Source organism: Peromyscus californicus, unplaced genomic scaffold (genome assembly GCF_007827085.1).
Source record: "Peromyscus californicus insignis strain IS unplaced genomic scaffold, ASM782708v3 Scaffold_17__1_contigs__length_78620276, whole genome shotgun sequence".
Lineage (NCBI taxonomy): Eukaryota > Metazoa > Chordata > Mammalia > Rodentia > Cricetidae > Peromyscus > Peromyscus californicus.
In genome coordinates, this window is record NW_026294469.1 from 37,403,492 (window position 1) to 37,547,670 (window position 144,179).

The following is a 144,179-nucleotide window of genomic DNA, read 5'->3' on the forward strand; positions in this document are numbered from 1 at the left end:
ATTGAGACTTCGGCAACTGTCACGCCTACAAGGCGGGGCCAAGGGAGGCGCCGGGAGACCCGAGATCTGGATCGGCGGGCGCTCTCTCTGTTGCGGGACCCTGGACTGGAGAGGTGGACTGAGCAGAGCTCCAGAGAACACCGCTGGACTGTGATACACCTTCCCCAGACTCCGCGACCTACCTATTCCTTAATTTGTAAGTTACGCCATTAAATAAATCTCCTTTTAACTACGTGGAGTGGCCTTAATAATTTCACCAATAAGTGTGGGAAAAAGAAAATGTCTTACACTTTGTGTCACTAGGAAGGAGACAATGTTTGGAGAGCTCTGAAGGTGTGATTTGATTCTCACATCTACTCTCTGAGGATAGATGTTTATCCAAGATCACAAAGCTGGAAATTAATCTCCAGGTCTGGGCACCATAACTCTACCATTTGTAGTTTTAACTGTGATACCGTATTGTTACCACCACCACCCCAAGCTGTAAAAGGATGCTTACGATTTCACACCAATGTTTCTCTAGAGGAATTTGAAATATTTTATAGCAGTTTTTTTTTTTCCCTTACCAATACTTCAAATTTCAGTTTTGACTTCTGCTGTGGGATGGTCTATATGTCAAATTGCTCTGATTGGTCAATAAATAAAACACTGATTGGTCAGTGGCCAGGTAGGAAGTATAGGCGGGGCTAACAGAGAGGAGAATTGAGAGAATTCTGGGAAGTGGAAGGCGGAGGAGAGAGACTGCCAGCCACCACCATGACAAGCAGCATGTGAAGATGCCGGTAAGCCACAAGCCACGTGGCAAGTGTATAGATTTATAGAAATGGGTTAATTTAAGATATAAGAACAGTTAGCAAGAAGCCTGCCACGGCCATACAGTTTGTAAGCAATATAAGTCTCTGTGTTTACTTGGTTGGGTCTCAGCGGCTGTGGGACTGGCAGGTGAGAGAGATTTGTCCTGACTGTGGGCCAGGCAGGAAAACTCTAGCTACAGACTTCTCATTGCCTGGTTTAGTAAATGTGACTAGAATTTGTGTGTTAAAGCCAGAAAATCCAGATTCATTCCATGTTAACACTTACAAAAGAATTTCCCTTGCTAACCACGGGTCAAATCCCACATTTTTAATTAAAAACATTTTTAATATGCAGAATAATTTCACTGTGACATTTCTATAATATGTATTCTCTTTCTTTGCTTGTATTTGTCAACCCCATTTTCCTCATAGCTTGCTGATTTCTTTTTCTCAAAAGTTATCAACTTTGATGTGCATATATATATATATATATATATATATATATATATACATATACATATATACATATTTCACTGCTTTCTCATTTGCCCAGAGTACTGCTATCCCACCATGGCATGCAACTAATTATAGTGCATATCAATAAAATAAAATATGGGCAGATCTCTGAATGCATATCAGTGTTTCTGCATTTATGCATTCAATTTTGCTTTCTGTGGTTGCAGTTGACCTAATTTTTTGTAGTAGAACTGTGAGCTCTATTCAGACACTGATACTTGATGGAATGTTCCCCTCACCCCTCTAACCCTTACAGTACTCTGAGCTCTCTGTCTCTCTGTGTACATCATCTTATGAATGGCTTTGCTGCAAGCATTGGCTTTATTCTCTTTATGTATTATCAGAAATTTTAGGATATGGTTTTGAAGAAGACTATGTTATTCTCAAATCTTCAAACATTAGCAAAAACTGAGCTATATTTCTGGGACGATTTAGTTAAGTCAGTACACAGGCATTGAGGTGGCAGCTAAGAATTCCAACTGAATAGTGTGTAGTGAGACATACAACTATTTTCAAAGCTGCCTGCAAATGAAGAGCTTTGAGACAGCTTTACAATTTAATTTGTTTCCTTTTGAAAATGCATTCTTTCTAACTTCTGAAGATACGCAGGAAAATGTTGGATAAAATGTTTAAAATGCTGTTGGTAGATGAAGATATTTGCCCTCTGTGAGAAGTTCTCAAAAAGCAAATGTATGTGCACTTTCATCCGAATATCAAATTTCTGTAATTAAATTAATTAGGTCTTCCTGTTAATAGCACTTCCAGTCACATGGCTGTAGGAGGAAAGTAGAGAATAGTATATGCAGGGCACACTGCAGATGTGACAGGGTGGTGCTTGTCCAGAAAGCCCAAGAGCAGAGTAGTGGGGTATTGGTTAAAATAGTAAGGCCATTCCACATAGTTAAAAGGGAGGTTTATTTTGTGGGGTAACTTACAAGTGAAGGGATAGGTTACAGGGTCTGGGAAGGTGTAATGCAGTCCGGGTGTGTTCTCTGGAGAACTCTGCTTGATCTGCCTCCAGCATCCAGGGTCCAGGAACCAAGAGAGCTCCCCCATCTGGATCTCAGTTCTTCAGGGGTCCTCTCTTGGCTCTGCCTTGCAGGCATGACAGTTATGGAAGCCTCAAAGGGGGTGGTATTTCCAGGTCAAAGCTGGAATGGCTACCCACTACAGTGGGGTACACAACAGAACTAGGAAGTACCAGGAGCAGAAGGGGCTGTGTGTTGACCCCCAAATATTCGCTACTGTTTTGAAAATCCTGGAATCCATTAGAGAGGGTTCATGCAGAGAATGCTGTGAATGGATTACAATTTTCAGCCAGTTATTGGAACATCAATGAGATAGTTTAGATAGAAGAAGGCTCCATTGCATGAGGCAATTACAGGGGCAACTAAGGAAAACAGCCTGACAAATGGCCCTGAAGTCCAAGTGTGGAAGATTCAATGTCAGGGAAAGGAATGAATAGGATGGATGACACATGTTTTCACAGGAATTGGAGTCATGATTGCCTTCATTTGCTATTGCTACTGTTATAAATTACTACAAACTTACTGGTTTAAAATAATACAAATTTGAATGGTTTCAGTTCTGGAGATGAGTTTGTAGAGCTGTGCTCCTTCTGCAGGCTCTTCAGCGTATTTGTTCATCTACCTTTTCCCATTGTTAGCAGTCACCTGCACTCCTTGCCTGTTTTCATTTCCTAATCTACCTGCACAGCATCTTTTATTTTTCTTTTCTTCCTGACCTCTGCTTCTTGACATGGCTTCCCTCTTATACTCAATATTATTTATTATGATGGACCAAAGTAGATTATTCAGAATAACCTTCCCATCTCAAGAGAGGAATTTAAACACATCTTCAAATCCTTCTTGTTCCAAAAGACAGTGCATTCAGAGGTTCCAGGGACCAGCATATGCCATCTAAGAGAGGGCATTATTCTGCCTACCACAGTGATGAGTTTAAGGCTGAGCTGTAAACTGCCCTTCATGCACTTATCTTGGGAGAAGAGATAGTTGAGGATACTATTTACTGATATAAAGAATGAAAGGGAAAATATTGAGGGGAAAAATGAATCTATTTGTGTGGAAAATTAAGTTTAGCTAACTCAAGAGGCACAACATAAATTGAACCATTAATACTAAAAAGCTTAGGTGAGGGGGTATTATGCTAACATATTTATTAATTTCAGGATTATCAGAATCCAACTGAAGGAATTCTACTTCAGGCCATGAAGGATTAACTGGTTCTGAACATACTTTCTTCCTATGAGCATCAGTAGAACTTGACACACATGCAAGGTAGTTGTTTTTTTTCTTTTCAGAAAGTACATAATGGAAGTCAAAATTTATAGTCCTTGGGCACTAGACACTTTGCTCAGTTATCTCAGGTCTTTACATAGGTACAGCATCCTGACAATATAGCAAGGAAGTCTACCATAAGCAAAGCATGCTGATCTCACTGAATGAAAATAAAGAAGTTACAGTTCAGAGACAAGTACAAGGGAGGACAAGCGTAAATACATGAGGTTCTTGAAAGCTATATGGAGGTTCTCTTTCACTCACTGTCTGTAGGATTGGCTATATAATTGAGGAGTAAATTTTCCAGGGAGCCAGGGTCCTTAGAGTGGAAAGAAAACCGCAATGATATCAATAACACAAGGAGGCATTGATGTCCTTGTCCATCCAGACAATGTTTCCTAAACCATCTGAGGATCTCCCCTTAGAAATAAGGAAGATGCCCCTATTCTATGGAGAAGGTGATGATTCGGCAGGGAAAAGGGGGCAAGTGCAGAGAGATAACTAACAATAAAGGGCATTTGAAAAGCCAAATGGAAACCTACTACTGTAGGAACTTTCTAAAATACATATGTATATAAAGGAATTTAAGCGGAGTCACCATATAATGGGGAGATAATGCCACAATTAGACATCTTAGGGCACCAAGTAAAACATCCAGTGCCAGGAATGGCTTATATTTTGATGAGTCATTAGCCAAAGGGGTCCCGTACACCCCCAAACATCACAAGCTATTGCCAAGGCTATTGGTTACTCTCCCTAGCCTGATGATAAAGGCCTTATTGTTGAAGACACAACTTACTTATGTGACCAAATATGAAGAAATTGAGTTCATACCCAACTGGAAGCTTTACCTCTACTGATTAGTGTTCATGGTGCTGGATGATACATTGCATGCTACCAGGGGACAAAGTACTTATCAGCATTGCCCACTGCAAACTCTGAGACCTACAACAGTGATCTGCCTTCAAGATATGTTGACATATTTGATGCAAAGTTGGCGCAAACTTTATGGGAGTAACCAACAACTTTCTAACGGGATTTAAGGCCCACTCCATGAAAGGGAACCTGTCACTGCTAAAATGATCAAGAACCTGAGAATAGGTCATGGACCTAGGGGAAAATCTATCTAATAGTATTATTATGCCAAAGGAACACATCAATAAAATGACTCCTAATGACACACTGCTCTACCCATAGGTCAGTGCCTTGTCCAACCCATATCAGACCATCTTTTTGCGGTATATGGGAATTAACACAGAGACTCACAACTGAATGACGTGCAAAGAGTGAGAAACTTTGGAGCTCTCTGTCTTAATTGGGATGTTTTCATTAAACCCCTCCCCTCAAGGTTCAGAGACCTGTGGAGAAGAGGTGGAGAGATTGAAAGAGCCATTGATGATGTTTGACTCCAAAGAAACAGTGTCTTCTAGACACAGCATGCCTGATGCACATATGCACTCACAGAGACAGTGACAGCACATACAAGACCTGCACTGATGGTATCCCAGCACTGAGAAGAGAAGTGGACACAGGGTTCTACCTCTAACCAAAAACACTATCTAAAACTGATACCTGATAGATAAAGGGGAAATCAGTTTTCTCCAATGGGGTGCCACTAAGTATATCAACCACACTTCAGGTTTGCCCGTTCCCCGGAAGGAGTTAACTAACAGAAAAGGAAGTCAGCGGAATTTTATGAACATTTTGTTTCTTTTAGCTTTGTTTTGTTTTGTTTTCTCATGGGTCATTTGTGACTTGTTTGTTTGATTCTTGTTTTTGTGAGTTTTTTTCTTTTTGGTTGTTTGCTGTTTCTTTTATTTTAAGAGGGAGAAAGAGAACATAAAGTTGGGTGGGTAGAAAGGTGAGGAGAATCTAGGAGGAAATGGGGGAGGGGAAAGCAAGATCAAAATATAGTGTATAAAAAATAATGATAATGAAAAATCTTCAAATTATGGCAAATTTACTATGTATTAATTCAAATGAAAATAGAGAAACTAAAGAATAAAATAAAAATGACAATATGGTAGATGAAAGTTGATATACGCCTCTAAAGCAGTGAAATAATTTTATAGTGCTGAATGCACGTTAAAGAGAACAAATTATTTAATGTTAACTAGTAATGGGAATTGATAATAAAAACTAAACTAGGGAGAGAAGATAACAGTGAGGTGTGGGTCTTACAATTTTGCATCAACCAGCTCTTTAGGGAAGACTTCAACAAACTACAGCCTGATAAATTGAAGAAGCAAGTGACTATAGAAAAATGCTGATAGTAAATAAAGGAGAGGTTTATGTGGTCAATGTTCTGCGTCCCCACTGAATTCCTGGGGAAAAAAGAGCAAATTAAAGTGAGGATAAGTGTTTACAAAAGTATGTATTGGCAAAATTCATGTAAGAGATCACATAGACATTGGAGGACAACAGCAAATTTAAAAGTTAGTTGACTGAAAACATGCATAAAATTGATAAAACCCTAGCACAATTTATACTAAGGAAAGAGATAAAAGTATACCAAGCCTTGCCTGGGTTACAGATCAGTGTTACAGAGATTGCCTAGTGTTTTTAAGGCCTGGAGTTAGACTATGGTCAGAAATAAAAACAAAACCAAAATTTACAAAAATAACCATCAACAAGAACTAAAAATGAACATTTTATATCTGCTAGACATAGGAATGAAACATAAACAGCAATAGTTTTTGTCTTAATATTTTTCTTATCCTGAGAATTTAGATTAAAATAAAATAGGCTGACTCCCCATAGGAGGTCATACCTTTTTGGAGGAGGGGTGGGGGAAGGGCTGGGGGGGAAGGCTGGGGGAGGAGAGTGGGAGGAGGGATGGGGGGATCTGCAGTTGGTATGTGGAATGAATAAAAAAATTTTAATAAAAAAGGAAATAGATAACATTCGAGTAGAAGGCATTTTAGAATAAATACCCTACACTCATTTTCTCATGAAGCAATACGATCTGGACTTTTTTCAGCCTTGTGTATATGTATGCCTGTAACATGATAGGATCTCAAAACTATGAATTTGGATCATATGTATCTTTCACCGTAGCTTTGCCATCCTTGTCTCATTTAACTTCTAAAGTATTTGGTCTGTGGTAATTTCCTCCATTTTCAAAGCGTATGCCTCCAACCTCAGTTCTGTCCTCATCAATTCCCATGCTAGCTTGGATCCTTCTTTCAACTTCCTCTTGTAAGGAAACAGTTATGTCTCTATTGGTCTGCCTGGATAACCCCAGGCAGTTTTCCCATCACAAGAGCCTTAATTTGTTCACTTCTGCAAAATAGGTTTCAGTAGGTTAAAGGAAATGTCTTCACAGTTACCAGGAATTGAAAACAATTTGAGAGAAACCATTCAATAAAATACCATAAACAGATGGCTGGAGATAGTGCAGTGATTAAGAGTGCTTAGTGCTTTTGCAGCAGTACCAAGTTTGGTTCCCAGCACCCACATTGGGTATTTCACTATTACGTGTAACCCTGTTCCAGGAAAACTGCTCTCCTTTGTCCTTTACAGGTACCTCCGAGAACCTGTTAGACATATGCACACCCAGGCACACATACATAGACATAAAATAAGTAAACAAATAAATAATACAATAAACAACACAAAACAGGCTACAGTGGGAAATACATCCATCATTTTCTAAAACTGGGAGTAGGGGAATGCTCAGAATGGTGTTCTGAAGGCAGTCATGCATCTTATAGGCAATCTCATGGTCCCCTGTGAGATTCTTGGTCTTGATGATAAAAGTCACACAAGCATCACTACATCTTTCAGCATCATTTTTCATGTTCTCTGGACTGTGTCAGCTCAGATCAGGTAGAAGAAAAATACCTTAACCTTTCAACTGAAAGCATACTAAAGTAGATAAATAAATAAAATGTTTCTATCTATAATCTACCATACTACTCACCATCTTCAACTTGATATATTCTTCATAATTTTACTAAAAATCACAGAAGATATTTGATACTTTTATAGAATCAGCAAAATGATTCTGAGGCAGAGCCAGGCGGATCTCTGTGAGTTCGAGGCCAGCCTGGGCTACCAAGTGAGTTCCAGGAAAGGCGCAAAGCTACACAGAGAAACCCTGTCTCGAAAAACCAAAAAAAAAAAAAAAAAAAAAAAAAAAAGGCTCAAAATAGAACTGTAAAAGTCATGATAAGTAAATCAAGTTTGGAGGACATACACTAACTTATTTCAGAATTTGGGGAAACTCTAGTCGAAGACTAGAGGGTATTTCGAAACAAAGGATAGAAATGCAGGCTTCTGTTTGTATGGCTTATTGGTTTTCAAATGAAGCATTAGCCTGATGGAGGAAAATAGTATTACAAACAAATGGTGGAAGAAACCCTGGGCAATAGTGCAAAACCATACACTGGGTAGATCAAAGCTCAGCACAGACTAAATGCAAATTTACAAGCATGACCTTGTGAAAGAAACAGATCTCTTTCTGGCTTTCAGAAACGATCATGGAACATTAAAAAGTAAAAGCAGACTTGACTCATCTAAATAAAAACCTACTACAAGTGACATTTGAAAGAAAACTAAACTAAATGGTATAACGCATACAGTGAGTAAATATGTTGAAAGATATATGCTGCACAATTTATTTGTCTCTAGAATACAACTTGATATTAGTAAAGAACACAATTACAATGAACAGACAAAGTTTGAGTCAACAATCAACAATGACCACCAAGCACATGAGAATTCCCATAGATCACGTTCATTTGGAAAATACAAATTAAAACTGTAATGAGATGCAGCTTCATAGTCACCGGAATATAAAAAATTAGAGAAAAATAGTGATTTGTCATTGAAAATGGAACTGGAGGAGACAATATTTTGGGAATATCTTTTTCTTTCCTGATAAACTCCTACAGATAGGTCAATCTATTGTTTTTTTTTTTCCTCCTAGGAATTTAGAAAGACAAGTGTGTTATGTTTACAGCTGCTTTATTCAAAACATGAAACATCCAACTGATGTTCATTTAATGAATGCACTGAATGTGTATTTTCAACTATATAACAATAAAGTAGAAGAATCTAATAAAAAACACATAACATAAATATATCTAGAAAGGGTACTGAAAATAGTGGAAATGAGTGAGTATTTTTTGTATAATTTCCTATATATTAACTGTTAGAAAATGCAAAATGATGAGATATTTAATATAATAAACCAAGCTAATAAACTGCAAAACATTGTAATCAGATGAAATTTTTCTGACTTAAATGTAATTAAAGTATGAACAAGAATATGGAGGAAAATGCCTAAAAACTTAGAAATCAAGTAATACTTTTAAGCAATACATGAGCTAAAAATGACCTTAGAGGAGACAGTATTATCCATGGAGTGATAATGAAACCACAACACACCCAGATATATTGAATGGGGATAAAAATGCTTCTTAGAGGAAAACTCATAGGTTTAAAGCTCAGACGAGAAAAGGTTGTCAATCAGTGATTACGCTTCCACCTTAAGAAGCTTGAGAAGGAGAACAAGAGGAAAAAAAGGAAAGAGAAGGAGGAGGAGGAGGAAGAAGGGACAAGGGTGGGGGGAGGGAGGAGGACTAGGAGGAGTATAAAGAACCAAATTAATAGAAAGGAAACAAAAGCCAAAGGACCCCAGTCAATATCATACAAAACATAAGTGAAAAAGCATGAACCAAGCCCTAAGATCATAGCTATTCTCTGCTCACACCCCTTTCCAGATGAGCCACTTATCCAACCTCATCTGTCATCATAATAATATAGTTGTAATCTGCATGCGTCTGTGGGTCTTCTGTTTTTAGCTTGCAAGTGCTGCTGACATATATAGCTATTGAACAACTGTCATTTCATTCTTGTGTTCATGTCTGTATCTGGCTGATACATGTACAGACTCATGTGGGAAAGTTCTAAGAACCAATTCAGTTCTGCATAGGTATAGGTATATTCGTTGTTCCTTTTGTTTCCCAACAGTTCCAGAAACTTCTATTTTTTTTAAAGATATTGACTTCCTAGTCACTTGGATATTTGTCCTACTTTTCCTGTTGTTTACTTATTATTTTAATGTCTGGTACATACTGTTAATTGCCTATTTATCTTGATCTTTCTCAAATTTACTTTATAATTGATGCACAAAAAAATATAGAAGTTAAACATAGGAATAGGGTGCTGTGTACTGCTTTGACACATACATATATTACAGAGTTTTTAAATCATATTAAACATGCTGACATCCTTAAGCATTTATCATTCCTTTGTGAGACATGTGCATACTGTGATTCTTCTGAATAACCAGTGAATGTGCAGTGGTACACCAAGACCACTTGTTCATCTTCTTGTTATTGATCCATTTAACTTATATTTAGAAGTAGATAGATAAACTTTCTTTTAATATAATAGCTAGGAGGTGATTTAGGAAAGTCCTTAGGGTATGCACTTGAAGATTACTTTTCCATCAATAATCAACATTATCAACACGAGATAACATATTACCTTTCAAATCCTCTGTCACTGTTGAACTAGTAAGGACTGAAAGGAATTCAGTGCAGCAGTTTATTGGACAGGCCTGTGTCCATCCCTTATCTCTTTATGTCAGATTCACCACACATATGCTGATCCCTCACTGGCCTTTGAGGATAAAGCTTGGATTGATGGTGCTTGACAGTCAAAGTTCTTCTGGTTGATGCAAGTTGAAGATGTTAAATTTCGTAGATGTAAAGCCAAAACGAAAATTCAGCAAAACAACCTCAGTAGATAGTATTTCCTGTCAAGTAGGAATGCAGCTCCTTGTGCCAAAAAGCCTTTTCTAATCCAGCATCACTTTATCCTTGCAAGTTCCATTTTTTGTAATAATATTTTAGTGAATTTCATGCAACCACTGTTAATGGTACATGGCTTCTAATTCCACAACATCTGCATTGGAGAGGGCACTTTCACTGTTATATATATAACTTTGAACATGATCTAACAAAAAATAAGAAAAGATTAAGATATTGTTCCAGCAGGTTAGTAAGCAAAGCAGTAATACCGATTGTTTTCAACTATGACAAGAGGATAGTTAACAAGAGCAGAGAGTCCATCACAGAGGTTATGATTTGTGAGGAAAATACAAACCACAGAGAGGTGGGATTGAGGAGAGGAAACAAAACTGGTCAGAGTGAAAGTAAAGAGAGAAAAATGTCACAGGATATAAAGAAAACAACATGCACACAGATAGGAGGTGACAGAAAGACCCTAAATGAATAAAACACTGATATGAAATACAGAGACCATTTTTTAAAATGCTAAATTTGCATAATTTATGTCAAAAATAGAGTTGGACAAAAGTCATGTTTTTAACTTTATCTTTTCTTAAATATAATATTTAGGATATACCCACTTGATAATATTTACGAAGCCTTAAAATACTGGCTAATTTTCAACCGAACAATAAATGATTATGAAACACAATAATAGATAATTTAAAGTTGTTTGAACTATTAAAATGCATAAGAGAGCAATGATGGATATTTTAATAGTATTTTATCTATTATTTTTCTGGATTATTTTATTTTAAAACATATTTGATATAGCAGACAATAGGATCAGTCTTAAATATTGTCTATATGTGAATAATTTTACTCACAGAATGAGTTCAAGCCATAATGGCCTATGTTATGTGTTTTTTATAACTTTGCATGTTAGTATTTAAGCTGTCTGAAAACAAGTAATTTTCTCTCAAGTCTGACCAGCCTTTCTATCTATTCTCCCTTCTTTGCCTTCATTTCTATTTGTGACCTAATGCTTCTGACAGTCCTTTTCCACTTTTGGCTTTATTTTCATGACTGGTACCAGAGCAAAGCAAAACAAAACAAAACAAAAATAGATGTGTCAGTTCCTGCATACAGACATGTATCAATAACTAGGGTCACAGCTCATGTATATGGGGAGAAAACATGGCCATAAAGTATGGTGTTTAAAACAAACACATACCCTAGTAACTTTTATTAATGCTGGATGATGTCTTGCTGTACGCTGTGAATATATGTTGTTCCCATTGGTTAAAAAATAAGCTGCTTTGGCCTATGGCAACACGGCTTAGAGGCAGGAGGGAAATCTCAGCAGCTATATGAAGAGAAGAAAGAAGAAGAGGGAGAGACACCAGACTGCCGTCCCAGAAGCAACATGTAATGGGATGCAGGTAAAGCCACAGAACATGTGTCGATACATAAATTAATAGTTATGGGTTGAGTTAAACTATAAATGCTAGCTAGCAATAAGCCTGCCATAGACCATACAATTGATAATTAATATTAAGCCTCTGAATGATTATTTTATGAGTGGCTGAGGGTCCACGGGGCTGGGGAGGACCTGAGACAACTACTGCTCCATAATAATCCACTCTTATTCTTTGAAGTGCTTTCTTCACTTTTTTTTGAATGTAATGATTTTATTGATTCTTTCTTTGAAAATTTCACGTCATGCACCCCAATCCCATCCACTCTCCAGCCCCTCTATGTCCACCCTTTACACTTGTAGCATCCCTCCCAAAGGAAAATTTAAGAAGAAATAAAAATAAAATAAAACTTAAAAACTAAAAAATACAAATAAAAATATTCAAACAAACAATCAAAAAACCCCACTTCACTCCTTTGTCTTTTCTTCTTCTCCATCACCTCTTCATTTATTTGTCTTAGTGGCATTGGGTGCTGCTGTGTGTCGTGTAGTAGACCTTTTTGTCCAAACAGGTTTACTTGCAAATGTTCATCGTGTAATGTGTTGTTGGTTAGGTTCAAGGCCTCTGGTTTCTGGTATACCATCAATACTGGACCCTCACCAAAACTCCTCCCAGATATCCTGCTGTTGTCCCGAGTAATGGAAATCCTGAGGGTACGGCTCTGCAGGACCAGTCCCTTCACATGCTGACTCATGTCATAAATGGGGCAATACTGGGATGTGCCAACTCAAAACCTTGGTTGTGTGCCTGGGTGATAGCTGATTGGTCAGTCCTGACTGCTGGGACCACCACCTTCAGGCAAGGGGCAGAGCCAGCTCTGTGGTGAGGGGTGGGGCCAGCTTTCCAAAGTGCAGGGGTCGGGGAGGCAGCCCTCCTATCCTATTAGGGGAAGGACCAGCTCTCTTGTGCTGGGGTCATTGGGGTAATTTCTATTCCAGGGTCAGTTCAGCACAGCCCTCGGCTTCAACACACATGGTTTGCATGGGCCCCTCTAGTAACATTGACAATGGACATCAACACAGATCTCAGCTGCAGCAGGACCCTGAACCCAGACATACCCTTCAGCAGTACCTTGGGCCCAGATGTCACTATGGCCCCAGGTGGCAGTGCAGGCCACCCAGATTGGCATGTCCCCTGCTATGGCATGGTCCTTGAACTCCAACATTGCTACAGGTGGTGGTCCAGGCCCTGGGCGTCCATAGGGCCTTAGGTAGTAACAGGAGCCACAGACATCAACATAGACCGTGGCTGCGGTAGGGCCATAGACCTAGACATGGCCCCCAGCAGCAGCTCAGTCCACACATCAGTCACCATAGCCCTAGGTGGCAAGCAGGCCACCCATTTCAGCCTGTTCCTCATTGCCTTCAGTTCTTCAGATTTGCCTCTCTCCAAAGCACATGAACCTCTCTGCCCACCTCTCTCTCTCCCATTTCCCCACCACATATTCCCTTACCACAATGGCTTCCGGGGGCCGAGGTTGTCTTCTCCCCACCAAGGCTAAGTGGCACCAGGCCGACATGCGGCACCTAGTGGTGCCAGCCAGGCCCATGGTTGTCTCTGCTTTTCTTTTTTTTTTTTTTTTTTTTTCGAGACAGGGTTTCTCTGTGTAGCTTTGCGCCTTTCCTGGATCTCACTCTGTAGACCAGGCTGGCCTCGAACTCACAGAGATCCGCCTGCCTCTGCCTCCCGAGTGCTGGGATTAAAGGCGTGCGCCACCACCGCCCGGCGTCTCTGCTTTTCTTAATGAGCTGTCTCTACTTCTGTCTCTAACCTGTATAATCTTTTGCACTGAGATACAAAAGACTGGAATTAGGTGATCCCTGAACTCAGACCCGTGGCTTGGCACACATGTTTCTCCTTTCCATTTTACTTTATCTCTTTAACAGAAACTTTCCAAAGCCTACATAAGCTTTCCCTAATGCTCTGGGCTTCCTTACTCTTTCTCTGGCCCTAATGTCTAACTTACGAGGCATGATTTTTTTTCTCCATCTTCCTCCTCCTGATCGCTTTTGGGATTTCCATTTCACCTGTGCTGTTATTTTACTCTCAACCTTTAATAAAACTGTTCCAGCTGAGTCCTTTTAAAATGATTTAATTAGTGATACAAAGAACTCCAGAGGAGATCTAAGTTCCCCAATCAATAACTAAGCCAGGAAGAAAGAATATTTAAGGAGACATTCGAAACAGTCTAAACTACCTCCACAGTTTTGCTTATGTGCACATGATTAGAAAATTTTTAACATTAAAACCATCCTGCCATCTTAATCTAAACAGTGAATTTATCTTGGAAGGCTACTAAATTAACATTGTGGCTTGAGATTGTATTCTACATTGCATAGTCTCACTGTTTTTAAAGGAATGCATTTGCCTGAAGTCTTGAAAAATTCACAATATTCAAAACAAAAAGTTGCAGTGTCGACACTTGAACTATCTAATGGGATTCAAATCATACCAAGGACCCAAAGCATAATAGAAGCAAGAGATATCACATTCTCTATTTCTATTGTAAAAATAAAGGACTGTGGCCAAACCACAGAATGGTAAACTAATCCTCCACAGCAGCAAGAAACAGAATTCAAAGTGGTGTTTTGTTTTGTTTTGTTTTCAGTGCAGTGATTTACAGATGGGTGTGATCAATGTATGGATTGGGACTTTGTACTCAGATACTTAAGAAGAGCACCAACATGCCCCGTATATGTTCTCAACTTTAATCAGAGCTCTAGAATCACAATGTCCCGTCTGTAGCTCTTGAAGAGCTTGTGCTCTGAGTCAGGCTGTGGAGGATTAGGATCTGCCGTCCACACCAGCGCTGTTGTATTGAAATGGTTGAGAATGTAAGGAACATTTAGACAACAGTTTAACAAAGCCTACAATTACTGAGTTTTATCATGTTGTTTGTAACTCATATTGTAAGTTGTGGGTCATATTTTTATTTTTATGAATTACATCAAATTATAGAAGTGAGTATGATGTGCATTGTGCATTAGAGAAAATACTCATGGTTTTCATGAATCCTTTGGATCTTCAAGTGAACTTATTAAGAATCTTCTCTTTAAACGATAATACTCGGAAATTATACAATGTTGAAGAGTTCTTAGAGTGAGATCTGAAATGCTCCATTTATGAATTGGTTCAGCTTTGCTCACTCTTCTTGTGGCTTATTAACTTTGTAGGTCATATTGATAATTACGGAGGGCCATTGTATAAAGGAAATGGAAGTTAGGATATGAGAATAAGGGACAGAAGAGATATGAGGGGCTCAGGGGAGAGAAGGAAGAACAAGTGCAAAATTAAATGTATGAAAAAAGCCAGAAAATGAGCAGGAAATGCAAAGTGAAAAGATTAAAATTATTTCTTGGCCAAGAATTTTGTGAGATCATGATATTATGCAGAGGAATCGATTCTGTAGTGTTCTGAGTCTAGGATGTGACAGGTGGCTAATGTCTATCTGATACAAAATCCCCAGTTCCAATGATGGACTGGATTCCTGTTATGCTTTGTGATTTTTGTTTATTTTTCCTAAGAACTCAAATTCATCAATGATAAGGTGGAAAGAAAAAATAAAGTGGAGAACAGATAATATATCGACTAAAAGACTATCCAAATTTATCACATTTTTATACTTTGGTCATCTGCATCCCAACCACACATTTTATTTATGGTGATTTCTCTCTTGACTTTACTGAAACTCACTCAGGAAGCAAGAAAATTATTCAAGCTCATCTCTGTAATTCAGTAACTTAATATATTAATATTTAAGTTCATTTTGAATCAGACTCAGGTTAAAATATATTTGAAGTTATACAGCACATTTGAAAAATAGGGTGTGGCATATTTGGGAGAATTAACTTCTAATCTACATGAAATTATTTCTGGCCCTGAGAACAACTGTCAAAAGATTAGGGCTCTCTAATAAGGGAATGTTGGTAAAATGAGTACAAAGGTAAGCGTGTCTGTTTCTTTCAACACATTCAACACAAGGTGTATCTAAGGAATTACATGAATCTTAGCCATTGAAAGGCTATTTACCAACATAGAATAATGCTTCACAACTGAGCTACATTAGCCTCCTCCATAATACCCAGGAGAGGTATCAGCAGGGATCACTGTAAATGACTGAATGAGGATAGAGTTAAACTCAATGATATGTTTATTTTTTCAATGCATACACATCTATTTCAAAAGATTAATTTAAAAGTTAGGTGCAATAAGAGAATAGTAAGCATAAATAAAACGACATGTCATAGTAAGATGTAAAATAAGGATGACTTCAAACACAAGCAATGCTCTGCCAGGATGCTTGCTGGGTTCAGTGAGAACAGCTCAGTTAATGAGTGGATAGTGTGTGAAATGTGGACAGGCAGGTCAGAACTGTAACTTATGTGCAAGTGAGAGAAATTGGCATGGACTGAAATGGAGTGAAGTTTCACTATCCTATTTAGATCAGATATTTATTTATGCAATTTAAAACATACTACTTATTTCTTTTAAAAAATCATTTAATAATTTCAGACCTTGGCTGACTATTCATACCTTAAACCACAGAAAGTAAACCATGTGTAGGTGACTACCGTGCATATTGTATTTTCCTTAGGGGAATCAACTGAAAACTCCGTGATAGGAAATGATGACAGAACTGTTTAAGGTATTTTTGTTTCTGATTTTATTCCAAACATATGCAAACATGGGTGCAAGGCATGAAACCAAACCCACAGAACTCAACTAAAATACTTAAAAATCATATTTATCATTGTAAAGATTGACAGCTCCTTAGAGCTATAATTCAGATTTAAAGACAAAATGCCCAAGAGCAAAAGGCAGTTTTAAGATAAGAAGGTGGATCTTGTAGAAGGTTCTTTGTGTTCCTTGAAATAGTAAGCTTACAGGTTTTACTTTCAAACCATATAGACAGATGATTAAGCTACTGACTGGCAGAAAGTGATTTCTTTAAAGTAGAGAAAGCTCAAGGAATTGTGGCAATAGTTTGGCAAGGAATTTAATATGCACTTGTCCACATTTTCCTATTTTATTTTCATTTAGAATCTTTAAGTATATTGTTAAAAGGTAGTCTCTCACTGTCCCAATGTGAGTGATCATTTTCCTTCCATTTTAGTTCAACAACAACAATCATCTAATGTATTTGTTGATACCTATTTTCATTGATACATAAGATCCTTAATCAATGTTGGCATGCATGTTATTCTTAATAATTGTAATAGCACTGAGGTCAAAAGAGAGAGTATATTTGAAAAAATAACAGTGATTTCCACTATTTTGTCTTATGATGTTCTTCTTGTCCAGGCTAAGATCAGTGGGAGGTATTTGATAGTTTACTCCTGGCAGTCATGGTTCTGGACGGAAAGGGGACTGCTAACTCGACATGACACTATTTAGTGGTTTCTTTCCATTCGGTAGTAACAACAATAATAGCAGCATAATTATGTAATCATGTAAAAAGTATAAATAAAGTATCATTATATATAATAATAGGATTTGCAAATATATTGTAAAACCATGTACTCAAAAATGACTAAGCAAATGAGTAAATCTAAAAGCACAGTGATTGATTTTTATATATAGCTTTTGTCTCTTTAATAGATATTAAGATCTCTGTTTTGTAAAGGAGATTAGTTATAGCTTGAGAATTTATGACTGAATTGTTTACAAAAGCCTTAGTAAACAATAGGGACATACATTAAGAAAGGTTAGCTATCATTCTCTTGTATCACATGGAGAAATTATTGCTGGTTGTCAGTTGTTTCAACTGATTCTTCCCTGAGCAGTGCTAAGATCCTAATCTATATGTTATAGCTTTGTTCTATACTTTCATTTTTTACTTCTTTCCTATGTGAATTCAACTCAAGACCTCTTAAAATGTCTGATCTTTGTGGGCAAAGATGTCTGCAGGCTGGAAAAACAAGTCTACACTTACTTTGAACAAAGTACAACGTAGAGAGCACATTTATTGTTTCTATTCTTATTATAAGACAGAGACTACTAGGTTATGAGACACATGCATCTATATATTCTAGTTCCCCTAATAAGGTTACCTTTCATTTTATGTTTGAGTCAATGCAAATAATATCTTCAAAAAGGAAAAAAAATTAAGACATAAAAAAGCAGCAAATCTTTAATGGTGATAATCAAGGAAATGATCAAAAAGATTCAACTAGGTAAAATTAGAGATAAAAGTGAAAAATTATAATTGACATCTCAGAAATATAACAAGACCATTAGAAATCATTTAAAGTAATTATATGTTAACAAATTTGATAACCTAGAAAAATAAATAAAATTCTGGACACACAAATCTTTGCAAGATTGAATTATGAAGGAAAATGTCTGAAAAGATTAATAACAATAATAAAATTTAATCAACAACAACAAAAACCCCACATCAAAGAACAATCTAAAACCAGGTGCCTTTATAGTTGAATCATACCAAAGATTAAAAACCAAAAGCATGTCTCTTAAGTCACTAAAATTTGCAGAAAATTCTCTGTAGCTGTTGTTACTGTGATATAAAGGATTTAGAGTTACATGTGTCCTGTCTTTTGGTGATTGGTGTCTCACTCCAGTCTTTCATGTTGGAGCCAGATGTGCCAAAATACCAAATGGCAATTCCATTTGATTATTACAAACGTTTACTTTCCTTCCTTGGCTTATTTTTTGATACATTACTTATTTTTATTTTATGTGCATGGGTGTCTTATATGTGCATATGTCTATGTACCACATACATGCAATGCCAGAGGAGGCCAAGAAAAGGTGTCTGGTCCCCTGGGATTGGAGTTACAGAAGTTGTCAGCTGCCATGCGAATGCTGGGAACCAGACCTGGGTTCTCTGGAAGAACAGCCAGTGCTCTTTACTGCTGAGTCATCTCTCTAACCCTTATTTTGCTTTTTTGTATGCCTTACTACTCTAGGAATATTCTGAACTATGGCGGTAATAGCTCAGATTTTAGGGGACTTGTACCTCTTCAACAAGCTAGTCCTAACATGCATTTCATAAATCCTCAAACCAATGTCAAAGATGCTTGAAGACAGGTACAGTAAAGGAATATATACCCTGAGGTGGTCTGATAAACTATTGTGTTAGGTGACAATAGTTTTATTTGTAGCATTTTGCCAATTTTTATGTTGTAAATATTTCTACCATGCATAGTTGATACATGGTTCTCAATAGTCCCAAATAATTAACAATCGGCTCCTGCATGCTATCCCAATCTGGCTTTAGCAGACGCTTTATAATCATTTGTTTCCCAGGTGGGGAGCAAATTGACCTCAATATTGCCTCATTTATCTATTGAGATTAAGTAAGCCTAATTACAAAGAGATCAATTCCCGACTGTTTTTGAGCAGAAACTATGATGAAATTGTACCTGTCTGTTTAGTTGTTATGTCACTAAAGCAAGCCCCTGGGGTACCTCTATGAGCATACATAGCTTTGACCTTGTGTACTGAGGCAATGCTGAAGTCAGATACACAGAGATCGAGCCCAGAGTGGGTTGCCAAAATAGAGGTGATTATAGTTTCAAAGTAACAGGAAATAAAGAATTGTTAATAACAACAAATTCCCCCACCAACTCTTAGAATTTATTCTTTCACTTAATATCAATTTAGATACTTACAGCCTGTGTATTGTTGAGGAATATAAACAAAAACACACATAAAATAATCCCAGACAGTCAAAGAAATAGCAAAGATTAATTAAGTCAGTGAGACAACTGCTCTGTTGCTATGATAAACATCACTGTCAAAAGCAACTTGGAGGAAAAGGGTTTATTACAATTTCCTATCATAGTTCATAATGAAGGGAAGTTAAGCCAGGAACTCAAGGCACAAAACTGGAGGAATGAACTGAAGCAGAGCCCATGGAAGAGTGCTGCTTATTGGCTGTTTTCCATGGCTTGCTCAGGCTGCTTTCTCAGAAAACCTAGGACCACATCCCCAGAGGCAGCACTGAACACAAGGAAGTGGATGGACTCTTCCACATCTATTCTTTCTCAAGAAAACACCCCACAGAAGTGCACGCACACAACAATTTGATGGAGTCAAGTCTTCAACTGAAATTCCGTCTTCCTAGGTCGCTGTCAAATGTCCATACAGTAAACAATCACAATATCAAATGGATTAATAAACATTTTATGAATTAACCACCGATTTACCCTGATTTACAATAAATTATTGTCTCCATATGTCTGTACAGTCTAAGTTTCAGTGATTAGCCTAGGAATGGAATAAACCATTTTTAATTAATCTGAACTTAAAACCTTACAGAGATTTATTTCTTTATGAAATTTTTAAATGATACCTTATGAATTATTTTGTTTTAATTACACAGAGTTTTAAATTAGAGATTGGGTATGGGTTACATACTAATGTGCCTCCAAATTAATTAATATAACTTACAGTGATAAGCTGTTCTTGCAAGATAACTTGCCTCTGTTGAGATTTTGACCTTGTCACTATAATTTTAATATGAAGATGTTAAAATACAGCAACTATCTTATGATTTTTTAAGAATGTTTTTCTCTTTATAGAATAACTTTTATACACATCTAGAAATTATATATATGTTGATTTTTTTTTGCAGGTAAGTGTAATGCTTGCAAGCATTTCAAATATATTACCCAAAGTTAGGGGCACACATGTCAAAAATGGTAATGAACTAATTTCATTATATTCATAATTAATATGTAATAATTAGTTATTGGTAATAATTTTAAAGGAATGTATGAAACATAGAAATATACAAGCTAGTTTATGAATATAAAATATCCTGAAAATATCATATATAGAGAGAGATATGATATAAAATGGACTAAAGTAGAGCATAAGGGGATCTATATGGGTAGAGGAGATTAAGAGGGAGCAATGAAATATTTATGACATGAAAACAGACTTGGAGGTAAATGGTTGGAAGGAAAAAGACTATGGAGTGGGATGTGGAGATTAAAATAAGTGAAGTATAAAGAAATACATGTGTGGATATGGAATATTGACATCTATCACTTTGGATGCTAACTGAAAAATTTAAATGATCCCATTTAAGTCCTCGAATTATTCCATAAAATGGTAAAAAATAAAAACTATGACAGCGAAGTCAAAATTCCACTGACAATATCTGCAAACAATAGATGACAATGTGCTCTTAACTCCTAAAATGCAAGAGGATGAATCTCATGGAATCTTCAAGACTTGCATGGTTACCAGGCTCTATGCAGGGTGACTTCAGCAAGCAGAAGCTGTGTGAGGGATTCAAAGGCAGCTGAAGAAGAAAGAGGTCCATCCGGGTGGAACTCAGAATTTCTATTTTATGTGTGTGGATGTTTATGGATATTTTGTCTGTGTGTATGTCTGTACATCACGTGCCCTTGAAGGGTAGAGAAGGTGGCAGATTCCTTGGCACTGCAATGTCAGACAGCTGTGAATCACCATATGGATAAGAGGAATCAAATTCCGGTCCTCTGGAAGAACAATTAAGTCATCTCTTCATCCCTCTCACGGATGTTTTTGTTGTTGTTGTTTTTTTTTTTTTTTTTGGTTTTTCGAGACAAGGTTTCTCTGTGTAGCTTTGCGCCTTTCCTGGGACTCACTTGGTAGCCCAGGCTGGCCTCGAACTCACAGAGATCCGCCTGGCTCTGCCTCTCGAGTGCTGGGATTAGAGGCGTGCGCCACCACCGCCCGGCTCTCACGGATGTTTTGAGTCTAATTATTTGAAGCTCCCTTTAGGACCAAGTTGTTAATTACTAAAAGTAGCTATGGATGTTCATGGTTTTATTCTCTACTTCTGTATGTTTTAAACATTCCTTAGTAAAATACTTTTAAAAGCAAAAGTTAAAATTAAAACAGACCATCTTTATATTACTTTTCACGAGGCTAAGTATTTTGTAAATTACAGAATATTGTTTCATTATGACATTCATACATATGTACATACACACATATATATGTACATACATATATACATATATGCATACACACATGTTACTTTGGTGATGTTTACCTGTAATTATTCACCATTGTCCCCTCATATAGCCAATCTTACAGTTAACTATTTTTTTCGTTAACATTTTCTAGAGGTAATATTGCTAGAAATAGTATCTTGAAGTCCACAAAACTCAATGCACATACTATTGACTGCAAAGATATGATCAGGATCAGAGAAGGAGCAAGAGGGATATATTAGGGGAGGAGGAGGAGGAAGAGGAGGAGGAGGAGGAAGAGGAGGAGGAGGAGGGAGATCATAACAGGAGCAGGAGGAAGACAGAGAAGAGGAAAGAAGAAGAGGAATCAGAGGAAAGGAACAAACGTGGGGTTGGCTCTGTTGTCCTTGGCTCATTGCCTGAATCTGGGGAGCAGTACTGACTCTCACCCTTCCCAGCCTGAAAATTCAAACTATGTTGAAAATAAGACATGAATACTTAGCTCAAAATGCTATGGTTTTTATTGTGTCTAGCAGATCGTTTTCCACATGTGTGCTGCCAGATTAATTGTAAGTAAAGGACAATGGGAGGATTACATTACATAGGCTTAAACAAAGCTCCTCTGTTAGATTCATTCAGGCTATCCGAACAACAGAAAGTACATTGTGTGGAACATCAGGAATACAGGGGCCAACTCTCAGAGAAGAAGAGTAAAATCCTAGAGCTCAGGATAACCAGCCCACACAATAGATTCCCGGAGTAGGAGACACACAGCTGAACAGATTGTTTTTGTCAGCTCCCCAGCAGCACAATTCCAGTGCTCGACACCTGTTTCTTTACCACCAATCAACTGGACCTCTCCAGTGTTCTGCTTAATCCCAGGTATCTGTTTCCATAATCTGCTTTTCCAGTGAATGCACGCTTTCATGATTTGAGCGTGACTTTGGCACTAAACATTCATGAAAGCCACTACAAAGTTGTGTGTGAGCATCTCCACAAGGCTAGTCAGACATGTTGCTCCTGTCCGGGAAGCCAGGGCATGAAGGAGGCTGAGACAATGGGGGCAGCAGATGCCCTTCCATGTAGACCTTGAACATTGTTGTTAATGTGCTATTTAGCTTTTGCAATGACCACATTTTTAAAAAGGGATTTAAATTACAACTCTGCTTGCTCCCATCTTTCAATGTCTTAAAATTTAAGCACTACATTCATTGGAAATTAAAGACTCTATAAAGAATAAAAAACTGTAAGAATTTATCACACTCAAAAATGAAAAATTAATGAACTAGATCCCTGGACATTTGAGTATGTTATTGATGAACATATGAACAGATGATTGGTACTCTATATTTCACAAGCCCACCAAATAGGTCCCCAGTCCATTTTTGCTCCTGTACCTTATTTTTATAGGGCTTTAGTAAGGTAAAAGTAATTGAAAAATGATCACAGTATTAGAAGTGAGTCTATATTGGACATTAAATGGGGCTGTCTGGTCTATGTTAAGTGAGAGATGCTACATTGCCAAGTATGCTGAGGGAAGCCAGCTCTGATGGGCTCAGAATCACTGCAAGAAAAGGGAAAGAAAAAAAAATTATCCCAAAATAATTAAGAGTCTCCACCTGTAGTATCCAGTATTGTTTTACCTCATGGTGGTGAGGATAAATATGACAGTGTTTTAACCTCAGTCTTGACCCAACTCATTCTGTACTCTGGATAAATGTAGCCTTTGCTTTCCAAGGAATGGGTGGCATTTTCTTTACCCCGTGATTCCTTAGCACCATGGCAATGTGTGTTCAGGAAGTCATTCTTTGGTTTTCTTGAACTGCTCTGGATAAAAAAGAAATTGCCACCTGGAGAAAATATTTCTGAACAATGATGGGATATCACGTACCACGAAATTATACTAACAGCAGCTGAACATGGATCCATCTGGAAACTTTAAACAATGCATCTGGCAGTTTGCAGGTAATAATGTACCACATTTGACAGAGAAGGTTATAAATAGCTCTGATTATCACCAACAAGGCACCTGCGAGCTCAGAGCCAGTACATATAAATCTAGGGCTTATATTGGCTGGTTGGACTGAAAGAAACACAAAGTCAGCTAGAATTTCAAATTTTAAAAAATTCATAAGCACAGAGAGTAGACAAAATGATTGTGAATGAGACTGATCTCTGGGGTGGTAGGTTGTGGGTTAGATGGCAAACATTAAGGCTTGTAGTGGGATAACCATAGATAGTAATTTCTGGATTCTTCTGGAGGATGACAATTACATTTCGATATTATTTGTGATGCTTCATTTTGGTCTGGCATTTGTTCTTGCCCTTAGTTGAGTTGAAAGAGAAGTTGTCTCTCTAGCTTTGCCATACCTATCCTCATAGCCATAGATTTGCAACCGTTACAAATATAGGTAATATAAAAGCTGTTAATATGACTGAGGATGCTCTGGCTTTAGTAGCTCCTACATTAAGATTGGTCTGATCTGACCTTTGAAGGAAGCCTCTAACAGTATAAGCAGAGGAGAATTAGATAATGTGTTACACTCACATAGTACACATATATACATGTAAATTTATTATACACAAATGTTAGGCATATTCTTAGATATAATTATCTGTGACTGTACTGAAGTAAGATGACCTGCTAGCATTTTCCAAATCTAAAGCAATGTAGACATTTTATGAAAGTCAGTAGATGTGTTTTTATACATATTCTAAAATCCTGACATAAAAAGGGAAAATACATTTATAGAAAATGCCAACTCAAGCCTAATTTTGTAAAGACCAGGAATAACGATAGATAATGAGCATAGAAATTCTAACTTTAGCTAAATGGAATTAGCTTAATATGATAAATCCTGGCAGAGAAGATTCTCATCACAGTATCTAACTGGAAATAAGATTTGCAAAGAAAATGCTTTTGAATTAATTAAACTTCAATAATATCTCTTGAGCACATAGCTTTCATTGTGTTAAGCAACAGTTTCTTTTAATTATGGTTACTTTCCCCTTTCCTTTTTTAATGGAGCACTTACCCCATGATTTGAAATTTTGTGTATTAGGTACCATGTTCAAGAGAGTTGTTAGCACGTTCTACAGAACTGAAACCAAATCATTTAAATCTCAGGATATAATTAGCTGAATAAATTGAATTAAGCCATTGAAAAGAATGAGGTGAAAATTATTCAAAATTATTTTTTCCTAAAGCAGATTATACAAATTGTCTCAATTGCAGATTTAGGATAGCTACAGGGGAATGGCAAAGTTTAAAAATAATCTGTAAGGAGACTAGACATTGGGCTGACTTTAGTCAGAAGTATTTTCCTTGCAAATATTTTTTTTTTCAAATTAGATGTCTGATAAAGATCTCCTCTACCAGGGTTTTCATATTAAATAATTTCAGTTAGAAGCTGGAACATACATGCTAAAACTAGAAATTTACAGTTATAGATTACAATTTTAAAACACAAAAACGTCCTATTAGCCATACATGAATACATTTTGATTGAAGGCTATAGAGGTGGTGAAAGGAATGAAGAAAAATCCTAACAAATTGTTTATTCTTTTGCCACCATTAAACAAATATGTTAATTATGATCACTCATGTAATTAACACCCTAAGACACCCATGTAATTACTGAATTTCACAAGTTCTATTTTTTTTCAAATATTCTTTCAGGGAAACAAAACTGAAAAATGTATTAAGCTATCCATAATTCACACTGAAAGCTATTGCGAGCTTTCAAACTACCATCTTCCCCTGAGAAATAAAAATAACTTGTGAAGCACAGCATTGTTTTATTTTCCCCTACTAATTCAATGTACAGTGACATCACTTTAGAACCGTTTTATTTTGTCTCTGTACTCACACTTACATAACTATGATTCTTTCACTGGCAATGTAATGAGATCAGATTTCACTCATCCAACCTTATTTTGTTGTACTGATCCCAGGGCGTCTTTGGGGAAGGGTAGTGTCTTTTGAGGGGAAGGAGAAATACCCACAAAACTTGAGTTAAATAAGGGTCTCTGAGTCCTGTCTTGATTACGGACAAGATAAAAAAAAAAAAAAAAAAAAAAACTCATGTTAAATAGAGCTACAGAAATTCAACTCTTGGCTCTGACATCCCTGAATCTCATGTCTTCAGAAAATGCCAGGTCTTGAGATCACAGCAATTAGAAGAGCTCTCTTCCAGTCATCTATGTAGGCGTTGTGGGAGTTAACTACTAGACGGCCCAGCTCTTGAGTTTGTCTTCTTAGAGATAATATCTGCCTTTCCTCACCAAAGACATGTGAGCTAGATTACATCTTTTTCTCTGAAGGCTATTCTTAATTGTTCAATGTAAAATTCTAAATATCTGCAAATACATATTTTAAAGAATATAGCCCAGCTCTGTGCAACTTTTTGTAGCATATTTGTGATTTTTTTACCCTTTATTATTGCCAAGTAATCAGTCCTAAAAGGCAGGGTTCATTATAATAGAAATCTTTTGAGATATTAGATCAAGAATGTTCCCTCCAGGTACTAGTTAGTGTAATTAATCTGAACTTCATTCACTTTTCTCCTCAAGGCAACAGAGAGAGTTTGTTTCTTAAGTTTAATTGTGAATTAAAATATCTGGCTTGATTTTATAAAATGCCTGATTTTTTATCATATAGCATCAGTCAAAATGTATAATTATAATAAAATACTATTCTGAGTCAGCAAAAATTATCCATTGATATCATTCATTTGCCACATCACTTCCCTCTTTATGACCTAATGGTTCTGGTTTCAACTGATCCTTGTACAGCTTGCAACTGTCTCTCAAATTCTACTTGGTGAGATAGAAAGGCTGGGGTAGAGTAGAATGTGTGAGTGACACAGACCTCAGTGTAAAACAATACTTCTGGCTTTGAAATATAATAACAGTTGTTTTGACCCTCAGTGTTAGGTTTACTACCTACAAGTAAAATAGTGTGATTCTGTTTTAAACTTTACTAAAACTAGACATCATATGCTACCTATTAAAATTCCCAGTACCGGTAATGGATTACATCTTTTTTGAGTTGTTGGTCAATGGGGTCAAATAGACCACACCAAACAATACTGGCTATTGGTAATGCTTTTGGTTACCTTCCACAACTTGACAATCAGATCCTATTGCTGGAGATGCATATTTATGCAACAGAACATGGAGAAATCTAGCTGATACTAAACTGGAAGCTTCATTCCTATTGGTTAAAGTAGTTGCAGTGTTGGAAGGTCCAAAATATACAACGACACTATTGAAGGAGATTAATGATCATTCTCATTCAGCTATGAACACTGTGAGCTGTAATAATGGGCTGCGTGCGTGTCATGCCCATTGGTATGATGGCAGATTGGATGTTATGGGAATAACTAACCACTTATTATTGGATGTAAGGCCTACTTCATGAGATGGACCCAATCCCTAACACTGCCAATGAGGCCTAGAGCCTAAGTCTGTGTAAGTCACAAACCATAGCAAGAAACTATTATCCTACCAAGTAGGTATAGCAAAATATCCCCCAAACCATAAAAACAAAACAAAATACAACTTTAGAAACATGCCTCCTAATGACATATTGTTATACCAACAGATCAGTTCATCACTCAACACTCTTCCAAGAAGCTTCTTTTTGCAGTAAACAGTAATTAACACAGAAACCTACAGCTGGTTAATGTGTAGAGAACAAGAGAACAAGAGATTTCAGAATGCTCATTCCAAACTTGGACATCTATGTCACTTGTAGCTAGAGTTTTCCTGCCTGGCCCACAGTCAGGACAAATCTCTCTCACCCGCCAGTCCCACAGCAGCTCAGACCCGACCAAGTAAACACAGAGACTTATATTGGTTACAAACTGTATGGCCGTGGCAGGCTTCTTGCTAACTGTTCTTATAGCTTAAATTAATCCATTTCCATTAGTCTATACCTTGCCATGTGGCTCGTGGCTTACCGGCATCTTCACATGCTGTTTCTCATCGTGGCAGCTGGCAGTGTCTCTCTGACTCAGCCTTCCACTTCCCAGCTTTATTCTCCTCCTTGTCCCGCCTACACTTCCTGCCTAGCCAATGGCCAATCAGTGTTTTATTTGTTGACTAATCAGCAACACACTTGACATACAGACCATCCCACAGCACTCACTTCTTTCCCCTCAAGAGTTAGTGATCCATGTGTAAGGGAGGACAGAAAAGTTCTAAGAACCAGAGGTGGTAGTTGATTTCAAGGAAACAAACAACAAAAACAAACAAATAAATATTTTCCAGATACACATAGGAACTCACAGAGAAGATAACTGCATTAATAAGTCCTCCTAGCATGGAGGAGGAGAGGTGGGTATGAAGACCAATTCACAGACAAGGAATTGATCACAACTGATAGCTTCTGAGAGAGGGAAAATCAGCTTTCTTTAATGGAGTGACTCTGGGTATGTCAAGCACACATCAGAGCAGGCCCTGTGCTCAGTAGTCAGCCAACAAAAACTAGACCATGTATTTTTTGTTTGTTTTCTTTTCTTTTTCAATGAGAACATGAAATGGGTAGCCAGAAAAATGGGGAAGGTTCTGGAAAGAGTTAGAAAATAGCATACATTATATGTAGTACATTATATGAAATTCTTAAATAATTAGTAAACACTATTAAATATTTTAGAAATAGATGAAATAAATACTTAAGCCACTTCAATGTCTAGCATTGGTCGGTATTCAATTAGATTTAGTGTATTTTTTCTCCTACCTCATCAAGTAGATATATCTCAAATAATACAACTGCATGTATGTCAATGTACTAGCACTGAATTAATTGAGAGCTTAATGTCTTCACATTTCCCTAAGAAACATGACAGTGGCATACCATAGAAGCTAAAATATCTAATATTTTCTACATTTTAAGCACAGTTTAATCTTGCTTTTTCATTTTCCATATAATGTTTGTGTATTTATATTTAAATACTTGATACATGATCATTGTCAAATTTTGGAATTGTTACTTTCAATATTTTTCATACTTGCAGAGCTGTTTCATTTATACTTGTTCAATCCCTCATTTACTACTATTGAAAACTTAACACTTTCTAAAATATACGATAATAAATAATAATGCTATGAAACACTTGGTTTATAAGATTGTATCTAATGACTATAAGAAGTGAAAAGGCTAACCCAGCATGGGTAATCACTACCTACAAATGGCTCTTCAGAACAGTGTGTGAAATCGCAGTGGATTCTAGGGACAACACCTCTGCCTATATTCATAGGAATAATGTTATAACTGGCTTGAAAAGGGCTGGAGAGATGACTCAGAGGTTAAAAGCACACTGATCTTGCAGACAACCTTGGTCTGAATTTCCAGAACTGACATGGCAGCTCACAATCATCTGTAACTCCATTTCTTGAGGACTTAGTGCTCTCTTATAATCCCCATAGGCAGCAGGCACATTTATGGTGTGCATATATACATAGAGGCAAGACGCTTATACACATTAAAATATAGAATTCTCTTGAAATGGTTTTCTATCGAAAGGCTTTAGAGGATCATCTTAGAGAAGCTTGACTTATCACCCCATGAATGAGGGTGAGTGTTTTACTACGAACTTTCAAGTAAATTGTGGAGTAAACATGGGATTGCTCTACAAATAGTGGATCTCTATGTACAGCGGGAGATAGCTGTATCTCTAGAGGAGGATGGGAGTACCAACAAAGAGTAACAAAGAGCAGAGGTTTGGAATTGAGGAAAGTAGATGGCACACAATGTTTATGAAAACATTGAAATGAAAGCCATCATTTTGCACAGTGAATATATACAAGTTAAACATAAATACATTTTTCACCTAGCATAAATAACAGTGCTTAAAGACATGATCAAGAATGATCACCTAAAACATAAATTCTAAAGAGATTTCTAAAAAGCTGTCTTCCCAGTGTAGAAAGAATGCCTTCATCTGCAAAGTATTCACAGGACTTGATTTGGTTACCGTTAACACCTACACTTTTATTTAAAAGGTTTGGCATCTTCCTAATGATAGGTTTTTATGCAGAGTTTCAACTCATACCAAACACAGCATTTTCCCCTAAAAAGATGAATTACCCACTTAGTGCACTCATTCCATTTCTTTGCTGTGGAATGGCTGTGTTCACCCCTGTTAGGATGTGTTTGACTTCTTGCTGTTGATTTATGTCACATCCTTTTCTCCTCTCTGCAAAGTCCTCTCGCCTTCCAGCCTTTCCAATTCATTTGAAGCTGTGAAGGTCTGATGCAGGTGAATTGGATCCCTGAAGACAAGGAGTTTGACATAGATTTTAGAAAACTTTGCTATAAAGGTGTATATCAGAAGAGGAGTTGTTAAAAGAAATAGGTGCCTAGAGCATCTCATTTCACATTACCCGGAGAAGGAGGATTTGTCAGAAGCCATCATACTGCTAGGTGAAAATACACTGCCTAGCACATTCACCAGCAATGCATTATAGATGCCACTTCCATGAATAATTTAGGTCATATCCCACAGAGTTCATATTATTAGTATTCAATTGAGTAACATGATAATAAATTCAGAAATATTCACTCTGAATATTTAAAAACAAGAATTTTATGGCATATATTTTCACAGCAAGATACTGTGTTTTAGTGAATTAAGGAGCCACACAAGGTATGAAGAGTAGTCAAGCTCACTGTTTCCACTTTGCAATTTAAGAAGCAGGAAACCTGGGAACTTGAGATGTTATTAACAGAGTGTGATAATTGAAAGCAGTAGCATTGTAGACCCTTCTTGGATTCTGCAGCAGGAGGATACTGACCCATTCTGTTGGAAAAGGGGAAACTATAATGTTTAAAGTTTGTTTAAAGATTCTTACCGAGGTTCAAATATCTAAGTTTCACATACATGACTTCTCATTTAAGACACAGAATGACATTGGTGCCTCAATTCCCCAAAATTCTGTAAAAATAAGATTGACTAGAAGTTGGTAATGGAAGGATAGTTGAGCAGTGGTGGGTTCTGGACAATTTCCCTTGAGATTCAGGTCATGAGTCCATAAATTCATGTAGGCTAGCTGCGACGCATATTATTAAGTGTCTTATCATGCTCATTTTGTCCTCGACCTAATTTTAAAGCATGTTGTAACTTGCTATGAAAAATTCAAAGCTGAAAAAATTTAAGGAAGCCAGGCATTCAAGATAATTAAAAACAACTCCTAATATCAAAAACTAAATGAGAAACTAAGTTCATTACCAAATATCTCTATTTTTGTACTTTCAACAGTCAGATAATGTCTGATATCCATTAATTTGAAAATATATTTAAAATGTCAACACAGGAGGGTTGCTGTCTCTGAAGTAGAAGGGGAAGAATAGAAGGGGAGCAGGAAGGAGCAACTAGGGGTAAATATGCTGACACTATATTACACTCATGTAGGAAAATGCTATAAAACCCATCATGATGCCCAATCAATATATATGTTAACAATTTTTTAAAGTGTCATTGAAAAAATATCTTAGTTGATCTGAGGGCCATATTTTTAGCCAAAACATAGGGAACATAGTAATTTTAAAGAATCATACAGTACCATAAACAAAGTTACCTGCACAGTGAAGACATATAGATAACTGGTATGTGTATTCTGCACAGCATGCATTTTTATTTTAAAGATATTTTATCTGCCCATATAGATTATTGAATTATTAGCCTAGTAGTTACTCATTGGATAACTTCCAACATTCCAGACTATATCTGACTGATTGATATATATGTCTTCATTATCCACAGTATATTGGGTTTTCTTTACTCATTCATTTAATATCCATCTAGCCATTCAACTATGACCAGCTTGGTATCTTCTATGTGTTAAGGTTTGTTCTACTAGTAAGTAGGTATTCAGTAACTAGTTTTTTAATGAATGAGATCAGCTAAAAATAATTGCCATGAAAGGACTTAGCAAAATATGACTTGACAAAACATACGATCAACTTCTTTATTAGAATTCAATGCTGTTTAGTAAGACTTTGGGGTGAATACCTTGTGAGGTGTTATTGTACCAAATTCTAGCAAATGAGGCAACTTTTGCCAGGAAGGAAATGAATAGGTGACAGGTAGTAGTTAGGAAGACAGGCAGACAGACAGATATATAGATACAGATAGATAATATTTTTGTGTTAGATTCTTTCCCATCTTTAATAGAGCACAAAACACAAAACTAACTTTTCTGGTTCAGAGTTAATTTTGGAAGTTAACATTTATCGAGTACCGAAGGGCTACTTTCCACTTTCCTTTATGTAATCACTTTTCTGAATGCAAAGCAACTTCCTTTGAACCTAATAAGAATTTACATGCAGCAAAGATAAAAATATTAATAATAGTTCTTTAAAATTCCAATCAAATACATGCAAGAATCCTTCAAGAAAGACTTAAAGAATTTGTCTTGCCTGGATAAAATAAACAAAACAGCTTCAAAAAATTTAAGTAGGAATCACAAAAGATTTATAAGGAAAAATTCAATACTTGTGAATTTTTTATGTCTGTTCTTATTTAAAGTACAACTAGCTTCAAGTATCTTTAAAGATAAATCGTGTGCATTTATAAGTTAACTCTATATCATATTCAAATGCACTTACACTTAAAATATTTTAAAATAGATTTGTTGAAACCTTTCAATAAATATCATTTGTATTTTTCTGTTTTCTTTTAAAAGATGCCAATGTAATACACAACATCTTTGAAAAGCCTTATTAAATGCTGATTTGAAACAGTAGTTCTTCAAATACAGAGACCCACAGCCAAATATGACATAGAAAGCGAGCAGCCTTGCAAGACTCAGTGCTAAAAACAGGATGTTTGCACCAAATCCCTCCTCCTTCAGGGCTTAGAGAACCCTGCAGAAGAGGAGGCAGGAAGAGTGTAAGAACCAGAGGTGATGGAGGACACCCAGAAAACAAGACCCTCTGAATCAACATGATTGATGTACATACGAACTCACCAAGACTGAGGCAGCATGCACAGGGTCTGCAGTGGTCTGCACCAGATGAGGTCCTAGAGCTCAAAGGAGAAGTGGATACCTTCCCTCACCCCTAACACAAAAACAATCTTCAATTGATAACCACTTGCAAATGAAAATTTAGTTTCCTTCAAGGGAATTTCACAGGGAAACAGACTATACTTAAGTGTAGGCTGCTGTGTGACTTGTATGTCACTGTGATTAGTTTAATAAGGAAGCTGACTGGCCAATAGTTGAACAAAATGAGGTTAGGAAGGAGAGCCAATTAGGAGACTACTGGGAGGAAGAAGGGCAGTCTGGAATCACCAGCCAGATGCAGAGGGAGCAGGAGATGAATGTGCCATGCTAATAAACTGCTATATGGAAGAGTGTAAATAAGGAATATGGGTTAACTTAAAATGTAAGAAAGAGCTAGTCAGCAATAAGTCTGAGCTACTGGATGACCATTTGTAATTAATATTAAACCTCTGAGTGATTATTTTGAGAGAAGCCTCGGGACAGGAAAACTCCTCCTACATATGACACCTAAATGTTCCACGGGAATTTCTGCATAAAACTTGAGAAACCTTAAAAAAAAAAAAAAAAAAGAAAAAACCTTCTAAAACAGAGCCAGATATGACTTCCTAGTCTTGTGTCTCTCATGCCTGCTGTGGTACAGAGACACATCTCCTGGCAGCTGCCAGTATGTCATGAGCTAAGCTGCATGGCAGAGGTAGTGGTGTGTGTGGAGGGTTCCTGTAGTCTCTCACATGGACCCCAGTAAAGAGAGGTGCCTTCCAGCTGCTTCCTGTGGGTGTGAGCTCCACCAACATGCTACATGGTGGATTTAGGGTTTTTACTCATGTAGTCAGGAAAGGTTACAGATAAGTCATAAATACAGATTCAGGGCAAAAAAAACCCCTTCTAAATGGGTTACAGTGAGTTAAAAAATATGCATAGGCTTGGGAGAGAAAAGAAAAAGGGTAGGGTAGAGAAAGACTTTAAAAAATGAATAATTTACAAAAAAAAAAAAAACTAAAATAAGCCAAGCAAAGGTGAGAATTACACAGAGAGGCTGGATGTTGTATGTTATTGTGTTGTCTTTAAATTTTTTGGCTGCTAAGAGACACTGGATTATAAAAACAGCTAGATTCAACCAACCTATACATTTGAAAGATATATTGACTTCAAATTTTAAGTCAAAAGATGTGTTACTATGGGGGAGAGGTTCTATCATGCTTTTATTTCCATAGAAAATGAGAGGCTGTGAATTTATTCTGGGTTAAAGAAAATCAGATTTGATCAAGGAAGACCCCCTGAAATCCTGACTACTGACTACAGACAAAAAGAAATAAACCTAGAAGAACTGCAAGACATGTGATATATATTTTACCTGCTCAAACACATTACAAAAAATCATCTTTGGCTGACTTGTGTACAATGCGCAGTCTATACTTGTGTTAATGCAGACATGAATGTTACCTTTAAAAGTTTATGTTTTTTTCAGAGGAAAGAGACCAGACACTAATAAAAATGACCCAGGTGATCCAGCATCCAAAACAGCTTCAAGGCTGCTGACTGAGATGATCCAGCCTCTCAGAATACTTCAGCCAAGAACTAACAATTATCCTGATTTTCTTAGGGTGCCTCCAAAGATGTCAGCATCATACAGACAACAGGAAGTAGTCCAGAGAACTATATCAACATTCCCAAAAAATAGGTTATGGATATTTATTATCATTTAAGGGGTGTTGGTAACAAGTTGTTATTGGTAATGTTCAGAAAAAAAGCTAAACAAAGGAGATTAGATTCAAGGATCTTGCTCTAAAACTAAAAAGGGAGATATAGAAATGATAGGATAAAATGGTAGATTATTGAATCTAGTTTTAAACTAAAAAAGCAACTCCTAGTCTTAAATATTTTATGTTGGTATGAATTTTTACATAGTGATACAAATTTAAGGTTAATTTTGTTATACTTTATGTATATTTCTACTCTTGTTTGGAATATTATGTCTATGCAGCTCATTTAAAAGTGTAATGTATAATTAAGAAACACAGAATAATAGTCAAACTTATAGTCATGATGGATATGTTTTCAAGGTTAAAAAGATATATTTAGATAGATAGATGGTCTCCAAACACTTCAAAGACCTACATAATATGGCATTTAATAGGTTTAATAACACAAAGTTTTATATGACAGTGACACATGTCTGCTCCTGACAGGACCAATCTACTCCAGTGAAGATGATGGTCATCAAAGAAATTCCATATGGAGTTTATTTTCTTTGTAGCAAAAGTTAGCCAATGGTCAAGAAACTGCCCTTGCCTCAGCTGCTGACAGTATGCTGTCCAAATGAAAGCAAGACACAAAAGAAAATGACAGCCAAATTTTGCCAAGACAAGGCAGGACAGTCTTTCAAAAATCCTGCTTCACAGAAAAGTCAGCTATTCTAACTCTGCAGGCCAAAGATGGATGCCCCAGTATTACAGAGGAACCTTGGGTGACTGTCCAGGCAGTCAGCTGTTTGTGTCATTTCTTAGTTTTGGAAGCCTCTTGCTATGCACTTCCTGATTACTAAGGTAACATTTGACCCTTCTGGGGTCTTTGATGGAGTTGAAGACTAGATAGTTATAATTATAGTTTTACTTAGTTATGATAAAAAAGTAAATTAGATGTAAAACTCACCATGATAGATTATAGAATATTTTCTCTAATTTTACCAAATACAAATAGACTGGATATTATAACTAATTCTTACTTGATAATTGTTTTTGTGGTATATAATTTAACTATGTTAAAGTTAAAACCTTCCTTTTCTATTTATACAAAAAGGGGGAAATGCTGTGGAATATTCCTTTACACTGTGTGAATATGTGTTTCTGTGATTGGTTTAATAAAGAAGCTGACTGGTTAATAGTTGAACAGAGTAAGCTTAGACAAGAGAGCCAGACTAGGAGAATTCTGGTGGGGAGGAGAGAAAGGGGAAGTGTAGAGTTGCCAGCCAGAGGCAGAGGGAGCAGGAGAATAGTGTGCCATGCTAATAAATGTGCCACTATATGGCAGAGCATAATAAAGAATATGGGTTAATTTAAAATGTAAGAGCTAGTTAGTAATATGTCCAAACTACTGGATGAGCATTTGCAATTAATATTATACCTTTGAATGATTATTTGAGAGCATCTGTGGAACAGGAAAACTCCTCCTACCGTAGGCTTCATGCCTAGCAGTAGATAGTCAACAGAAAATGAACTCAACGACGTCTTTGGAGGTTCCTTCCATCATAATGTCATACCAGGGCTTTTCTTTTTTTTTTTAAATCTTATCTTTTATTTTATTTCATTTTATTTATATATTTTCTTCTCTCTTTTAATCTTATAGGTCCTTTGCACATATATTATGGCTTTCAGTTAGGTGTCTTGATGGAATTCCTGAGTATACAAACAAGTGGGTCTCTGTTTCTTGTGCCTTCTCTTGGATTCGTTTCCTTCTGTTTTGTTTTGTTCAACTCTGATGTGTTAGTTCTGATGTGATAGCTTTTCTTTTACTGTATCATATTATATAGTTATATTAATGTTATTATTATCCCTTAGAAGCTTGCTTCTTTTCTAATGAGAGACAGAAAGTTAGTAGATCCAGATGGGAGGGTAGGTAGGGAGGAACTGAGAGGAGTAGAGTGAAGAGAAACTACAATCAAGATATATTGTATGAAGAAAAATCTATTTTCAATAAAAAGAATATATATATATGTAGGTATATTTATATATATATGTATATATATATGTTTGTGTGTGCCCAAAATATATATACATATATTTTATGTAGTGTATATAAGTATATATAATAAATAAGTATAAATAAATTATTTTATTTATTTATATATGATTTTGTAAATAAAGTATTCTGTATAATTTATACTAGATATTTTTCATTGTTTCTTAATACCAATTAAATTTGTACTTTTTTTTTTTTTTTTTTTTTGGTTTTTTTTGAGGCAGGGTTTCTCTGTGTAGCTTTGCGCCTTTCCTGGGACTCACTTGGTAGCCCAGGCTGGCCTCGAACTCACAGAGATCCACCTGCCTCTGCCTCCCGAGTGCTGGGATTAAAGGCGTGCGCCACCACCGCCCGGCTAAATTTGTACTTTTAATTTAGCATCATCCTTAAAATTTTCAAGCCTCATTGGAATAGCTATCTTTTCATATATTTCTCCTTTTGCCCCATTCATTGTTTAGCATATTTAAGAACTGTGTTGACTCATTTAGTGTTATGAACTGCTCTGGTGTCTATGAAATACCACAAAGAAAGAAAGTTAGAAAATGTAGGAGGAAAGTGAATTGCTAATTTTTTCTTGCTTTGTATCCTATAAACATTTATATGTCAAAAATCCAAGCACAATAAGGAATATTAACTGTTCATCATCCAACCAGATACACAGATTTAATTACCATTTCAGAATAATGACAATTATGAGGAAAAAATGAAAAGCTACACCCAAAAGTTCAGAGTAAATAGAGTCAGACAGAAAGTATAGTAGTAGATTTCTACTGAAAGATAAATAAAATTACTTTTTAAATTAAATAAATTAAAACCTCATAGTAGTCTAAAGTACAAAGATAAAATATTAATAATTAGCATTTTAGTAAGTTATATGTCTAAATACATAATCCAATTGTGTTTGTACCACTAAATATTCATAAGGCTAATAAACCATCACCCAGGGAAAAAGCAGAAATTAGGTTCTCAGGAGCCTCCTCTATGCCTCAACCATTGTCCTTCTGTCCTCTGTGTCCCAACCATCACCCTTCTGTCCTCTGTGTCCCAACCATTGTCCTTCTGTCCTCTGTGTCCCAACCATTGCCCTTCTGTCCTCTGTGTCCCAACCATTGCCCTTCTGTCCTCTGTGTCCCAACCATTGTCCTTCTGTCCTGTATCCCAACCATTGTCCTTCTCTCCTCTGTGTCCCAACCATCACCCTTCTCTCCTCTGTGTCCCAACCATCACCCTTCTCTCCCGTGTGTCCTAACCATTACTATTCTCTCCTTTATGTTTCAACCATTACCCTTCTCTGCTCTGTGTCCAGACCATTACCCTTCTATTAATTAGAATTAGTTCAGTACTTTTGAATATCTATAGTTTTTTCATCCAATACTGTATTTGTGATTCATGCATATTGTTTTTCCTTTAAAAGCCACTCATCCACTGTCACTGCTATAGCTTCTTGGTACATAGGTATACCAAAATTTATGCATTTTATTTCAGATAGACATTTTGTCATTTTTAGGTTTTGAGAATTATGTTTCTCTTTTTTTGGGTGGTCAGAGTACACAAACATATATCTTTTGATTAAATGTATGTACTTCTATTTGATATAAATATTTGTATAAATGTATGCACACATATAAGACTGGAAGTGGTGAATCATTTTGTACAATATATCGTACTTTTGTTTTGAATTGAAAACATGATTATGTTCCTTTTGCATTTATCTTGACACTCTTATTTAAAAATTCCTGCCTTGCTTTTCCTAGACAACAGAGAATAATTCTCATCCTGTTTTCATTTCCTCTCTCTCCCTCCTTTCCTGCAATCCTCATCCTATCTATCTATCTATCTATCTATCTATCTATCTATCTATCTATCTATCTATCTATCTATCCATCTATATATAGATAGATGTACTCCTTTAGCCTAGCATATTGATCACTGTCTGTCAGCATAAATTATCCAACGGTGTTGTCTTGCTTAAAAACATATGATAATTCTGAGTTTTGATTAGTTATTTAGTTTAGAATTAACCTTACAACTGGTAAGGGAGAAATGCTTGGCTCTTTTCTAATTGGTCTCAACTTCTAAAATGTAATTTTCCTAATTTCTTTCCATGAAATTCACTTGTGAGAACGCCTTGACTTCGAACTTTTTCAAGTTACCCAGATGTGTAAGCAAAAGCCTCTTAGTCTTTCACCCTATCTTCCAAAACACACAACTCCTATACATCTGCTAAACTTCAGAGAGCAGCAGGAAAAAGCTCTGCTCTTTTTTTCTCTGTTGTTTCTCAGTAGCACTGCAGGCATTTCTCAGTGGATACCTGGTATCATTGTTTCTACATGCCCAAAGAAATGGCTAGGTTAATATACTAATGGTATTTATTTATTAGAAATAGTGTTCATTAGGCCGGGCGGTGGTGGCGCACGCCTTTAATCCCAGCACTCGGGAGACAGAGCCAGGCGGATCTCTCTGAGTTCGAGGCCAGCCTGGGCTACCAAGTGAGTTCCAGGAAAAGGCGCAAAGCTACACAGAGAAACCCTGTCTCGCAGAAAAAAAAAAAGAAAGAAAGAAATAGTGTTCATCTATGCCTTAATGTTCCAGGTTATAGTCTAGCCTCTGAAAACATCCAGGAAAGATGGAAGAAAGAATTTAACAGGGAATTAATGTTAGGTTAGAAGTTGACCCTGAATGGAACTTTCTATGAAAATATCACATTCATATAAATCAATCAATTGGCTATTAAGTTCCAAAGCATACACTAAAGAATATCCCTGATACAACCTTTTCCACATGTGAATTTGTGTGTGCATGCCAAATGCAGGCATTGAAACCTGGTACACTTGCCTACTTCCTTTGAAGATTTCTTGGTATGCCCTTCCTATGTGCACTATGTATATTCACTTATTACATAGTATATTTTAGGCACAATTATACTTTATGCCAATTATTGAAAGATAATTGGCATAAAGAATGTACATAATTATTGCATAGCTTGCTCAAAAGGAGTACACTACTTAAAACAATGGGCATCATTACAAATTCCATTAAGGAGCATTAAATGATATATTGTGCTGCAAGAAGATGCAAACAGTTATATGAATGTCACTGAGAAGATGATATCTATTTTTAGGTATGAAATGGTCATGGAATATATTTAGTGTTTTCACATAGCAGATATTCAATATATATTCTATTCCTCATTATAACTTTTTAAAGTACCACTATGATGTATAGATGATGCTTAATATTTAATTCTTACAAAATCAACGTGGAGCCAGGTGGATCTCTGTGATTTTGAGGCCAGCCTGGGCTACCAAGTGAGTTCCAAGAAAGGCGCAAAGCTACACAGAGAAACCCTGTCTCAAAGAACTAAAATAAATAAATAAACAAATAAAATCAAAGTGGACTATGCTCAGGTATGAATAACTAAATTTAATTATTTTTCTTTGTCTCATATATATATATATATCTATATATATATGTATAACATATTGCTATCAATGGGGACTTTTATAAGATGATGCAATGATAACTCTGATGAAATTTTTTTGTTTGTTTGTTTGTTTGTTTTTTCGAGACAGGGTTTCTCTGTGTAGCTTTGCGCCTTTCCTGGAACTCACTTGGTAGTCCAGGCTGGCCTCGAACTCACAGAGATCCGCCTGGCTCTGCCTCCCGAGTGCTGGGATTAAAGGCGTGCGCCACCACCGCCCGGCGAAATTTTTTATCATATACTCCTCTCAGAAATATCTGAATAGATTTATAACTACACAGAAATCATAGGTAGCTTGCAATCTAGTATTATTTCCCTGGACCAGTAATGTTTAAATGTAGATATGAGTTGAAATTCTGGGACAAAATAGTCTTCATATTATAAATCCTTGAGTATGCCTACACCAGCCCTTCTCCCCATGGACTTTGCTGAGAGATTGCCTGGCCACTGTAGTTGTCAGGAATGCCTGCTTTCTTTAAGCAAAGATTTGGATTGTATTCACTGGACACATGTTCTATTCCAAGTGGGTACAGATCAATTCAGTTGCATCTGAGCCACTGGGGGTCTAATTAAATGGTAAAGTTTCCTAACCTTCTCCTCTCCCATGTTGTACTAAACCAAGGGGAATTTATAAACATGCACAAAGGCTCTCCAGTCTAAAAGGAGGTATCCTAGGTCATCAGTTTGCATAGCTATCTCTATGTGAAAAGTAGGAGAAAGGATATTTGTTCTCTGTTTTGTTATTAAATAACTCATGGATATTTTCTCAAATATTTATTATTCTTCAGTTCATGTACATAACAATTAGAAGCCTGTGTTGTTTAATCAAAAGACAGGGAAGACATTCACTACAACCACCAGCCTCTGCTCCAAAACTGATAATAGTTTGACTTAGTTCTATGTGTTTGTAGACCCCAGCATCTATCCTGAGCCATATATTAGGCCACCAAGTGGAGTAAGAATCCTTCTGTGCCATAGTCTGAAGCATTTACTGATGGCTTCCTACTGATAGTATTGGCCCAATAATTTATCTCCATTCCTCCCACATGTTTCTTTCTATGCAGAAAGTTCTTCAGATGTCCACATTTTACACTTAAACCTTGTAAATCAGTGGTTCCTATCAGAACTTCCTGGTGAGTCCCTATTGCTGAAGATATCATACTTTGTCACAGGACCTAGAAAGATAATGAAGCAGGAAATGAGCTGGAAGCTTCCTCCCCATTGGCTATCCATCCTCCCTATCTTTCATACTGCTGGAAAGTGTGATGAAGGCTTCCAGAAGAAAAGTCATCAACATTGTTTTACTCAGCTGTGAATCCTAGGAAAGATATGCCCTTTGTTACATACAATAGGGGCATGGATATTATGAGGATAACCATTTCTGATTTGATTTAAAGCTCACTCTATAGCAGGGAACTCATGATTGGTTCTATAAACCTGGTTAAGAGCCCATAGCTGGGGAGATTATAGCTCTTAATGAGAAACCAACTATTATTGTGTTTCTAAATGATCATGTTGTCAAACTTTCTTCTACACATTCTGTATATACACTCATAGATTATTACTCTGCTCGGCCATCATCGAAGAAATTTCTTACTTCTGTGAGTATGTGTATTGCAGAAACCTATGACTTTCAAACAGACTGAAAACAGGTAACAGTGGAGTGATAAAGCCCTAAAGCATCATCTGTATTACCACATTCAGGGCTTTGGGGAACATCCCCGAAGAGAGTAAAAAAGATTTTAAGAGTCAAAAGATGGGGAGATGTGCAGCAAAAGACATCTTCCGTACACGAAGGAGCTGTTGCATGCATGAGCTCACTGCAGCTGTGGTTATCTGCACAAGGCTTACACAAGATTCGGTCTGTCAGCATTGTATCATGGATCGAGGAAGGATACATGTGGCCTCACCTCCTTCTGAGGGAATATTGGCAGTTAACAGTTCCTGGGGGAAGAGATGTCATTTTCTTCAATGTTGCAGCAACCGATAAGCTGCCCATGTTCTAGTAAATAACTTCTCATCCCTACATCTGCAAACAACTATAATTAAACTCAGTGGGTCACACACCAAAAGAAGACATGAAAGTGGAGAGAACTTGTTGGGAAGAAATGGTTCAGCAGGAGGGAGACGGGATGAGAAAGGAAATGGAAATTGGAAATAACTCTAATTCATTATATATATGTATGAAACTGTCACATTATTTTTAAAGGGGGAAACAAACAAAAAGATCTTTGATGTTAGAAAGAGGGGCATTTTTTCCAGGGAATTTTATTTATTTTTCTTTTATAGAACAAAATAAAAATATTCTTATCAGTTTCTGTTTCTAAAGAATACAAGGTCAATGTACCTGAACACTTTTTCAGAACACTCAAACAAAGAAAAACAGAAGAAGGGCTTCTCATAATAACCACAAAAAGCATACAAAATATGGTTCTTGAATGATAGCCTTTATGCTGAAAGTCTCCTTACATAATGAGATGTATTCCTATCTGTCAGGAACATGTGAAAATAAATCTAGCCTCATTTCATCCAAAGTATCAGTTAAGTCATATCAGGTGGAAAGAGAATTTCCCAGCTAATAATACTCTCCTGTTTTTATAAAGGAAAAATCTAATGATTACAAATTAAAAAATCATAAGATGAATATTAGGTGCTTCCAAGTAAGATGACATATAAGACAAGGTCTTATATGAGACCTTGAAGGAAGGGGGTCAGAAACAGAAACATGGACTATATTCCAACAAAGACAGGAAGAGTCCCTGAAATCTACTAAGAAAGTAAAAGGGTCAGAAAGGAAGATGGGAAATGCAGAGGGGGAAGCCAAACAAAGCTTTCACCCCACAGTTTCCTGGAGAAAATGGAGAAGCTGAAGATGCTTCGGAAGGGTAAGCCGAGTGAGACATGGGTAGTCCCACCACAGGGCAAGGCAAACTGTGCCCACAAGTCTCAAGTCCAGTTGTGTGTGGTGGTATCTCCTGGGAACAGCAGTTGGAGAAATGTCATTCTTTCACATTATATGACTCAGAGGCAGCAGTTTTGGGCATCTTAAGAAAGACTCTCTTGTTAAAAACTGAGCCATACTGGAGGCCTGAGATCAGGAAACAGGTCACAAGCTGAATTTTTCCTGCCACCAGCCCTGGAGAAGAGAAAATACAGTGTAGGAATTAGGAGGGCCAAACACTAACAACCTCAAAGAGTGTTGGTGAGTAAAGGCTTGATGCAGCGTAAGGTATATAGAGAGACAAAGCTGTCCTTGGTAGTCAGAAGCAGATCTCCTCAACTGAGAATAACTTTGGCACTTGATTGCCAATGATGAATGCTCATCTCTAAACACAATATCTCTATTACTCCCTCCAAGCCTCAAGAAATATCCTAAAAGAGGAGGTGAAAAGAATGTAGGCATCTGTGGAAGTCATGGGGTGTTTTGGAATACTGTCTTCTTGCAAGACATAGTGACTGCCGAAATCTCAGCAGCTGTGGTTACATGTAAAAGTTCAGGCATATTAAGATACTATGGTTTGGGAAAGGGTATCATGAAGCACTACTACTCCTTGAGGATCTATAGGGGAAAAAAGCATATGCTGTTTATAAAATTCAAGCAGTTCAATTATGTGGAATGCCTCTATTTATCTAACTTAAATATATTTATAATGCATTTTTTTTATGTATAAGTCAAACTTGAAAAGTACATAAACCATTTGAAAGGATGATGAGATTTTTAAGATGCTGAAAACTTTGAGCTCAGTTTGGTTTCTTAATATGTCAATATATTATTATAATATGAAAAGTATCTGAACATTCCAGGAAAAGTAACCAGAAATTTAGAGACTCAAAAACAAATAGGATCCCAAAAACAGATTGCATAAATTTACTTATAAGGATAAAAAGAGACACATGGAAAATCATTTTCTGTCTAAGTATGTAAACATGAACACACCAATGTGGTGTTATGTGTTTATAATTTCAGCACTTAGAATGCTTTGAAAGAAAATTATGAATTCGAGGTCTGAGTGGCCTGTACAGTGTGACTATGTCTCAAAAAGCAGAAAAAAGAGGGATGGGAAGATGGAGAGTATGGAGGAGGATGAGGAGGGAGATAAAGGGATGAAGGGAAGGAACAGGCCAAGAAGAGTACACTTATTCCAGACCCCACAAGACAAACAGGAACATATTAGGGAGGTAACCCTCTGTTCTGCATTGAAGTGAGTTTCCTTCAACTGCTGCCATTCAGTACTGAGCTGGGCTTCCTCTGAAACACAGCACACTTTAAGAAAGGGTGTGATGGCTCCAGCCAAGAACATAAAGTACGGTTTCTATTAATAAAGAGATAGGTTGAGAGGATTTTTATTTCAAAGTAAATTTTACTTCTCCTTGCCTCTCCTGTCTCTGTTGAGTTCATTTCAAATGTCTAAATTTAGACAGCTAGGCCCCCAAGAAAGCCATGAAAAGTCTTTGGTTTAAGACAGATGACCAAAGAATGATAGCAAGTATTTTTAGCACCTTGTAAAGGGAATTTAAACTTTCTGGAGATGAGAGCCATGGGCACTTCTTTTTCTCAGAGCATGTGAGAACAAAAGGTACTTTTCCCCCCTGTGGTCACATTTCATTATTATCCGTATTTCAGTACCATCATGCTCAATTTGAAGCATACAGATTTTATTATATTGATATAATTTGGGAATATTTAATTGCCCAACAATATTAATAAGGAACTCTTGAATGACTACATTGGCATTTACACCTCCTATTGCTTGAGCACTAAAAATAATAAGAGAACATAAAATTTGTTATTGTTGTGCTCAGTGGTTATCTCCTCCTCCTCCACTTCTAATTTCTCTTGAAGAGTTTCAAAATATAAATAGAAAATCGCAGAGCAGGATGAGGAAACAGATGGTTCTGCTGATGACAAAATCCATTCGATCCATTTGTCTGTTACCACACTGGGAGATGGTGAGCTTAGTTAATAGTTGGTCAGTCAATAAAACAATATGAGAGGAAAATGATTTGGCAAAAATGTATCTTCAGTGGGTATAAATATCTCATAATTACTTGCTTTAAATATTTCTTAGGAAATCAACTTTTCAATATGTGTTCTGTCTTCAGTGTATTTAAATGAGCATAAAAACATCACTAGCATTACAAAAGAACATGAGCCAATATGTCTCTATTTTAGCCTCATCTACTGATTAGGTTAAAAAAAAAACAATGCAATTAAAACTTTCCTTGTCATTCTTCAAATGCCATTATCACTTACTGCTATTATGAAAGACACAAAAGATCAGAAAAATCTGCCCATACAAAGTGTTCTGAGAATAACAGAATTTCAGAATTGGGATGACCAATAATCTGTATTTCACCAGGAAAGTAAACCAAGTCCAGAGGAAGGAGAAGATTCTGCTGAGACCCACAGCTTCCTGTTAGACCCCATTCTAGATCCTAAGATTTGAATCTCCCCCAGCATCTTTCTTCATATTATCCAGTGTCTGTTATCATATGTGAATTCAGTATCTCACATGTGCTTCTGGTATTTTTTTGTTGCTTTATAAAGACTGGAGTGAGAATTCTACATATGAGCTACTTTTCTCAATGCTGAGATCAGGTACTTGATAAGAGGCCACTAAAGGGGAGGCTGTGTTTAATTGGGTGTGGTGAATTATGCCTGTGCTTCTAGCTTTTTGGTGGCCAAGGCAGGAGTTTCACCATGGGTTCAAGAAACGCCTGGGCTATATAGTGAGTTCAAGGACAATCTGAACTAGCGTTGTATAATCTGCAGGGTAAGACTCAATCTATCCAAGAAAGAAGAAAAAAAGAGGGAGAAGAAGGGTTTTTGGTTGTTTTGTTTTTGTTTTGGCTTACAATTTAAAGACAGCACATTGCTGATTGTGGCAGGGGAACATATGGTAGCAGAGGTGTAAGGTAGCTGGTGTATTTATGGACAGACAGGAGCTAGGACCATACTCCAAAACCTTAAGACCCACCCACATGATTCATTTCCAGCAAGGATATGCCTCTTAAAGATTCCAGAACCTTCCAAATGAGTGCTAACAGATGGGGACCAGGTGTTCAAACATGACACATTTCATATTCAAACCATAACACTACATGTTAAACTATCTATGCCTACACTTTTGCTCTATGCCAAATTAGACAGATTATCTTTGCTCCATACTAAAACTGCCTCTTATGGCTTGGGTTGAAATTTGGCAAATTGGATATTCCAAATAAGTATAGTCCTCACTGTTTCTGTATTTCATAATTTTTTAAATATGAGACAAACTATTATTTATTTGTATATTCATTGAATATTATATTTAAGATATGTCAATTTCACTGTATGTAAAATTGCCTCCCTAAAACTATCTACATAATGCTATTGAACTCTAGTTGACCATGTGCATGCTGAAGAACTTTGAAAATGGACTAACTTAGGCAATTTATTCTGAAACAAGTAAAAATAAAAAGACAGATGCTTATACAATACATATTTGCTGTGGGATGATCTGTATGTCAAGTGTGTTGCTGGTTGGTCAATAAATAAAACACTGATTGGCCATTGGCTAGGCAGGAAGTATAGGCGGGATAAGGAGGAGAATAAAGCTGGGAAGTGGAAGGCTGAGTCAGAGAGACACTGCCAGCCTCCATGATGAGAAACAGCATGTGAAGATGCCGGTAAGCCACGAGCCACGTGGAAAGGTATAGATTAATAGAAATGGGTTAATTTAAGCTATAAGAACAGTTAGCAAGAAGCCTGCCACGGCCGTACAGTTTGTAAGCAATATAAGTGTCTGTGTTTACTTGGTTGGGTCTGAGTGGCTGTGGGACTGGCGGGTGACAAAGATTTGTCCTGACTGTGGGCAAAGCAGGAAAACTCCAGCTACACATATTCAGCATGTTATAAAAGCAGATGCAGCCTAATATTGATGCAGAATACATGAAGCTTAGATATGGAGGTTCATTATGACTTTAGCCTAGAATTTTGAACTTCTGAAGTTTTCTTTAAAAGTACTAGAAAATCTTAGATATGTGAAAATTCTGTATCATTACTTTAGAATTTTTATGTCAATCATCTGAGGCCACAGAGAGAGTCTTACATTTACAGTATTAAACATACACTCAAATTTTAAAGACACAAAAGACTATGCAACTAATTTGAAAATTTAAGAATTGTGGCCCTAGTGTGAAGGACAAATCTACTTCAGATCAGGTATATTCAATATTCACCTGCTTCTAAATGTATTTCAAAAGTACAAATTGTTGATAATAAAAAGCCTAGACTGGCATAACATCTTTTCCTATTGGCTGAAGGCATTTATTCATTTCCTCTTCTGAGCATTCCAGAAAGCCAGAGCTATCATCAACAATCTTGAACATTATGTCTTCTATGGCATAGAATACTGGCTTCTCAGCTATGCAATCATTGGTCATATTCTTGCACAGATCTGATGTTACTTTCTGGAAATTCTTTGGTATACATTCAGGGGCAGTGTACTGCTCTTCCCTCAAGTGTAAACACTTGTCAGATCCTGAAACTTCTATCCTGAAATGTGAACCCAACCATTAGTATGCTATAAGAACTTCCCCACAGCACCAATAAAGCACAATTCAGCTTGGGAGTATTTAATAACTGCTTTCTATGTCAAGCTTCCTGTAAAGCCCAAAACAGAAGGAGTACTGATACATAATTTTTACCAGAGACACAACAGCTGATTTAGCTTGGAGCAAAATCAATCAATCAATCAATCAATCAATCAACACTGAGTGTAAAACAGCTAGTCTATGGGATTTCAACTTGTAATTCAAATGACCAAGTTAGGTCACCAGTTAAGTATGTACTTATCTATTAAACTTTATTCTTGATTGCTCATGTTTAATGACAATAACACTTCTGTCTTAGCAATAAAGCTGACTTACTGAACATGCTATTCATACACACACACACGTGCACACACACACAAACACTATAGATGTATATGTATATATATGATTAACATCTTAATTAAAAGCCAAGAAAAAAACTGACATTACAAAAAATTGTAATGTAAACTATCTTGACATAAACATCCAAGAAAATTGAAGTAAAATAATATATTTAATAACTATAACTATATTGCCTTTTAATTTCTATTTTAACAATTATAAAATATGAGTTCTTTAAAATGTGAAATCAGTTTTAGGAAGAGAAACATAAAAATACCTTAAATATTAGTCATTTACATTGAATCTATATTTTCTGCCAAGTATATGTTAAAGAATTTAGACTAATTTCTTGAGTTGTAATTTAATTTATAGCCTTAAAAGAGGGTACTTTATGCTATCTGACTAGAGAGTACTTTCTCATTATTTAAGAGTATGGCAAAATATACATTGCAAATCTATTAAAGTTTTAAAAATAAATAATTGTGATCATTTTAAATGGCCATGAATCACCTCCATGTAGGCATTCAAAAGGCAGAGGAGGGTCAATTATGGGTACCAGTTGCTGATGAGATGGTCCTCACTGCATGTTTAAGAACACTAAAAATTAGCTGTACTGTTTCTCCTAAAAGGCCCAGGAGGTAAGATTTGAGAAAAACTGGTAATGTGTGTGTGTGTGTGTGTGTGTGTGTGTGTGTGTGTGTGTGTGTGTGTGTGTGTGTTGTATGTGGTGTGTGGTGTGTGTATGTGTGATAATCACAGAGCCTTCTGTTTCTCTGTAGTGGTACTCTTGTTACCCATCCCTAGGTTGCTGTGGTTTCTAATGAGCCTGGACATGGGGACCGAAGGAGAGGGCCAAGAGGAGAAACTGAGAGAAAGAAAGGGTATGATAAGAAAAAGACAGGAAGGAAAAGAGAAGGAAGCAGAGGAATGAAAGTATGGAACAGAGGTAAGGGAAGAAGAGAAGAAAGGGATAACGGGGAGGGGGGCAAACTCCAGAGATATTTTCATGTATAAATTGAAAATATTTTCAGTACTTTCATTCAGAGTTATCCAACTACTATTCCAAAAGACAACTGCTGAATTATGTAATGTGCAAGAATCTGAGTTCCACAGATAATGTGTTGCTTAAAAATAAATACTGCTGCACTGCTGTGGAAATATACATGCACTGACCTCCACCAGACACTGTGATTTCATTAATAAATAAAATACAATTCATTAATCTAGAGAACACAGATAATATGCTTTATTATGATATAGCTATAATCCTTATTTCCCTAGAGTAGCTGTCCTTTAGAGATTTTATTACTAAGGCAGTCCTGAAAAGTCTCCTATCCAGGGCTAGAATGTCCACTCAGTTGTTAAAACCACTTGCCCTTGCAGAGGACCCTGGTTTGCTTCTACGTACCCACAACCTTGCACAACTCCAGCTCCAGAGATTCCTATGTCCTCTTCTTGCTTCCTAGGCCAATGCAGTCATATGCTATACACACTTACATTCAGGCAAATCATACACGTAATATAGGAATGAACAAATGTTTAAAAGAAAAAGTATCCTACATCAGGAAGTGCAAGCTAATAGGACACTATTAGTTATAACAATAGTTATACAGGAGAGAAATAGCCACACTGTCTTTCTCTTGCAAATGACTAGACTCAAACTACGTTTATTATTCTGAAAAATGAAAGACAGAACTTGCTTGTTGACTTTAGCATTTAATACATTTCAGAAATTGTTTTACTTATGATAAATAGCTCTGTGTCCATTAAAACCAAACTATTTGCATCAAGAAAACATTAACAGGTAAATGTTGATTAATATAGTAGTAGACTTATACTTATTCTCAACCCAAACTTCTCAGTATTCCTGTCCATTTATTTCCTCCATCCCTTCCTTTAATGCAAGATTTCCAATATTTAAAAATTTGACTTCCTTTAAAATCATTCTTGTAGGTATGTTTGATAAGTATAATATTAATTGAGAATTATTACCAAGTAATGCTCTCAAATGTTTAGATCATTTAATGATTGCCTGGGAAGAGAATGTGGTAGCTTATTCACATGAAATGATTGAATGAATAGTAAGAAATAAAATAAGTTAACAATAATTCTTACTATATAAATTTTAGAGAATTTATGCTTACTGGGAAGTGAGTCTTTCAAAAATATGCTTTTTACTTCTCTTAAGCTACAAAACAACAAAAAGCTAATGTTCTGTATGTTAGGCACCATTCATTCATAGTCAATGTATTAACTATATTAACTCAATTTATCCTCACAGTAGTCCCCATTTTACAGAGTAGGACTGGAGGACAGGGTGAACAAGTCACTTATCTATATCATGACTTGTAACTGGAAAAGCTAGGAGAGGAACTCAATTTCTCATCACATTAAGAAACAATTTCTTAACATCTTAACATCAACAACTATAAAAATATTAGACATCAGCTAGGCCTTCAGAATGAACTTATTTCATAACAGTGGAAAAATGAACACAGTTTCACTCACTAAACTGTCTTATACTGAGTTTAAGACGATTACCAATTTAAAATCAAAATAGAAATAGAATTTTGTGTTTAGAATATATTTGAATATTTAATGCCTCTCATTATAGCTCATCTCTTTCATTCATCTCCATGACTAAACATTGTGTGCTGTGTTATCCTGACTTTCTCTGTTCTTTCCTAAATAAATTTGCTGTACAGTCCTTTAAAGTGCACAAAGATATTTGGCCAAACTCTCTGTTCAAATAAATTCAATTAATTAAAATTTTACTATGAATAAAACATTATATGTTAGTGTATTGAGAGCAGGGGAGAAAGATATGAGAAAAAAAACTTTGGGGAAGTAAATATATGTTATATAATCAGTTCATAAAAGTAATGTCTACCAATAATGAGCACAAATTATCAGATAAGTAGAGAAATGGTGAAGTTTCTTGTCATTTAGATAAATTTTCACTGAAGAAATGAAACTTGCTACAGAAGTATCACAGCATGGGTTCTAATGACCCTGAGAAGAGTGTCCTTAGTAACAAATTTGGGGGAAGAAGCAAAGGACGGCAGCAGGAAGGCAGCTTGGGAGCACAGCTTTCAGAGCAGAATTTTCACAGAGTTCCATCCAAGGCTGCCTACAGGGTTTGATGTTCCTTTGGATGAAAAGCTAAGAATTAGAGTCAGGGGAAACACCTCTGCCTGTCGTATCTGACCTTTCTAATAGAGCCCTGGGGTTGTAAATTGTAGCTCATGACTCCAGCCAGAGAAGCTGAAAGCATTTACCAAACTCTCCCTCCCTTATTGTCAGACTTCAGGAAAGTGGGTACAATACATTGCTTTTTATGGTGAAGAATCAGTATCAGTAGGCAGGACACAGTGTGGTAATTGTTAGAGTGCCATTGAGTCTTTTTTCCCATAACCATAAAGAGACGAAGGGGCATGTGGCATCTGTGTCAAAGATAGGGCAGAAGAGCATGATCCAAACCAAAAAAAGTTGAAATGGAAATAAAGAAGAAGAGAAAGCTTTTTTTGCATAGCATTCCTATTTAATTTATTAGATTCTGTAGAATATTTTATAAGAACATAAATTAAACTGGCCAAGGAATTAAAAGTGAGATTATAAAACAACAGACTAATACAATGAGAAAACAATTAAAATATCAAATTCTTTTATTATAAGATCGGGGGAAATAATACAGAATAATAAAATTATTAAAAATTAAATTACTTATGAAGCAAAGGCCTTGAGTTCATAATTTTAGATGCAGAAAAAAAATATTTTTTGAAACAAGGGAAAGATGATAGATATGGAAATTTTTGAGATGACCTTGCATAAAGATAACTAGTGACCTTCTAAGGGGAAAAAAGGAATTTTAGTATAATGAAGTAGCTTGTGAGTTTCTTGGGATGAAGCAAGGACTCAATATGCAATTCGAAGGAGGGATGTCAATTATGGGGGAAAATGGTTTGGACGCTGAAACACAATCTAAGTTACTGAACTTAAAAAACCCTTAAGATATACTGGCAAAGAAGAACAAATCATTGCCTTGTGTGAAAAAGGCAGATTGGCCTCTCCAGTGAGATTCAGTTAAGTTTAGAGCAAGATGGACAGAGTGCAGAGGAGAGGATAAGCCTAGATAACATAGACAGCAAAGATGTTTATACACATCTACACAACAGGCATCCTCATCATGCATGAAGATCCAACTGGTCACTGTCCTCTTCTTACATACTCTGCTAATGAGCACTGATCAGACCAACATGAGTTTGGGTGGGAAGATGCTGTGGGCATTCCCAAACATAAGGCAATAGAGCTTCCAAGACTGGGAATTTAAACTTTTAAGAAAGTTGTAGCAAAATGGCTTCTGAAGTATGATCATCTTACCGGAAGGGTGAGTGTCACCCAGAAAGCCATTACAAAAGCACAATTCTGAACATGACCCCAAATCCACTGCATCGGTAACCCTAGGAACAGGGCCCAGAAACATTAACCTGTCTTCCAAGTAATTCTCACATACAGCAAGTTTTCAAACCACCATGCTGGTGTGCGCTTCTTCCAAGCGATCCTATTCTGGGTAGGGCTGGATATAGGCATGAGGGCTTCAGTACTAGCCTTGGACCTGCCACACCATGATCTCTGTGACCAGGACCATGTTCTGAGTTGTGTCCTGAGTCCTACCTCCAAATGTTGGCTGAGTTTTCAGGTCTGCCTGTGATTGATTAAATGAATGAAATGGAACTGGCCATCTTAAAAACAGCTTGCCATGACCAATTAAGTCCAATGGCTTTGTGAAAACCAACAGAGGAAACAGATGGCATATGCATTTAGAAATAGGTAACGCAGGGGTGTACAAAGAATAACAGAAAAGGCCAAATGAGCACAGAACCACCCAGGGATTTTTATGGCTGCTGAGGAGACAGAAACCAGCCTTGAAATGCACCAACATTGTGAAAGAGGTCCTTGTTACAGGTGTGATGTGCACAACTGCTTTCCAGCCGAGGTGCTATCACTGGAGGGACACACAAGACAAATGCTGTGTATATAGGAAGAAAATGTTACAACTTTTATTTCTATCTTACCTTGTCCATTTAAAATGTATTATTTGAGTGTATGATTTATAAACTGCAAAGTCATACACAATACAATATATAAAAAATACATATTTGAAAAAAGCCTCGGGGACTATAAATGTATGAATTGAAGACATTTCTCCATGATGAAATCTACTCGGCAATGAAATGAATAAAACATAGGATTATAGAAACCTTTTAAATGAAGAGCTGAGACCAAGCAACTGGGAGAATTATGGTTGCAAAACAGAAGTGTTATTTACCCAGAGAAAGAAAATATTTACCATATAACCAACATAGTGAGAATGTGGGAAGAATCATGGTTGTCATAGTCCGTAATTCCTGCAGGGGCACTTGTGGGAAATAAAATGTGCTCAGTACTCCCTGGAGCTATGAAGGAAAAGAATGCCAAGATGAAGGGCTGTGGATGGGAATGTGGCAAGAGAAAGTCTCTTTTTGAGTTTCATATCAGGTAGTCAACCAATATTGTTTTAACCAAAACATAAAATTGAAAGTATATGATTCCACACACACACTGATTTTTATATTTTTCCTTCACAGACTTCATTTTTATGTTCTGTTTCTTGTATCAAACTGGTGGAAATTCACTTAAACACCTTTGGTTTTCATTTTACTTCCTTCCTTCCAGTAAATTAAGCTAAAAAGAAATTAATATTTTATTTAACAATGGCATATACTATGATCTTCCACCTTCAATACTTATCTGTCTATGGAAAATGGCATGAATTCCTTCTTATTTTGTTGGAGTTGTTAATAATATGTATCTACCAAAAAAGTAATTATTTAAAAATATTTTCTCAAACACAAAAAGCAAAGGATGTTCTTTTATCAAAATGTGACTGTTCTGTCTCAGGGCCTCATGTTCTCACTTTTATAGTGAAGACAATTGAGTTCTATGTTGCAAGTCAATGACAGCTCTGTTTTCAAGCCCTTCACTTAACCTCACAGTGAGCTATAAACACTGTCTTGTTTTCATCATTTTCTATCTTAAGTTTACACGAACTTATGTAATAGAAACAAAATGATTAGTGAAAACAATGATTATATCCATCTTTTTCAATGTACCTTACTGAAGGTATTAGTTTTGCACTATCCCCTCAACATTATAAAACTTTTCCGAGGAAGACATGCACACATGCACACAAACACACTTGCTTTGATTCACTATTTTTGGAAAACTATTTAAAGCGTAGCTACTTGAATAAAGGGAGCTTGCATACTTAGAAGCTAAAAATGTGAACTGCTTATGTATTGGGTTATCTCAATTCTTAGTATCTATTATATTGACTCAAAAACTTTGCAAGTATGATTTTGTAATCCAGAAACTAGTAAGAATTTATTGTAGAAATTTTAGAGGAGGAAATTGCTCAATGGATAAACAACAACAACATGGTTACAATTATATTTTTAATTAAGAATATTATATATCAGTTTTGACCAACAAATAGACCAAGGGGATTTGAATGCCAGGAACAGTCAGTCACCTGTGACCAAATATTTCATGTACTTGATCTGCTTTAATATTTAAACAGTGGTTATATTATGTATGCTTTTAAAAGGTGCATAAACAGATTCAGAGGGACAACACAAGGTGTTTCAAGTTCCAGGAGAATTCAAAGCAGAACTTAAACTCAAACCCTTGGGTGCAGCTTCTAAAGATCAGCCTGGGATGTTTGCATTATTTGTCCTCAGCAATAACTTCATGGTAAAATCCCACAGGAAGGTTTGTAGAAATCTGGAGCTCATAGCACACTCAGATTTTCTTTCCAGTGGTCGGAGTAGCTAAGATATTGGTAATTTTTAAAGTCTTCCAGGTATTGTGAGATCAACTGGGAACATAGTCCAATGCCACATTGTTATCTTCTTTCACTGAAAGTTCCCAACCCACTCCAGACCCTGACCCTGTTCATTGGATACATACCATACATTGCATGAAATGCATGAATGTTTTCAGTTACAAACATAGACCATAGATGGTGACTTTGTACATGTGTACAGAGGCAGTGGTATTGTCTATAAGACACTGTCCATCTTTTTGTTTTATTTCTTTTTTTTTTGCCCAGTAGACTTGGGATGGGGTTCCTCAGTGGCCTATATCTTATCATGTATGTAGGCAGGTGTTGTGTGACAGACTTTTCCTAGGGAGATGCAACACATACATACATGTCTACTCACCCCAGAGAGGGAACCCAGGACAGACCAAAGAAATGAGTGTATCAGTACCCAACATGGTGAAGCAATGGGTCTGTATTGGGGTTACTGACAGGGGTAGTGAGTGGTTGCTTGCACAGAGCAGGGACAACTCAAAAGTAGTTGCATCATGGAACAGCCCATGCCAACACAGGTGATGAGTCACAAGAGCTTCAACCCTGGAGCCCTCTCCACAGCTTGCAGGCAACCCGATAATACAAGAATATCATCTTTGTAGCTCAGTTGCTCTGACTCTTCCCTCTCACAGTCATTTGCCTCTTCTGTAAACCTGGGGAGGGGTCTTCAAGAGTCTCCCAAGTTTCCACTTTCTCAAATGTAACATGTGACATTTCTTCTTCCTCCTCCTCTTCTTCTCTTTCTTCTTCTTCCTCTTCCTCCTTTCCCTTCCCCTCTTTTTCCTCCTGGGTTTCATTGCGAGGTGTTTACCCACCAACCCCACAGTTCCCCAGAGTTTTCTTGAGTGTGAGCAGCAGGAAATATTATATAGAAGGATTTAGATTGTGGAGATAAACAGATAGAAAATACAGGATAGCCTCGAGAGGGCCTGGAACCTATTCCAAGGGGCCCTGACTGACTCTGCCCTAGGGTATTTATAGAAACACCTATCCCCAGAAGAGCCAAGTGCAGACCATCTCAGACACCTGCACTCAGGCCCGTAGTCCAATCATCCTCTCTTTGCAAAACTGCTGGGTAAACCTGAAAATGGGCTCCCACACCCCACCACACCTGGCTCTTTTTACATTGCTGAAGAATCAAGCACTGTGCCAATTTAGCTAGTTTTTCTAACTCCAGACACTTGATATAGTTTTTTTGATCCCTTACATCCAATACATCAATTATTCTGACAAAAATTGGGAGACAACACACTAGTACATACCTGTTAAGTTCTACTAATATAAATCTTGAAATAAATGCTTTAAAGCTAGACCCAGCGTTGGAATAAACCTTTCACTCTTGCCATATGATGGGTATTTTGAGGATGAGTGGGAAGTTAATACAGATGTCAACTTTCATATTACTGAGATGTTTGTACATTGATTTACATCCACAAAGACTGCGTCAATTGAGTGAAGAATGTTTTCACACAAACAGGAATCAGAGGAATAAAATAAGGAGAAAAACATCTCTTGATACCTGGAACAGCTTATAGGTGTTTTTGCTGAAGAGCCCAGCATGTAGTTCTTATCTCTACCTTCACCGATAGGTGTCGCTGCAGTGAGCATGACCTGGTGAGGTGCCAGGGTGCTGTGGCAGAATCAGAGCAAGATGTTAAGATGTTAAGACATCACTAATTCAAAATCCCCCAAAACACAAATCTCTCATCCCTCCCTCCCTCCCTCCCTCTCTCTCTCTCTCTCTCTCTCTCTCTCTCTCTCTCTCTCTCTCTCTCTCACACACACACACACACACACACACACACACACACACACACACACGTAACATTTACTTGAATTGTCCTAGTATTAAAAAAAAACCTCAGGGGTCAGAAATTAAGATAAAAACTTGATAAAACCAAGGAACAGTAGAGAGGGTCTATCGGTGGACCCTACTCTCCACGTTTTCCCAATCCAAAACCTCTGGAAGTCCCTCTCAGCCCTTCCTTCTCTTTTCCGGTCCTTTTCTATCTCACTTCCTCCATCTTCCAACATCTCTCTGCATGTCTAATCCCGGTCAGCCAATCTCTGACTCCATCCTTGACTCAAGGTGGCTTCATTGGCACTGCAGAGTGGCAGTGGAATAGCTCTCCTTAACTGCCCCCTACCCCACTACCCACCCCACCACTACACACACATGCTTGCAAACGGACATATTTGTAAACACATTCCACCCACTTTTACATTTTAGCCCGATCTGGCCCTTTTGCCCTCATTGTACTTTTTTTCTGAAGACTGTCTCTATAGCATAGAAGACCGTGTGTACAGTGCAGTGGGCAGTAATAATGTTGCTCTCTAGCCTTTGAACCTATAATTTTGGTGTTAATCTCCTATATTGTTAATAGTGACAGACCTGGTAGATAAGTAAACCTACTCCTCAAAACTATCAGCGTCATAACATGGTACATGAGAATTTCAAATACATTTCATCTTGGCATCACATAATTAGAAAGATTTTATTATATGCTATTACTTTGAAAGTTTAATAGAAAGGGTGCAGATGTTTGCAACATTTTCTTACTACTCTCCCCTCAAATGTTATACTAACTATACATGGCCCCAGACCTATTACAGAAAAGAATTGAATTTGAGGAAATGAGATGGGCTTCATCGTTATTTCAGATTACTATAGTTCCTCTTGAGGTGTTTTTTGTACTATGGTGGATCTCAACCTAATCTACTCTATCACCACAGTCAGAGAAAGAAAAAAAAAAACGATTAAAATAGAAGGAAACAAATACAGGTGACCCATCACAACAATGTTAGCCCTTTGTGTGGGGGTCATTCTATTAGTTTTGGGTTTAGATTTCTCCAGAGAACAACCAAAACAACAACAAATACCATCTGGGTGCCCTTGAAACTGGATGCTCATCACAAGTGAGGATGGTATACATGATTCCAGAACAGTTAAAATACTTTATTTACAGCTGTGTGGAATTTTTAGAGAGAGTGTGCTCAGTAAGATGGAAACCTCATTTTACAAACCCTAGAAAGCCAAATTCCAATGTGCAAGATTTGGACAAAGTACAGAGACAAAGCCTACCAGCTTGTCCTATAAATTGATCACAAAATGGGGTGATCTAGGAGTAGGCCTGAGAAGCAGTTAGATTTCATTGCTAATTCAGAAGCAGAAAAACAGAAGCACAAAAAAAAAAATGAGTGGCAGAGAGAAGGAGAATAAAGAAACAAGGGTTTGACTGGTCCCACAGCACAAAGGCAAGCCTGATTTGCTACCTTCTGAGCCAGTTGGTGCCTGGCAACCACAAAGGAACAGGAAAGATCCCTGGGCTGAGGGGAAGCTGGAAAAGCGGCTGCAGGGAGAGAGGCTCACGTGCTCCCAGAAATGTCAGCCTGCAAGCACAGGCCACCCTCCTGCTTCCTGCCAGCATGTGAGCTGATTCCATAAGGGAGAAGTCTGAGCCTGAGAAAACCACAAAGGTTTGTGGATATGAATCACATCTAGAAATGCTGGTTATTTTTTCACTGCTCAGGATGTGAACTAATAGCTTGTGAGAGGATAACTTCCTTGGAATTTGAACTCTTTGACTTCACAACTGAAATAAAATAGTTAGATGCTCTCCTTGAAGCTGCCAGGTCTCTGTGAAATCCACAGTATAAAGAAACATGTATCTGGGCTTTCTTCCTCTGAGAGGCTACATATGTACTTTTTTTTTAAACAAAGCATCAATTTAAAGTATCTTTAAAAAAAATTCCAACACTGCTTAATAGAAACGTTCCAACATCAGAAAATCAAGCACTTTAATCCTGCCAAGAATGAGAAGAACATCCACAGACATTCACTCCTCAGTATGCACGAGGACGAGGTGCTCTGCATCCAGATGTTTATGGGATGAAAGACACAAATCAAAGTGTCATTGGTACTGCATGTGACATTAAATTTGGAGATGTTTTACTATTGCAACCGAGGAATTGGAATGTCAATATCTAGAATTTTTCTAACATATCAAGCAATGTTCATTTGCCTCTGACAGCAACTTATATAGAAAGAACACAGGCAATTCTGAGAGAAATGCTGCTCTGAATATTACTGGCAGTCAATATCATTAGGAGACATTACTAGGCTAATTCAATCTCCAATCGTAACTTGCATTAAATGAAAATAACTCATGACAGAGTTGTAAAGCCAGTCATTTTACTATACACCCTTGGGGCATTGGGGCTTAGTGATATTTTCTTAACAAATGAGCATTTGCAACTCCAACAGAACAACACCTTAGAATAGCCAAAGTCTATGTGTGTAAACACACACATGCACAATGACTGACAGACAAACAGATACACACACAAGGACAGGCAGACAGACTCTCCCCCCCAAAGACAGACAGACAGACACGCACACACACACACACACACACACACACACACACACACACACACACAAGATAGATAGCCAGACACACACATATGCACACACTGACAGACAAACACACGCCCCCCCCACATAAAGACGGAGAGCCAGACATACACACAGAGGCATAATCAACTACAATAAAACCCTAAACTATCAGATGGACTTCAGATCATTTATCATTGTAATTCAAAGTTGTAAATTATTTCAAACTTTCAAGAAAGAGAGCCATAGTAACTTTTCATGGAATTACTTTTAGGTAGCATGATGAAGCTTTAAATCCTAGGACTTAGAGAACTTTAATAAAGATAACAAAAACAGTCATAGACTTAAAATGCATTGTCCAACTCCAGGAAGAAAACATCACCTTTCACAGGATGACCTAACAGGCTGATGAGATGTACACATCACCATGGTGTATTTGTATTGCAGCAAATTCAGTGTATAAGAGAAGAGATAAAATTGTACAAGAAAGTGATTAATGAATGAGCTGCCCCAAGGCATGCAATGAGCTGTTTCTGCTGCATAACCGTATATGTCAAGAAAAAACATCTGACAAATCCCATACCTTGATTCTTTCCCCCTTCTTTTTCTGGTACTATGTTCAAGTGTGAAATGATAGCTTTCAGCTTTAAGGAGCAACCTACAAGCAACATATATAACAAAATTGGGAGTGAAAAGTGTGCAGGAGCTTCACAAAAACAACATATTGGTCGTTTCTAGTCCTGAGTATGAGTCCCGGCTTCAGGCCTCCCTAACAACAGTGCAAGAATATTTAAATAAGAGGTCATATTGTAAGTAAAATGAAACAAATAAGAAAGCAAAACACAAAATATAAACACAACTATGCATATGTGTGCATGCATATGCATTTGTTACATAAGGTTCCTGTAAAATCTGCATAATACTGATAAGTAAAGGAAAATGTACTTTATGTGCTTTTTAGGTGCTTTATTTGGCAACCAATGCAGCATGGATTAGGGATTCAGTTTGGTTTGGCTCTTGTCTTGGAGACTTCTTTCACTGAGCGAGGTCTGTGGCTGGTTTTGAATGACAGATTCAGTGGAAGTGAACCCCAGCTGTGGATCTGGCCTTTCTGTTCTCAGCTCTTATCCATGCTACTGTGAACTTCAAGACTTGGCATGGGATACTTACCTTATGAAGTCTGAACTTTTAAATCTACAAAACAAAGGCGATAACTCCACACTCCTTGTGAAGGGTGAATGGGTTAAGGGTGCTTGACCTGTGCCTCACACTTTAGAGGTAGTGTTTCACAGTGGGACTCTGAGTGGTTGCTTCTGAGTTCTGAAGCCAAATCCGCAATTTGGCTCATGAACACAAAAGTTGTGGCTGGGTGAGGTATAGGAGGTTCAATCAAAACAGAATCTTCCAAGCCACAGTAGACGACTGAGAAAAATTTTCTAACTTCCATCTCAGAATATTATATTTTGCTAACAGGACATGAAGGAATCTCAATGGCAGCCTATGTTCCAGAAATCTTTAGAGGAACAAGGCACAATGTTTGGTGTCATAAATATATATATATATATTTCTACACATGAAAACATATGGAAGTACATTACACTGTATGATTATATACTTAAAATATGTTGATTATAGTAGATGACAAGAGATAAAATTTTGACCCAAACTCAGTTCACTTCCTCTGTGACCTTTTGTACGCAGGGGACAAACAGGACCATGATGTTGATATTTCTAGAAGTTGTGAATATTTTTTAAACTCAATATGAACTCTTTCTGGAATATTTGTAGAGAAAATATACCACGTACTGTGAATTTTAGATACTGGACCAAACAACTGTTGAAGTAGGTTGTCGGAGATACAGAATATTTTAAATAATGCACTGTATCTGTAAACTAGGGATCAAGAGAGCTGCTGATTCAATACAGCAACAGCAAGTAATGAATGTTCTAGAAAGAGCTGTGTATGTGCTTGCATTAGGAAAGGAGGGCATCCAGTGAATGAAAAACTAAAAAAAAATAAAATAAAAGGAGAGGAAAGGACATGACTAGTCTTAAGTATAGTAGAGGAGAAAGTTTATTGTAGATATATGGGGGAGCACAGTCAGAGGCAGGGTATCTGGGAGAGTCCAGAGTGGGCATGACCAGGCTGAGCTGGTCCATGTGGGGAGAAGGGGAAGGGAAGGGAGAAGGGAGAAAGGGAACCAGGTGCAGCACCCAGGAGGCTAATGGTACAAGAGGTGGAAGGTAACAAAAATGTTTGGATTATATGGGAAGAGCCTCGGGAGGAAGGGCAGCCCAGCCTCTGGGGTGGAGAGTTCAGGGTAAAGGGTGGGGTATGCCAGCCATCTCCTGTAACACATAGGTAGCGACTGAGGGAGGCTGAGAGAACCTGGTGGCCAAGTCCAGCTTAGATAAGTTAAATAAGCACCCAAGGCGTTTGTCCTGGGTTTGAAGTTTAATATTCAGGAAGCTGGTACAACTTGTGAAAGATCTGATTAAGCACTAGCCTAAGATGGCAGCAATGGAAATGATTAGCACAGAAAAGATTTAAGGAATTTTATAAACAGGAAGTGGCATATCCTGATGTCATGAGGGCATGATATTAAAGTAGGAGAAAGTATTTATCTTAAAGGAGAAGACAAATGATATGCTGTGCAAGAGACTACATGAGACACAACAATCTCAGATATAACATGTTTGGATTTGAGACTTTCATCAGGCATATTTTCTCTACTTAGTTACAAAGTAACATGACAGGAGAGTCAGAGACAATTTGTATATAAAGACTCATGTAGACTGGCATCCCACAGGACACTGATAATGTCCGATCCATACCTGGCTACAAAAAACACGAGTCTTTCAATTAAAAAAAAAAACAAATATAATAGACCAAGAACAATAATAACATCATTTAATTCCTACACAATTATATTCATATATAACCTAGGATAGCATAGCTTTTGAAAGTATCAGCCAATTAAAGAGAGAACATTTTCATAAATTCTACTTATACAATGCTGAAATTTTAAACAAATGTTACACTGATAAATTAATCTAAGTTGTTTATAATCTTATAGTTCTTTCTGTTTGATAAAACAAATCAAATCAAAACAAACAAACAAACAAAAACCAACCCTCCTATTCAAGCTCAAGTATTATCTTATTTGCATTTTCATGTTGGAAAAACTATTTCTCATAGAAGACCATGACACAAAATAATCAAACAGGAAAAGTAAAGTCATTCTTTAAGATCACAAGAATTGGTTCAACAGGAAGGAGTGGAAAGGGAATCCTTAATGGCTATTAAAGCCGATCGATGGAAATTGCCCTGGACTGAGGTCTCCTGACTTCATAGCTACTTCAAGAAACTTCCTTTCTAACTGAAAATACCAAGCTGTCTACTTTTTCAATGCCAATTCATTAACAATTCCTAAGCACAACAAAGCTGGAAATACTTGAAGGTTTTCATTTTAGGCAAGCAGCCTCTCTAGAGGTGATAATGAACAATGTAAATGAGGAACATAAATAGAACTTTTAAGTAAAATGATAGTTCCTGATGATACAAGAATGCACTGCAAGAAACCCATTCAACATGAAGAAGGGAAGAGAGGAGATGAAGGTGTCACCACTGGGTGGGACATGCTTAGGGAGCTAGCTGCCTTCTCTACACAAAGCAGAGTTCAACAAAAAGATGAGTTATTTTTCTGACATTTAAATATGAGGTGCTGTTAACCAAATTAGGAATGCAGTTATAATGTGCTGAATGGTTTGCTATATGTTGTAATGTTTCCTACTCATCCTGTTTCTATTGATTTGAGTCATCACTTTTTTCTTTTGATGAACTGGACCAGGGGTCTGTTGAACTTGTGTATTGTCTAAAGAACCAGCTCTTAGATTACTGATTCTTTCTTACAGTGTTTCATTTGTTTCTGTTTCATTAATTTCTGCACCAATTTTTATCATTTCTTCCCATCCACTAGATTTGAGTTTGGTTTATTTTACTAAATTCTTGAGATGCATCATTAAGTAATTTGGTTGTGTTCTTATTGATTTTTAAAGTAAGTGCTTAGAGCTATAAATTTCCTTCATGGGACTCCTTTTAATTTTCCCCAGAGTTTTCACTGTATTGCATTCAATATACTTGTGACGGATGGTTTTATATGTGCCCTAATCTCTATTAGTTTGTGAAATTAATAGAGATTCATTTATTGCTGATTTTAAGCCTTATTTCACTCTGGTTATATAGTTTATATGTTGTTATTTCAATTTTCTGAATTTTCAAAATACTAGTTAGGCATTATTTTGATAAAGACTCCATTTTCTAGATATTCTAACATTAGGTTAGGAGGCCCTCTGAACAATCATTTTTTTTATTATAAAATGATAGCATATTCTGAAGACTACTCATATGATTACAATTTTATCCTATCCTGACTTAGGCTAACAACTCATAGAAATCATCAACTGAAAAGTCATGGATTAAGAAGATTCATGTAATTTAAAGCAAGTAGATTCCATAAAGGAACAGAGCTCCAATATACTGCAACCCACTGTCATACTGGTACAGGTAAGCTATTGAGCTTACCTTACAAAGAGCTGAGGCCTACAAGAGACTGTTGGAGAGATCTCTGGCATCTAGAGTATAGAGATGGAATGTTGAACTGACAGAAAAGTCTGAGTCACTCTGTAAGGTCTTCAGCTTTCCAGATGACTTCTATCAAAGTCTAAATGCCTCTAAGATGGAAAACAAAATTAACATAAAGTATGTAGAAAAACAAAAACTATCTGTGGAGAAGGGAAGAATCTGGAAGCAATTTCTTCTTCGAGAGAAGGCTAGTTTTGGCCCTGGGGCAGAATGTACTCAATTATATTTCTCAATTTGCATTGTATATGGGTGAAGTTACACATTGGCATCAACTGATGCTGTAGGATAAATTGAAAAATCCCTCTAAATATTAGTCATTTAGAGATAATGTGCTACAGAGGAGAAACTTAAATCTGTAGTTCTAAACTCTGGTTGACTTTTTCTCTTTTTACTGTACAAAATCGTTTAAAGATACTTTTCAATAACCTTTGATACAGTCTTCTCCAAAGTTTTTTGGTTGTAATTGATTCATGATGTATTGTCATTGAATACTAGAAACTGTAGCAGAATGGACAACCCGGGAGCCTGCATGGGACTGATTTAGGCCCTCTACATATATATGACAGTTGTGTAGCTTGGTCTGCTTGTGGGACTCCTAACAGTGGGAGAAGCAGTTGTCCCTAAAGCTTTGGCTGGCATTTTGGAAACCTATTCCTCATACTGAGTTGCCTTGCCAAGCCTTAATACAAGGGGAGGTACTTAGTTTTACCTTAACTAGGTATGCCATGTTTTGTTGATATCCATGGGAGTCCTGCCTCTTTTTGACCAGAAATGGAGGAGGAATAGACAGAGGATGGCACACGGGAAGAGAAGAGGGAAAGCAAACTGAGGTAGGGATGCAAAATAAAAAATAAATAAATTTAATTAATTAAAAAAAGAATTTCAAGAAGCAGTGACCATTCCAGATCAAAGAAAATTAGTTAATAACATCATACATAATAAAAATTATGACTTGAGGTATGAAAGAGATCCCATTAATAGTGATAAAATATAGACTTTACTTTTATGATTTAAAAGAATTAATAGCAGCACTGAGAAATACTGTGATCATTTGCCTATGACTCACTTAAGGAGCACAAACAATTAGCAAGACACATAAACTTCACCCACTGGGTATACTAACATAGTTTTCTTTAGTAAGAAAACTAAATATTTTTTAAAAGGATATTCATTTCTAAGTTAATTTTAAAAGTTAAGATATTTCACAGTAAAATCCCAATAGTATTTTGAAACTTTACTATAAAACAATAGTTGGAGCTTTTATATTTGTAAATATGTAGTAGAAACAGGAGGTCCCAAGTTATCTTAGCAATTACATGTCAATTACAAATTTCAAGAGCCAAGATGCTGCTAGTTACAATTAGCTGAGGATACATCTTATTACTTAACAGCACAATGAAAAATTTGAGGATACTGCACACAAAGTAAAAAGCAATAGATTATACATAAACATATGCATGCACACATTTTTAATTTGGGGGCAATTAACAAGGCACTATATGCCAAAAAGAAATAACACTTCTCTTAAGGAAGCACACCTTGCTTTATTGTGACATATGTCTGACACACCAGGGTTTCCTATCCTACACCTGTATGGACTCTGAGTCTAATGACTGAGTCATTGGCTTTTTTCATGAAATGAAACATTCTGTAAGAACAAATGTAACATGAACAACTAAAAAAGGGAAAACAGAAACAATCATTGTCATGGTAACTTGTATTCTCTTTGGCTGTCCATCACTGGATGGGAAAACAATGAACAAAGTCAATCAAGAGAAAAGAGTTTTAAAAAAGAGTTTGTGAATTAAGTCTTGTTCAAGGTTTCTGCTTTTAAACTACTTACTTGAGCTATCCATAGATGGGTCCTGTTTCCTCATTATCAGTTAAGTAATTTAGCATTAGCTCCTTTTCCAAGATAAATCAGTGTTATCATATCACATCTTTTGTGTTTTGAATAAAGATTAATGGGTGGTATTTGAGAGATAGAAATGTTGATAGAAGAAAAAGTTTGAGGGGATGGGTTGCTGTGGGATGTTCTCTATGCTGTGAATGTGTTGCTCAGATTTGTTAATAAATAAAGTGGCCAGTAGCCAGGCAGGAAGTATAGATGGGACAAAGAGAGAGGAGAATTCTGGGAACAGGAAGGCTGAGTCAGGAGTCACCAGCCAGACACAGAGGAAGCGAGAATTAAAAGTACCGGTAAGCCATAAGCCACATGGCAACTTATAGATTAATAGAAATGGGTTAATTTAAGATGTAAGAACAGATAGCAAGAAGCCTGCCACGGCCATACAGCTTATAAGTAATATAAGCATCTGTGTGTTTATTTGAGTCTGAGTGGCTGCCGGCCTCGGGCGGGACTGGAGATAACTCCAGCTACAATGGGTCATCTAAATATCCTAAATATTTAATCATTTTATACACACACACACACAATATCACTGAAGCATCACATTGCAAAGCATAAATACATACAACTATGTGTCAATTAAAAAGAAAGAAAATGATGGGCTGAAAATATGGCTGAGTTGTGCAAGCCTGACAACTTGGGTTCTGTCCTCCAAACCCACTGTGGAAGAGAGAACCAACTCTTGCACATTGTACTCTGACCTCCACACATACATCCTGACATGAACACACACACACACACACACACACACACACACACACACACACACACAGCACATACAAACCAACATGTAATAATAGTAAATGAAAGTAAATATAAATAAATCAATACAAAATAAAAGAGATGATTAAGAGAGAAAAGAGGGAAATGTATTGCGTTTGCCTATATTTGTAAGTAAATTATATTAATATTTAGCAACAGAACTAACAAGTCCTGTTAATTTTGCTGTCTTTTCTTATACTATAGGTCACTGGTCATAGGACAGAAGCACAATGGTACAAGAAAATCAAGGTGTTCAGAATAAGGGGGAATTAAAGAAGGTGGTTTAAGGTCTTACTTAATGGAAGCACTACCTAAGTCTGTGAAAGGCAAGTGTGCAGCTAATACTGACATACAAACTTATAGTTGATTCCACAGTATGGGAGCTGCTATACGCTACTGGAGCAACAGTCAGGTTCAATACTTCAAATCAATGGAAGCATTATGGGCGAGACCCTTCTTCCCCTACAGAGAAGTCGGCACAGTAGTTCCCTATCAACTCCCTGTTACTAGGCTCCTATAGCTAGTCCATATTAGCCAACATGAGTTTCATTTGAAAACAGCTGATAATACAGACAAAGATTTTGAAGTATAGTAAGATATGAAACTGGCAACTCTACCTTTATATGATAATGGTATTATAGAAAAATAATCAAATCAGATACAATTGTGGTTGTTTTTCTTTTTTCCCCCTAAAGGAAAAAAATACACAGGTTTATATGATTTATTACATAGCAATACATGATTGATTTTTATGTTTATTGGTTTATTAAATCTTCCTTATGTATGTATGAATATATTCTAAAAAGTTATTCTATGAATTCAAAATATGGGTTCAGAGTGTTTTTGAATAACATATTTTCTTCCAAATGAAGTATTCTTTCAGAGATAATGAATAATACTCATAGTAGATATGAGATATTTAAAAATAAATCTGCTCTAAGGAAGGATATCAGAAAAGCTGTATTTTGTCTTAAATGGATTTACCATAATTTAAAATGTTGTATGGCTTTCATAACTATTTAAACAACTACTCAGAGTACTGGGAAAATCAATCGCCATTATAAATATAATTTGCTATAATCATAATTCATCAGCAGCTGCTGTTTTGCACCAAATATTTAATTATGAACATGGGCATATGAAACATTCCTAATGACTGGATGGAAACTGCTCTTTAGGATTTATAAACAAGGAAGAACTAAATATTAAATCTGAGAATCTGAAGTGGCAGAAATGTAAAACTGTACTCATTGTAATTTTATGGTGATGTGGGTTAAGAGGGCTACTTAACTGTGAGTTTTGTTATAACTGATCTCAAACTTCACAGGACATACTTTCTCTTTTAAAATTATTTCTTTTTTGAGATTATAATATAAGTATGTCATTTCCCCCTTCCTTTCTCCCAAACTCTTCCATATACCTCTTCTTGCTCTTTTTCCAATACATGTCCTCTTTGTTTCATTGTTGCTGTGTGTGTGTGTGTGTGTGTGTGTGTGTGTGTGTGTGTGTAAATACATATGTTCTTAAACACATAAATACAACCTACTCGGTCTGTATAGTGCTACTTGCATATTTGTTTTCAAGACTGACCATTTGGTATTAGATAAGCAATTGGTTTTCTTTTTCCCTGGGGAAGACTCTTCCTCCTTCTCTCAGCATTCTTTAGTTGCCCGTAGCTATTTAAGTAGGATTGAGGCCTCCTGGGCTTTTCCCATCCATGATAGCACGTCTATTTTTGTTGTGTGGACACATCTATACTACAACTCCATCGCCTAAGGTTCAGGGGTCTTTGCTGAAGGGGTGAGAAAACTGTAAGAGCTACAGGATCAGGGAGTGGCACACGCCTTTATCCCAGCACTTGGGACACAGAGCAGGTGGATGTCTGTGAGTTTGAGGCCAGCCTGGTCTACAGAGCAAGATCTGGGACAGGCACCAAAACTACACAGAGAATCCCTGTCTTTTAAAACAAACAAACAAAAAAAGAATGATTATCAAGTATTGTCCAGGAAAAACAAAGGGTAATAACATAAACAAAAATGAAACTACAACCAACAAAAGTAACATCAAAGACATGCTAAATGTCCAGAGCACTGGTAAGTGGCAAATTACTGAGATTACTCCAATAGCTGTCCTGTCTTGAAGATTCTAACTCTAGTACTAATATGTTCTAACTAAGATATGAGAAGATTGTAACTGTAACTATCTAGTCTTCACCTCCATCAAAGACCTGAGAGGGAACATAATAATAACTGAGAAAACAGAAAATGCAAGCAAGCAATTTCTGGATTCTGTCAAGAATAGACAGAGCCAGCTGGCAGCCCGGACAGTCACCTAAAGTTTCTCAGACTCTTTGGGACAACCAATTTGGCTACAGGCCTAGAATATCTGACAGACCATTTTCAGAAGAAAGAATTTTGAAAGACCAACTTACCTTGTCTTGGCAGTTCAGTAGTTGCTTTTCCTTGTGTCCTGCTCATCCAGAAAGGACAGCATTTGTACTGTCAGCAGTTGAGGCAAGGGCAGTTCTTTGCCCAGTAGGCCATTTTGTGCCAAGATGAAGACAAACTTCCAAACAGAAATGTCTTAGAAGCCCAACATTCTCTCGAGATCAGATTGGTGCTGCCAGGAGCAATCAAGTATCATGTCAACAGAATGTTAAGTTATCAAAATATTTAAATGCCATATTCTCTAGATCCATGAAGTGTTTGAAGATTACCTATCCATCTGACATATGTTTCTGTGAATCTGGAGACCCTAACTAACATAACTACAGAAATGACAAGCATGAGTGACTACTGCTCAGTAAGTCTTCTCTACTTAAATAACGTAAGGACTAAGGCTTCACATTAACAAGATAAAAAATCTGTAAGCAGGTGTACCATACAAGGACAAAGACCTCAAAATTGTAACAATACACAAAGTACCTTAAACAGAGGTAGGAACGTATAGTGCAATATGCAATATGACAATAATCCTAAGTATGTATCAATATACAAAATATCTAAACAGAGGTAGGACATACATACAGTATGACAGATATAATATTATATTTGTAGAAATATACAAAATATTTCAAATGGGAGTAGGAATATGTGTACCATACAACAAACTGGATACACTGGGAAGTTGATGCAATTTCTAAATGCTTGCTACATAAGTACAGAGTTCTGAGTTCCAATGCCCACACTCAAGTAAAAAGCAGGCGCTGGGACAGTCACATGTGAGCACAGTGCTGGAGAGACAGGATGTCAGGGTCTTTGCAACTCACTGGCCAGCCAGTCCTACTTGAAGTGGGATTTCTGGCTTCAGTGTGTGAACCACATGTATGTACACCTACACACATGGATGTATTCACACACATGTACAATGATATAAATAAATCCATGTATTTTTGTTACACAGATGTGGTGACACCATTTCTGTCTTAGGACAGTTTGTTGAGATTCAGAGGCTTACTATGTAAGCATGGATTTGTTACTGAACTTTCAGTAACTTATCCTTAGAACCCTCTGTTTAAGTTCTTATTCATAACATTCTAGGAACAACATAATTTATATAAATATAAACAGTTTCAAGTATGAAGACTGGATTTCTGAACTGAAAACTTGACTAATTTTTGGTTGTCTAATACAGCCTATTAATACATCTCTGTGATAATGTAGTCCTTGAAGATGTCCACACTTCCTTTCAAGGCTAAATATCTTTATAGTATAGAGAATTCGAATATGAATGCTCCATCAAAATTAGACATTTCATCAAGCTTGGAGTGAGAGTGTTGGCAGAAATCTGCTGATGTATTAAATATATAATATCAAAAGATACAGAAATGTCAGCCAAACACTAAGTGGCAACATCGAAAAAAATGTTGTAAAGGCCTCCTCTAGGAACTCAGGCTATAAATTCTGCACAGAAGAAAATCTCTACAGCAAGCACAGCTAGCACCATCAACATGTCAGCAAATCATAAGCACATGTTGGAGTAGCCGTTGTGTACGGTGATGCTGTTGTACCAACACAAGTGGGGCATGCCCTTGGCGCTGTTGGCCTCAGAGGAGTGATGGATCTAAGCTGATTTGCCTGAACTTCGTTACAAAAATCAGGTGCCCTTGGGAAGGAAGCAGAATTTTCTCTTTAAGTGAAGCCACATGACTATTCCAAAGGATTGACCCTCCTAACTGTGTTGTACCACAACAGCTGTAGTAGCTATGAGATAAAATATGCTCACAACTTAAGATTGTATAACCAATTTGTATTATAGTATAGTGTAGAAACGGTTCATTATTTTAAGGTCGAGGGTTTGACATATTGGCAGAGTATTGCCCATTTAAACAGCTTAAAAAGTGGTAACAGTTTTTGCATGACCAGTGACAATAATGATGCAAAAATTACAGGTTATGTTTTTAGGTTATGGAGCTATTTAATTCAAAACTTGGTTTTGATATACTGCATACTGTCTTTATCTAGAAATCATCCTGTTGTTTTTTTCTTGATATAATTCTTATCACATTATTAGGAATAGATCAATAGTACCAATAATATCATTAGTGGTTTATAGAATGGAAATCTTGTTATCATTTTCTCTTTGACTGAACAAAATTACCAAAGCCACTACATGTTTATGTCAAGATAAAAATTTTGTTTTAATATTTCCCTAATTCAAAGAAACATGATAATCAAATTAAAATTTTATATCACAGTATTAACTTATTCATAAACAACTAATCCATTGCATCAAGGGTGATAATATTCAAATCTTTCTGCTGAGCCAGAATCACAGTTTTTATTTTTTTATTCTTTTGAGATTTTATTTTAATTACATTTCTTCCTTCCTTTCCTGCCTCCAAACTCTCCCATATAGTTCTCTTTGATCTTTTTGAAATTCATAGGCTCTTTTCTCATTATTTGTTATTACATGAATATATGTACATATATATATGCACATATTACCAAACAGAACTTGTTGAGTCCCTCTAATGTTACTTTCAGTATGTTTTCAGGGCTCACCATTTGTCACTGCAAACTATTAGCATTATGCAACAACTTTAAGTGGTAGAGTTTTATATAGCTCTGTATTATAATGTCACAATGTAGTACCTTGAGTACAAACAAAATGGGAATAATAACAAACACAAACAGAACAAGAAAATTAATATTTATTTCACAAGATTGCTGTGAAGATTGACTGAATATTTGACTCACAGTAGGAATCAGGAAGCTTTGGTTCATGTGCTCACCCATTCACTGAATGCCTGTCTTATTTTTTTGGAGACAGTGTCTTTTGTCATAGCCCTGGCTGTCCTGAAATGCAATGTGTCAACCAGACTGGCCTCGAACTCACAGAGATTCACCTGCCTCTGCCTTCTGAGTTCTGGGATTAAAGGCATGTGCCACCACAAGGATGAACACATATTCTTTTAGGCACTTAATCTGGCTGGTTCGCCGTCCAATCCAGTTGTGTCTGCTGGCCCTTAAAGCCCACAGCCTAGTCCTCTTTACCTAATGTGTTCATATTTCCTTTCCTTTCCTAACATTCAGCGTTGATAATCCATATGAAAGCAATGAAGAATATCTAAATGTTCAAATTTTTCTCTCTATGCACATGAAGCAATTCAAAGAAAATAATTTGAGAAACCATTTCTCTTGGTTAAGATGGTTTGGGTAGTAAACTGCTCCCATCCATAACTTAATGTGTGGGTTTATTTCATCTTTAAATATGTTTCTGCACTCTTGTCAGTGTGGGATAAGCACCATGACATTTGTGAATTTCATGACATTTAAAAACAGCAATACTACTGTAATTGTTAGAAAAAAGGAAAACGTTGTGAATTGTTAGCTAACATATGACCCATGAATTGTTTTTTCTTTGTCTTGGGGACATGTTAAAATCATAAGAGGTAATTCTAATTTTGCCGCCATGAAAAATTAAAACCAGCATGTCAAACCTCAGAGGGCTACAGGAAAAAACTCATGTAGTCTATTGAAGACAGCTTTTGTTTGTCAGGACAAATCTATGGAGCCCTTTATTGGTCTTCTTTGTAGCATTCCTAGAGGGGAGATAGTTCTGATACTCATTCAGCTTGCTGTACCTTGAGACTGGCAAGTTCCTGTCACGACCCATACCTTAGTACTGATTCTAACAGTTTATACTTTTATGAAACCTTAGGTTAGCACTTCAAAGTTTATATGACATACTTGTTTTAGATGAAATAAAAACAATAATTGGCCTTCTGAACCAAGAACTGCTGTATGCCAAAAAAAAATGCAAGTATTATTTGATTTTTATCCCCAGAAGAGTTACCCAAAGGACCTGTATTCTCATTGCTTGTCCAATCCTGTTTCCTAAGCAGCTTCTGACCATGTCATCCCCAAGGTGCCCTGCCTTCTGAGCTCCATGATTCTCTTCAGGCTATTGCCCTTGCTGTCCTCCAGGAGACCCAGGGCTTTTTCATTTTATTTAGGTTTTCTCAGAGGCTGTCTATTCTGAAAATATTCTTGATCTTTCTATAAAATTCTCTCCTCTCACCTTGCCTTTCCTTAAACGTATTTGACATTAATGTATCAAATAACCTCTTAATGAATCTTGACCCTCTGTGTCTTGTGTGGATGGCCTAGTACATTGGGAACCCAGAAAATATGGGATAAAACATTCTATCTGCAGTTCCCAGAATGCTGCATAGCCCCTAAGAAGAATCCAGGAAATGTGTTACAGATGAAAACAATTTGAGGGCAAGCCATGGTGGCACACACCTTTAAATCCCAGCACTTGGTGGCAGAGGAAGGCAGACCCTTGTGAGTTAGAAGCCAGTCTGGTCTACACAGTGATTTTCAGGCCATTTGAGATAAAAGGGTGAGAACATGTATCAAAAATTAACAAACAAAAAGCAAAAAAAGAAAGAAAGACAGACAGACAGAAAGAGAGAAAGAAAGAAAATGAAAAAGAAAGAAAGAAAGAAAAGAAAGAAAGAAAGAAAGAAAGAAAGAAAGAAAGAAAGAAAGAAAGAAAGAAAGAAAGAAAGAAAGAAAGAAGCCGGGCGGTGGTGGCGCACGCCTTTAATCCCAGCACTCGGGAGGCAGAGCCAGGCGGATCTCTGTAAGTTCGAGGCCAGCCTGGTCTACGGCGCGAGATCCAGAAAAGGCGCAAAGCTACACAGAGAAACCCTGTCTTGAAAAACCAAAAAAAAAAAAAAAGAAAGAAAGAAAGAGAAAGAAAGAAAAACACCCAGCAGGGGCCTGTGCTGTGGGATGTTCTGTATGGCAAATGTGTTGCTAATTAGTCAATAAATAAAACACTGATTGGCCATTGGCTAGGCAGGAAGTGTAGGCGGGACAAGGAGGAGAATAAAGCTGGGAAATGGAAGGCTGAGTCAGAGAGACACTGCCAGCCGCCATGATGAGAAACAGCATGTGAAGATGCCGGTAAGCCACGAGCCATGTGGCAAGGTATAGATTAATGGAAATGGATTAATTTAAGCTGTAAGAACAGTTAGCAAGAAGCCTGCCACAGCCATACAGTTTGTAACCAATGTAAGTCTCTGTGTTTACTTGGTCGGGTCTGAACGACTGTGGGACTGGCGGGTGACAGAGATTTGTCCTGACTGTGGGCCAGGCAGGAAAACTCTAGCTACAGGCCTGGGAAACTCAATCAGCTTTTTCAAGGTCAAGACTTGGTAAAATTTGATTTAAAACAATGCTAGTATAAAACCATCACCAGCATTTTGTATTATAGTTATTTCACAGATGCCATTCAATCCTTTGAATTAAGTCTATTTTGACTTATAAAATTTGCAAAATGTTATTTAATCCTTTGTAAATAAGCCCATTTTTGAGGTATGATTATTTACCAGACAAGATACAAGCAAAAATACACATAGACATTTAGGCTAAAATTATCTCATGAACATATGTATTTTTACTTTCATAAATATATAGATAAATGGATAGATAGATAGATAGATCTTATATAGATATAGGATGTGAAATGCTCTTGAAAGCAATGACATACTTGATTTTACCTGCTGCATGTTAACTTGTAGCTTTTGTTATTTCCTGGCACCACACAGAAACCTAGTAATATTCCCTTTCTTATAAAAAAATATTTCTTTTATTTTTTGAGATTATTACCACATCATTTCCCCATTGAATTTCTTCTTTCCAAACCCTCCCATACACTCTTCTTTGCTCTCTTTCATGGCCTCATTTTTATTATTAGTTGTATGCATATTTGTATACATATACATTCTTTTTTTTTATAATAAAATAGAAACAAAAGACTAAGAAGTTGGACAAGACAAACACACAGGAGGAAAAGATCCCAAGAGAAGGCACAAGAATCAGAGACTCACTACTCATTCACACACTTAGAAATCCCATTAAAAACACTAAATTGGAAGTCATAATAATACATACATATTCTTAAATACGTAGCTACAGGCCGCTCAGGTCTGTGTAATGTTTTTGTATGCAGGTTTTTAGGGCTAACCATTTGGTATTGGATAGTCACCTAGTGGGATCTTTCCTGGGAAAGACTATCTCTCCCACTTTCAGCATCTCTTAGTTGTCTGTAGTTCTTTGGGTAGGACTGAGACCTCCTGAGCTTTCATCTATCCATGACAGCACGTCTACTGTTGTCCTTATTCAGCTCATGTTTAGGCATTCATGTTGGTGAGACTCTGTGAGTGTAGCTTCTGACATTACTAGTAGATACAATCTCACAGCAAATCCCTGATCCTCCGACTCTTACAATCTTTCCACCTCCTCCTGTTTTATGATCCCTGAGCCTTAGGTGAGGGAATCTTTTGTAGATGCATCCATTGGGACAGTGTTCCACAACTCTGCATTTGACTGGGTGTGGTTTTCTGCAGTGGTCTCCACCTATGGTCTAAAGAAGTTTCCTTGATGAGGGCTAGCAACCGTACTTATCTGTGGATGTAAGGACAAAATTAGAGTGTCATTAGGCGTTATGCTTGTTTAGTAACATGGTGACTGCAGTTTCTCCTCCAAGATCCATGACTTCACTAGCACCCAGTAGATGGCTAGGTTTCCAATACCTAGACATAGTTTTTCTCTTGCTCAGTTCATCTTATGTCCAACTCATGAGAGCATTGTGGTTACTGTTAAGATATGTATGATAATACTGCATTCTTACTTTGTCATGCTGATCATTTTTGTGCTTCAGAGGCATCAGAAATGGGTAGGATTGTTGGTTGCTTTCCTATTTTAGAAACTTGTATAACATTTTCTGGTATTATGAAAGCTAGTCCTCAGGGAGGAAGCTTTCAAATCACTTACAATTCAGGGGCCTCTGGACTCTGTATTTGAAGTGCATGGTGTTTTAAGCAGCAGAGACTTAGCATCTGATAGACAACCACAAGCAGTAACAGTAGTGTGCAATGTTTTGAGAGTCACTTGGACAACTCTGAAACAAAATTCAAAAGAGGGTTTCTTATGGTTTGCATGCTTTTTGTTAGATGGTTTTTGATTCTTGGAGACAGATTTTCAGCCCAGATAGAAAATTTTCATTTAAGTAAGTATATGTACTACACATTCTCTCTCTCTCTCTCTCTCTCTCTCTCTCTCTCTCTCTCTCTCTCTCTCTCTCTCTCTCTCACATACATACACACAAACACACACACAGAGACAGAGACAGAGGCAGAGAGAGAAGAGAGAAGAGAGAGAGAGAAAGAGAGAGAGAGATACATGCATTATAGTTCTTTTTAGGTAGATAGTTAATAGTATGAGTCATAACTTTTCCAGACAGTCTTACTGTTGTTTTACCTTTCTCTGTCCTTCTTCTGTTTTTATCTTCCCCCATCTCCCACATTTCTGCCATCTAATCACTTGTATGCTGCTATCACCCTCTCTCTTGCTCTTCCAGCCCTCCACCCTGGCAATGCTCCCTTTTGACTTTCCTGGTTTCTTCAGTTACTATAGGATATGGGTTTACATCTGAAGACTTGATGCTAGAAGGCTCAGATGAGGGAAAATGTGACATTTTGTTTTCTTGCTCTTGGTTAACTCATACAATATGATCTTTTCTGATTCTGTGCATTTACTTACAAAGTTCATGGCTTCATTTTTCTTTGCAACCAAATATTACTTCATAATGTATGTGTATCCCATTTTTGTTATCTATTTGTCAGTTGAAGGACAATTAGGTTATTTCTGTTTCCTAGCTATTGTGAATGGTGCATCAATAAACATTACTGAGCAACTATCTATGAAGTAGGACATTGAGTCCTTTGTGGATATTTCAAGGAGTAATATAGCTGGATCATATGGAGTCTACTAATAAAGTGCTAGCACTTTCCCTACAGCACACCTTCCATTAAATTATTCTAGTGAATGGGAATGCCTTTATGAAAAATATTCAGATTAAGGAGTCTTTACTATCAGCTACATCTTTTCTAACAGCCACATCTTCCTGAATCTTATAAAGTTTTAATCAATATCCTTATTTCCCAATTTTGGGTTTAAAAACCTAAAACATTTCTGGTAGCTCCTGTTCATATACCTTAGATCACTGAGTATAAACTTCAAAGATCATTACCAGGACAATAGACTTTAAGATATCGCCCAAATCCCAACTATAGACACCCCAGCACTTTTATAATACTTTCCACTTTATTGTGTACAGAAATTGATATTTGTGAATAACCAACAGATTATGGCAAAGGTAATGGAATCTAATTTATTTTGTATCTTATTGCTTATTTCAATATGCTTTCTCCAGTACTCACTTATCTAAATCCAGACATTCCTGTCATGAGTTACTCTAAAAGAAGCCATAGGTCAATTATTGAGGGCAACTCTTGGCATCAACCAACAAGACACTGAAGTCATTTGTCTAACAGGTCAACAACTATATCAGTGTGGAACTAGAGTTTACCCTGGTCAATGAATGAGATGAATCCAAAGACCAAGCCAATGTCTTGGTTATAGTCTTGTGAGAACACAAGGCCTAGAAACCAGTTAAGTGATGCCCAGAACTATGATTCACAGAAATTGGAATATAAAACATTAATTTTTTATAAGCTCCTAAGTATGTTACAATTTGTAATACAGTGAATAGTTCCAGCCTTCTTTATATAATCATTCTGATGGGTGAAAAAAAGTGGACATCTACAGGAAAATAATATTTAATGACCATAACAGTACATGTCACATATGATCTCACAGTAGCTTGACAGTGTTCATAAGACCTACACAAAGTATAAAAAAATCCAGCATGGGCAGGGAATGGGCATAGGACATCACAACTGTAATTGGGAAAGTATTGGCAATTGATGATTGCTGTAGGAAAGAAAGACAATGATCTCCAGGGATATGGCCTCCACGAAGCTGTCCATACTCCAGCTGATTATATACCATCTGGTTCTACACCAATACACATGAATGCTGTAGTAAGTGAACTCAGCTGGTTCACAAAAAGATAATTTAAATTCCAGAGGGAGAAATAGTACAGAGGCAGGGAGAAGTTTGAGGTAAGAAATGTAGAGAGATTTGATGAAACACACTATATTTATGCATGAAATTCTTAAATAATAAAAAAAAGACTCTGAAAGAAAATTCCTTTTATCCCCACCCTGCACTCTTAATGATACTCTGCCATTCATCTTGTAATGCTTACATGCTGCCACATAAGCCAATTCCTTACTTCCTCCTGTATTTCCTTCCACTGGATCTCACAAAAATTATGGTCTATAAAACATTAAGATATGCACACATCTACACTGTGTCACTAAGAGTTCTTCCAAAATTTTACTCTAGAATCTAATCCCAGATTTCTATTCCTAGGGTCTGTTTTCTGCCTTCTGTAAGGTTAACTTGTGTCTGAAAGGCTTCTCATTTACCTCTAGAAATGATAAGCTTTAGAAGTACAAAATATACATCACAATTCATTTTTACATTGACTTCAGAGAATCACAGAAAAAAAGAAAAAAAAAAAAAACAGAGGGAGCTGGGTTAGTTGTTTGGATTCTGCTGTAGGCCATAGAGCTTGGTGCCCCTGAGACCTTCTAATGAAGCTCTGTAGAGCATAATTTAGAAATGTCCTCCAGAAGGTTAAAAGGAACCTGGACTTCTATGCTGGTTTGCATTATTCCTCTATTGACTATGAGCAGCCACACACATTATTTTTCCTACATTGATACATTTTCCACAAAACTCAGTTTGTAGAACAATCTCACAGATGTGCTATGCCTTATGGTCAGCAATTCTCTGGTAAAGGATGCAGAAGATGGACAGATATCGCTGGTGTCTTTGCTATGATTGTGACTTGAAATAACATGATTGAGACCTATTTTCTCCCTTCCAGAACTTTGCTAACATTGTACTGTTGTCTTCTGATATTTTATGTTCTTCCTGAATGAGAAGAGGGTAGTCTGAAATATCTCCAGCTCTAATAAACCAATTTTATGTTTCTAGATATCTGAAGAATCAATTTAAATCCCTGTATTTTGAAATTCATTACACTTTTCCTGAAATACAGTAAGCCTTTTGTACTTGCAATTTCTGTGCTCCTTTTTAATTTTTAAAATAAATTTAAGTAATTTTGATGTAAGTCTTACTCTAGCAAACAAATTACCAGCAAATTAAATTATTTTCTGTCTTCATAATTTATTGCCTACTTTCAAATTGTTGTGGTTTTGTGTGATCATTGGCATTCACATTAATTATCTCAAGCACTTCCTTTGTTACTTTATGGTTTAAAACCATGCTTATTTCCTAATTTGATTGTTATTTTATGGTTGAGCTTTGAGCATTCTTTATATATATATATATATATATATATATATATATATATCAGAATCTAATCTTTCTATGGAATTATCTCAATATGAGTTTGCAAATACTTTCATTCTACACTGATTTATTTCGTATTCCCATAAAAATTAGTCCATTTTGATGAGGCAGTGCAGTATCTTATGATTCTTTTTTTTTCATATTTTTCTAAATGTTTCAATTGGAAGATTTAAATAACATAACATATTATAGGAATAAGAGCAACCTGCAGGGGCTGGAGAGGTGATTAAGTGGTTAAGAGCACTTGGTGCTCTTGCAGAGGACCTGGGTTCAATTCCCAATACCCACATGGTGGCTCGAACTACCCATAACTCCTGTTCCAGGGTATATGATGTCATCTTCAGAAATCTGTCATCACCAAATACACAGGTAGTACACGTACATATGTGCAGGGAAAACACAAATAGAACCAAAGTAAATAAATCTACTATAAAAAATAAGGAAACTGCAGATGGATGATGCCTGGAGAAATAAATAAATTTGAATTCAAAACATTATCATGCTAGTTGACTAAATGGGGGCTTGTGCTTTAATCTGACATAAATATTTGAGTCTTACTTAGGGTTGCCTGGAAAGTCTATGGTTCAGGCTAGTGTTCACAAAACCTTTCATGAGATGTTATTTTAATAAACTACTTTAGTGAATAAAAAAATTATGAACTCAAACAACTTAAAAGATTCTTGTTTGTAGTCTTCTGTCCTACACAGTCCCTAAAAGTCCTTTGCATATCCAGTGCTAATATATTAGTATTTGAGGTCCCTACTTCAGACTATGAATATGGGGCGTAGTCCAAGGTCTGGCAGCACTTAAGGTCCTTGTCAGTATCTGTTTTCTCTTTGATGTTACTTTGAGCAAGAGTTGTCAGTTGGCTAATTCATGGTAAAAGAGGAGCTTGTCTGTGTTGTTCAGACTTGGTTGGGACAGGCTACAGAGATCATGTGTTTTGTAATATTTTTCCCCATCAGCTGTCATCTACAAACTGCGTTGGTGTTCTATTCATTGCTTTAAGTAGACTGCATTTGTGTCAGACCCCTATGTGCATATTTTAGCCACCAAATTTGTTCAACATCAATAGGACATATAGCTTTTGTACAAAAGTAGGTTACACACCCTAAGAGTATGGTCAAAGCTTGTATCCACATTCTTTGTTATATCTAAATGGATGCAAAAATAGAAACGTGGCAGATGGGGATTTTTCAGCTCTTGTGATTAAAGAATAACTCAGAAAAGCATTTGTCAAAAGCTACAGTCTTAGTAGGAAGATTTGCTGAGCAAAACATTTCTATAATGTCATTAAGTAACATTGGAGAATTTTTTTTTCCAGAAATAACAAGTGTCAGTCCTAAAATTATCAAAAACATTTTAGGTTGCTGCTCTTCAGAATTACATTAATAACATCTCTCTTGCAGAATTGCAAGAGTCCAATTATTATTATAAATGCAACAGAAGTAGCCATAAATAAAACCTAAGTATTGACTTGGCTTTTAAAGATAATATTATAATAAACATGGGAAACCATACTTCTATGTCTGGTGGGAAGTATGATGAAACTGCAGCAGGAAGTATGTGATCCAGTTTATTTTTTTAATTATTAACAATTTAGAATAGTGATTACAGAGAAGTCTCAAGGATTCCTGCTTCATTTCCATGTGAGTTTTAATTTACCATTTGAATTAAATAGAATTTTAAGATTGCTGTCATTCTTTGAATACTTGACAATGCAAGGAATTTTGAAAGTATTTAACCATGAATAGTGATGCTCATGATCATTTAATGATATGGGAGGAAAGTCTTTTACTACGTTGCTCAACTCACAGTCAAAATATTTACTAGTTATCTTTTATGTAGATGTGGAGGCAAAAGGGGCTGCCTGTCAGGAGAAATACCTTGATGTTAACTATAAAGCCCAAATGTCTGTGATTTTACCTGGTTGTGACTCATAGGTTTGTACTCCATTATTAATAAGCAATTATGGTGAGTTACTATATTTCTTTGATTCACCATCTTGCATATTTTAGGTTCTTAATAATCATTGCAGGTGATTTTAATACATAATGGTATATTGGGTTTTGCCTTATTTTAGAAACAAGGATAAGGATAATTATTTTATAACTAAAAACCAGTATGGTTTTAAATATATGTAATTATGCATGAACTATTCTCCATATGGGGGTATCTAATTATTTTATGGTGAGACTGTATTTATACATTATATGAGTACTTTAAAACATTAGTTTTATGCAGAAGGTTTAGGGATGCTGAATCATTGCAACCAAATAGGCAGGAATCAAACAAGTAGAGTTTAATGGTATAAGCATTCTTCTTTCTTCAATTACTATCTGATGAAATAATGGGAAGGTATTTGAGCTAAGAAGCCATTATTTTTCTAACCTGTGTTTTCCTTCTATGCTATTTGGACAACCAGGAAGTAAAGGAAGTCAGGACAAACATCTGGGACTTTGAAGGGAGCAGTATTAGGTGGATGGAGCTATGCTTGAGTCTATTAAAACCTGGTTGAATAAAACAACATAAAAAAGAATGAATAACTGAGACTCCCAGAAATGTCATATCCAATGTTCATTGTTGGCTGATGAGTCTTTCCAGTTAAACAATTTTGAATGTAGAACATTGCATCATTGTATGGTTTAAATATCCTCTCTACTTACGTGGAGGTTTATTTATTTATTTTTTTTATTTATGATTTAGTTTGGTGAGTATAAGAACACAAAAGAATTAGCTCTGAACACTCGAATTTTCTAAAGTTCTGGAGGCTAAGAATTGATGGAGGATTTTGTTTTTGCTATTAATAATTCTGCTGATCATCCAGATAAGAGCTGATGAGGCACACTCTCTTTCTTTGAAATGTAAATGATGATAACAGCTTTAAAGTAGACATGAAATACGTTATTATGTTTCAATATGCAGTAACTGTTTTTGGATTTTAGCATATATTTGATGGGAAATATATGAAACCTAATGTGTTTTCCATATAAATACTTTGGGTGTACTCTGCTTAGCACACAAATATATATCTATATTTTAAATTTCATTTGAAGGAGAATTTTACAATGCCAACATACTTTTTAACTTAGTTCCTTCCATGAATAATGCCCATTTATTCTTTTCTTTCGCTTATTTATTTTAGGTGTGTGAATGTGTTACCTGTATGTATGTCTGTGTACCATGTGCATGCAGTGTTCACAGAGCTCAGAAGAGGGCATCAGATTGTTCATAACTGGAATTACAAATGGTTGTGAGCCACCAAGTGGAGCCTGAAAATCCAAGCAGGGTTCTCTGGAAGAGGAACCAGGGTTCTTAACCAATGACCATCTCTCCAGCCCCAATCCCTATTGATACTCATTTTTTTACATATAAAATATTCCCCAAGGACAACAGAGATATAAGGAATATATGGGTAAGTGTGCTCCTTCAAAGATTAAAGAAGAAACAAACTAACCAGTTATAACTATGTTCTTTTAGCCAATGAGAATACCACAATTGGGCTGTTCTCTGAAGTATCTACCCATTTACAGAAACAAGGAATTGGGAAATCATTTCTGGAGATGATGAGGAATCTGTTCAGTACATATTTTATCTTAAAATTCACCCTCATTGAGTATTTATGAACATTATAAATTATGAAGTGTCCACAAACTCGCATCTTGTAACACAGATAGATTAGCCATAAGCGTCCAACATGAAGTGTGAGACAATGGAAAACTGAACGAAGACATCATGGAAGAGTTTCCAAAAGAATTATTAAACTCCCTTGGTTATATTTTTATTCAAACAGAAGGAAGTTTATTCAGCACACACACACACACACACACACACACACACACACACACACACACACACACATACACACACACACACACACACACACACACACACACACACACACACACACACACTAGCATGTGTTACTTCATCTGGTACATTACCAAGAACTTGAGGATGCTCTGAAGGCATTCCCTGCTTGCAGCCCTCTTCTGGGTGCCTCTTTATAAATGTGTCTCTGTGTTCCATTTTATCATCTCCCACTGTGTGTCCTAGAGACACATGGAGAGATTCCAATAAACATGAGCAAGCACAAGGCAGGTGGTATGATATGGAAGGCAGGGTAAAATGTGGAGAACTCATGAGGAAATGGTAACAGACACAAAAGAGAAACTGGTTCAATACACACACATTAATCTCTCAAGAGTGAAGATGCAGGGGCTTCTCTGGGGTACTAGATAGCTAACATGCTGCAAGGTATGTTACTATTTGTTCTATACTCCCAAAGCCTCACACTGAGACACTGGAGACTCCTCACACTTTTATAAATTCTCTTGAATCTTTGAGTAAAGCCCTGTCTTGGTTTTGTCTCCAGTTGCTCTGATAAAAATACTGTGACAAAAATAATGAAGAAGAAAAGAAGGAAAAGTAAAAATAGGAAACAAATGTGTTACAGAGTTCTCTAAAATACATACATTCAGAAGCTAGAACAACATATGAATCATTTAATGAAAATTCATTGAGCACTCATTCTGTAACAGACCCTAATCACAATACGAAAGACTCTCTAGAAATGTGGTATAGGATAAGCAGAGATGAGTCACTTCACTGGATTAGGTTAGAGTTTCTTCTTAATGGAGATGGCGTTGAAGTTAAGACCTAAGTAGTAAAGAGGAAACTGCAGTGAGCTATAGGAAGGGGAGTTCCAGATTGAAGACATTTCAGTACTACCTCAGCCCATGCAAAGAACATAATATATTCAATAGGCAAAACCCATCCACCATGTGAGTAAGAGATAATGGAGTGGAGAGAAGGTCACTGAAGCAAAGGATGCACAACTGCTTCAGAGATGGATGTTTTAGCAAAGGTTCTGAATTTCATTCTAAGCACAGCTGGAAGCTAGCAGAGAGTTTTAAATGCAAAACAAACAGCACTAACATTAACTATAAAATGTCGTGGCACAAATCTAAAATTTGTAGAAAGGATGGTAAGGATGAGAAAAGTCCAAAGGAGGCCATTGATTCACGAGCTGATCTGACAGTACTTGGTCTGAAAGAATAGAAATAGACATCTAGGGAAACCAAAGCACACCGAACAAATTTGGGATTCAGGGCAATGGTACTGAGTAACAAACTCCTTAGAAGGTATTAAAGAAAGACGAGAACGGCTAATGCCTAAAGAGTTTGCTCAAATAATTTAGAGAACAAGAGTGCCTATAATGTACTGAGAGAGGGATGGATGTGTGACTAGAAGGAACATGGTACAAAACTGAAATTTCTCTTCTGGTCATTTCAAATTTGAAATGTGTATTTGATCGCCAAATGAAGATGTTAAGCAAGCAGAAAATATACTGATCTAAAAATCAAGGGAAGTTCAGGGCAAGAAATACACACTAAGAAATGTTTGTGTAAAAATGAGGCTCAAAAACAACAACAACAACAAAAAAAAAACCAGTCCAACTCAGACCAATAAAGGAGACCGCACAGAGGAAGTTCACTGGAAGCAATTCCCTGCATGAACAGTGGAGTATCTTTGCATAGGAAACAAGAGAAAATTGAGTACTGAAAGTAAGGCTGGGAAAAACAGTTCAGTACAATCAAGCTGAGACTCAGTATGTTTAGTTTAATAGGAGATATGCCAACTAAGAGAAAGGTTTTAAAAATCCAGCACAAAGAAAGATAAAATCTGTAACTGGTCACTGCGGGTATAGACAGATGGTCAGCTTCACTAATAGTCAGGGAAACACAATTTATGACAACTGAGTTTCATTTTTCATTTACCATATTGGCAACAGTTAAGGGTATGAAAGTCCTTGCTGATGAGGATTTATGGAAATGGATAATGTCATGCACTGCTATTGGAGTTATGAGTTTTAACAAAATTCTGGGAAAGAAATCTGGCCTGATTTACTAAAACGCAATTATACATATATTTTTGACCTAATGATTTATTTTGATTTTGCACATCTATTTCAAGTGATCAAGAACAGTTTTTTCACATGTTTATTACAACATTACTTCTAGACAGTCAAAATAAAATGAATGTCTACTATATAGGAACAAACCACAGTATTTTCATAGTCCAGAACATAATTCAGTTATAAACACAAAAATATAGACACTTATACTAAATCTATTCTTAAAAAAAAGAACTTACAATCTGTTTAAAAATAAAACATATATACATATGTATGGGTACGCTGATTTAAATATATGTTAAATAATCTAAACTTTCTAATATGAGCAATCTGAGATAAAAATTAGGTGATTAATTTACTGGCCTCTATTATTTGACCTATTGAAATAATCGTGTATTCCAGTTATATTAAAATTAAGCATAAATGATTCATTTTAAAGATATAAACATAATTTTGTTTTTAAGAAAAAGGGACAGATTATTCCCATAGACCTGGGCTGCTCTCAGCTTGGTTTAGAGAAGTTTGTTTTGCTTTGTGCAGCAGTCCATGGAGGGAGGAACAATTGGTCATGTGCTGAGAATAAGAGCCAGTGTGCAGCCCTAAGTGGGATACGTGTATTGTCTCCACTCCTCACCAAAACTGCCACCAAGATTCAAGGGACATTGAAGACTGGGAAGCAGAAAGAATTTAAGGGCTGGAGTGCTGTAAAATGTGGCCTTCTGGACACAGAGTGCCTGTCACAACTATGGTGTCCAGGCAGCTGTGGAAGTCTACATAAGAACTACCATAGATCATGCCAGCCCAAGTTCCAGCATAGCCAGTGTAGACGATTTCCAGAGCCTACCACGTACTGTGGAGCTAATGGCAGTGGAGAGTTGCTGCAAGATGGAGAACTATTCTTTGCTGACTATGTGGCCTCTGGTAGGTTTTCCATAATCCAGTGGATGGTCCCACACCCATGCACACATGGGCAGCACTAACTGGACTTAATGGGTTATTTAAAAAGAGAGATGAAGTTGGGAGGGATATGGGGGAAACTGAGGGGAAGGATGAGGGTAGGACTGAGAATATTTATAGATATGAAATTCTAAAAAAAAAAAGAGTGAAATGAAAATAAAAGGGACAAAATGACTTCTTGATTGTTGTTGGATGTGAAAGGCTTTCTCTTTAACTGTAGTCTGCTCTGACCTGCATCTTTCACTAAACCCCACTGACCATTATTGTTGAGACAGACAAGCATGTGTGAGTAGGGAAGGAGGAAGAGATTTCAACCTTTGTCCATCACCCATACAAATTAGATTACTTACAGATGGGCTCTATAACAAAACTGAATTTTTCTTTTTATAACTGCATAGAGTATGTTATACTAAAAGTCTTATTAAAAATCAGGAAAGTTACATGTATATGCCAACCAATGGGTTATACTAACACTTCTGTAAAGACGTATAATACTAAGAAACAAAAGGTAGATGCAGTTCTACACAACAGAGTTATCTGCCAGTGAACTCTTCCCAACCCTAAAAATCCATCAATAGCCACTCTGCTGCAAAACTGTTAAATGAGTTGTCACTGTGAATAAGAAAGGTTTTTTTTGTTGTTGTTTTTTGAGACAGGATTTCTCTGTGCAGTTTTTGTGCTGAGTACAATACATGAAAAATTAATTTAAATAATCCAGAGGTTACTCTAACCATCCTGTATTTTATCAAAGAAAAAGGGAAAGTGCCCTTAATTTTCTCCTATACTAATTGAATGTTTATTAGAATAACTATAAGTGGTTACCCAATACCAAATGGTCAGTCCTGAAAACATACATACATGTAACTTTATACAGACTGAGAGGGTTGTACTTATGCATTTAGGATTATGTTATATATATATATATATATATATATATATATATATATATATATATACATTTTGTGTGTGTGTGTGTGTGTGTGTGTGTGTGTGTGTGTGTGTGTGTGATAACAATTAATGAAACAAAGGGCCATAAATTTGAATGAAGAGCAAGGAAGTGTTTATGGAAAGTTTCACAAGGTGGAAATGGAATGGAGAAATTATGTAATTATATAATCCTTTCAAAAAACAAATGATTACACTAAATAAATGGAATACATTAATACATTTCCAGTAAGAATAGTGGCAGGTTTTATTAAATGGGTAGAATTATTTATATTGCTTTCAATAGGATATTATAAGGCTAGAGCCATACTGGAACTTACCTGCCTGGAAATATTTCTAGAATGAGTTTGTCTTCTACTTTTCAGGCCAGTCTTTGTAATTATCTAGCTTGATAGAAAGATTATTCTCCCCCTGTCTACACTATCCATAGAAAACATACAATTAATAATACAAACAAGAAAAATGACAGGTACATAATGGGAACGGGTCTTGAAATAACTGCTGTATCTAGAGGCAAATATTATCACAATAAAATAACCTGAAGTTGGAAATTGAAAGGTTTTTCTAGCCATGATGTTGGTACCCTTCACTTTTACAAATCAGAGGAGAGAATCACATTCTTTGAGGTTCTGTTATACTCCACTCCCCAACATGGAAGTCTAGAAACCAAGACTGTCAAAACCTGGCAGGGTTACTCTGCTTCACCCATCCACACACTTGCTGTGATAACAGACGAGTGCTTAAAAGCACTTCCATGTCAGACTGCTCTTATCTCGGGTTCTTGTTTTGCTGTTTTGATGATATGCAAACACACGTTGTGGTTGAATCACTTCATACTTCTGCACCCCTGTCTTCCTAGATAAAGAGTGATGCAGAATCTAGTTCTCACATGGGATGCCCTGGCTGCCATGTTGCCATAGAGGTAGTGATAGTTAATAGTCAATAGTAAACTATGAAAGCTCTGAGTGTCTTTTACTGTTTTTAAATACTTGAAACATATGAAATTACCTCATTTTCATAACTTTGTCATGTAAATGCTTAGAAGAACAATAATAGTGGTGCCATTACTTGTGGATATTGCAATGTTTTGTTGTGAAAAGGCCATATGTAGAGTTAAATAGCTAACATATTCCAGAGTCAAAAATGCCAAACAGGGCAATTCAGCTCCAAAGTTATTTATTGCTTTCTACATTTCTTCTTACTAAACAATTGATCCCAATCTTGTATATAATACCTATATCATACTGGATGTGTTATTACTAAAATACCAAAGCCCAAATAAATATCTGTTAATAGCATGTATATCAATACCCATAGATGATTACCTAGCAAGTACTATTTTCCTTGATTTGGTCTTCCACATATATGTGCCCTCTATATCCACAATGGATCAATTGATTTCCTGATAGAGTAAGCCATTTTAAAGAATTTGGTTATTGCCAATAATGATAGATTGTGAAGATACTGCTTACATTTCCACTATTTTCTCTGCTCATAAACTGAACAGTTAACACTAGATGTTGACTATACCTCTCACTAGCTCATGCCTTTCTAGTCTGTCTACTTCATTGGTATGTGTTCTGGGTTAGCTTCTAATGGGTAGATGCCATTTATCGTTTTCTCAGGCTATCTCCTGTCAAATAATTATCTATTGTCCTATGGTCTATTTGTAGTAAGAAACCTCAGCATTTATGTTGAATTCAGGCAAAGTATCACTCCCAACAGACAGCAATAGAGATCCACTACAGAAGAGTCCCCATAAGCTCTAGGATTATAAATAATCTTCACCTTGGCATCAATGCAATCAGAAAGGATCCAAGGTGAATAGTGTTAAAATCTGGGAAAACAAAGGCAGATGGACAGTTTACACCAAATGGTCTCTTGGGCAGAGCCACAAAAATACATGAAAAGGTGAGAGAAAATGGATGTTTATTCAAGATGTAATTTTTACAGTCTGAAGTGGACCCCCCCCCAAAAAAAAAACACACTGCACAAAGATTTTGAATGTTGTATTTTCTCCTATTTGCTCTTAAAGATCCTATCCATTTGGTACAGATAAGCAGCCTCTACATATTTTGCTTCTGAATTTTTTTTTTTTACTTCAGCAGGAGTCTTGTAGGCTAGAATATTGCAATGAACTACTTACTAGACTATCAGTCATGTAAAAGGCAGCTAGGCTGAGACAGTGCTGACAAGTCAGTTACTCTGAGGGAGAGTTCTTGCAAGAACAGAAACTCTGCCCACCAAGAGGCAGACATTATTGTCACAAGCATGAAGATGGATGTCTGCATAAGTTGGATTGATGTGGGGCCATGTGTGCGAGTGATAACTCAGAATGTTAATGCTGTGATTAAGTACTCATACTTAAAAATGAACATAGCACACAGGAGCTATGAGACATACACTTGCAGATGATCTCTGATGAGAAATTCTTCTTAATATTTCCACAAATTTCCTATAAGTTATGCATTCAGTCTGTCATTCACCAAGTCAGCTCTTTACCACATGTTAGTGTAAACACCAGGGATATCAAGACATGGAAAGATACAGTGTTCACACTTTCATAGAGTATATCGGTTAGTGGCAATAAAAGAACAATAAAGATGTCAATAAATAATATAATTTCAGGAAATGATAAATAAGAAATATAAAATAATTTTTTATGAGAAATATGCTACTTGAAATGGGGTGGTCTTGTAGAGGTTTCTTCTGTACATCTTACTTCTAATTTGAGAAAACAAAGGAAGGAAGAAGCCATAATATAGTACCCCACGTGGAAAAGGGTAATGTTGATAGAAGGAAATTTACTCTAAAGCCCTGACTAAGATATCTTCTTGTCAAACAGGATTGTTCTTGGAAGCTCCAGAGATTCATGTGTGATACTCAACATCACTGACATGAGGAGTCAGGTGGTGGGTTCACTGCCATAAGAGAAGTTGGCAAGTAAGAGGCAAAACTTAGAGAGGACGGACGGAACCACTAGCTGAAGGGAAGATCCAAAAGCCACATGTAAAATCAAACAGGTACTTGGTTGACAATTAGCTTTGAAAGTGTGGAAGAATTCCACAAAGCAAATAATAATAATAATAATAATAATAATAATAATAATAATAATAATAATAAAATCTTTAAAAAGCCTAGAAGAACCACAAAGAAATTTTGGCAGCTATTCACCAGAGGGAAAGAAGGATTTGGAGTTTAAATCTAGCCCTGTCAACAACTCAGATATCTTTAGCAAAAAGATGAAAAAAATCCCAGAATGTTTGAAATGTGACTTGTGTAATATGAAATTAAAAATTACTACAAAGAAATTTGAAATAATATAAAATAGTCACATCTCTTTTAGTTGATAGTCAAGATAAAAAAGTGTTAGTTGACATAAATTGATTAACAGATACCTGAATAAAAAGACAAAAACTTTAAAACAGCTTCTATAAATATACTAAAGCCTAAAGGGGTCCTACATAGGGGGTCCTAGAATAATAGAAATTACATTTTAAAAATAATCAAGTGGAAAGCTTAAAGTGTAAAATGAAAACTCAGTGATAATCTTCAAGTCAGACAGGAAATGCTAAGAAAGTTAAGGTCTTTGAAACTGAAGATATATAAAAGTATTCAGTTGTAGAAGCACACAAAGAGAATATTGAATTGTAGAATAATATTAAGCAGACACCAACATGGATACTCTGCCTTCCAAACAGAGAGAAAAGCAGGAATTGGACAGAGAATAAGTATGTAAACAAGTAACTATGCCAAATATTCTAACTTTGGCAGAAATAGGAAGTTATGACTGAGAAAACTCTGTGGCCTACATCCATAGACTATGTTAACATACATTCAAGAAACTAATTCTACACTACAGGACAAATCAATGATAAGAAAGTGATATCAGGCATATCTCATGACACTAAATTTATTGGCATCTATACATAAATTATATAAATTCATGTTTTATACAAGGGAATTAGAAATATTACTAGAAACATTAGCCAAAAAAGCAACAACACAGTGGTATCTTTAACACATTAGGGTCAGTCTAGAATTCTCTATACAAAGAATACAACATTCAAAAGGAAGATAAAATAAGGAAATTTCAAAAAGGTGGGAAGCGAAATAACCTCCCTCCAGCAGGTTTATACTACAAGATATTCTAGCTTACCAAAACTTAAATATTCCTATATACAAATCCCACACTTAGAAGCGGAGCAGTAGAAATGGTAGACATATGGGTGAATGTCCAAAGGCATGCAATAACTTAGTTTACTTAAGTTCTTTAAAAACTGGATACTTGAAAGAGGACAGGTTATAAGTCTGTAGTATCAGGTTTATAGTGCACACAGTTATGACTCATAGGATACTGGCAGCACTATTTGAAGTAGACAGTCAGATAGAAACACATTGTCACATAGCTATTAAGTGACATGACACACTACTGTCTGTTCTACACAGAGATAAGTTGAGGGTGTGTATCTTAATTCCTAAATTAGTCCCATGAATATGAGCAGCTACTGAATATGTCAAAGATTAAAATAATTGTAATAAAGTATTGAATTATTCCAGGAAAAGTAGTAGAGAAAGAACAACAGAACCATAAAGTAATAACTTTGTATACATTATTTTATAAACACCAATTTAATCATATTTAAATGTAAGAGGGACTGGAAAAAAATCAAGATGTTAATATATACTAATGATAAAATAATAAACCTTGAAGACAAGGATACAGATCACCCAAAGTCAATGATGAGCAAGATATATCAATAGCACAGTAAATTGTATTCACTATATTGCTATAAGAAAAAAATAGATTTCAAGATATGAAGCATTATAAGAAATAAATATAAACAACATGTTATGTTATTCTGGCTTTTTTATTTTTTGTTTGTTTTTTGTTTCTGTTTTTGTTTTTGACTTTGTGACAAATACCTGAGTTTAAAAAGAGGAAGACTTTATAGGAGCTTGTAGTTTCTTAGATTTTGATACAAGATAAGTTGAATTCTTTGCTTTGGGCCTGAGGCAAAAAAGAATAGCATGGACTGGACTGGGAGCACATGTCAGAGACTGTTCAACTCAGAACAGCCAGGAAGTAGAGAGGAACCACCAAGGAGCCAGCTCTGAGGTATAACTTACCAGAGCACATCTCAGGGACCGACTTCTGTCAATCAGGCTCCACCTCCCAGAGCTTCCATCATTTTCCAAGATAGGGCCACGAGCCTTCCATACCAACCTGTTAGGGACACATTTCACTTTCAAACAATAACAGAAATTGTTAAAAAGAAAGTTCAACATAAAAAGATTATAAACTTGCAAAATATCTCAAAATATATGAAACAGAAATTGAAATAATTATAGAAAAAAACATAAACCTCAAATATAGAAGCTAAGAGATTTGAATATGTTTGGTAATTATTGAAAGAAAAATTTAAAAAAAGAAGAGCAGTAATGAATATAGAAGATTTATGAAGAACATTAAAATCTATCTGACATTATTTAATTGCATTTGTGTTTGAGTATACACTACTTAAGGGTGAAGTCTTTTCAGGCTCATGGAGAATATTTATTATACATAAATTACAAAATACAAATGATAGAAATTTTTACAAAATAACATTTTTGAGAGCAGGGAAACAGTGGAAATCAATAAAAATCAAGTGTCTATAAAAGCTTTTGTATTTGAAAACAAAGTAGTTTGTCTTTAAATAAACTCATGGATCAAAGAAGAACCTGCAAAGGAATTAGAAAATATTTAAATTGATGATAATACAAACACACCATATAGAAACTTATGAGATATTCTTAAAGCAATGCTTTCAAGAGATTGTAGCGTCTGGTGTTCACATTAGAAAAGTTTTTCTCTCCTCACTTTTGGGGCAAAGTGATGATCAAAGATATCATAACCTGTTCATCTGAGCAGATGTAAATATGTTTTCTCTGGTCCTGGCAGGCTGAGAAGTTGATTTGCAGGCAAAGAGTAGATCAGATACTACCCACAAATTCCATCCTATTTATATTCTGATTCTATGTGGATCTACATAAATCTTTTTTACTTTGTTTTTTATAGCAAACATCTTTGTTCTGTCCCACTCAGACTGAATCAGCTCTAAGCTCTGCAGTCAATCATGCCAGTATAAAATGTTTAGCATCCTTACTGCTCTGACATGTGGATTTTAGAATGTGGTGTTGCAACAGGGGACAGATTTCCTGTTGGTTATGTTCTTATAATGGGAATATCAGGGACGTTTTACTAGTCCTTTATCAGGCCTCCATGGTAGCTGGCATTTTTATTCTTTGGCACTTTGACTCTTTTGGGGGACCCAGCTCCAAATAAATCAAATGGAGGCTTATTCTTTCTTATGAATGCCTGGCCTTAGCTTGACTTGTTTCTAGCCAGCTATTCTTAACTAATTATTCCACCTACATTTGCTTCTGGGCTTTTACCTTCTCTAATTTTGTATATATTTTTTTTCCTTCTTATTCCATGTCTGGCTCTGTGGCTGGGTGGCTTGCCCCTTCTTTTCTCAGTCCTTGATCATCTCCTCCCAGATTTCTCCTCTTTTTTTTTCTCTCTACCTGCCAGCCCTGCCTATCCTTTCTCCTGCCTTGCTATTGGCCCTTCAGCTCTTTATTAAACCAATCAGGTGTTGTATCTAGGCAAAGTAACACAGCTTCACAGTTAAACAAATACAACATAAAAGAATGCAACATATCTTTGAATCATTAAACAAATGTTACGCAGTATAAACAAATATAACACATCTTTAATAATCTACGACACTTCCCTCCACAAAATCCAGCTCATCTACTGGAGCAAATATTCTACCTAATCCAGGCCAGTCCTTTCCTAAAGACAATCAAGTGGGGGGAAAGTTAGGATCATTGTTGGAAATGGAAAGACTCTGTAAACTATGCTTCAGATATTATATCAGTTATGAAAACACACATTTCCTTCTTTTTCTTGTAGCTACTAGATAGACATCATCTGCTTAAGAAGATTCTGCATATTTACTCCCTAAACATCACACAGAAGTATTTCTGTTGTGAACTCACTCTCTGAGAAGTAGGAAGAAATCTCCTTTCTCATTAATCTGTAGAATGGTGTTCTCCAGGCTTTATGTCTTTAGGGCAAGTTTCTATTCTCTTCCTGGAAGGACTCTACTGATATCTCAAGACATCCTCTCCATGATGTGCAAAAGCTAAGTGTCTCATAGCAAGAGCATTTCTCTCTTAATCCATAGAAGCCTACATGCCTTTCAGCCTCTAGTGTTTGTAGATTTACAGTGGGCTTTCAATTCATAATTTTGTTACAGAGCTTATTTTCTCTAGATGATCTCTGATCTGCTCATTACTTCTTCTAGATTCTTCTGAGCCATGAGAGTGCATTGGCACCATAGAAGCCTCATGATCTCACAAACAAAACATCATCCTGTCACTCTTACATTACCAAATCTTTGCGTCAGCTGGACTCTCTACCTCTACGAAGCAATCAAGAGATACATACATTTTCTTTCTGCTCAGCATACTCAATATTTTAAGTGTCAACCACACAGGTTCCACACCATTTCAGTAAAATATACAGTGGCAGCAGATTCGCGGCTAAGGATTCAGTTATTAAGAACTGCTGATGCCTTTCCTTCCAGGGTAAGAATGTGTACCTTATATACAAAGAGAGGCAATCCAAATGTAATTAAAACACCTCCATTACCTCACACAAATCCACTGACACACAAAATGAGTTTAAATGAGCATACAGACTCCAAAAAGCCTTTCAAACACCAAGAAAAAGTAATTTCCTGTAATTATTTGATAGTGATCAGGGCCAAGAAAATTTCATGAAATGGCTTCTGTTTCCATGGTCAATAGTGTAATCTTGCTTGGCACGTTAAAAATAAAGTGCCTGGTAATAGGTAAAACAACCCATGACAGATGACATCAGCAATCTATATTTTAAAGTGTTTGTTTAGTCCTGTTACAAAGTTTCTTTGATGTGGTTATTCAGAATCAACGATCTGCTTTGAAGTGGGATGCCTATCACTACATGTCAATTTGTAGTCCCTTCATGTACATACAGCACTTTATTCACTATTGTGGTTACGGCTTCCTGTGCTGTCACCAAAGAGGCCCAGGATTGTGGCAAAGCTTCCCTGTCTTAGGCCTTTTATAACACCATTTATCCATTATTTGCTGCCTAGAATTATTATGAATAATGACCCCAAAGTTGGTAGCTGATAATTAAAATGACAAAGATACTTGGTTAAAACATGATTTTGTGAATAAAGGCAGAGATTCAAAGCTGATGTCTGGGGGTCCATAGAATATTTAATGCAGTGGTTGATAACATTTCAGCAGGAATGCTAACTGAAAACCATAGCTGAATGGATTCTTTCTGAAAAGTCAGCAGCTCTGGTAAAAAGTTGAGTCAAGTATCCATACCTTTCTGACTTTTATTTTCACCTGGTTTCTCTCTGATTAGAAGCTGTCCTCCATCTCCCATACTTACACTCCATTCTAGGTACTAGAGATAGCAGTATTTTAGATCCTTGTGAATAATGATTTTACTCCTTACCAAAATGGCAGCAAATCTAAGAAGTGATATGTACCAACTAACCATGTCATATTCACACGACTATATATTAGATATTTGAAATGTTTTACTTAGGATTAACCACATCATAGAAACTTGGAAAACTCATGGCTGTGAGACTTAAATGCCATGGATTTCAATGATGTCACCACACAGATACTTGTTTCTCAATGAAAAAAAATGTTTGTTTTTATTCAGCTACTATCATTATCTACTAAAATCACATCAAAGAGTTAGGGATAGCAAAAGTGTTGCTGTAAACACTTAGCTATTCTAAAAAAAATGATGTCGAGAATCAAACAATGCCTAAATGGCACTGAGTTATATTTCAATAACAATGTCATCCACCCCAGCAAGGAAAATATCAATATTACTCAAACTAACTTGTTGATTGGCATGAATATGTATGGTATTCAGAGGTAGAAGATTCAATGGTTGGAGTTTTCTCCAAAATTTTTATGCCTGTGCACCTTATAATTTGAACTTGTCTGGATGTACATGCTCCCTAGTGAGGATTTGCATCATATAGCCAAATATATGTCTTAGTTTCATTTCCTTTTGCTGTGTAAGGTCAAGGTTTAAACAGTCAAAAGCACTTTGAGGAAGAAAGGGTTTATTTGACTGGCAATTCTGGGTTACAGTCTGTCATTGTAGAGAAATCGAGATAACATGTATTGTTAAGCAGCTAATCACATTATGGTCCGAACCAACAGCAAAGAGCAACGATGTGGTTGGTTTGCTTTCTGCACTTATATTCAGTCCAGACTCTCCTGCCTAGAGAATGGGGCCACCCATAAAGGGCAGGTCTCTCCAACTCAATTAAAGTGAACAAGATAATCTCCCACAGACATGCCCTTTGGCCAACCTAATTTAGATAAATCTCTTTTGAAACTCCCTTTGCAAATGGATTTAGATTATACCAATTTATAATTAAAATTAACCGTCACAGCCCACCAGATTCTTACCCCGAGTGACCTTAATTTTACTCATGCCTCCATCGCTTGTTTGAGTGGTTGGACTATGGACCGTCTTCCTAACTTCTCAAGCCTTGTCAGTAACAAAGGATCCCTTCATGCTGATTTTGTATATTAACAACTAAAATTGCTAAATAAGAAAGTTCATGAAATAACCGATAGAAGCCAAGAACTTAGTAGTCACATTTGCTTTTCAAAAGAGCTTTTCTTCTTATATGCTTTTACTCATGTGTTTGTCATACTTCTATACTGAAAACCACACCCCCCCTACTTTTCATTTCTGAAATGATACAGCTGCATGCTGCTTTATCAAGTGTTTATTACAAGTCTGGCTTCCAATTCGAATTAATTCAAATATCAAACAACGGAAGGAACAATCTGACACAAACAGATGATCATTTTAGGTAAGGGTTAATCAAAGATGTAAATGACATAAACGTTATATTAGTTATTCTTTCTTTCTTTCTTTCTTTCTTTCTTTCTTTCTTTCTTTCTTCCTTCCTTCCTTCCTTCCTTCCTTCCTTCCTTCCTTCCTTCCTTCCTTTCTTTCTTTCTTTCTTTCTTTCTTCCTTTCTTTATTTTTGTTTGTTTTTCAAGACAAGGTTTCTCTCTGTAGCTTTGGAGCCTGTCCTGGAACTCACTCTGTAGCCCAGGCTGGGCTTGAACTCACAGAGGTCTGCTTGCCTCTGCCTTCTGAGTGCTAGGATTATACACATGCACCACCATCTCCCACCTTATATTTTTAAAGATTTAATTTATGCATGCATTTTGTATGGGATTAGCCAAGTAAGCCAGAGGAGAGTGTTGGACACCCTGTAGCTGGAATGAGCTGGGAACTGAAGCTGAGTCCTCTGGAAGAACAAGTGCTGAGTCATCATCTTTCCAATTTTTTTTTTTTTTTTTTTTTTTTTTTGCTATCCACTAACATATTGTTACTGATTTTACACTCAAGGCTTCATGCAGGTCTGGCAAGTACTGTGCCATTGAGCTATAGACTGCAGTTCATGCTGCATTATTTCTATTTATCCCAGGCTGGCTTTACCCTCATAATCCACAAACTTCTGAAAACGATCGCAAAGTCTACATGTCTTCCTTTATGTTCAACAGCACATAGAAACTGCTATTTTTCCACTGCTCCAATATAAGTCCTAGAATCAAGGACTAATTGGGGGGGGGCATTTTTCTGAATCTGAAACCATGGCTAGAAATTTTAAGAACTTCACAGGAATATAAGAAGGAGAAATATGTGCTGGGGAGGCAAATAATATATTTCCCTGAACCAAGACTTACAAGTTTGCCATTTGGAGCAAGCCATTTACATTTCCCTTTTAACACTGTGTGTTCTTCAAATGCATACAGCCCTTTCTGGAGCATGATGATAGCATGATGATAAGGCCTTATTCAGAGGTCTCTGGGGCCCTCTTTCTCTTCTGTACGTGGTAAACTCACTTGTCCTTGCTTTTTAACAGAGGTGGTCCTCCCAGTATGACAGCCAGCAATACTCAGAAATACGACATAAACTGGGAAATTAGGATCATGGGTTCCCTCCCAGGTTAGCCTCTTAGCAGCTGTGGGATTAATCACCATTTTATTGCTGTAGTACTTAACGATATCTTTCTCACACTGGGGATAAGACAAACTTAATCGTGTACTTGGCATACAGAAAGTATCCAATAAATTAAATAATGACATTTCTTAAAATAATGAGACCAACCTTGGAGAATATGTGTAGGAAACACTTTTTTTTTTTTATTTCAGTCAGAATCTCAATTTCAAGTGAACTCTCTTTTACATTAAAGCGGCAGATAAAAATAAATACCCATCATATAAAAAGTCCCCCACAATGTGATCTTTCCACAGAACAGAATTTGAACCCCTTCACACTCGGAGTCTACACATTTTTATTTCTCTCTCATACCATTTAACATGGCACTTGTACAAAAACTGCCTGGTTGTGATTTCCTATAAAGCATGTCATTAGTGGTCAGCTAATTTTACTATTACTGTTTATTGCCAAAATGGCCCCTTTGTGTGTCTACACTTAAGAGAGAGGGTCACTGAAACCACAGGATCAAAACTAGCAAATGAAATTGTAGACACAGGAGGAGTTCTAATGAAGATAACTTGGCAGTGGGTCTTCACCAAGGTAGAACCTGGTCACAACTGAAATGGAGAAGTTTAACAGTCAGAATAAACTAACTTCCTTATTGGAATGGGTTGGTTGATTTAGGGGCATTCTGATACCATTGCCCTGAAGAAAAGAAAATTTAGGTATATGGCTGCTAGAAATTGCATGGTAAAGAATAACAGAGAAATACAATGTGTAGGAAAATTGGAAAGGACCACAGCTGGCTACAGAGGGCAGCAGACTGTGCCAACTAAAGTTATGGACAATGTTTCTTCTGTTGAGATTCATTGGTCTTCATACAGTTTCATTTCCACTGTTCATCTTTCATCACCAGAACCTCAAAACAGTTAGATTGTTTTTCTCCTCCTAACACAGTGCATGTCAGATGTTCTCTTGTGGCATCATCTCCTACTGCTAGAAAATGGAAATAGACATTTATGTATTTTTTTATGATTTGCCAATAATACTGCTTCCAATCTCTGTAATGCTACCATCTTAACACCTGTAAACATTTGGCCTCATCATTCTCATAAAAACACATTTCACGGCCTTCCAAAATATGCAACGTTTATTGAGGTATAACAATGCTACATCTGCTATGATTCTAATAAATCAAACTAAGAGTGTTAAATCCAGAATGTCTGTTGTCAGTATCCTGTTCCATTTCTAGTGCAAACATTCACTTTTTTCTCTTCATTACTTCTCAGATTCTCCTAAAAACAGGTGGGTTAGAATGAAAAGAAAAGAAGAAAGGAATATTTTTCAACCATGGGGCAATGCTGCAATGAGAGGCTGGGATAAAAAGATGTGTAAATATGAAATTGGTGAGGGTATGAAGATGGATTTAGCTCGAAAGTTTTAAGTGTTTTTCCATGTTATAAATGTTTTTTTCATGAACCTGTATTTCCATTTATAGTTCAAATTAAAACACTCTTCTTATAAGTACGGTTGAAAAAGAATAGAGTGATTTCTCTCTTCAAGGAATCTCTACTATGCTGATAATCTTATTATTCTAGTTGGAGTCCTTTATTTCCACTGACCCTCTGTTAAGAGCAAAGCTCCCAGAATACCTTGGTGGTATTTCTTTGTTGAAACGCATCCAATAAAGAATGCATCTCTCATTCCTGTGGGTACCTAAAGGAAATTTCACGTTAGGAGACTATTATCACAAAGCCAAGTAATACAGTAATGCAGATATATGGAGTAAGGCCTTTTTTGTTATTGCTGTTTATAATATCAGATATATTTCTTTTTAAACTTGACTATTTAGTGTGTGTGTGTGTGTGTGTGTGTGTGTGTGTGTGTTTCTGTGAAAGTACGTGGAGGGACACGAGTGTGAAGAACAGATCATAGCTTTTTGAAAGTTAGTTCTCTACACCCATCTTGTTTTTGATGTAGGGTCTCTTTGTTTTTGCTGCTACTGCCCTGCGTATTTGCTTTTAGGTTTGAGGCAGATCCTCCTCCAGTCTCTGCCTCCCAACTCACTACAAGATTGTTGGGATAATACAGTCATGCTGTTGAGCTATCACCCCCCACCCCTATTGGGTTTCAGGAATTGATTCGGGTTATCAGGCTTACACAATGAAGAACTATTACACACTGAACTATGACTTTGGCTTCTCAGATCCATTTATTATAAATTATTTCCTTTCATCTTCTTTTTTGCCTTTATTTTGGATACCTAGCCTATATGGAAATAATCTTAAGAGAAGTGGTTCTTAGAGTAAAGAGTGGAGCCATCATTAAGCTATAACTGAGAATTTTTTATGTTTGGCCAAATTTGCTACATTATTTATATTCATGGGTGGGTTTTGGTTTTTCAGAGGACCGTTCCAGCTGGGTTAGGTGTAAAATAGTCCTTTCATATTACATACTACTGGCTAACCAATTTTTAATGCTTTACATATATAATCTTTAGTGCTTATCTTAGTTTGTGTTCTAGTACTCTGATAAACACCCTGACCAAAAGCAAGTTGGAAAAGAGAAGGTTAATTTCATCTTATAGCTTATAAAGGAACATTATGAAGGAAAGTCAGGATACTAGGGCATGATTCAAAGCAGAAACTGGGAGGTAAGATTCGAAGCAGGTGCCATGGAAGAAAGCTGCTTACTGGTTTTCTTCCCATGGTTACTCATCCTGCTTCCTTATATCACTCAGTACCAGATACCCTAGGGTGGCATCATCCACAAAGACCTGGGCCCTCCCATGTCAATTATTAATCAAGAAAATGCCCTACAGACTTGCCTACATGCCAATCTGATGGAGGCATTTTCTTTTGTTTATTTATTTATTTATTTATTTATTTATTTATTTATTTATTTGTATATTTTTATAACAATTTTTTTTGTTGATTCTTTGGGAATTTCACATCACGTCCCCAAACCCACTCATTTCCCATGTCTTCCATGTCTGCCCTCCACCCATGTAATCTTCCCTGAAAAAGAAAATTTTAATAATTAAAATTAAAAATTGTCAAAACAAAAACATCTTGCCCATCCCTCTGGGCAACAAGCTGTTCCTCTCATTAACCAAAGCCTTCTCTCACAGCTCTCTCCTCTCCAGTTCCACTGTGTATATGCCACTCTGGTCCTCTGCCTTCCTGTCTCTCTGTCACATACTGGTTTATGAGAGTGGCATTAGGAGCTGCATGGTGTCGTGCAGTATATCCTTCTGCCCAAACAGTTTTGCTTGCTTGAAAATGTTCATTGCAAGGAGTCATTGATGTGGCTCAAGGCCCCTGATTTCTGCTACACCACCAATACCAGACCCTCAATGAAACTTCTCTCAGATATCCTGCTGCTGCCCCGAGTCATGAAGACCCTGCAGCTGGGGTTCCGACAACTCTCTATTGCCCAGAGCATTTGGGTGAGCTCTCCCACACCTTTTCTTAATTGGGGTTCCTCTTAGATAACTCTACTTGTGTCAAGTTGACAGAAAGCTTACCAGGACAATACTTAAAAATCATTAAAGGTTTAATTTAACAAAGGAAAGCAACAAGAATCCACCATAATAAGTGGAACACTAAACCGTTCTCAGAACTAAACAGTAGAGGCCGACATGGTACCAGACTCTGAGGCTATGTAAACCCTGGCACTGTTGAACACAAGTCAGTAGCACTTATCCGGTAGGGGAGACAGCAGTGTGTCCATAGCATTTGACATTATACTTAGGTAAATATTCTTGTCTCTATTACAGCAATTTGAAAACTTACAGATAATCATTTATTGAATGTCATCTGAATACCATGTACTATGACAGGAACTGAAGATAAATAATATTAATTCATTCTTTAAGAGAGAAAGTGACATTTTACAACACCTGAGAAACATGAGACTATTAAGGAGGTACTTTCCACTATGTCTTCTAATTATCAGCATTAACATTTTTGGTAGAGATGATATATTCTTTGCTAATCGAATATTCTGTTTCCTATGGAGCATAGTATATGGTTGTTGATGGTCCATTTTAATAAAGATAGTATTTTAGTTACTGTTATACTGTTATGGCAAAGAACCATGACCAAAGCAACTTATAGAAGAAATAATTTATTGGGGCTTACAGTTCCAGAGAGTTAGAGTCCATGACCCTCATGGCAGGGAGCATGGTAGCAGGTAGACAGGCATGGTAATGGAGCAGTAGCTGAGACGTTATATATGATCCACAAGCACAAATCAGAGACAGAAAACTAACTAGGAATTATGGAGGTTTTTGAAACCTTGCCTCTAGTGACACACCTCCTCCAAGGTCACACTTCCTAATGCTTCCAGAACAATCCACCAAACTGGGACCAAGCATTATAATATATGAGCCTATAGGTGCCATTCTCATTCAAACCACCATAGATAGTCATTGCAAAATTAGTAATACTGACAATATCAACCCATACTGGAAAAAATCAAATGCATAATTAAAACCGTTGACTCTCAATACCAAAAGTAGTCTAAGGCAAGGATTTCTATGAGAAAATACATAATTAGCACACACCTCTAAGACCATCATAGTATGTCTACCCAATGTCGTGGGGGCCACAACAGCTGTTGTATTTGCTTCCACAGGCAAACACCCAGAGAGATTCAGGGGAAATGAACAATATTCTTGTAACATGGAAAGCAGCTAGATGAAAGCAGTTCAGGAAGAGGTCAGGATGAAGGATATTTTTATTATGATCAACAAAAACCACTCGACTATTAAGAGATATAATAATAGTAGCAAACAATGAAATTAAGAATAAAAATCTAAGCAGGTTTTAGAAATAACATTTTACCAAAAGTAGAAATATTTTCTGATAGGCTGGGGAGATGGTTCAGTAGTTGTAATATTTGTCATACAAGAGTGAGGACAGACTCGGGATCCTTCGAACTCCTGTAAAGGCCAGTAATGTCAATTACTTGTAACCTCAGAACTCAGCAGATAGAAAGAACTATCCCCAACTCAGGCAAGCTGTCTAGCTAGACTAGTAAAATCTGGGAGCTATAGAATCTGAAAGAGATCCTGGCTCAATAAATGAGTAAAATGGAGAGTGAGTGAGGAAGATACCCAGTGTCAACTATGGGCTGCCACAAACACAGGCACGCAAGTACGTGTACACCCCACACATGTCTACAAACATACAAACACACATACATGCACCCATCAGATACATCTGTAAAACAAGCCCTGTACAAGGGCTCATATGTGAAGCTAAATTTTCTCCAAGAATTCATCCTGTGCTTTGAACATGGTGAACCTTCCCGCACTCAATGAGAGGATCCGAGATCAGTTAAGTTAGCTAGAAGCAGCTGCCTCAGAGTACAGAAGAAAGAGGTCATTGTTTCTGGAAAACACAACAGGAATCTTTTAGTCAAGTGTTACCTACATTTTAGGATTACTGTTCTGAATGCAAAAATAAATGAAATAAATGAGTTCTATAAAAATTACTAATCTATTATAGAATGTGTTTTATAAGATTCAATAAAATCTAGAAAAATGAAACTGAAAGACAAGCAAAGTATAAAAGCCTAATAGAAATATTATGTTTGGCAGTCATGAAAAGCTCCACTGTCTCACTATTATTAGTCTACTAAGCTCTTTCCAATTCTACACTTAATTTTCATGTAACAATTTGCAGATGTTCTTGGCTATTCTTTAGGTAGCACTGATTTAGTATTTTGGCACCATACAAGTCAAGGGCAGATCAGCTATGGTAACAGAGGTGTCTTCATGTATGTACAGGCTCCACATAATAGAAGTTAGGTTCTTGCTCATAGGACTGCCCAAGTTCGGTATTCTCCATGTCACAATGAGGGGGAAAGGGTCTTCCATCTTGTAACTTCATCAGTTTAAGTGTACTTTAAAGAAAACAAAATTAAATTTACTTATGTGTGGGTGTACTCTGTGTGTGTGTGTATGTGTATAATCACGTGCCTCATGCTTATCCATGTGAACAAGAATTATGTGTGTGCCCATATGTTCACCACATGCATGCCATACCCATGGTGATCAGCAGAAGGCATCCTAGTCCCTGAAAGTCGAGTTACAAGCAGTTGGGAACTGCCTTGCATGAGTGATCAGAATCAATATGTTAGAGCAGCAAGTACTCTTACATATTCAGCCATCCCTCTAGGCCCACAAAATGGTATCTTAATCTGGGTATGAAAAATAAAGAAAGCACAAGAAATTATCTTCTGCTTAAGACAGCAGTTCTCAACTTGTGGAGTATGGCCCATTTGAGGGTCCTATGTCAGATATCCTACATATCAGGTATTTACATTATGACTCACAACAGTAGAAGGTTTCAGTTATGAAGTAACAACAAAATAATTTCATGGTTGGAGGCCACCACAGCATGAGGAACCGTATTAAAGGTTCACCTAACATATTACAAAGGTTGAGAACCACTGACATATGAGATCTTGCCCTTCCCATTTCAAAACAAATAAACAAGCAAACAAATAAACTTTATCACACATAATTCTTGTTCACATGGATAAGCATGAGGCATGTGATTATACACATACAACAGTCTTGCTCCACTTTCTCACTTCATGGACCTATCACAAGGACAACTCTATACTTTTTAAAGCTATGTTCTCTATATATTGGCCAGGATGACATTAAATTTCTTGGTACAACAATTCTCCCGCCTCAACTTCCTAGATAGATGAGACTACAATTGTATGCTATCATGCCCCGAAGTAATTCTGCCTTATTGATGAGGAAGCGAGACATTTGATTGACAGACAGTTCTCTGCCTCATCTCATCAAAAACTGATTCTTGTTTTGACTTTAGTATGAATAATACTAACAACACAAGCAGTTATAACGAAGTTAGATAAAATAGTCAATTTGTACTGAGATACTCTCATATAAGTGGAGAGATGAGGTCTTTGTAATCATAATTTTATTGCAAAAAAGGAAATTTACATTTTGGTTTTGATTAAGGATCACTGGAGGTACTATGCACTGATTCCTTCCAGCTGAGCTTGGACCAGGAATTTTTTCCTTTTATTAAATTTTAAAATTTATTTTACATACCAATCACAGTTTCCCTTCCTTCCTCTTCTCCTATTCCCTTCCCCACCTCCCTTCTACTCTCCCTCATCCACGTCTCCTTAGTCTCCATTCAGAAAAGGGCAGGCCTCCCATGGAAGTCAACCAAGCATGGCACATCAAGTTGAGGCAGGACCAAGCTCCTCCCCCTGCAGCAAGGCTGGGCAAGGCATCACAGCATGGGGAACGGGTTCAAAGAGTCAGCCCATGTGTCAGGGACAGGTCCTGGTTCCACTGATAGATGCCCCCAAATCAGACAAAGCTATACAACTGTGACCCACATGCACAGGGCCTAGGTCGGTCCCATGCAGGCTCCCTAGCTGTTGGTCCAGAGTCCCTGACTCCCAGGAACTTGGGTCAGCTGTCTCTGGGACCAGCAATTTCTAAGCTGTTATGAATAGTCACTGAATTTTAGAGGAAGCCTCTCCTGGAAAAATATTCTTCCTCTACTTTATGCTTTCCTGCTGTGAGCACATCAACAGGGCCACGAAATTTTAACAGATGCAGAAGGAAGATACTCCAGCTTATGTAGCATTTGAAAATTGGAAATATAATGAAGTGAAATATGGTATTTTTATTTTCAAATTGGATGGAAAATTCATAAGAAGAGGAGAAGCTTCTTCTCAAACATTTTGGCATTCTGTCTCCATGAACGGCTTCCAGGCCAGAGGAGGCAAATAAACTTTCCATTTACTAATCCAAAGTCTATGGGTCTGACAGGAAAATTGTATCACCCAGTTCCCAAAGAAAATTTTAAGACAATCATAAACAGTAAGGTTTTTCATTTATCTCATAAAATAATTATGTTCTGAAGAATTTTGACTTATCCTAAAAATAATATAGATACATCTGAGATGATATAGAAATTGGAAAGGGAAAAAATACAATGGGCAAACATACTTTCCATAGGATTATCTTGTGTCACTTTATCCTTAAGCTGTAACAAAAGCCCAGACACACAGTTCTGGCTGTACTGATATATTGACCAACCCGTGTTAGCAGTTTTATGCCTGTGTTTTGACCGGAGCCAAAATGTATCATCCTACTTTTAAGCAAGATATCTTATTACAAAGTGAGAAAAAAGATAAAAAAATACAATCTCAGATGTTCTCAATGAAAAATATAACAAGATTTAAATAGTATCAAATTCAGTTAAATAAATATTATCATAAATACTTAAAATTGGTTAATCATATAACAAAAAAATAAATCATCAATATGCTCCCTAAGACATTTACTTTAAATAGAACATGTGTAGGTTAAGTGGATAAAGAAAGTAATATGAAAAGCTAATAAGAATCCAGTGAAAGTTAGAGTGAGCGTATCAATCTCAGGAGACAGAAACTTCAGATGAATCAATATTACTGCAGAAAATAATGAATATTACATAGGGAGACAGAAATTCTGAGCCAATATGATGCTTCATGATAGGGCTTCAAGATACAAAAAGAAAAATTGAATCAGATCAAAAATATATATGGACAGATCCATGGTTATAAACAGATGTCCTGTTTGTAAAATTTTAAAAATTGCATAAAAGTGGCATATACAAATAACCTCAACAGTGAACATAAACATCATATAATTTGTTTTCATGCCATAAGACACAATTCAACAAATTTAAAGAGCACAAACCACAGTAGGTGTGTTCTGTAGTAGAAGAGAATTAAACCATAAATCAGAGTACCTGGAAAAATCGCAAAATACTTGTACAGTAAACAATATTCTAGCAAATTAGTAATTGCTTCAGAAGAAGCAAGGGCAATTATCAAATACTTTGCATAAAATAAATATAAAAACACTTCAAAATTCATGAATTAGTAAATATCTTGAATGAAATAAATATAAAGTATTTCAGAGTTCATGAATTACAGCAGATTAGCTGTTTAGAGAGGAAACCATAGCATTAGTTAATAAATATAAGATTATGAATTTTTTGAGGTGAAGTCTCCCTACAGTACCCAGGTGGTTCTGTATCTTTGAGCTATGACTATGCTCCTTTGCCAGCCTCTTCAGTAGATGGTCAAAGAAAGATGAGCAAAAAGGTAGGAAGACAGGATAAAATGTAACAATAAAACATAAAATAAATAAAAGATAAATCAGTGAATAAAAACACTCTAAGTCCAATAAATGTTTTAAAATGTTAAACTAGATTAATCAGAACAAAGGAAAGAAGGTACAATGTAACAAGACTGAGAAATGTGAAGGCAGGCTACAGAAGTTAGTGGAGTAGTTCTGGAATATTCTGGAGAACGGTATGTAGCAAGAATTGAACAACTTAGAAAAACTTGAAAACTACAAGCTTAATCAAGGGAAATGAATTATACTTGATCATAGTTATATGTGTTATTGTTATTAAATGTGTGCTTCACTTTCCCACAAGAAAAGGCTCTAGGATGAGTTGTTTTGGCATTGAATTTGAAACAATTCGATTCCACAAAACCCTCCCAGAATACGTAAACAGGGAAAAGAATTCACAACTCACTTCATGAGATAAGCGTTGTACTGATAACAAATCAGACAAAGATAAAACAAGATTAATATCACATATTAACACAGACAAAATAGTCTTTAACAAAATATCAACACATCTAATCCCTTAGTAAGGTCTCTGAATACCAAATACATCATAATCTATCATGGCTTTTTCTGAAGACACAGAGATATTTCAACACATGAAAATTAACCAATTATACAGATGATATCAACAAGGAAGAAAAAAAAAAAGCATCTGAACAGTAAAGTCTTAGATAATTCAAATGCGTTCATAAAAACTCTCAGCAGACTATTAAAGACGCAAACTTCAGCTAGATTATGGATATTAAAAGAACAAGAAACCAACCGAGAGGCTGTTCAGTGGCACAGCACTTACCTAACGTATGTTAGGCCTTAGGTTTGATCTTCAGCGCTACAAAGAAGAAATATAAAAACAAACAATAACAAAAAGAGAACTACAAAGCACTGTGGTAAATAAAATATTCGGAGTCTAGAAGGCAGACATTGCATGTTTTCTATCATATGTGGGATCTGGAAAACAAACACAAAAAAAAGATACAAAAGTCAGAGTAAGGTTATATGATGGATGCTTATACAAGCCAAGGATATCCATTCTCATCACACCCTTTTAACATTGTAATTGAGATCCTAGACATTATAAATATAACACAGAAAACTCATGAATAAAACTTGATATACTATCCTCATTGATGTATAATGCATAAATGGAATGAATGAATTTAATAAAGTTCCAGAAATAAATTGCGTATTTTCTCTTCTCTGTAACTTTCTCTCCCCAGGGATTAAGCCTGGAGGCCTGTGATTGCAATGCTCCCCCATACTCTGGCCCTAAGGATTTTACACTAAGCACAATCCTCAGATAAAGGTTAAGACAATTGGATCTTCAGACACAGAAGCACAGGAGCAAGCATCAAAATTTAAATTTACAGTAAATTTTCTTAAAAAAGAAATATATGCATATATATAGTTTATTCTTAAATGATAAATAATACCATTGTGAATAAGAACATTTGCACTTTGAAGTATAATAGAAATAAAACATCTTATACAAACTGGGGTCCTATGTTTATAAATCACATCAACTAAGGATTTTGAATAAAAGATATGACAACATTAAATGATGATGGACAGATTATCTGAATAGTCACTTCACAAACAATATTTGCCATTGCAAATAAACACATGAAAATGTCATAAAAATGTACAGCAGAATATAAACAAATATATGTTAGATTGGCTAACACCAAAACTCAATGCTTACAAAATGGACACCCAAAATGCTAGATCAATCTTGAAAAAATGTTGGCAATTTCTTAACATTTACATAAAGACTTTCTGTAAAAGTCTACACCCTCACAGATAGATATGTCTAAAAGAAGTCAAAATATATGACCACTCTGAGAAAAAGACTTTCAAGCTTATACCAGCTTTATTATATGCATCCCCAACTTACAATCTCCCAAATTTCTGCTAGTGAGCAAAGGGCCAAACAATTATGTTATATTCACACCATGAGAAAGAACTAAGTAAGTAACAGGAATAGATAATGTTACCTGCTGCAAATTGTTCAAATATTCACAGATTTATGCTGAGTGAAAAAAGATAGACAAAAGCCTGCAAGATTCCCTTCACATGGCATTCTGCAAAATCAATGCTGTACTGTCTGATTGCAAATAACTGGATTTGAGGGATGTAAGTGAATGTAGTAGTGTTACAAAAAGTGGAAAGAAACTTTGTAGGGAGCTGTGAAAATACCCTGAATCATCATGGTGGTAGAAGGAACATGACTACATAGTTATTAAATCCTACTGAACTAAATATTTAAAAGATCAATATTATTATAGTTAAATTATTATTAATTAAACCTGATAAACCAAAAGAATTAAGGAGAGGTTAATAGTCAGAAAAGGAAGTATTGGAAGAGGAAAAATTTATTCGACACAACTGTACACAATTCTTACCTATAATTTTATAATTCTTAATAGATATTAGATTTACCATTTCACCAATTTCTTAGAAGATACGTAAGCCAGGAGTTTTGATACAACTCGGGACAAGCCAGTTTGAGAACTTTCATGAACTAGAAATTATAAGGCAACAAACTGGGAAGAGCTTACCTCTTGTGATGATGCATCTCACCTGCAATATCATGACTGCAAAAAATGGTCTGAGAAAATCTGTCTTGCTTTCTTTCTACTTGGTCTCTGAGGTACCTCTGGGAAAATATATTCTTCTTCTTTTTTTTTTTTTTTTTTTTTTTTTTTTGGTTTTTCGAGACAGGGTTTCTCTGTGTAGTTTTGCGCCTTTCCTGGAACTCACTTGGTAGACCAGGCTGGCCTCGAACTCACAGAGATCCGCCGGTCTCTGCCTCCGAGTGCTGGGATTAAAGGCGTGCGCCACCACCGCCCGACCCAAAATATAATCTTTTAAGCCTTCTTGAGTCACTTTAATTTACTGTGAATAAAACCAAAAAATAAAACTGCAGAACACATGAGTTATACTACTTTTCTTAAAAGATGTGTGTGTGTGTGTGTGTGTGTGTGTGTGTGTGTGTGTATGTGCTGTATGTACATGACTGTGTCTCTGTATGAATCTGCATGCACATGCAGAGGTTAGAAAAGTATATCCTCCGTTACTCTTCCAACCTATTCCTCTGAGACAGAGACTGTCGTTAAAACTGGAGCTCCAAGTCGTAGACATTCTCCTGCCTCTGGTCCTGCTCTGTGCTAAGGATACAGACACACATAGGAAAGGCCTGGTTTTGAATGTGAGCATTACGTTCACAACCTGATCTTCATACTTGTGTACTTGTGGAGCAAGTACTACTAATGCTCAAGCCATCTGTCCAACCCAAAAACACTTTTTATTAAAAAAAATTATTTTCTTTTTGCCTATTGACTTTTGTGTCTTGACTTTCACATGACAAATCCAAAAGGAATAACAAACACTGAAAATGAAAATCACACGAAAATACTTATTGAGTAATAATTGTGTAAAGCATTTAATGCATTTCAAATATCTTATAATATTCCAAGTCTTTACTATGAAAATTATGAATGTCAAAACATTTTTTTCATTAAAATTGTTACAAAAATAGTGTATTTCTTGCTTTATTATTATTATTATTCTCATTTTAATTTGAGACAGGGTCTTGTGATGTAGCTCTGGCTGACCTGGAAATCACTGTGGAGTTCAGGCTAGCTTCAAACTCACAGTAATTCTTTCTCGTCAGCTTCCCATGTGCTGGGATTACAAGTGTAAGCCAACACATCTGGCAAAGGCTGTTAACATGGAAATTTTTATAGCACTAATTTTAAAATTTAACACAATACAAAATAAGATGATAAGTTATATAATAGTTGTATCAAAAACAGCAAACATATGCATCATATGAAAGAAAACTTTAGATAATATATTGTTGAAAACTTCAGATAATATATTATTGGTGTGGTGATTTGAATAAAAACAGCCCCTGTAGGATCATAGGGAGTGGCACTATTAGGAGGTATGGATTGTTGGAGGAGGTGCATCACTAGGGGTTGGGTTTTGAGCTCAAAAATGCTCAAGCCAGGTCTACTATAACATTCACTTCCTGCTGATCTGGATGAAGACTCTTAGCTCCTTCTCCAGCACCATGTCTGCCTGCATGCTGCCATGCTTCCCACCATGAAGATAATGGACTAACCTCTGAAACTGTAAGCCAGGTCTAATGAAATGTTTTCCTTTATAAGAGTTGCCATGGTCATGCTGTCTCTTCACGACAATAGAAACCCTGACTAAGACAGCTGACTTTCTAGGACTTTTAGTTTTATTGACATATTCATTAATATCCAACATTTTTGCTTGGTGCAGAGGTCAACTATGAATGAAAATAAGTGTTTTAAAATCTCATACTTTCCCTTCTTTGTTTCCAATGTCTTGAGGAGGTGCTTAGGTTAGGTATAATGTCACAGGCCTGAGTTGACATTACTGTTCTTACAGCAGCAAAGTAGGGTCTCAAGTAAAAAGATAACTATGAAAAAGAAAGAGTTCACAGTCAGTATGTAAGTCTGTGTCTGGTTTATCTGACTATGTATGAGACAATTAAAATTCTCACTGCTATGGCACTCGTATATGGTTGCATAACAAACTTCAAAAACATCCAGTTCAAGCAGGAGAAAGTTATGGCCCTGTGCTTTGGAGTTTAATTGTCAGTTTGCAGGGAGCTTTGGGCTGGAACACTGTTATGAAGTCACAGCAAGCTGTTGCCAGTATTGGCACCACATTGAAAGCTTAAGTGAGCAAGGGAGTCTCTTTCCAAGTTTATTTATATGGCTGCTGGAAGACTTGGTATCTAAACATGAGGGCATCTCCAAGTATGTTTTAAAGCCATGAGTGGTAGGTTAAGCAGATTATCTTTGTTCTATGGGCAGAAATAAAAGACTGATTTTTTTTTTTTTTTCGAGACAGGGTTTCTCTGTGTAGCTTTGCGCCTCTCCTGGAACTCACTTGGTAGCCCAGGCTGGCCTCAAACTCACAGAGATCCGCCTGGCTCTGCCTCCTGAGTGCTGGGATTAAAGGCGTGTGCCACCACCGCCCGGCAATACTGATTTTTTTATTCTATGTGTGTGAGCGTGTGTGTATATTGGTGTATATAAAAAACCTGTTTTAATGTGTGTAGGTTTTCACATCACTGTGCAAAAATGGATCAAGGACGTCCAGTCACATGTTAGAAAACACTCCAGGAAGCTCAAGCAGCAGCCATGACAGGGATGATACAAGAAAATATAATAAGTAAAATCATGGGTTTAGTTAGTGTCTGAATTTTCCTATGGTTTTTGAAATGCAGGGTCAAATTTTTTTGTTTTTGTTTTTGTTTTTGTTTTTCAAGACAGGGTTTCTCTGTGTAGTTTTGTTGCCTGGCCTGGATCTCACTCTGTGGACCAGGCTGGCCTCGAACTCACAGAGATCTGCCTGCCTCTGACTCCTGGGTGCTGGGATTAAAAGCATACGCGACCACCGCCTGGCTTGCAGGGCCAACTTTGAACATATGCTTTACTATGCTTCAGGCAATGCATTATAGAAACTCAGGTTGCTAGGAGAATCATAGAGGATCTCTTACTTGATCAACCCTTACAACAACAGAATGACCAATCCTCATAAAACACCATGTAAAGGAATGCTAGGGTACTGAAATAGGCCCAACATGTGCTGCATTAGGCAGGGTGGAGCCGCAGATGAGTGCCTTCATATGTCCCTCTTACCCTTATCTTTAGTCACAAAGGAAGGTATAAATATGAACATAGTGCATCTCATCACTCCTGGTTTCTTAACCTTAGCTTACGTTTCAAGTTGATAAAAAAAAGTATCAATAGAGTCCTGGAGAAGATGACACCCCTTTTTTAGGTTTATTTTCTCTCTCTTCTCAGAGAGAGATATGACACAAACCCTGAGCAAAGAAAGCACCCAAATATCCCAATCTAAAGTTCAGAGCCTCTAGCTACAGGTCAATACATGCATGCACTAAGTTAAGAATACAACATTTTTGAGCATGTGTCCTTGTGGTAAGATTGAGCATTCCTTGGGTATATGCCCAGAAATCCACAAGGATGACCTCACCTTGGACTGCTGGCAGTGGTCCAGAGGGTGCCTGGACTGGTCTACTCTGGTGACCAGTCTAGCGAATAACCTAACTGTCATCATAGAGCCTTTGTGCATTGACTGATGGAGGCAGATGCAGAGATCCACGGCCAGGCACAGGGTGAGCTCTGAGAATCTAATCGATGAGAGAGAGGAGAGATTCTGCAGGCAGGGGACATGGAGATCAGGATGGGAAGACATGCAGAGATGACCAGTCACACTAACAGAAGCCCATGAACTGTAGACTAGTGGCTGTGGAGCCCCCGTGGGACTGGATTAGGCCCCCTGGATATGGAAGATGGTTGTTTGGCTCGAACTGTTTGGGGGGCACCCAGGCAGGGGGTTCGGGATCCATCTCTGGTACATGGGCAGGCTTTTGGGAATCAGGTGCCTGTGGTATGACGCCTTGCTCAGCCTTGGTGCAGTGGGAAGGGGCTTGGACCTGCCTAGGCTCAGTGTGTTGGGCTCTGCTGACTCCCCATGGGAGACCTTGATTTGAGAGATGTGGGGTGGCTTGGGAGAGAGGGTTGAGGGGTGGGAGGAGGGAGGAGGGAAGATCTGTGGGTGGTATATAGAGTGAGTAGAAAATTTCTTAATAAAGAAAAATGAAAATAATTCAACATTTTATTCATACTTCATGAATTAAGACCCAAGGAACGTGAGATACTAGCAGGCACTTTGGACTAGCCAGTGAAATGAACAATTGATCCTTCAATCATCACAGAAAATATGCAGAGCCCATATCTCTCCTGTAGGATGTTTTGTCTTCCATAGCAATTATATGATAGTTGATCTCCATTGTCAATCTCAATGCATTTAGACTTTCTGGATTGGGGAGAGTGTTTCCAGACAACACTGTATGAAGTGGAAAAATCCAGCTTGAACACAGTGTCTGGGGCCTTGTCTAGAATTTCAAAAACTTAGGGAGAGGGAGAAAAAGTTAGCTCAGCCCTGGCACTCCCTTCTCTCTGCTACCTGACGCACCACGGTGTGATCAGAGCTACTCTGATATGACAGGCTGCAATGCTCTGAAACTGCTACCGTAACAAAGCTCTTTTAGGTTGTCCCTTAGGTTGCTTAAGTAGGTGTAACAGGAACGAAAGTAACTGATACACATGTTTTCAGTCTGGATCGGATCCACGTCTGCTATTATCTCCTCAAATATATTGTATTACGTTAAATTTTTTTGTCCTCCAATGCCAAGGATTTAAGGGGTCAAGTGTTGGGCCATGTGTGGTGGCACACAGCTTTAATCCCAGCAATTGGAAGGCAGAACCTGGCAGACATCTGTGAGTTTGAGGTCTGCCTGGTCTATACAGTGAGTTCCAGGACATCCAAGGCTATATAGAGAGATCTGTCTCAAAACAAAGCAAAACAAACAACGAAAACAGCAAAGTATTATCTTATGTAAGAAAAGATAAATGATACTATATTAAAGTGTAGAAAGCAAGTGGTATTAGCTTACTGTCTTGACTAAATAGACTAATACATGTGTTCACAGTGGTGATGTCATGGTACACACACAAAAAGAATATAAGGAAAGGGGTTTACTGTAAAGGAAGGTTTTACAAGAGACACAGGGTGATGAGAGAGTGGGACAGGGATTGTGAATGAATAAAATTCATTATACGAATTCATGAAACTGTTAAAATAAAAATAAATTTAAAAATCAACCATTAGTAGATATGAGTGCTTCTGTTCAACCTGGAAGAATGAGACTTTTGGATTGGCCGTGTGGATTGGGATGGGCAAAGTATGAATAATTTTTCAACCTTATTTGTTCAATACTTCATGTAAGTTTTAAGAGATGTCTTCTGTTTTAAGGAATGTGATGGGCATTTTGAAATGTGCAGGGGTGTTCTGCAGCCTTATGGGGTGAGTGTCTGTCATTCTCTGGCTTCTTCTATTACCAGTCACTGTGTGGTGTCCTTTCTCAGTGACATGACTGACTATTTTACATTCCCAGGATGTCTAGCAAAATTTGTGTTCATTCAAATCCAGTACAACTGTTTGTAGCTTTAAATTCCAGTCAACTTTCAGTTACTTCTTTCCCATCCAACATCAAGCAAGCATTCTAACAGAATTTTTCACAGGAATAAAAGAAATCGGTCAGCTGTGACACCAGATAATCACAGTCCAAAGTTATTGTGCTACATTTAGAATAAATAGCCACATTAAAATCAAATATGAAATTTAATCATTTGTAAAAATCAAAGAGAGCCATAGCAAACTGCTTTAGCACTTATCTAGATGTATATTAGTGAAGACTGTAGACATTTGAAAATGAAAATGTGTGTGTACAAATGAATTTTAGTAAATTGATTTGGTCTTTCTATCATCCATTCCATGCACTTTGAAAATGTAGTTTCTAGAATTATGAAAAATAACCTCATTTAGACAGTGAAAACAGCTGATTTTGCTGAGTGTGCAAAAGCAAACAAACTTTTAATGGCATTTCAAAGGTTCTCGATGCTTCACATGTGCCTGGGATTACAGCTTAATATTTCTGGTGCCATACCATTTTCCAATATTTTGATGAGAAAATAAACTACAGACAGACTGAGCAATTTATTCAGGATGATATGTAAGAATTGGAGCCATAATTTGAACCTTGACATTTTGTGCTCATGGCCTATATGTGTTTTCTGTTTCTTCATATTGAAGTTTTTGTTGAACATTTCTCTACTTCAGGTACTAAAATATACTTAGGATTCATCTGGTACAGTCATGTCCTGAATTCATAACTCACCATTGCTCCCAGGAGTCTTAGATATTTTATTTAGGAAACCATGTCTGGGTGATGGATGTGTTGATTGTTACTGAGGTGTCATTGTACCAGAGCTTCCACAGACACATTCATAAAGTGTTGTACATAGATGTGCATTTTCATGGTCATACATGTACCCATCTGTGTCTATATTAAGCTAGCTAAGGTTGCATTTTTGTCTCCAAACACCCAAACCTTTCATTGTTTGTCTCTGGTCCCTCACTTCAATAGTGAGATACTTACTTCCTACCATTATCCATCCTAGTTGTTTAATTAAGACAAGTAGTTATCTGAAACTCTAACCCTTACCTCCATGGAAGTATTTTTAGCAATCACAGTATAGTGCTTCAATGTTCCTATTTTTTGTTTGGTGTTATAGTCTTCATTCATTTCCAAGGTACTTAAGATTCTCCCCACATGCTTAAGTGTGGTCATTTACTATATTAATAACACAGTTCAATTTTGTTGTCAAAGCATTTGTTTAATGTTGGAATGCTCTGACTTCTTAAATAACTTTACTTTCAATGAAAACTCATTCTATATCATAATTTTGTGGATCTTCAAAATTTTATAGTAAATGTATTTACTCCTTCAGTATCAGGCTGGATAGTTTCATAAATAAATGAGGAAAAATAGGCAAATTTCCCATGAAAAGGTGTTCCAAATAAATTATATACATAATATATATATATATATATATATATATATATATATAATTTCAAGATATTATACTATATCTTGAAAGAGATGGAAGATACTTCCATCTCTGAGGTGTGTACTACACATAGTGCTTTTCTTCTAAGAGTATAGACTAAAAAGAGAGAAAGGGGCCTGGTGGCGGTGGTGCAAGTCTTTAGTCCTAGCACTTGGAAGGCAGAGCCAGGCAGATCTCTGTGAGTTCAAGGCCATCCTGGTCTACAGAGCAAGATTCAGGACAGGCACCAAAACTACACAGAGAAACCCTGTCTTCAAGAGAGAGAGAGAGAGAGAGAGAGAGAGAGAGAGAGAGAGAGAGAGAGAGAGAGAGAGAAAAGAAGAAGAAGAAGAAGAAGAAGAAGAAGAAGAAGAAGAAGAAGAAGAAGAAGAAGAAGAAGAAGAAGAAGAAAAAGGAAAAAAATGGGGTAAACAGTAGCTTAGGAGAGAGGAGTTAATGTGCCTTTATCTTGGTGATCAGAGTTCACATTAGAAAAGTCCCTGTGATGGTATGCACCCTTGACTGGATGGGATAGGAATGAATGGACATTTGTCTCTGTGATCAGTTCAAATGTGCAGAAACTCAATTTAACTACAAGAAAGACAAAAGAAAACAAACAATTAAAAACAAAACAAGAAAAAGTCCAGCTTAAGGATATATTACAGAATACTTGATCAGTATTTCTACACACTGTAAAGGTTACTAAAGCTGGTTTGAGAGACTACGGCAGCATAGAGAACCCTATAAAGATAGTATGACTAAATGCAAGATGATGCCTTGAATGGGATATTTACACAGAAATTGGACATTTAGACAAATGTAAAAATCTAAGCAAAATATAACTTTAATTGTGATGAATATAACAATTGCCTTATTAACTCTGAACATATTTCATTATAATACTAATTATCAGGAATATGTGTGTATGTTTATCTCATACTTATAGGCACTCTATTGTCAACCTTTCTAATATTTAAAACTATAAAGGCTTATTTATAAAAAAATATGAGGAACAACTTTGAAAGGAAGTACAACCCTGGCATAGATTAGCTTCAGTTATACCAAGAATGTATTAAACTAAAAAAAAAAAAAAAAAAAAAAAAAAAAAAAAAAAAAAAAAAGTCAAGGAAAAAACAGTCCTTAAAATTCCAAGCTAGAATCTGAAGAAGGGTAGTGTGATCAATTTACAGACAATAATGATTCAGAAGTGGAGGCGAATCTGGAGAAACTGTTTGGATGTCATTTTAAAATTCACTGAAATACTCCATGTATATGAGGAAGATGAGCCATTTCATGATCATGTCTAGTTTCAGGAATATGCAAATGTTGTAATAGGCAAATAAGATTTAGAGAAATGTAGATTCAGCCTCAAAGGTTTTTGGGAAGAGAAGATTGTGTTTCAGTGGCAGAGCTGAAGCATCTCTGGCCCTTGTTGGAGCAGCACTACAACAGTAGCTTCCTGCAGGAAGCCACGGCATTAGCTCAAGAGATTTCTCTTTTCCTGCTTGAGACATCTCCCTGGATTTCAAGCAGTTGTTTGTTCAAAAGTGCTCTGTTTCTGCACTTTCAAAAACAAGGCATTACTAAAATTCCCAATGATTTTTTTCTCTTCCAAGTGTCAAGTTTCAAGTTTCACATTTCTTTGTTCAACAGTGAATGAATCCACAGGATATCTTATTTTCTGTCTTACTGGACAGGATTGGTCTGAAGTAGTTCTTCTGACAATAGGAAATCAGTGGGGCCTCTGATGATAAGGCACCGGTCTCCTGTTTCACATAGTGAATTTCTTCCCATGTGGTACATTTTTTCCCCTCTTTCTTCAGCATGAAGATGATAGACATAAGATGTGCCAAATCTGAACATCAGTGTTTTCTATGTCTTTCTCTTTCCTAACTGATTACAATTTCTAGTTGGGAAGCCCTTTTCAGCTAAAAGCATCAGACAAATACAGTAATCTCTTTCCTAAAGAGAAAAATGGTATCTTGGTAAATTTTGAAGGAGGGCTAGCATCTACAAAAAGCTTAATTTCCAGCACCATCACTATCCTGCTTTTAGCTGGTTCCCAGACAGGCATAGCTCAATCTGGAAGAAGAGACTCTTGGCAACCACTACAGCCCGATCTCTAAAATGGCCGCCAAACTTCCATCTCCTCTTGACAAATTCCTACAAAGATTTTTTTGCTTAAATATAGCATCATGAATGCACAGCTGCAGAGGATGTGCAAAACGGCCAAAATTGTACACATTGCAATCTGTGAGGGATTTTGTTTCTTTTTATATCTGGGGTATTGTTTCAAACAACCATGTGGATGCTGTCATTGGCACCCTGCCATTTCTCTGGCACATTCATAAAACAATTGGAATGGTGGTACCTGGGTGCTCTGCCCGGAGATGTGAATGCGATGCAAAACAGCTTTCCATTCACCGACTCCCAGCCTGAGACAGGAGCAGGCAATGGTTCACGGATCATCCATGAATAATGACTAAGTGCATTCTAGAAGAAACATTAGAAATCTCCCCCTTGTGTTTTCGCATAGGAATTGGTTTTTAGAGAGTTTAAGGACCTTAAATATCACTTGGGAACCGTCACACTCATTTCAGCACAGAATGTAAAGACATGCCCTTGTTAAGAATTACATGGTGTTATGATTAGAGGTGTCATAGTCCTTGAGGGCTGGAGAGAGCAGGGGGATTCCATGACACATTTAGCATATGCTGCAGTAAATATTCATACACACAATCATACCATCTCTATATATACCAGAAAAGAAGTTACAAGAAATGAAGTATGGGTATGCCTGTCCATATGGTGTTTATTTTCAAAAACAGAGACACAGTCTTCCTTAGCAATGTTTTGAGAGCCATGGGCAGAGTTCAGTTTTTCCTTTTAAACTCCCAAAGTATTTAAATTGTTCAGAAGATGCAAGGCCCAAACTGCTCAAAATACATCAGAGATTTTTTCCTAAGGAATCATTTGGTCACTGTAGTTGAGTAAATTGGATGTAAGTGTAGGAAAATAGTGGCAAGGAATGATTTTGAAGTCAGTAATAAAATCTGCCAAAGAGGAAGTTTCTGGATAGAAGTAACTTAAACCTGAGCATGAGGCTGACATTTAGGATAGGAGCTCCCAACAGATTTTGAGTACGTGTTCTTAAAGGTTGAGACAAAAATGTTGGGCAGTGCCATCTTTGCATTCTTCTGACATCATTCATAAGAAGACTCAATTTAATAAAACGTTAGTGGACAAATACGATGGTAAAAATCAGGAGTGTAAATCTTAGAGATTTACAGAGCACATTAGGAAAAAAAAGTCTTCACAGTCTAACTGGATATTAGAGAACCAATTAAAAGACTAAAAATAAAAAAAAATGCCCAAAAATCAACTAAAATTTGTTTTTGTAGGAAGATATTCAAAAGTACTGTGAAGAATTAAGTAAAATAAAAAAGCATAGAGAAAAGAGCAGCAGTGTGGTTGATATATTGTGCATTCCAATAAACTTATCTGGGGGTCAGAAAACAGAACAGCCACTGTATTAGACATAGTTTTAGGCAATAGTAGCACACACCTTTAATCCTAGCATTCCAGAGGTAGAGATCCATCTGGATGTCTGTGAGTTCAAAGCCACACTGGGAACAGCCAGGCATGGTGACACACACCTTTAATCCCAGGAAGTGATGGCAGGAAGCAGAAAGGTATATAGGGCCTGAGGACCAGGAACTAGAGGCTTTTTAAGCTTTTAGCTTTTGAGCAGCAGTTCAGCTGAGATCCATTCAGATGAAGACACAGAGGCTTCCAGTCTGAGGAAAAAATATCAGCTGAAAGTTATCGAGGTAAGGTTAGCTGTGACTTGTTCTGTTTCTCTGATCTTTCAGAATTCATACAAATACCTGGCTTCCAGGTTTGTTTTTATTAATTTTAAAGACCTGTTAAGATTCATGCTACACAGGAGTCCAAGAGGCTGTGAGGCGATTCAGACATAAGGTGGCAAGAGAGATGAGGACATCAGAAATGCTTCTCACGAGGAACTGGATCTGAGGACAAGAACAACAAGGGGTGTCACCCTGGCAGTGGGGTTGTTGCTGGGTCACAGTAAGTTCACAGGAGCAGTATAATATCACGTTAAAGATGAGAGAAATGATCATGTCTTTGGTTCACACTGGCATCAGTCAAGATAGGTGTCAAAATACAAAAGGAAGAAGCATACAGACCTAGGACACATAAAGAACAGTTTATTGGAAACTTATAGACACAAACATGTCACAGAAGCAAGAAGCCTGCTCTGCTCCCACCAAGGAGTAGAGGGGTCTCATATCCTAAAGTGGGAAAAGGTGGCCCACAGAATGCTGATGGCCCTGGGATTTTTCAAAAGATATTAACCTTTCAAAAGTTAGTTAAACAATATTCTGGGTCTTAATGGCTGAGACAACATGCTTCGCTATCATGACTTTGTCCTAAGATGTTTGGGCTGCCTGCCAGCATTACCTGCCAGAGGAAATGGAAGTTGTGGCCAAGAAACTTGGTCTTATGTCAAGCTGTATCTGTACAGATACATATTTTAAAAATATTATCTCATTTTCTCTTCCTATTCTTGAGAAAAGCTGATAATATTGAAAGAAATGATCCTCAGAAATAATGGGTATACTAGCCCATGATCATATACTTAGCAACTAAGTTACAATATACTTTGATCTCTTAACTACAGAGACTGTAGTTATGCAGGTACCAAGAATAAACAACAAAGAAGAATGCACACATAAAAAAGATCCTTCATTGAAATTGCAGAAAAATTGCCTCAATATGTCCACTGTCCTGCCTAGAGAAGAGGGAGTCAACACACACAAAGTGACATCTTAATGAGTAGACAGTAAACAGCAAAATCATCCTAACTCTTTATAAAATACAGTTTGACTCATCACGTACCATGATGCCCTTCTCCCAAGGAAGGCAGGCACCCATTTATCTCAGTTCCTCAAAACTTTCCCAAAATTCAGGGTGAAGGGTATAGCTCTCAAATGAAACTGTGTATATAGAAGTTTTCTTTTGTTCAGGAAGGCACAAGTGTCCAGGCACATAACTCACTGGAGGAAATTTTGATTCTCACCAACAGTGCCCCTTCATTCATTTCAGCCTTTCATTCCTAAGTAAATTCATAATCTAATTCCTCAGGCTACAGAAGAATACAGCCTCAGTAATGAACATGGGCACAGCCACCAGATGGTCTACAGGTAGAGAAACAAGAAGTGAAGAATATAGGGGGAGGCCCGGCCTCTAAAAATGGCCCAGTCCTTGTAATAAAGATTACAAGGTATCTTTTTCTATTGATCAGAGAATTCTTCAGAATGCCACATGGGAAAAGTGCCAGAGAGGTGTGGATGCAGACATCTAATATCGTAGTATGTCCACAAATGTACATGATGGGGTTAGACTGCCCAGGGGCTTAGGGGATACATCAGTTTAGAATCCCACCAGTTGGATTTTATTTCTATAGTATTCAGTGATTGCTGGGTGACTATTTGACAGTTAGCACAGACACTTTTGAATACTTAATTGATTGAATTTCATTACCCCCGAAGTACTGTCACTTATTCTAAGATTGGAACACTATTTTTTGCACTCCACTTGGATGTGAGAGGAACTAGCAGAAGCGCAGTGAGGAAGTGAGGAGTTGTCCCCAGAGTTGGTTATAACTAGGGGAAAACAAAGACGGGAAGACTTGGGAGTTTGGAAAAACTCTATTTCTCAATGATAAATGCTTAAGTAAACAATACTCTGAAATGTAATAAAGATGACTATATAAAATATATGTAACTATAATAAGTTTGTTTGTAGGACAGCTACGCAGAGAATAAAATCTAGAAAGGGAAGTCAGATCATCATTTGTATGGAAAGATTAACATAGACCCCAAACTGTAGCTAAATTATAGCGTTAGGTCAACAATGTGTCATTGTCCAAAGAAACTGTGTCAAGTTTCCAGCACACAGCTTATTTAAGGGTCCCTCAGTGGAGGAATATATTGGATCTGGGTTCCAGGACACAGCTGATGTAAGGGGTCCCCCAGTAAAGGAACAGACTGGACCAGGGATGCAGTACTCTGCTGCCCAAGTGAGCTCCTATAAAAAGCAATGCACTTTCATATTACTCTCCTTGGTTTCTCTGTTGTCTGTTTTTTGTCATGTTGACAAAAGCTGTACTCATTTGAGACGAGGAAACCTCAACTGAGAAAACGCCCCACCAGATTGGCCTGTGGGAAAACTTGTAGAGTATTTTCTTGATTAATGATTGATGTGGGTGGGCCCATCCATGGAGAACAGTGCCATCCCTGGGCAGGTGTTTTTGAGTTGTATAAGAAGACTGAGTAAACCACAGGGAGCAAGCCAGTAAGGGTCATTCCTCCCTGGCCTCCACTTCAGTTCCTGCCTCAGGCTCCTGCCCTGATTTCCCTAAGTGATCTGAGGGTTATAAGTGGAAATGAACCCTTTCCTACCAAAATTACTTTTGGTCATGGTGGTATTATTATTATTATTACTATTATTACAATAGAATCCCTAACTAAGCCAGTTTCATTGTTTCCTAGCTACAAAGAGGAGAATTTTTTTTTTTTTGTGCTCAAGAGATCATCAGAGAACTGTTTGCCATATAAGTAGTGTGGTGGTTTAAATAAGAATGGCCTCTAGAAGCTAATTGATTTGAATACTTTGTCACTAAGGAGTGGCACTGCTTGAAAAGGATTAGGAGGTATGGCCTTCTCGGAGGAAGTGTGTCACTAAGGGTGGGTTTAGAAGTTTCAAAAGCCCAAGCAAAACATAGTGGTCCTCACTTTCTGCTGCCCATCACTCTGGATGTATAATTCTCAACTGCTTCTCCAGCACATGTCTGCCGGCATGCCACCATGATTCCCACCATGATGATAATGGACTAATCATCTGAAACTGTAAGCAAGCCCCAATTAAATCCCTTCTTTTATAGAAGTTGCCATGGCCATGATGTATCTTTATAGCAATAGACCACTGACTAAGAAAGAAGTCAGTAACAGGAGTGGAGTATTGCTGTGACAGGCCTGGCCATGCTTCTTGTTGGTAGAATATGAACCTTGAAAGTTTGGGTTAGGAAAGCAGTTGAGTATGTTAAGTGTAGCTTAGAGGGCCATCCTAGCAGGAGCTTTGAAGACAGTTCTGGGGACAATGTGAACTGCAGGGGTCCAGCCCAAGAAGTTTCAGAGGAGAAGAATATTATTAAGTGGTCTAGAAACCATTCTTGTGATATTTTGACAAAGAATGTACCTGCTTTCTACCCATATCCAAAAACTCTACCAGAGGCTAAATTGAAGAGTTTTGGATTAATGGCACTGGCAGAGGAGATTTCAAGACAGTCTAGTAGTGACTCTGCCATATGGCTAAAAGTGGCCACTCTTAGATCTATAATGAAAAGGAGACATCTGTGCAAAGAAAAATATCAAATGTAGAGTTTGAGGAGGAAAGGGGCATCAGGAAGTGTAATGGACTAAGTCTAGTGTTCACAGAGATAAAAGGTTTAATGAAAAGCCTGATGCTAAATGGAATAAAGGGAGTGGTGATTTCAAGGCAAGAACCCATCCAGCTAAGCTTCTAATTTGGAAAAAAGAATTAAAGAAAAGCTTAAGTATCAGAACCATCAGAAACAGAAAGCTGATAAAAAAATGTATTTGAACAAGGAGATGACACTCTCAGCAAGCAGAGAAACTTGGCAGCTTCAGCCATGTGGTTCTGACTTTAGAGTCAAGGAGAGAAGAGAGGAATCTCCCTCTGTGGTTAAGGAAAGGCACTGAGCCCAGGCATGTGTGTCAGCAATGCCCCTGCATGGAGGCCCAGAAAAGCTGTTCTGTGAAGCGGTGAAAGTGAAGCTTGGATTTTGCTAGAGACTCCAGGATGTTGGAGATGCCAAAGTTATGGGATTCCTGCTGAAGAGAGCTGTGAACAGGGTGTGGAATCAGCCCAAGAGAGAGAAGTGTCTTGCAGTCAGCAAAGCTGAAAGGAGTTGGAGATCTGAAGAGCATTTTGACATCAGACATCAAGATGCAGAGTTTGGAGTTTGCCCAGCTGGTTTTTGTTCTTGCTTTGGTCCAGTATTTTCTCACTATACTCCATTTCCTCTCTTTTGTAATGGTAATATATATTCTGTGCCATTGTATGCTGCAAGTATGTGGTTTGGTTTTTGATTTTAGCAGGATTTACAGCTTGCCACGAGTCTTAGGATAGATTTTGAACTTTGGACTTTTAAACAGCATTGAAACTGTTATAGACAATAGGGGACTTTAAAAGCTGGACTGAATGTATTTTTGCATTATGATATGGCTACAAGTTTTGGGGGGCCAGGGAGTGGCATGTGGTGGTTTGAATAAGAATGGTCACCATAGGCTCATAGGTTTGAATGCTTAGCCATCAGGCAGTGACACGATTTGGAAGGGAATAAGAGTTGTGGCCTTGATTGGGCAGTGGTAGCACACGCCTTTAATCCCAGTACTCGGGAGGCAAAGGCAGGCGGATCTCTGTGAGTTCAAGGCCAGCCTGGGCTACAGATTGAGTTCCAGGAAAGGCACAAAGCTACACAGAGAAACCTTGTCTGTGGCCTTTTTGGAGAAAGTGTGTCACTGGGGGTGGGTTTAGAGGTTTCAAAAGCCCAAAGCAGACCCTGGGGCTCTCTCTTCCTGTTGCCTTTGAATTTGGATGTAGAACTCTCAGCTGCTTCTCCAGCACCATGTCTGTCTACACGCCACCATGCTTTCTGTCATAAAGATAATAGACCAAACCTCTGAAACTGTAAGCCTGCCCCAATTAAATGCTTTCTTTTTATAAGAGCTGCCTTTGTCATGGTGTCTCTTCACAGCAATAGAACACTAAGACAAGTATCCATTTATTCTTTCTCTCCCGACCAACCAATTGAAAGATAAGCTATGCACTTTTATACGTAGGAGAGAGAGAGAGGGAAGAGAGACTGAGACAGAGACAGAGACAGTCAGACAGACAGACAGACAAAAAAAGAGAAAGTTAATCACAGGGATGTGTCAAGACAAGCTCCCCTTCATTCCTTCATTGCTAACATTGCATAAAAGGGCGAAGCTCACCTGTGGCTGAAATAGCACAGTTTCTACGGAGAAGAGGGTTATGTACTTCTTCTGTCTCCACAGATCCATTTACCATCTTCACCTTATGCCCTGAGGACAGAGTAATTCTATTCATATTGAGAGATTCTAAAGGTATTTACACTCATAAAAATTGGAAAAAAAAAGCATTTTTTTCTGGATGCCTGGAAGAATATCAGTGAACAAGACTTCACTTCAGTATCACCCAACTTCACTGTTTTCCTTGGGGCTAAAACTTTATGTCCTTGAAGCCAATTCGGTTAATGACTATCTGCACAGTGGTCATACTATCAACTGTCAAATTTGTAACAAGAAACCGTTGTCTCATTTTGGAGACTCATCCATAGTTACACTTGATGGCATAGTGACGATACAACTAACAAGTCAGTAATTGCAAGTTCTGTGTATTTAAAAGGCATGGCAAATGTTAAATTTATTTTAATAGTAAGTAAATATAAAGAAATCCTTCATGCCAGGGCTACTTCCTTGGCAATAATAAATATTTGCTGTAGGATTTTGCTTAGGTAAATATATTTTTTCCAACCCAAAATATATTACTAGGGTTATAACATTAAATTAAACCTTAACAGTAAAACATAGCTTTATTCTCTTTTCCCTTTCATGTTCTAAATCATCCCTGAATCTATTTACACTGACTGAATATTGAGAGAGATGTCAAATTAGGCTGCAACTCTCTAAATGTCTTCATCTGAGTTGACATCAATGAAAAGGAGATACAGCTTCTGATGGGGCCGTTGCTAAACCAGGATTCTGCCTGGTTTTAGTCTACTAGTCTAGAAACCAAAAGAACATTTGTTGTTGCTTCTACTTCTAGATCACTGAGACAGAATACAGAGTCCAGCACCCCAAGACACTCCTCAGCTCCCTCTATCCACGGTATAAATCTTTGGCTCTTTCCTTCAAAAATGATCCTAACATATTCCTGAAACTAATTGTCCCCAGCCCTTAGAAGTCCAGTCACAATGAAAAAGAGTAGGCTTTACTTTTGCAGCTTTTTAAAGTATTCCCATGGGAAGTGTGGTCTATTTATTCAGGACCATCGGAGGGTGGATTCTTGTTCTGTCTATTGTTTCAAATAAAGCATTTTGATGCCCGAAGCTTATTTTGTGAGATCAATGTAGACCATAACCAATGATGAATTTTGGAGTCTCAGCTTTAACATCTGTGCAAGTGACACCACTAACACAACTTGTCACAATTAGCTTGTGACTATTCTATGGGGCAGGGAGATTAAAAAATACCTGACATAGTAAGTAGTAGCAATTTTTAATTAAAAATGCTTTCTACGCTGTTTTCTTGCCCTGATCTACATGTACCCACCACCACACCCCCCATAGGACATTTTCCTCGGCCCAAGAACTTTCTATGTTTTGAAAGTTTGATGAAAGCTTTCACTCTCCTCAGATCCATCTGTTCTTTGTCCTTACTACATGCTGACAAAAAAATCCTTTTGCATGCAAAAGTAAGAGTTCTTACAGAGATAGGCATAAGGATGCTTACGCATGGGTTTTGTGTCCATATCTATTATTTAAGACTTTCGATGATCCTCCCTACAAAGAGGAGATTTTTGGTGATAAATACATACTTTAGTTCTCTACAGAGAGCTGAACATTCCCTCCCTGAAAGATTTCCCTGGCATCCAAAACAGATGCATGTGGCTCCTTTGTTTCCAATGTCTCCCCAGAGAGTATGTTTATCATCTTTAAAACAAAGGAACTGCTAGTTACTGCTCCCATTCTACCAGCTAGCTTTGGAGAACAACATGCCCACCCTCCTTTTAAGCAACAATCGTTTCTGGTTCTCTTTGCTTTATCAGAATTAGGGTCTGCCGATTGTGCCAGCCTATGTGTTGTGCCTTATTTCAGGCCACCAGATTACTTCTCCATCATACAGCCTTTCACTGAAAACTTTCCGAACATAATTTAATGTTTTCATGGAGCCCAGAAGTCCATAGTTCTGTTGTTGTTTTTTAGCATTCAGAATTCAGATGTGAGCTGGGTTGTAGTACAAATCTTAAAGAGTCTTATTAATAAAAACAAACATCAGAGCTGGGTATTGGGGTGAATGCTGGAAGATCAGAGAAGCAGAACAAGTCACAGACACCTCACCTTGCCAATTCCTCAGCTGATCCTGTTTCCTCAGGCTGGAAGTTTCTGAGTCCTCATCCAGATGGATCTCAGCTGAACTGCTGCTCAAAAGCCTAAAAGCTTAACCAGGCCTAGTTCCTGGTCCTCACGTCTTATATACCTTTCTGCTTTCTGCCATCATTTCCTGGGATTAAAGGCTCACTTCCTGGGATTAAAGGTGTGAGTCACTATGCCTGGCTGTTTCCAATGTGGCTTTAAACTCAGAGATCCAAATGGATCTCTGCCTCCCAAGTGATAGGATTAAAGGTGTGAGTGCCACCATTTTCTGGCCTCTATGTCTGTCTAGTGGCTATTCTATTCTCTGACTCCAGATAAGTTTATTAGGGTGCACAATATTTTGGGGAACACAATGCCACCACACTGGGTTTTACCTATGGTGAGCTCTACCCCTAGTCCTTCATGATATGTTTCTCTTACTCAGGCTATGATACAGAACACACACACACACACACACACACACACACACACACACACACACACACACAAAACAAAAAACAAAGCTTTATTCTAATCACTTCTTACAAAATCCCGCATTTAGGGGTTTATTTCACTCTAATGCATTTCAATATTTAAAATGTTTATTGGCTATAAACTTTAACATGCTCGGTAAATTGTTCATCTGGTCAAAAAATACACAATCTGAAAACAGATAATATTCAAGCTTTGTGTGTCCCAAGTCTACATATGAAATCACATACATTCAGATAATTTTATCATTGGCAGAGCAGGCATGACTTTGGTACCCCGATCTAGTGAGGCTCTTCCAATTGGAAAGAGTCATTCAGGTTTTGACATAATTGATATGGTTTCTAATAAGGTACCTTACAAGGAGTATTAATTTTCTAAATGACCTTGTTTTCTAAGTTCATTATATCTGTGCCAATTAGATGGGAATGGTTGCATATATGTTGGAACTAATATCTTGAATTGATTTTTTTTCAGTTGTAAAATAACTACAAAGGCCAATTTCCACTGACTTTAAAATGTATTTCTATTAATAAAAAGGGTGAAATGAAGAGCAGTTGCTACATATTTATTTTTAAACCTATGTAGTTAATTATAAAGCAATAATAATGCTTAATTCATGTATCTTAACATAAAAAGTATTCCAGGATGTTATAAAACCAAGGAGATAAATAGTCCAGAGACCTTAGGGTTGGCATTACATCAAAATATATTAAAACTAAATTAATTTTCTATATTGTCTCAAAAATTAAACAATTTCTGTATTTTATCAAGGGCAAATACTATAAAATGATTACATCTTCTATAATTTGAGTTAGATCACTAAGGAAATCTTAATAATGTCTTTAAAAAATGCACAATAAGCCAGGCGGTGGTGGCGCACGCCTTTAATCCCAGCACTCGGGAGGCAGAGCCAGGCGGATCTCTGTGAGTTCAAGGCCAGTCTGGGCTACCAAGTGAGTTCCAGGAAAGGCGCAAAGCTACACAGAGAAACCCTGTCTCGAAAAACCAAAAAAAAAAAAAAAAAAAAAAAAAAAAAAAAAAAAAATGCACAATACGTTTTCTAAGTGATTTCTTCAGTGAATTTGAAGATTATTAAAAAGTGAGGTTTTCAACTAATTTCAACAACTGTAGTCAAATGCACAGAGAAGCAAGAGAGATGTACATTGGAATTCTAGAAAGGAAACTGTCACTTCTCACTTGGGCGGGGGTGGATGCATTACCTGGCGTTTGCCTCAGAAAATAGTACTTTAATCAAAAATAAAGAGAGAGGAGTCTTGTAATTGCTGAGCTTAGAGTCAGCCATGACATTAATATCTGACCCTCAAGAGGTTAATGCACTTCATTTTACAAAGCAGGCATCTTTATCGCTAATAAATAAATCAGTCCACACAGACCTGCCAGAAGCAGGAGATGCCCTGCCCTGGAAACTCGCTGTTCTTTTAGGGCGTGCCTGTCAGGTGGGCTGAGCTGAGAGGAGGTACAGAGCCAAGAGCAGCTCTGCCAGTGTCTCCGATACATTCAGTCCACAGCTCAAACTGCAGGGCAGTGAGTAAAATGAAACAGTTAAACAGTATCTCGTTGGTGCCAGGACACATAAAATCTTCATGTTCCTGGGATTCCAGGATTGTGCTAACTGTCAAGGTGGATGAGATTAAACAAAGAAATATTTAGAAGTCACACAAAGCAAAGCTTCTGCATGAAGCCCGGGAGTGCTGCAGGCTTGGCAAGGTGTGCACGTGCAGTATGCACAAGGAGAGTCAAGGAACAGATTTTCTCGTTAGGTGCATTGAACACAGTTTATACACTCATCTCAAAGATAGAGGGATCACATGAATTCCCTACTAAACCTTTAAGGACGTCTCCAGCACAAATTCCCTATACTACACCCGGAATTCGGCAGTTATCTTTCCTGTGAATTCTTTGCTAGAAGCAATTTAAAGAACAGTCCTTGTTCTGGTCTGGTTGTTAACACTTTAGAAATAACAATAGCTCACATTGTTTCTCAGAAAACTGGATACATATATAAAGACTAAAGAGTATAGACAAAATAAAATATAAAAATAAGTAAACCTAAGGAAGTAGCAAATAGATGAACTCTTACCAAATAGGAACACAACAAATGAAAAGACTTGCACATGCCATATTTGTTTCATGCTAATTATAAGAGTTAATTTTTAGAGTAAACATTTCCAACAACCTGTCACTTATAAACTGAACCCACTAGAATTTCCCATCCACATTCCAATGCCCATTTCACATGTTCTCAGTTCTCCCCCATTTAAGTGTAGAATATTGATTGCAAAATTAGTGTCAGAAAATTGATTGCTTGGTGGACTGATAATTAAAATGAAATTATAAGACATTCCAGAATTTAACCTTTGAAATGATCATACATCTTGGATTACATGTGATAATACTGATTCAAAATACCTCAATTGTCTGCAAAAGAATACTAGTAACCATCAGAGATAAATTGAATATGTTAAAAGGAAGACTTTATATAAATTAAATTTAACCATAATTATTTGAGAAAGAACTAGCAATAAGTAAAGCAGTATCCTGAAAGGATAGATCTCTATGTGTAAACATAAGTAGGCATTATTTATGAACAGCAAAGAAAGAAAATGACATGTTGAAACAGCTTGAGTTGTTATATCTAATCATTTTTTTCTTTGAACATGACTTGATGAGGCATTTTGCTCATGGAAATGGTGTGGTCAGTAGTCCAAGACTGCAGAAAAAGTAATTGGTTTTGGTTTGGTATCAATTATAAGAACATGTACTCTGAGGTCGAAGTTTGTTTACATAAAAGTGAGGTCACAAGTGATTGTGTATGGAGGCCGCTTCAGATCAAATTTTATTTAACAGAACAATAATAGAACAAGACTTCTGTCATTATATTATAGATAAGTGGAGACAAATATAGATACAGATATAAATAAATAGTATGTTTTTGACTTTGTTATTTTAGCCTTTTGCTTCCTATATATTCTATGGATGAAGTTGCTATTCTTCAAGAGATATGGGCTGATTGCAGAGCTTTGCTTACAGTCTGAGGATACAGAAATTCATACATGGGAACAAATCCTGAAACAAGAGAATGATGGGAATGAGGGCACAAAAGACCATGATGTCTCTGGCAAAACAATCATCATGGTCATCAATATCTTAAATTGTTTTCAAAGAAAATACCTCAATCTAGATTTATAAAACCAAATCACTAAGAAAGACATCTTTCAATGCTTGGATTTGTCAAAAACTAAAACTAACATTTTAAAAATAATTTTTTTAATTAAAATATTTTAAAATTAAAAATTTAACATATTTTCCATAACAAAATACATTACTGATTAAACAATAATCACCTTATTAGACAGAATGTGCTCTCTGAGATGGCCTCATGGGTTTGTTATGTCTAGAGAAACTTTCATAGAGACAACTCTGTCAAGAGGAAAGGAATGAGTAGTTTTTTTGTTACATATTCAACATGGAAACAGTATATTAATAGGATTTAGATTCCTATAGCCTTTACTGATTAAAGTTGATCAAGTAAAACATCCCCAAATAAAACCAACAAACAAAAAAATCTGAATGGATTGCACATGCAGAGAAATCAGATGGATGAAAGATGACCAGAAGATACAGGCAATGGAAGAAAATTGCTGCATTAGTTTTATTTGGGAATTAGTGCATAATTTCCATGACTTTCTGTAATGCCTTAAACATAGCTCTGTCATTTGTGCTGAGTACTTATGGTAAGAGACTCAAGTCAAATTCATGTCTATTGAACATTCTCTATGACCTACACTATCAAATACTCAGTCAAGATTTCATTTTTATGTTAAACAAGTGCTTCCATCTCACTAGTGTATAAATTTACTTTTATATTTAATAAATGGTAAAATTATAACATATCAAATATTAGTTTAAAAGCTATGATTTATTTACAATATGATTCACACACACATATATATGTATATATACATATATATATATATATATTTATATCTATATCTATCTATCTCTACACACACACACACACACAGACACACACATGCACTCAGGGTTCTAAAATTAGCAAGCAAAACAAGTTGTGAGTGGAAAATATTTGAGAGTCTGGTACACGATTCTCTGGAAGACATAATCCTTACTGACATCATCAATACTGGGAGTACTGCCCAGAGAGTGAGATTCAATATTAATTATTATTAATTATTGAGTATTGACTGTGTACTTTTGATTACCCAAAACACAGAAGACAAGGTCTCTGGCCTGAGGGTGTACAGGAAGCTTAAATTAGTTAAGACAGGATGGTTCAGCTAATGCATAGACAAGAGAGAAACGTGTTTTCTCTGCTCTCCTCCTAGCTCCACAGTGATGGAACTTACCCAGGTAAACCTCAATCCTGCAAAAGATCCTTCTGGAAAAGGTACAGTCTTCATTACTATTGGTTATTTTAAATCTCACTGTGTCTGGTTTTAATGAATTCTTCCTCTTTACACATAGATAGCTTTAAGTTGTGTTATTTTAGAATTGCTGCATTATTAAATGGCCGATGTTTTAAACATAAAACAAAGAAGCAGGATAGATAATATTTCTTTGTGGCTATATTTATGGAAATAATGTGCTCTGTGGTTTACATGTGTTATTTAATAATATGTAAAAGTAGTTTGTATGAGTAAAACTATACAAGCACTTTGAAGGGTGTGGGTAGGAAAATGATGGCCCTTTGGAAGGGAAAAAATGTTTTGTTAACAGTCATAGTTACCTATTAAAAGTCATTTCTTTTCACTTATCGAAGACTCTAAGAACTGTCTCCAAGAAGCATAAATAGTCTTTTTTTCCTTCCTGTAAAAGAAAAATCTCAGAGTTTTTATTCAGACACAGTAAGGTCTAAGGACTTGGGTAATTTAAACTGGGAAACAAAAAGAAACATTAAAAATAAATGAAATCAAAAGAGCCTCCCCTCCCCCACAAAACTCTAAAGCTTACTCAGCTAAAAGACACAACTGTCAAGAACTTCCTGTCCCAGAAACTTCCAAGGCCCCACCCCTAGATGAAGAACTACAAGTGATGAATGGCCTCTGAGAGAGGGAGAATCAGTTTCCTGTAGAGATGTTCCTTCCTGCTGAAAGGTTCTTAGGCACTAAACATGCCTACATATGAGCAACATTGAATGAACTCAGGAAAAGGGGAGTGGAGAGAGGAGTGGAGAGAGAGAGAAGGAGAGAAAGAGAGAGAGGGGAGAGGGAGAGGAAGAGAGAGAGGTTATATATATATATTATATATATACATATAGATAGATAGATAGATAGATAGATGATAGATAGATAGATAGATAGATAGATAGATAGATAGATAGATAGATAGAATACTATTTAACAAAAGAAAGGTCTTGATTTGAGAGGGAGGGAGATAAAATAGGAGGAGTTGGAGGGAGAGAGGAAGGAATGGAAATTATGTAAATATGGTACTCATGTATAAAATTCTCAAAAAAATTAAAAAGAAGCATCCAATAAGAATTTAAAATTTTAAACTTTAAAATAAATTAAAATTTCCACCCCTTTTTAACTTGACACTAAATCACACCTACTTATGTCATATTTCATTTCTAAATAAAGATAATAAAGAAGGTTATAATCTCACCTATTATGATATAACTATTTCACTTACAATAAAAGATGTATAAATATTCCACCAGAATACATGGCAATGTATTTTGAGAAGTGTTTTGACTTTAGCATACTGTAACTTAAACATGATTATACAGATTGGACAATATTTAACTGCTAATATTATCTCAACCAATGATATATTACATGATGAATAAACAGAGAAAATAAAACACATATCTGTATATAATATGCACACACACATAATCTTAACAAAACAGGATAAGAACATTTATGACAATAAAAATCATGGATTCTATAACTAGTCACATGCCCTAGATGGTGTATATAACCACCTTCCTCTATTTCTCATTCTGTATTTTCTTAATCCTCTGCTAAGATCTCAGCAGGTCATGGTTCTTTACTAGATCCTCTGTAAAGGGTCAGTCTGCCTGTAATAGCTTTTTGTAGTTTTTACTGACATTAAAAACAGGGCATGGTAACACTAAGAGATGCTCAAATATCTTCCACCCTCCAGACATACTTCTTCATTCTTCCCCTGAGAAGATATGGTCAAATTTCTTCCTGATAGTCTGATAGCTTCCATTTGTTGTGACTCGTGGCAGAATCTCTGTTTTCTCTATAGTGAAGACTTCCAGGCCAGCATAAGGCTGCATTAACAGGGAAGAAAAATTTTAATAATAAGTCACTCCAGATTATAGTGACTGATAACATTCATATTTCCAACCCTTGAATCCTGAACATAGGAATGTTGAGTATGCAAGAAATAGTCCCATATATTGGATGCTGATTCAGAACTCATATGCTCTTCAGGCAAAATTTGTCTCAGACTTTCAGGATACTTCTACCCAGAAGGCTCTGTAACTGTGTCTTTAAAAGATCATTCCACTATTCTAAGCCAGCTGCTTCAAGATGATGGAAAGATGGTAACACCAGTAAATTCCATGAGCCTGAAACCAACGCCACACTTATTTTGCTGTGAAGTGATGTCCTTCTTCAGAAGCAATGCTGTGTTGAATATCACAGCAATGGATACAGTATTTTGTATATCTCTGATTTGTGGTTTTGACAGAAGTATTATATCCAGGGAAGGCAAAACCATAACCAGAGTAAGTTTTTTTTTTTTTCCTGCAGCAAGGACATGATTTTTCCATGATAGAAGTATCCAATGTAGGTAACATGCCACCTGGCCACCTGGTCACTTCGTCACGCCTGTGAATGGCATCATATTAAATGTCCCAGTATTTGTTTCTGCTGCTGGTAGACTTAACTAATTCAGCTTTGATAAGTGGAAGTTTATGATGGTAAGCCCGTGTATAAACTCCATCTCTGCTACCATGGCCACTTTGTTCATAGGTCCATTGGGCAATGAGTGGGAGAACAGAAAAAGAGGTCAGCTATTATTTACAGAACATGCCATGCCATCTACTCCATTATTGAATTCCTTCTCTGATGAGGTGAACAAACACATGATATGAAGTTATCTATATATTTAACCATTAGGAGATTTCTATCCACATATTTATTTCCCAAGTATCTTTTTCACTAAATATCCAGTCAGATTTCTTCCAAGTTCCTGACCACCAAGCCAAACTATTGCTACATCCCATGAGTCAGTGTATAATCACACATCTGACGATTTTACTTCTGCTGTTATCACACACTTTTCAGATCAATTCCTACACATATTCACCAGTCTTCTGATTATATTAATTAGAGAACTCACACTATTTTTTTAGGAGAGTAGTAGACTTCCTCATGGGTGCCACAGTGCACTACCATTGGGGCTAAATTATTGGTGGATTTAAAGGGGAAGCCTATCAGAAGATACACAAGGTCATTTCATGGTTCCAGTGTGTAGTACAACATGTCTCATCCCATGTGATGGCCTGCATACATGTGAGACTCAACCAGAAAGACCATTACCAAATGGTTACTGTACCTTGGACCACAGATCTATAGAAAAATGAACCCAAATAAACCTCTTCTGACCCTAATATTATCCCAATTAAGTTCTTCACTATGGTAACACATGGCAGAATTATAGACTATGTTCCCAGTAATTCTACCTATAATAAGATGAATGTTTCAAAATATCTTCAGAAAACATGGTGCCTTCACACACAGAACAACTTTGATATGTTTCAATTCATTTATAATTGCCCATTTATATCAGGACATTGTCTTGATTTTGGTCTCAATGCTTTTATCTCTTCATCCTCAAAGTCAAAAATGACATGAAATCTTAAAATATATTTTGAAATACATCTTCTCTTAAGCCTTCTCTTGTATCTGTTCTATTTTCAAGTTCTATTATGAAATTCATACCCTGCCTCTGTCCTGATGTAGCTGCACCTTCAACTGGACTAAACTCATTTTGTTGATGTTGTTTGTTTGTTTTGTTTTGTGTTTCTGTTTTTTTTTTAACCTAATACAAAGGGAACTAGAGAACTTCCTTCCTGTCTGAAGCTTTTGGTCTAATCTATGTCACAGGCCAACTGTTAGGAGTTATTCCTTTGCTCCAAATCTCTTTGTGGTTCTTAGGGCCTTCTGATAACTGTGTGACTTTCTACTGATATCTAAACTAGACTTTACTGTGTAGACAGACACATCTATGTCTGGACAGCATCAATTCGGGACCTCTCAGCACTAAAAATCTCACCTTGCTCTTCATCATATCACTCTTTCTTCTTAAATACTCCTTTCTCCATTATTACATATTCAGATGTGCTTTATTTAAACAAAGAAAGATACTATCTGGAGCTTGTAAATTGTTAATATGAAAGTAAAAAAAAAACAGGTTTAGCTCTGCTCTGCTTAAATGATTATTAGTATTTATATGCACATATATGAGTTGTACAGAATATTAGCAGCTCTATTTATATATGTAACTGTACACATGAGTTACACCTATAGATACTATGCTAAATTATTAAAAATACAAAAAATGGGGATTCCACAGAAAGCTCCATTTTATAACTTCTCTAAAGAAATCAGATGACAGGGTGTGGCTTAGAGGGTAGGATACTGAGAAATCAAACGACTTTGCTATCCAGGTGACAGTGATCCACTTGGGCAAAGGAGGCTGTCTGGACACCAGACATGCACTCCTTACTGTTCTCTGGCTTTACCACACTGGAATCTCATACACAAGTCACACATATGCTCGTTCATCTTGGAAACCCTGAATTATATCTATTCCTCCAATGAAATTTCTCCAATCGCTCCTTTTACTCCAGAGTCCTACTTGCTCCATGTTCCTGAAAGTTTTTGTTTGTTTGTTTGTTTGTTTTGTTTTTTTAACATTTCTCTTTTGGCGTGAATGTAGGTCATTGTAGGGCAAGTGTCCAGAACACATGAGGCCCTGGGTTCAATCTCCAGCATCATAAAAAAAAAGGTAAGAAAAAGATATCTTTGTTTTTCCTATGACAACAAAACAGTTAAAATTAAATGTTAATCACAACAAGAAGTCACAGTAGACCCTCTAACTCCACTGTTACTCTTTAAATCCTTTGGGAAGTGGATTGGATTTCTCTCATTGAATTTCTTCCTAAGAACTTACTACACAGGAGCATTAGTATTCAGCAAACTATTTAAGAGAGTGAATATATAAACAAAGATGCTTTTAAAACTCATTTTCAATAAATTTAATTTGTCATTTCCATTAAAATCACAATTACATAGTAAGAGCTGAAATGAGATCACTGGCACGTGTAGGAATCATTTGAAATTGCCACCTATACATGAAAGTAATTATTTATATTTAATTTCCACAGCTGTATAAATTTGCATTACTCAAATTCTATATTTGACAATTACATTTACACATAAACTTTCCTCATATTTTCTATAATTATCACAATGGAGTGCTTACTTGGGCTCAGAAGCATCTAGCCATAAAGAAATAAATCATTTGATACGACCTTGACTTACTGCTTCAGCATCTCAGCACACCTTTGTATCCAAAGTGTAGAAAAACAGCCTTCATTAGTAGAATAGGACTCTGTCAAGGGCAGGGTGTCATTGAATCTCAGAGTCAGGCCATTAAATTTAAATTACTTAGAAGGCTGTGCATTTGGAGGGGTTTTTCTTTTTTTTTTTAAGTTGAATGAAACACAGAGTTTAGTCTCATGGATCTTTTCTTCCTCATTTATTTGAATAGTTTAAGTATCTGGTAACAGGAAATTAGTGAATGGGCTGATATTCAATAAACTGACTAAAATGTAGGTGTTGGAATAGAATAAAAATTGACAAATGGTTATTTAAAAAACCCTGGCAGTATAACACATGATAGTTTAGAACCCTAACATCACTTATCATTTGATCCAGGATGAGAGTAAAACAAACACCCCCTTTACTTCTTCAGTTCGTCCTTTCATTTAACCTCTCAAGGATTCTTGCTTTCATTCTGAACTCCTGAGCTCTGGGAAGTATGAATGATCAACTCATCAAGGGAATTAAAGTGCAACTGTTGCATATTACTCTAATGGAATTGCCAGGTTTCATTAATAATGAGAGTGTATCTTTTGCAATCAATCAGCTATCCATTGATCAAAATAGCAAGGATTTTTAATATTATAAATATCATTTAGGTAAGTTATAGTCTTCCTCTATTTTTATAATTATTTTACAACCTTCTTAAAATCAATCATCCTTCCTTTTTTAGTGAAGTTAATTTCTGTTATGTCATTGTGACTGTGACATAATTAAGTTAATCTAATAGACTTAGTTTGGATGATTTATTTACTATAAAGTGATTTTTGGCCTCTTGAACCTTGCTGGCTCTGATAATGATGTCATGGCTGGAACTCAGATGTATTTTACATCATTCATTATATGTGTACATTGAAGAATAAGAATGAACCACTTTGACAATATCAACATGGACAGAGACACATGTTGAATTTGAGGTGAATGTCCCTTTGTAAGCTTCTGCTGATACCTAAAAATGTCTAAACCAGAGGAATGATTGAACAAGTCTGCCTCCTTGTTTCTTATAACTTATAGTGATATTATCCTAAAAAATCTTTGCACTTCAATGTCCATTTTTTACAATTAGGAAGTAAAAGAATTTCAAGAATGAAATGAAATGTTGAGAAAGTACAGTAAAGGTACTTTGATATCACCATCCCTATTTTGAGCAGTGTTTAAGACTTAAAGTTTATTCATACTACTCACTAATTTCTTTTGGAAATTAAATTGTATATAGTCTCAGACTCACTATTCAAACCAATAGTAATCTTAGAATTCATGTTAAGAGTATTTTCAATTTACACCCATGAGCATGATTATCATACATCCAAGTCATAGTGTTTATTTTATTTCAGGTAAATTTGTATTGTAATTTTCAAACATATTTAACTAGTCTTTTGTAATATAATAATAAAAGTACACAAATAATTCTTAAATAATATACTTTATAAAAGTATACAGAAAATAATCCCACATAAAATTCATGCCCAGATCAAGAAATAGAGCTAACAACTACCATGAAGAACTCTTGTATCCTCAGAGAAACTATCATCTACAAAACTGCTATCTTGAATCCTAACTATAGATTTTTCTCTATTGTATAAAACACAGTGTACACACATTAGCTGGCTTCTAATATATCCCTCACATTCTTTAATCAAAGCACATTGTTGTCTAACTGTTCATTTTAGCAACGAACTATAACACTAAATATTCAGTTTTCTTGTCCTCCAGGGCTGATACGAATAGTCACAGCATGATAAAACATGCCTTCCAATCGAGCACATACCCAGGATTGTGCTCATGGGTCAAATGGCAGTCATATAGGTAACTTGGTAGACAATGCAAATAGTTTTCCAATTCATAATCAGTTCTGATAAAAAAAAGTTCCATCTCATCTACAATATTCTAACCCTTGACATTTTCTGCATTTTTCATCTCAGCCTTTCTGGTGGGAGCATAGGAGCACTGTGTTGTGATTTGCTTTGCATTTCTGTAATGACTAAATTAGGAACTTTTTATTTCCTATCTGCTTGGTATGCTGAGTTTGAGCAAGTTCACATCTCTTCCAAACTGGCCATTTGCATTTGGAACCACACTTTTATTTTGAGACTAAGACTCTACGTACAGGAATAAAACGACTAATCAAAATGACTTCTATACCAATACCATCTCTCCAATACCATCATTCCTGTCTTTAAACTCTTGCAAAAGGAGACTTGGCTAGAATAATGGAAATTGAGTGAATATAAAAGGGATGTTTAGTGAAATTGAGAAAATAACGTCTTGACATTGATGATGTCTCTACTGTGGGAAATATCTTTAACATTAAAAATTCCAATAAAATAGATTTTAAAAGAAGGAACACTAATAACATCATAATATAGGCCATCTAAAGCAAAGGTAAGAAGAAGCTGATACCAACATTCTACACATTTTGTGGTCCATATAGAAGAACTCTCATGCACTGACTCCACGCAGGTATACCTACCAAAGATTATCCTTATGGGAACTCAAAGTTAGTGTGTTTAAAGCACTGAGAATTTTGAAATAGCAAGGACACTACAAGAAAACACCATGGTTTGTTTGTTTGTTGTATCCTTTTTTTTAGATGCCTGTTTGCTTTCTAATGAGAAAGAAAAAGAATGATTGTGAATTTGAGTAGAAACAGGAGCCATTTGGGAAGAGTTGAAGGAGTAGGAACAGTAATAAGAATATATTGTATAAAAATATCTATTTTCAATAAAAAAACAGAAATCATCATGACAAAGAGCACAATGGTTAATGGCTAACTAGTGAGCATCTGGAAAAAGAAAAGAAACTTCCCTTGGCCACATTGTCGTATGGTAGGTTTCATAAGTCTTGTTGAGAAGGTCATTATTTATCCCTTCCTGCCCTCTGCTCTCCACCCCAGTTTATGCTCTGCATATAGGGCCTAGAAGACGATATGGAGCAGAGTGTGTGTATATGACTAGCTTATATATGAGAAGATTTCGAGCATGGGGAGGAACGTGGGAAAATTACATTCATTAGGCAAATTAATTTGCTCTCCTAAGTTAACTACAAGTAAACACAAATTATCCCGATTAAAGTGAGTTCCAGGAAAGGCGCAAAGCTACACAGAGAAACCCTGTCTCAAAAAACCAAAAAAAAAAAAAAAAAAAAAAAAAAAAAAAGACATAAACTAAGAAAAGATGAGTCATTGTTGGAGCAAGTAATTTGGAAAGTTCAAGAGAAAGAACTGGGGGCTGGGGGCGGGGGGACAGCTCTGTTGGCAAAGTCCCCTCTAACAACCATGGTGACTGGAGTTGGAATTCCAAGTACCCACAGGAGACGCCAGGAGTGCTAACACCGGAGTGAAGGAAGGAACAAAGCCTGGAGCATCTCCAGTGCTTTCTGGCCAGACGGTCTAACTGATTAGTAAGCTCCGTGCTTGGAGAGAGATCCTGCCTCAAAGCATACTCTGGAGAATGAATTATAAGGACGCGCAACATCAACTTCTGGCTCCTACAGGTATGTGCACACACATGGACCCACACAAAGACTTAGTCACATTCACACATTCACACACACACAAACACACACACACACACACACGCACACACACACACACACACACACACACACACACACACACACACACTAGATAGAACTATTAAGCCAAAACACATGGAACACTTTTCATACTGAGTGAGAGCTGAGGGCTGAAGGACCTGTAAGAGAAGCACGTGTTCTTGGAAAGAAAAGTCAGCCTGGTGATGACGGTTCCACAGGGCAGTCCCCAGAGGCCTCCTGCACTCATCACTAAGTACTCCTCAGTTTTTCTCAGCCCAGAATCCTCTATGATCAGTGTAAACAGACAGGGCACAGACAAAGCCGTTTTGTCCTATTCTTTTTGTTGGTGGTGGTTTAGTATGTTTTTCTCTCTTTTTGGAGACAGGGTATCTCTGTGTAGCCCTGGCTGCCCTGAAGCTTGCCCTGTAAACCAGCCTGGCCTCAAGCTCCGAGATTTGCCTGCCTTTGCCTCCCTAGTGCTGGGATGAAAGGCTAAAGGTCTGGGCTATCACCGTCTGGCTTTTGTCTTACGTTTTGTAGGATCTCACTCTTCAGCCTGATTCTATACCGTGTGTCTTATGAACGGACCTCCCGGTTTTTCACCCTGGCAAATACGGTCTCCCCTTGGCAGTCTCTGCTGTGCCCTTCCTTCTCTCTGCCGAACCATTCTCTGATCTGCTCTGTAGAGAGGCATGCCTCTCTCCGTTTGCTTAATGGAGGAATCCAGCTGCCTGGGAAGGAAGAGCTGTGTTTTCCAGTAGCATGCTTTTGGGAGGTGTGGAATGCTGCATTTTGAGATGGCTGATTCTTGAATTGTCAGTTTCATTTTACAGGATTTCTGCATAAAGTGGTCCATTCAAATGTACCTAGTTTATATATTTCATTTTATGGCTTGAGAATAAAGGGCTTCCAGCTCTAGAAACTAACAATTGGCAAGATGTGGCCACTGCCTGCCGGCTGGATGGTTTATTGATAGCATAGTTAAATTAACAGGAACCTTGTCATAACACTGTAATTTATCTTTGGGACAGGATCCATGATTTGGCTAGCATTTCTTTTTTCTTACCCCACTGTTAAATCTGTTTTCATCCTACGAAGTCCAGACCAGGTTTAGCTCAGATAGTACCTTGGAGTACTGACACGGAGCCTGACAGGTTTGAAGCATATGACATTAGTTTTGAGAATCAAATTACAGATCTCAAGCAATATGTAGAGCAGCAAATTTGATAACTCTCTCAACACATTGCATAAAATGAATAAGATTCAGTGTTCTCTGGGTCTGTCAAGAAGCTAGAATGAAAGGACACCTGGCATTACCAAGTAGGAAATCTCAAACTCCTTCCTCCATCCTGGCCCCCAAAATTTCCTAGTGAATTCTCTACTTTTACAGAGTTACAAACAAAACAGAGGAGCTAAAAAGACAAATCGCCTGAGGTGGCATAGTAACGCTAAGTGCTGGTTAGTATTTATTGGGTGATTTGCTGTATCCTACTAGTTCTGTACAATACACAAGTATTATTTATTTTGGGCAGTATAAATCACTACTCTGTGAGCAATGTGTGCCCTAAAAGCATCCATCAATAAGTTCTGCCTTCTCTGCAGATTTTTATGATCAGGTTTTGTTCTGCTGTTCTTCCTCTCAACTCAATCTTCCCAAAGGAGTGTAATTAAGAAAAAACTTTTCAACCTGTCCATTGAAGAGGTCACTGAGACCTGGAGACCAACAGGCAATAACAAGGAAAAAAAAAATCCCAGGTTTCAAACAGCCAACTCATGCAATGAGCACAAGATCTGGTCCCACTGCCTGGATGCCTCCCAAACAGATCAAGCCAATCAACTGTCTCACCCATTCAGAGGGCCTGATCCAGTGGGGACCCCTCAGCCATTGGTTCATAGTTCATGTGTTTCCATTCATTTGGCTATTTGTCCCTGTGCTTTATCCAACCTTGGTCTCAACAATTCTCGCTCATATAAACCCTCCTCATTCTCGATAATTGGACTCCCAGAGATCCACCCGGGGCCTAGTCATGGATCACTGCATCCATATCCCTCAGTAGTTGGATGAGGTTTCTAGCACAACAATTAGGGTGTTTGGCCATCCCATCACCAGAGTAGGTCAGTTCGGGATGTCTCTCGACCATTGCCAGCAGTCTGTTGTGGGGGTATCTTTGTGGATTTCTGGGGGCCTCTCTAGCACTTTGCTTCTTCCTATTCTCATGTGGTCTTCATTTACCATGGTCTCCTATTCCTTGTTCTCCCCCTCTGTTGTTGATCCAGCCAAGTTCTGCCTTCTCTGCAGATTTTTATGATCAGG